This window comes from Mauremys reevesii, linkage group 17 (assembly GCF_016161935.1).
Source record: "Mauremys reevesii isolate NIE-2019 linkage group 17, ASM1616193v1, whole genome shotgun sequence".
Lineage (NCBI taxonomy): Eukaryota > Metazoa > Chordata > Testudines > Geoemydidae > Mauremys > Mauremys reevesii.
In genome coordinates, this window is record NC_052639.1 from 8,278,226 (window position 1) to 8,419,767 (window position 141,542).

Consider the following 141,542-nt stretch of genomic DNA (forward strand, 5'->3'; position numbering starts at 1 on the left):
CCCCGCCCCCCTCCCCCGGGTGAGCCCGGCTGTAAACACCCGCAGACAGACTTGGCCTTCCCGCAAAGCCCTGCCCTGCCCCCCTCATTCCCTGCCCCTGCTCCCCCATACCCCCAAAGCTCTGTCCCTGCCCCCCCCCTGCCTGGGCACTGCCCACCACCGTGTGGGGGCACCAGCACTGTGCCGGGTCGTGATGGGAAATTGTCCACGCTGGCCCAGGAGAGACGTGTGTGTCCCTGCTGCCCCCTGCTGGGGGGGCTGAGCCCCGCTCTGTGTGTGTGGTGGCTTTGCAGGATTTTGTATCCTGCATCAAGTGACACACACACACATTGACGCACAAAGGGACTCACACAATCCCAAGAACACTCACACACAACACACCCAGAGGGGCATGCTAGCCCAACCCCCACAGAGAGAAACAATCACACCCCACAGCCGCACTCTCAATCACACACACACACACCAGAATATTCGCAATCTTGCACAGAGACACAACTGCACACAGTTCACGCCCACTGCTCCCAACACAAGGACCTCCTGCCCCACACAGCCTGTGCCGAGGCCTGTGGAACTCACTGCCACTGGACAGCTACCAATGAGAATGATCCCCTCCTGCTGGATCATCTGCTTGGCCCCCCAATCCCTCTCGGGACGTGTGTGGCGTGGCTGGGGATTGTGCAATGGCCCAGCACCAGGCAATGCAGAACAGACACCACACGCCCTGCTCAGCCTCACCTGAGCTGCTCTCCAGGTGCATTGGAGCCCAGCACCCCACACCGTGGCACTCCTGCCCCACAGGGGGTGAGCTGCAGCCCCTGCCACACTCCGCAGAGGGGAGAAGGGTCAGGCCAGCCAGCCCTTGTAAGATGGGGAAATCACCATCGGGGTCAACGGTATGGGGGCTGTGACATATAGAGAAACGGTTGTTGCACTGGCAGAGGGCAGCAGAGCATGCGCACACACACACAATTGCAAACATACACAAACACATGCATGAATCCAGCCACACACACACAAACACCCGCACAAATCCAGCCAACACCAACACAAGCCTGGGAGCCAGGGGAGCAGAGCAGGCTGGGGCTGGGTCACTCCACTTCCTGCAGGAAGTAGCCAGCCCCCCTGGTCCCACGATGGCCTGGGACCAGCCCCCCTCTGCTTCCCCCAACAGAGACCTGCGGCCCCAGCCTGCTCTGCTCCCCTGGCTCCCAAGCTTGGGGGAGGGGGAACCGCCCCACAGCACTCGCCGGTGGCGTTGCTGGGAGCAAGGGCAGTGGACCAGGCTGGGGCTGGGTCACTCCACTTACCATGCAGTGAGTGCAGGGGCAGGGGCCATGGGGACGAGCCGGGCAGCCCCCCCTGCAGCAGCTCCCCTCCCCAGCTCACCTCCGCTCCACCTTCTCCCCTGAGCTCACCACTTCTCCCGCCTCCCAGGCTTGTGGTGCCAATCAGCTGTTTAGTGCGGCAAGCCTGGGAGGGGAGGAGAATCAGAGCGGGGGCGTTGTGCTCAGGGGAGAAGACGGAGCAGAGGTGAACTGGGACAGGGAGCGGTTCACCTGCATGCTCCCACCCCTGTTACTTGCTGTGGGCAGCCCTCCCCCCGCACCTCCCAGCCCCCTGCCCCAGCACACCTCCACTCCCCCACCTCCCCATAATGCGTTTTTTGGTGCCCCCAACCACTTGGCACCCTGGGGGCCGACTAGTTCGCCTAGTGGTTGCACTGGCCCTGGCCACTGCCTATCAGCAGGATTCCCCCTCCTCCTCCTCAGTGAGAATAAATCTCCACACCTAGACAGCTGGTCCGTCCGTAGCACCACAATCCCCCATGCCTGAGCCTCCCTGCCAAAGCCCTGCACCTGGCTCCAGAGAATTAAGTCTCACGTGTCACTGGGAACTCGACTTCTTGTGCCCAAAGAGTCTCGGCCCCCCTCAGTAGCTGACCCGAGAAACACAGTGTCTGCAAAAGCAGCAAAGAGTCGTGTGGCACCTCACAGACTAACAGACGTATTGGAGCATGAGCTTTCGTGGCTGAATCCCCACTTCGTTGGATGTGTCAGTGTCGGCCTTTTCCAAAGAAGTGCCTGGAGGGCCTTTTTTTTCTGTGTAACCACGTGGCCTAATGGATAAGGTGTCTGACTTCGGATCAGGCGATTGAGGGTTTAAATCTTTTCGTGGTTGTGCTCGTGCAGTTTTACCATTGTGCTGAAAGTCCTGCTCCCTTCAGGGCTGGAACTTCTTCTTGGCGGCTCAGGCCAATGCTCTGGCCTGGAGGATGGAGACCCCAGCGACTGGTGACCTGGTGACCTGGTGACCCGGAGACCCAGCTCAGGAGTCACAGGCGGTTCTGGCCAGTGGGAGGACAATGGGCTGCGGGGAGAGGACCCAGTGACCAACCTGTTCCAGCCAGAGGGGGACGGAGAGGAGAGGAGGCCCAGGCAACCCTGTTTACCTGGAGAAAAGACAATGGACAGAGGCGGGGCCTGGGGCCAGGGATATCAGAGGCCCAGCTGGGAAGCAGGGGGGCTCGGGGCTGGCGAGGGGAAGCAGGCAGAGCCCACCTGGCTGCAGGGGGACTGGGATGTGCTGGGCTGAGGGAGGCCAGGCCTGAGGCCCTGAGAGTTTCCTGTGCTGTGTTCAACTCTCAATAAACCCTCCTGTTTTATGCTGGCTGAGAGTCACTCCGGTCTAGAGAACAGGGGGCCTCAACCCCTTCAGGGGTGAGGGGGCCCAGGGGGTCCAGAGCGCGTGGACTCCCTGAGGGGGCCCACGGCGAGAGACAGACGTGCTAAGGCTCAGAGAGGTGCGGCTCCAGGAGGTGGGGGGCCTGACCCCGAGAGAGAGTGGACCCCCACGAAGGGCTGTCGCACTGAAAGGGGCACCCCCCATGGACCACACGGGGCCAAGAGTGGGCACGATCTGTGAGTCCATGACAGGCAGTGACATCACAAAGGCCTTTTGCAGGACCTCAGACTATTGGTCAAAGGTGGTGGGGAGGTGGTGACCTCACAGAGAGATGCTGACATCAGCCAGGCAGGACAGGGGCGAGGGGCCAGGGAAACCTCAGAGACCCCTGTGGCTTTGCTTCAGCAAGTCTCCTTCTCCAGGTCTCTCTTTGAGGACTGAGAGAGTATTCAGGTTCACGGACGTGAGTGCCAGGAGGAACCTCTTTCGAGTTTTCTCCTTCCCTTTCAGTGATTTTACTAGAAAACAGCCATCCCTGTTTAGAAGGTAAGAGCCTCCTCGAGGGAAGGGGTGTCCTGGGGGTGTCACAGTTCAGATGCCGGTGGCCCCCCATGTAAGGAAGTTCCCGCCACCCTGCTCTGTGTTCGCAGTGCGGGAGAGAGCAGCATCCACGGCAGTGATTTGCTCCTGGCTGCTGGAGCAGAGCAGCAGGCTCAGCTGTCAGAACTTCCCAGAGCGATGAAAGGGGAGGGGCCCATGGCTCTGTAGCAGGAATGCAGGGCAGGCGAGTTCACGGCGGGCATTGTGGGATACTGGAGGAGGCCAGTTATGGTGATATAATGAACAGCAGCATCTACACTGACACACAGGGTACGTCTACACTACGGGATTATTCTGAATTTACATAAACCGGTTTAGCAAAACAGATTGTATAAAATTGATTGCGTGCGGCCACACTAAACACATTAAATCGGTGGTGTGCGTCCACGGTCCGAGGCTAGCGTCGATTTCTGGAGCGTTGCACTGTGGGTAGCTATCCCGTAGCTATCCCATAGTTCCCGCAGCCTCCCCCCCTCGTTGGAATTTCCGGGTTGAGATCCCAGTGCCTGATGGGGCAAAAATCATTGTCGCGGGTGGTTCTGGGTACAGCCTCACCCCTCCCTCCCTGAAAGCAGCAGACAACCGTTTCGCGCCTTTTTTGCTTGGTGAACTGTGCAGACGCCATAGCACAGCAAGCATGGACCCTTCTCAGCTCAATACCGCAATCATGGATGTTTTAAACACCTCACGCACTCTCGTGCAGTAGATGGTGAACCAGGACCTTCAAACCGAGGCGAGGAGGAAGCGGATACGGCAGCGCGGCGATGACAGTGATGAGGATGTAGACACAGAATTCTCTCAAACCGCGGGCCCCTGCGCTTTGGAGATCCTGATGGTAATGGGGCAGATTCTATCCATTGAACGCCGATTTTGGGCCCGGGAAACAAGCACAGACTGGTGGGACCGCATTGTGTTGCAGGTGTGGGACGATTCCCAGTGGCTGCGAAACTTTTGCATGCGTAAGGGCACTTTCATGGAACTTTGTGACTTGCTTGCCCCTGCCCTGAAATGCCATAATACCAAGATGAGAGCAGCCCTCACAGTTGAGAAGCGAGTGGCGATAGCCCTGTGGAAGCTTGCAACGCCAGACAGCTACCGGTCAGTCGGGAATCAATTTGGAGTTGGAAAATCTACTGTGGGGGCTGCTGTGATGCAAGTAGCCAAAGCAATCACTAAGCTGCTGCTACGAAAGGTTGTGACTCTGGGAAACGTGCAGGCCATAGTGGATGGCTTTGCTGCACTGGGATTCCCTAACTGTGGGGGTGCGATAGATGGAACCCATATCCCTATCTTGGCACCGGAGCGCCAGGGCATCCAGTACGTAAACCGGAAGGGGTACTTTTCAATGGTGCTGCAAGCACTGGTGGATCACAAGGGACGTTTCACCAACATCCACGTGGGATGGCCAGGGAGAGTTCATGACGCTCGCGTATTCAGAAGCACTACTCTGTTTAAACGGCTGCAGCAAGGGAATTACTTCCCAGACCAGAAAATAACAGTTGGGGATGTTGAAATGCCTGTCGTTATCCTGGGGGACCCAGCCTACCCCTTGATGCCATGGCTCATGAAGCCATACACAGGCAGCCTGGACAGTGGTCAGGATCTGTTCAATTACAGGCTGAGCAAGTGCAGAATGGTGGTGGAATGTGCATTTGGCCATTTAAAGGCGCGCTGGCGCACATTACTGACTCGCTCAGACCTCAGCCAAACCAATGTCCCCTATGTTATTGCTGCTTGCTGTATTCTCCACAATCTCTGTGAGAGTAAGGGGGAGACCTTTATGGCGGGATGGGAGGCTGGGGCAAATCACCTGGTCGCTGATTACGCGCAGCCAGACACCAGGGAGATTAGAAGAGCACACCAGGAAGTGGTGCGCATCAGAGAAGCTTTGAAAACGAGCTTCATCAATGGCCAGGGTACACTGTGACTGCTGTGTTTGTTGATGAACACCCACCCCCCCTTGATTGACTCATTCCCTGTAAGCAACTCACCCTCCCCCGTCGAGTACAGCTTACTTATGCAAATAAAGTCACTATAGTATAAAAATCAGGAATTCTTTATTAATTCATTATAAAAGGAGGGAGAGAAGTAAGGGTGTGGTTTGGGAGGAGGATAGGAGGGATGGAGAAGGCCATTTAAAAATTTCACAGTAATGACAGCCTTCTGGTTGGGCTGTCCACGGGGGTGGAGTGGGCGGGTGCACGGAGCCTCCCCCCACGCGTTCTTACACGTCTGGGTGAGAAGGATGTGGAACATGGTGAGGGTTGAGGGTGGTTATACAGGGGCTGCAGCGGCACTCTGTGATCCTGCTGCTGTTCCTGAAGCTCCACCAGACGCCGGAGCATGTCAGTTTGATCATGCAGCAGCCCCAGAGTTGCATCCTGCCACCGCTGATCTTCCTGCCGCCATCGCTGATTTTCCTGCTGGTCTTCCTGCCGCCACCTCTCATCTCCGGTGTCTTTCCTGTCCTCACGTTCACTGGCATCTTTCCTGTAATTTGATACCACGTCCTTCCACTCATTCAGATGAGCTCTTTCCTTGCGTGTAACTTTCATAATATCTGAGAAGATTTCATCTCGCATCTTCTTTTTCCTCCGCCTTATCTGTGCTAGCCTTTGGGATGGAGGAGGGACACTTGAAAAATTTGCAGCTGCATGAGGGAGAGAAATATTTTAAAAGATACATTTTACAGAACAATGGTTATACTCTTTCACAGTGAACAGCACTATTCACCTTACATAGCACATGTGATTTCCCTACAAGGTCGCATTTTTCATCTTAATACTGAGTGCCTGCAGCTCTGGAGTTACAGATCTCACAGACACAGGTCCAGGCATCAGAATTCAGCTTGCATGCGGCCATGGTAAGCCACTGTCTTTCGGCTTCTGTAGTGATTTACCCCTCCCCCCAATGCATGGCTAATACCATGCTAGCTCCCTGCTAATCAACACCCTTCCCACCCCCCCACCCACTGCGTGGCTGGTAGCTTGGGGAAGATCCCCGCTGACCAAACACGAAAAAGATCATCGGCATTTCACTCCTCCCCTCCCCCCGCTTGGCTAAGTGCAGGAACGTTTTTTTTTTAAGCTGCTGCAGTCCACGAACCCAGTAGGAAAATGGCCATCCCCCTTACTTAAATTCCTGATTTTTAACCAGGTTATCCTGAACGATATCACTTTGCTGAGGATCACACAGCGAGATAAAGAACGGATGCTTCTTGAATGCCAGCAGTCACCGGGACCATACGCTGCTATGCTTTGCCATGCAATGATACCTGATTACTTGCTACATGCATGGCGTGGTAAAGTTTCCTACCATGGTGGGCGGAACAAGGCTGCCTTGCCCAGAAACCTTCTGCAAAGGCTTCTGGAGTACCTACAGGAGCGCTTCATCGAGATGTCCCTGGAGGATTTCCTCTCAATCCCCGGACATGTTAACAAACTTTTCTAAGTAACTATACTGTCTGCGAATGCATCCCAAGTCCTCAGGGCAAATCAATCATTAAAAAACGCTTGCTTAAAAAACAATGTTTGCTATTTGCAAAGGTTCACTCACCAGAGGTCCCTTCCATGGCGTCATTGTCTGGGATAGTTGCTTGGGAGGGCTGGGAGGAGGGTAATTCCGTCAGGGTGAGAAAAAGCTCCTGGCTGCTGGGGCTCATGGAGTGCTGTGTGCTGTCTGCTAGGTCGTCCTCCTCTTCTTCATCTTCATCTTCCCCATCCGCAAAGTCCTCAGACATGGCAGAGATTACGACCCCCACCTCAGAATCCACGGTCAGGGGTGGGGTACTTGTGGCGCAGCCCCCTAAAATTGCATGCAGCTCAGCATAGAAGCGGCATGTTTTTCGACCTGCCCCGGACCTACTGTTTGCTTCTTTGGTTTTCTGGTAGGCTTGTCTGAGCTCCTTAACTTTCACTCTGCACTGCAGTGAGTCCCTGCTGTGGCCTTTATCCGTCATAGCCTTAGAAATTCTTTCAAATACTTTTTCATTTCATCTTTTGGAACGCAGTTCTGTTAGCACTGAATCCTCTCCCCATATAGCGATCAGATCCAGTACCTCCCGTGCAGTCCATGCTGGGGCTCTTTTTCGATTCTCAGGAGACTGCATTGTTACCTGTGCAGATGAGCTGTGCGTGGTCACCTGTGCTGATGAGCTCTCGACGCTGGGGAAGCAGGAAATGAATTTCAAAAGTTCGTGGGGCTTTTCCTGTCTACCTGGCCAGTGCATCAGAGTTCAGAGTGCTGTCCAGAGCAGTCACAGTGGTGCACTGTGGGATACCGCCCGGAGGCCAATACCGTCGATTTGTGGCCACACTAACCCTATTCCGATATGTTAATCCCGATATTAGCGCTACTCCTCTCGTTGGGGAGGAGTACAGAAACCGATTTAAAGAGCCATTAAAATTGATATAAGGTGCCTCCTAGTGTGGACGGGTGTGGCGTTAAATCGGTTTTATGCTCCTAAAACCGGTTTAAACGCCTAGTGTAGACCAGGCTTTAGAGACGCCGAGGACTGGAACTGATTTCAGATGCTGGACAGCTCTGCTAGGTCTTTATTCATTTGCACAGGAAAATGCTGAGAGTTTAAATTCATTTCAACCCCGCCACTCCCTGCCTTCAGCAAACTCCTGAACATACTGGAGATGGGTCTGGAAATCGATTTTCATTTGAAAAAGCTTTTTAAGGGAATCACTTGGATTGGAACTAGGAACCCATTATGCTGTAGGGAAACATTCACCCACTGAGCTATACTCTCAACAAAGAGTGTCATGTATAGCCCAGAGCAGGAACAGTTTTTAATGTGGGGGTTAGTAAACTTTATCTCTGTACAAACACCACAGCTTACAAACTCCCCACCCCCGCTCTGTGTCACCAGAGCACAACAACAACTCTCCTTGGGGCACACACAGCTCCCCAGCTCCCTGCCCGTCAGTCTCTCCAGCATTGCTCCAACCCCTTAAAGCAGGGTCTCAACCTCAATTTACCTTAGGGCCAGGGCCAGTCCTCCAGTCCTCCCAGTGGGCCAATGTCACTCATACCGCCCAGAACCTGCCCCCCAAAACTCCGCCCCTCACCTGCCTAAGGCTCTGGGAGGGAGTTTGGGTGGGGAGAGGAGGTCTAGGGTGCAGGCCCTGGGCTGGGGATTGGGGTGCAGGAGGGGTGCAGGCTCTGGGGGAGTTTGGGTGCAGAAGGGGTGAGAGGCTGGTCTCTGGGTGGGAGTTTGGGTGGGGGGAGGAGGTCTAGGGTGCAGGCCCTGGGCTGGGGCTGGGGATTGGGGTGCAGGAGGGGTGCAGTATCGGGGGGAGTTTGGGGGCAGAAGGGGTGCGAGGCTGGTCTCTGGGAGGGAGTTTGGGTGGGGAGGGGTTCTGGGGGCAGGCTGTGGGGGGAGTTTGGGTGCAGAAGGGGTGAGAGGCTGGTCTCTGGGAGGGAGTTTGGGTGGGGGAGGGGTTCTGGGGGGCAGGCTCTGGGGGGAGTTTGGGTGCAGAAGGGGTGAGAGGCTGGTCTCTGGGAGGGAGTTTGGGTGGGGGAGGGGTTCTGGGGTGCAGGCTCTGGGATGGAGTTTGCTGCGCTGTAACATGGGCGAGGCGAGTGAGGCACTTGCCTCGGGCGTGCAAAGTGGAGGGGCGCAGCTCTACCCCGATCAGCGGCACTTCGGCGGCAGCTCTACCGCTGCCACTTCTTCGGCAGCAATTCGGCAGTGGGTCCTTCTCTCCAAGAGGGACTCAGGGACCCGCTGCCAAATTGCCACCGAAGGATGAATGAAGCGGCGGTGGCAATTCAGTGGCAGGTCCTTCCCTCTGACAGGGAGTCAGGGACCTGCCGCCAAAGAGCCTGGAGCCGGCCCTTGCCTTGGGCACAAAAATTCCTTGTTATGGCTCTGGGAGTTTGGGTGCTGGGTGCTGGCTGTGGGGGGGGGCTGGGGTTTGGGGTAACTGGGGGTGGGGGGGGGGTGCAGGCTCTGGGAGGGAGATTGTGGCAGGCGGGAGGGTGTGTGGAGGAGAGGGCACAGGCTGTGGGAGGGAGTTGGGGGCAGGCGTGTGTGGACCGGGGTGCAGGCTCTGGGAGGGGGTCAGGAGTGTGGCGCTTCCCTGGGGCTCCAAGGTGGGGCAGGCTGGGGGGCCTCCATGTTCTGCTGCCCCCAGGCATCACCCCTGCAGTGTCCCATTGGCTGCAGGGGCTCGGGACAGGGGCAGCGTGCGGAGGCACAGCCCCACCCTGCCCTGCCATGGGGAGGGGCCGGCAGCCACTGGAGCGAGCAGGCAGACGCTGCTCAGCTCCGCTGCACTGACGGGGCCCCTGGGCGGGGGGGAAAGCGCCTGGGGGCAGCAGGTGGGGCCAAGGGAGTGACCCAGTCCCAAAACTGCTGGAGCCGCACGGGCGAGACCTGGGAACCAGGACTGCCAGCCAGACAAACACCTTGAAGAGGAGGCGTCCCTCTCCCTGTCAAAAACTGATCTTCCTCCTTCAGTTCAGTGACAGCCTGAATTGTTCCTTATCCCGCCAGAGCCAGAGGACTGAAAGCAGCAACCTCAAACCCCTGTGTAGCTCGCAGGAATGGACATAAACACTCCCTGGTAGCTGAGGAGATGTTCAGCTTTGCCCTTGGTCAACTACAAGGCCAAAGGGAAAGGAGGTGGCACCAAAGGGAAAGGAGAGTGAAACACGACACATCATAGTTATGCCCATGGTGGCTGCAAAATCTTTTTATGTACTTCCTCTTATCAGCAGTGTATTGTTTTCTCTGGAGTCTAGACCTTGACTATACCTTGGCCAAGAAATTTGTACCTTGATAAAATAATCGACTGCCCCTGGTGAAGGCAATGGACTTGACACCCACTGGGGTGTCCCTACACAGGTACAAGTACTAACAACAGTGGCTGCCTTTTAGCCATAGATTTTAATCGGGGCAATAAATACAAACCCCTGTTAAATCATTTCTCAGCCCGAGTCCTTCTCCCACATTCCCTAGAGCATTGGGCCACCATGTGGATGTTTCATTTCCTGCCTCAATTTCACACAGAGACACAATTTCCTTTGCACAGATCCATGAACAGCAAAATCTTCCTGTGTCTCTGGTCTGAGCCAGGGCATTTGATTTCAGTGAACCCTTCACTCCTGCACTGGCGATAGTCAGACAGCGGGATCATGGCACCTGCATCCCTGCCAGGGAGATATTGGCTCGGCTCTTTCTTTCTGCTGCTGTTGTTAGTCCATGAAACATCAAGGGTGGAATGCAAGGCTGAGTTCATGCACCAGCCCCCTGAAAAAATTTCAGTGCCCCAGAGAAATCCTGACCCCTGCTATTGGAACGATGTGCTGGAGATTTGACTAGGAAAGGGACTGTCTGAATTGTCAGAGTGGGGAATGAACAACAATCTTCAGCAATGTCATTCACACAAACACACTCTCATCCTGCTCCAGCTGGAAGGGAAATGGGCAGGAATTCTCGCTGTTCACCCAAGGACACAAGTACACTAATGCACAGCCGTGAGTGTGCTGGGGAAGCTGGTCTGAGCAATTTGAAGTGACAATTCAGTGAGAACAGAATTATCATGTAATAGAACAGCTCTATATCAAGTAGTTGTGGCCAAGTCGTTAAGGGAATGGGTTAGGCATCTATTGGGGTCACCCTGCACAGGTTCAAATCCTGCCAACTATGCAGGCACTGTACTGTTGTTATTATTACTCTAGTCTTAGTGCCTGAGCATCCAGAGTGCAAAGTGGAACCAGATCTACTTTCACTCTGTCTACACTTAAATCGCTGCTGTGGCCCTGCTATAGCACTTTGGAGTAGACAGTGACTGGAGGTGTTTTCCCATCCCTGTAAGAGCTCCATGGGCAGAACAATTCTTCCTTTTCTTTAGCACTATCTAACCAGGGCTTAGGTCACCTTAACTCTATGGGTTGGAGGGGTCACACCCTGAGAGACGTCACTCTGCCAGTTCAGTGCCCAGCGTACACCAGCCCTTAGATCCCTCTTGGTATTTCAGTGCAGGCACTGACCTGTGAGAGGAAAACATCAGCTCACAAACACAGAGACTAAATTCCCCACATTTAATTTCGCTGCACTTTCCAGAAAGTCACAAAATTCAATTCATTCTTGCTAGGCCAGAGAAAAAATAAGGGGTCATTCAGTCCTTTGTAGAGAGCTTCAGTTTGTAGCAAAGTCCATCCAGAGGTATGAAGCAGGACTGAAGACAAGATGGAGGCAAGGCATCAGCCTTTTATAGTCTCTTGCCATGTGGTCTTTGTCCCAAGGACACTCTATACAGCACCTGGCATAGAAAAACCTTAAAGTTCTGTCCATAGGCAGGTCCCTGCAGACCTTGCTGAGGCACAAGGCATATCTGCCTTCTCTCAATGGGTCGATTGTACAGCTGATGGTCCTTAATGAGCCATCAAACAGGCTAGACAGAACTGACACCAACTTGTCTGGGGTGTTCCCCGGAAGCATAGCACAAGTTTGAAATATGGGCAGCATAGAGCCAATATTCATAACATCAACTACAAAAATGATACACATCTAGAGATAGCATCATTATAATCAGCCAATCAGAACCTCTCCATAGACCCCTTACACAACAACCTTTCTACCATATTGGCTGAAAATATAGAACAGTGGTCGCAACAATGATCTATACAGTTATAGATTATGTCAATAATGTCACAGGAAGTGACACGGCATCAGTGAGACTGATACTGTAATGCTGCCTCCAGTTTTGGTGTCCTCATTTGAAAAAGATGTTGTGAAATTGGAGCTGGGACAGCAAAGAGCCACCAAATGTTCTGAGGGCTGGAGAAAAATGCCTTCTAGTGAGCTATTGAATGAGCTCAACCTGTTTAGCTTATCAAAAGAAGATTGAAAGGTGACTTCATTGAAGTGTTGAAGGGCCTTAATGGAAAGAAAATATTGGGTATTAAAGGGCTCTTGAATCGAGCAGAGAAAGGCATAACAAGACCCAATGGCTGGAAGGTGAAAAGAGACAAATTCATATTACAACTAAGGCACAAATATTCAACGGAGAGGATGATTCACCACAGGAACAAGCTACCAAGGAAAGTGGTGAATTCTCCATCTCTTGATGTCAATCAATGAAGACTAGATGCCTTTCTGGAATGTGTTGCCCCCAAAAGTAGCTCTTGTGTCATACAGGAGGCCTGTGATATGCAGGGGGTCAGATTAGATGCTCTAATGGTCTCTTCTGGCCATAAAGTCGACTAATTTCTAAAAAACTTGAGTGTAGCATTGGGAGCAGCATCTGATGTTTTCCTGTCTAGCCGGCTTGCTGCCTAGAACGAACGCTCCTTGAGTGGGGTGATCCACAGGGAGTAGCTCAAACCTCCAAAGTGCCTGGCCAGGGGCAGGACATTAGCACAGCAAGGGAGGGGTGTGGCAGTGACATCACAAAGTCCTTTTGCAGGACCTCAGACTATTGGTCAAAGGTGGTGGGGAGGTGGTGACCTCACAGAGAGATGCTGACATCAGCCAGGCAGGACAGGGGCGAGGGGCCAGGGAAACCTCAGAGACCCCTGTGGCTTTGCTTCAGCAAGTCTCCTTCTCCAGGTCTCTCTTTGAGGATTGAGAGAGTATTCGGCTTCATGGACGTGAGCGCCAGGAGGAACCTCTTTCGAGTTTTCTCCTTCCCTTTCAGTGATTTTACAAGAAAACAGCCGACCTTGTTTAGAAGGTAAGAGCCTCCTCGAGGGAAGGGGTGTCATGGTGGCGTCACAGTTCGGATGCCGGTGCCCCCCCCCCCAATGTATGGAAGTTCCCGCCACCCTGCTCTGTGTTCGCAGGGCGGGAGAGAGCAGCATCCATGGCAGTGATTTGCTCCTGGCTGCCGGAGCAGAGCAGCAGGCTCAGCTGTGAGAACTTCCCAGAGCGATGAAAGGGGAGGGGCCATGGCTCTGTAGCAGGAATGCAGGGCAGGCGAGTTCACGGCAGGCATTGTGGGATACTGGAGGAGGCCAGTTATGGTGATATAATGAACAGCAGCGTCTACTCTGTCACTTTAAGTTTGCTGCAAAAAGCTCTAGACCTCTCATCAAAGTCATTTTATTTTGTCAGCAAAACAGGGCAGTTTTGTCGCCAGACGTGGCATTGCAGTGTGTACACCAGCCACAAGCTGCTGACTGAGGGAGCTTAGTGTGTTTTTCACACACCTGAGCAATATAATTCTGCTGAAACAACTTTGTAGTGCAGACCTGGCCAAAGATTGACTCACACACACACACACACACACCTTGCAAGGAAAACATCACCTGCTCCTCTGCTTTGCAGAATCCAAACACAAGCAAAGCTTGTCAGGTCCCGGTAGAGATGGCAGGGAGTCAGGTGTGGGCAGGGCCGGCTCTGGCTTTTTTGCCGCCCCAAGCAACAAAACAGTGGGGGAAAAAACGGCACGGCTGGAGCGGCAAAGCGGGGGTGTGGGGGGGCGGATACGGCGCAGCTGGAGCGGCAAAGTTTGGGGGGACAACACACAAATGGGGGGGCTGGAGCAAGAAAGCAGGGGGGTGGGGGGAAAAACAACGGCGCGGCCGGCAAAGCAGGGGAAAAACAAAACAAAAAACCCTCCATGGCGGCCAGAGCCAGTGGAGTCCCTGTGCTGCACAGTGCGCACCCGGTCTAGCGGGGGGGAAGGGGAGGGAGTGGGCGGAGAGAGAAGGGGGGCGGCCAGCGCTTCAGCGGGGCACTCACCACGTGGCCCCGACAGCCACGCTGCCTGGTACCCTCACTCCTTCTCTAGACTAACCAGTCCTGATATACTGTAACATGGTTATATTCCACCTCCTTCACTGGTCACACCCAACAAAATTAATTATACAGCAGACAGAAACAATCACAGAACCAGACAGAGACCATGCAAATAAACATACAAAACAATACAGAAGGGCAGATTTCACAACTATACATCTATACATATATCTATCTCTTCTGGCCATAAAGTCGACTAATTTCTGAAAAACTTGAGTGTAGCATTGGGAGCAGCATCTGATGTTTTCCTGTCACAGCAGGAAAGAAACAATCACAGAACCAGACAGAGACCATGCAAATAAACATACAAAACAATACAGAAGGGAGGATTTCACAACTACATCTATACAGACATAAGGGTTTTCCAGCTGTGTCTATTGATAAGTGAGTTCTTGCCAGACAGGATGCTACCAAACTAAGTTTCCCTTTCTCTGGAGGTGATGGAATATCAGGACAGGATTGTATTCCTCACAGCCCAATAGCACCTTATTTCAATGTGACTAGTTGGGAATGTGAGGATGTGACCAGACACTTCCCAGCTTATGGCTGCCTTTGCTGCTTAGCCGAAGAACCAGGCCTCAGACTGTCACAGTAAGAGAAGGCCATTACACAGACAGACAGTGATTTTTTATTCTCTCTTTTATATCTTTATAACTAGCTAAGTGATAAAAATACACCTAAATTCTTAAAGTACAGGCCTCTGCAGACAGGCCTGAATATCTGTATCCTAACAGTCCTCGAGGTCAGGCAGCCTCTGGGTAAGGGGGTGGGGACTCAGATCCTTCCACAGGCCAATTCCACCAGGGTCGTGTATAAACCAGGGAATTTCCCCACAATAGCCAGAGCAGATGCCCCCTTTACACTTGTGCTCTGTCCTCATTGCTTCTCTGTCTCTCTTCCCCTCATCTCTGCTGCTCCCCCTCTGGGCTTTCTCAGCACCTGGCCCCACAGCGCTTCCTGGCAGCCAGAGACTGCGCTATCTGCACCTGCAGCCTCTCTCCTGATTGCTAAGGAAAGGAACCTTTCCAGGAAATGGCCACAGCTTCTGGGAATCCCTGTGTAGCTGTGAACAGAGTTTGGCTCCTGGCACACAAGGCAACTTAAAAGCTGAGCGCCCAGACAGGGGCTTGAACTCTGGACCCTCAGATTAAGAGCCTGATGCTCTACCACCTGAGCTACGTGGGCTTGTTAGGAAAGAGCTTCACCATTCACCACAACAGTGATTATCCCAGTGTTCAGGCAAGAGTGAGCAGGCAGGCAAAAGAGAGGCAAAAAAAGTCCCAAGAACCCCTCCTCTTTTTCTGCACAGCCACTGCCTGTCAGAAGGATTCCTCCTCCTCCTCAGGGAGACTAAATCTCTGTGCCTAGACAGCCGGTCCATCCGCTGCACCTCAATCCCCAATGCCCGAGCCTCCCTGCCAAAGCCCTGCACCTGGCTCCATACAATTAAGTCTCACTTGTCGCTGGGAACTTAATTTCTTGTGCCCAGAGAGTCTCGGCCCCCTCAGCAGATGACCTGAGAAACACAGTGTCCGGCTTTTCCAAAGAAGTGTTTAGACCCCCTCATCATGTGGCCTAAAGGATAAGGCATCTCCCTGTGGATCGGATGATTCAGGATTTAAGTCCCCTCGTGGTTGTGCTCACTTTGTGCTGCAAGTCCTGCTCCCTTCAGGGCTGGAACCTCTTCTTGGCCGCTCCGGCCAATGCTCCGGCTTCAGCTAGAGCCCCGGGAAGGAGTTGGGGGGTGGGCGTCACAAAGGCTGGGGCATGAGCCCCATGTGCTTCCAGTCTTGCCTTTGCCCTTCCTGACTTGCCAAAGAAAATGGGCGGCTCCACTGCCAAAGTCAGCACCATGAGTGGGAACGGTCAGAGGCCCCACCAGGGGGGCTGGCCCTGCTTTCCTACCCTCTTCTGATGTTGGCCACAGAGCATCAGCAGCCGCCCTGCATGCTGGTCTGTGGGTGGCCTTCAGTGGGGTTCAGCACAGCAGGGAGCAGGCTGGCCCTGTGGCTGTCTGCTGGCCACACACAGGCATGGTCCTCTCCTCCTCTTGCCCTGACCTCTGTGGCTTTTAAGCCTTCCCTTGGAGCTGTCAGCACCAGCCGCCTCTGCTCCAGGTGCCCAGAGGAGGAGAGGTGCTGGGCTTCTGCCTGCCCAGCCCTGCTTCCTTCAAGCACAGTGGCAAGTGCCAGACTTGTGGGCACCAGGTGAAGCCATGAGAATCCCAACCCTCAGATGTCAGTAGCCAGTTCTAGAGCCCTGACCCATCCAGCAGGAGGGGAAAAAATGGCTCTTGCAGAGCTGGAGACAGGGAAGTGGAGCAGTGTGAGCTCCAGGGCTTTACCACAAGGTCCCACTGAGATTTGAACTCAGATTGCAGGATTCAGAGTCTTGAGTGCTTCCCATTACACCATGGGACCAGCTCCTGCTGCCTTCTCTGGCCATCAGTGACCCTTATGGGGACTGCTCAAGTAAGGGACTGTTGGCCCCTTATTAAAGCTTAGTGGGGATTTTGGTTGGCTAGTTCCCTGTCCCAGTAGAAGGGGGAAGGGCCAATGGGAAATCAGGACCCTGAGACTGACAGTCCCCTGGGCAATGGGGAGAGGCCAAAGCTCCAAGTTAGCTGCACTGACAGGCCAGGCAGTGTAATGAGGGAGTCACCAGGCCAGGGGGTCCCATCCTCCGTGGGAGCTGGAACTGCCTGAGCCAGAGTGGGGCGGAGCTAAGGAGAGAGCAGGAGCCCGAGAAGAGCCGGGGAGCAGAGCTGCGCAGGTGTAGTGCCAGAAACTGCTCCCTGTAGGACTTTGCTACCTGCAGCAGTTACTGAGACCTGAGGTTGTTCTTATTTGCTGACTTGTCCTAATTGGCTAAAACTTGACAGTGGTGGGGGATGGAAGCATAAAGTCTTCGTCCTCCAAGCGGCCCTGCCTGGTGTCCATCTGTATCTATTACCTCTTCACACAGGATTGTAAAAAATAGAGTGAGGTCATTTAAACATCATTTATTTTGCAGCTTCATTTACTGTGCTAACAATGTAGCATCCTGACACCGATACTTCTGCCCATGTGACCTGTGGGTTGGATTCATTTTAGTGGGATGCGGGACATGTGGAGGATAATTTAAACTCTTAATTTCCTTATGGTTTCCCTGCAATATACTTCTCTGCTGGTGCGATTTCTGACCATTGCACGTCTATTGTATTTATTACAATAGCACAAGTAAGTCACACAAGTGACATAGTCTAGGGGCTTGGCTACACTTGCAAGTTAGAGCCCATTAAAGCAGCCCCAGGGGTCCTAACTCCTGAGGTGTCCACACTGGCAAGGCACATGGAGCACCTGGGCTCTGCAGCTGGAGCGCTCCTGGTAATCCACCTCCATGAGAAGCATGAAGCTCGCTGAGTCCTGCTGAAACGCCCTGGCATCACTGTGAGTGCGGATCTCCCTCAGCCTCCCCCGCAATGCTGGTCAGTTGTATTGTCACTGTGATAGTCAGTGCTTCCCTTCAGGGCCGGCCCTAGAGGGGTGCAGGGGCCAGGACAAATCCTCCCTTTTCTGCCCTGTCCCCACTCCACCCCTTCCCCCAAGCTCCCACCCCTGTCCCCTCTATTCCCATCCTGCACCTTCCTGCCCCATTCCTCTCCCTCCCCAACCTCTTCCTCTCCCTGCTCCTCCCCATCCCCGCCCAGCGTCTCCTGCACCCCACTGAACAGCTGATCACTGGCAAGTGGGAGGCGCTGAAGGGGAAGAGGAGGAGCTTGTCGGCAAGGCCTGTAGTGGGGCGGGGGAGGGAGGAGCTGGCTGCCAGTGGGCGCTGAGCACCTATTTTTGCTCTGTTGGTTCTGCAGCCCCGTAGCTCCCATGGAGTCGCTGACTCAGCTCCTTTCACAAGCTAGAGAGAGGAGCCAGAACCACGGCTAATCTATGGGGCACCAGGTGAGTGGCAGAGGCTTCAGGTGCTGAGAGTTTGCCCAACCCCTCAACAACACAGTGTGAGGGGGGTGTCCCAGGGATCTCTGTGAAAGGAGCAGAACAGAATTTACTTGGGGTGGGGAGAGAATTGAGAGTGTCTCAGGGGGTTGTACAGAGGTATTGCCCGGGTGAGAGACTGGCTAAAACACAGGCCTCGCTGTGAGCAGGATTTGAACCTGCGCAGGGGAACCCTATTGGATTTCGACTCCAACACCTTAACCACTCGGCCATCACAGCTGTGAGCACAAAACTACCCCAATGCCAGAGAAACTGGTAAAGAATCCCAATGCCCAGGTGTGAAGTCATCTGAGCTACAGAATTCCCACCGCAAACCTGGCCCCCAAAGCACAGGGGGGATTGGGGGTTTGTTCTCTTTGCTTAGCCATGTGCAGTCGCACAGAGAGCGCGTTTAAAAGTCTCCCGTCCCACAGAGCAGGAATGGGAAATGATTCTCAACTTGAAGCCTGACGTAGGGTGACCAGACGTCTTGATTTTTTCGGGACTGTCCCAATATTTGCTCTCCCCCCGACACACATTCTAACCACTGGCCCCCACACCCCTCCCAGGGCTGGAGATAGAACCCAGGAATTCTGACCACCAAACCCCCTCCCCTGCTCTGACTACTAGACCCCACACTCCCCTTTTAGATTTTAGTCTCGCTGCCTCTTCTATCCACCCACCCCACCTGTCCATCCCTTTGCTGCAGGTTTCTGGGGTGTCACCCCTGCTCTGCACTCCCCCAGTGCAGCCCAAGGCTTTTCCTCCCCCCAACCACACATCCTCTCCCCACACTGAGTGGATTAAGCACATCTTCAGTGGGGGTTTGGCAAGGCAGGGACAGGGGCGGCTCTAGGCATTTTGCCGCCCCAAGCATAGCAGGCAGGCTGCCTTCGGCGGCTTGCTGAGTCGCAGGACCAGCAGACCCTCTGCAGGCAAGCCGCAGAAGGCAACTCTGCCTGCTGCCCTTGCAGCGACCAGCAGAGTGCCCCCAGTGGCTTTCCGCCCCAAGCACGCGCTTGGCGTGCTGGGGCCTGGAGCCGCCCCTGGGCAGGGAGCAGGCTGGCTGGGTGTCTTTGTGGCTGTCTGCTGGCCACACATAGGCATGGTTCTCCCCTCCTCTGGCCCTGCCCTCATTTGCTCTGTAGCTTTTAAGCCTTCCCTTGGAGCTGTCAGCACCAGCCACCTCTGCTCCAGGTGCCCAGAGGAGGAGAAGTGTGTTGGGCTCCAGCCTGGGACTCTGCCTCCCTCCTGCCTTTCCCTGACTATGAAACCTGGTCCTGGCCCTCCTTCCTTTAAATGCCATGTGGGCAAGAGGTAACGTGTCGCTGCAAGTGAAATGGCCAAACTTGTGGGCCTCATGTGAGGCAGCAAGAACCCCAACCACCTGGTCAAACCACAGGCATCAGGGTAACACGTTCTAGATCCCCAACCCATTGTGGCCATCACAACCCAAGACCTGGCTCCAGTGGGTGAGTCACCCAGCTGGAGGGGGGAGATTGGCTCTTGCACAGCTGGAGACAGGAAAGTTGAATACTGGGAGCTCCAGGGCTTCACCACAAGGTCCCACTGAGATTTGAACTTAGATTGCAGGATTCAGAGTCCTGAGTGCTGCCCCTTACACCATGGGACCAGCTCACATTTCCTTCTCTGAACATCAGTGACCCTCACGGGTCTGGCTTGTGTAAGGGACTGTTGGCCCCTTACTAAAACTTAGTGTGTGTGTGTGTGGGGGGGGGGGTTGGTTGGCTAGTTCCCAGCACCAATAGAAGGGGGAAGGGCCAATGGGAAATCAGGACCCTGAGACTGACAGTCCCCAGGGGCAATGGGGAGAGGACAAAGCTCCAAGTTAGCCGCACTGACAGGCCAGGCAGTGTAATGAGGGAGTCACCAGGCCAGGGGGTCCCATCCTCCGTGGGAGCTGGAACTGCTCGGGCCAGAGTGGGGCAGAGCTAAGGAGAGAGCAGGAGCCCGAGAAGAGCCAGGGAGCAGAGCTGCACCAGCCGGGGAGAACCAGAGCTGATCTGTGCTGGGAGCCGAGCCGCAGCAGCACGAGCCATAGAAGCTGCCCAGGGAGCAGATCTGTGCTGGGAGAAGAGATGCAGCAAGCGGAGCCAGAGGAGCAGCCCAGGGAGCTGGAGGCAGAGCCGCAGCAGCACTGGGGCTGGAGGTGGGTGCAGTGAGCAGCATGGGAGAGCGAGGGGGACCCTGGGCAGAGGCCCAGTGCAAGGAGATGCCACCCGTCAAGAGACCTTGCAGGCCAGACTTTTCGGGGTGGGGGGATCATATCCCCTACATGGGGGCTGACACTGGGAGCAAGGGGCCTGTCACCTAGAGCACATGGCCACTGCCAGAGCAAGTGTCCAGCCTGTGGTGTCCCTGCAGCACAGCCAGGGCCTGGGGAGGAGGCCTGGGACATGTGAGGGAGAGACTGTGACCTGCCCTGACCCTCCAGAGACGCTGGTTGTGATCTCCCTGCGCCACAGAACAGGGTGACGTGTTTTCCTTTCCCATCTTTCCTTGTGTTTTACATTGATTGCTGGGTAGTAAATGGTGTTTGCTTGAAGCACATGCAGTGAGGAGTGGGTCAGGGAAGTGCCCAGAGTGGAGACACTGTAGCCCCCGTTCAAGTGATCATGACAAGATTGGGGGTCATCAAACCCCCCAGGATTCCTGGGCCCAGCGTTGTTGGGGTTACGAGGTCTCTGCCACACACCAGAGTAGAAAGAGCGTCCTTGGGGTCAGGCAGCCTCTGGGTAAGGAGGTGGGGACTCAGATCCTTTCTCTGGCCAATTGCACCAGGGTCGTGTATAAACCAGGGAAGCTCCCCACAATAGCCAGACGTGAACCCCCTGTACACTTGTGCTCTGTCCTCATTGCTTCTCTCTCTCCCTTCCCCCCATCTCTGCTGCTCCCCCTCTGGGCTTTCTCAGCACCTGGCCCCACAGCGCTTCCTGCCATCCAGAGACTGCGTGTTCTAGGCCTGCTCCTGTGGACGTGGCCTCTCTCCTGATTCCTGAGGAAAGGAACCTTTCCAGGAAATGGCCACAGCTTCTGGGAATCAAACATGTGGCTGGTGGACAGCACCAGGAATCATTTGGCTCCTGGCACACAAGACAACTTAAAAGCTGAGCACCCAGACAGGGGCTTGAACCCTGGACCCTCAGATTAAGAGCCTGATGCTCTACCAACTGAGCTACCTGGGCTTGTTGAGATCATTTTCACCGTTCAGCGCAAGAGTGAGCAGGCCGGCAAATGAGAGGCAAAAAAAGTCCCAGGAACCCCTCCTCTTTCTGTTCAGCCACTGCCTGTCAGCAGGATTCCCCCTCCTCCTCCTCAGGGAGACTAAATCTCTGTGCCTAGACAGCCGGTCCATCCGCTGCACCTCAATCCCCCATGCCTGAGCCTCCCTGCCAAAGCCCTGCACCTGGCTCCATACAGTTAAGTCTCACTTGTCACTGGGACAAATAATTTATTTTGCAGCTTCATTTACTATGCTAACAATGTAGCATCCTGACACCGATACTTCTGCCCACGTGCCCTGTGGGTTGGATTCATTTTAGTGGGACACGGGACATGTGGAGGATAATTTAAACTCTTAATTTCCTTATGGTTTCCCTGCAATATACTTCTCTGCTGGTGCAATTTCTGACCATTGCACGTCTATTGTATTTATTACAATAGCACAAGTAAGTCACACAAGTGACATAGTCTAGGGGCTTGGCTACACTTGCAAGTTAGAGCCCATTAAAGCAGCCCCGGGTGCCCTAACTCCTGAGGTGTCCACACTGGCAAGGCACATGGAGCACCTGGGCTCTGCAGGTGGAGCGCTCTGGGTAATCCACCTCCATGAGAAGTATAAAGCTCGCTGAGCCCTGCTGAAACGCCCGGGCATCAGTGTGGACGACGTGTTGCATCACTGCACTGTGTTTGGCCTCAGGAAATGTCCCATAATCCCCTGAAGTCAAGTGCCCACTCTGGTCATTGTTTTGAAATCGGCTGCAGGCATGCGGATATCCCCTTTCAAAGCTCCGTTTCTGACAGCCGGCTGCTTATCTGCTCTGGGACAAAGCAACCATTAGTGTGGAATGCTGCTGCTGTTGTGAGTGTGTATGAGGGGAGGTGGGGGTCTGCTGCTGTCTGAACACACAAGACAGCATGCTGACAGACTCTCAGCCCCCCCAAACACACCGTTGCTCCCCCCACGTACACACAACACACTTCCTGTCACACTCCACCCCGGCCCCCCATTTGAAAAGCACATTGCAGCCACTTGCACACTGGGATAGCTACCACAGTGCACTGCTCTCTGTGGCATTGCCAGAACTGCTAATGTGGCCACTCCAGTGCGCTTGCAGCTGTCAGTGTGAACACACGGCAGCGGTTTCCCTGCTGTGGTTTAACTCCCAGTGCTCTACCTCTGCAAGTGTAGCCAAGCACTAAATTTGCCAGACCAACCGAACTCAGTAACTGCCCTCCACCACCATGTGCAGTGAGTAGGGGCACAGTGAAGCACACACCGCACTTGCTGGCTCAGCCTTGTGCATGCTGGGGTGGCCACCTCCCCGTTGATGAGACCTGGTCCCACCATCTACGCGGAGCTCCAGTCTGCCCTGCTGCCATCCCTGTCTGTGTTGTCTTCTCTAGCAGTTGACTGGAAGGTGAGCACTGGCCGCATGCCATGTAGCCGTGTTGTCTCAAAGGGCGAAAGCAGGAGGAATGGTGCCTTTATAGCCCACCCAATATTCCATAACATAGTTAAGGAAAATATTTCTCAATGAGTTCTCAGTAAAAGATCAGAAGCAGCCAGTGTCCGCATCAGTCTACGAGCATTGGTATTTTCTTGAAATTTGTCAGACCAACCTAACTAACACCTAACACACATTTAAAGTTCTTCTTTTCACACTGTTGCTCATTCTCAGGTTCTGCTTTGTCTCCAGACAGATCCATTCTCTTTCAGGACAGCCTTGTTCTTTCTGTCTGTTTCACTCACTGAGGTGTCGGAGTAAACACTCCCCTTCCTTCTATTCTCAGACAAACACTAGTATTAAGTGTTTGGTACTGATGGGTCTAGAAAGGATTTGTCAAGTGGAAGATGCTGTTTCTGGGGGATTGCTCCCAAGCTCCAGTACTTTGTGTTCAAATGTCTCCCAGCTTCCTTGGTGAAAATAACACCATGTTTCTTTGCAATATACAAGAAGAAAGGAATTTTTTACCCCAGATGGGACTTGAACCCACAATCTCTGGCTTAGGAAGCCAATGCCTTATCCATTAGGCCACTGGGGCCCTGAAAAGTACTGGAAAGAGGGATGGAAATTCCCTCTCAGGATTGCACATTCCTCACATTCATTCAGAAGCCAATTACCCCATTTAATGGCCTTACAGAAACGTCTGCATCCCCTGGCAGCGAGGCAGCTGGGCAGGTGGCTGACAGAGCTGAGCACCACCTTTCTGCCAGCCATCTTTAGAGAAGAACCCCACCCTAGAGTCACCCCTCCCTCCTTCAGCACCTCCACGGCTGTTGCTCTGAGTGGCAGTAGGATGATTAGGGGGCGAATCCGGGGCTGGAAGGGGGGTAAGGTCGGCCTGTAAGGAGGAACCAGGTGGGGCAGACCCAGGGGGAGGCTGTGGGCTGCTGGTCGGTTGTTGGGATCCGAGCTCTAGATCAAAGCTGCACAGCGACCTGACACCCAGGGTTCTAGGGCCGACATAGTGACCCCCTTACTGGCCTCGGTGACCCCCAAACCCTTGTTACTAAGGGCATTGAGGAGTCTCTGTCCCTTAATAACTTCTGGGAGCTCCCCAGCAGGCTGCGGGCATCAGCCACCTCCTGCCTCACAGGTTAGACTCTTGGCGCTGTGCCAGCCGCCCCCTCGCTTGCAGGCCCAGTGTAAGAAGCAGGAGGCCTGGTGCTGGCAGAAGAGGGTTTTGATTAATCCACCTCTGTGTGATGGGCACAGGACGCTTCCACTCAGTAGCATAACTGGGGGGGAGCAGGGGGAGCAGCTAAGGGCGTCGGGTTCCTCCGGTGGGGGTGTGGAGCAGCCGTTCGTTTTCCTGTTCACACTCCTCTGCGGTGTGAAAATCAGGGAGGGGAGGCAGAAGCCCCACTTCCCTCCCGAAATGACGCCCAGTGGGGGAAGCCAGGACAACAGGGCCAGGGGTGGGGGCAAGTGGTGGCCAGACTCTCATCGCCAGGGTCAAGTCTAGCTCAGGGTCCAGCTTAACCTCCTCCCTGTGCCACTGGCCCCCCAGTCCCCTTCCACCACCAGGTCAACCCGGGCACTAGGGCAGGAACGGGGTGAGGCAGCAAGTCAAGCTGAGCAAGGCAGGCAAAAGCGAGTCTTGTCTTCATGGGCTGCTCCCAATGACGTCCTTTTTGTGTGCAACTGCGGCAAAAACCTCCTGGATAGAGAAGCATCATACACAGAAATCTTGTTCAGTTGCATGACAATCTAAAGGTCCCTGGTTCAATCCCAGGGTTTGACAGGTACTTTTATCCCTCTTCGTGCAGGGGCAGCTTGTCCTCTGGAAGCTCCTTTACCTGAGGCAAGTACCTGGCTTTGAGCTCCCCAGCAGGACAACAGCGTGGGGGCTTCTGGCCCACCTGCAGGGCTGGCTCCAGGCTTTCTGCTGCCCCAAGCAAAAAAAAAAATTTTGGCTGCCCTCCACCCCAGCCCTGGGCTCTCACCCCCCTCCCACCTGTGCCCCCCCACACCCACTGCTGCCCCAGCGCTGGGCTCTCCCCGACTCCACCCACACCCTACTGCCCCGGCCCTGGGCACCCCCCCACCAGTGCTGACTGCCCGCTCCCCCCTCACCTCCAGCTGGTCGGGCGCTGGCAGGGTCGGGGTAAGCAGTGGGGCTCCCGGGCCGGGCCTCAGCCCAGGGTCCCTCCAGCCAGGGCTCCCGCCTCCAGGACCGGCTGGGACCTGGGAGGGCAGAGCCGGGGGACTGTCCCGGCAGGAGGCTGAGGAGCTGGGGCAGGGTAGCCCCAGAGGGAGCACAGCCCCAGAGAGTGGGACACGGGCCCCGCATGGCAGCGCCCCGCCCCCTATGACCCCGCTGCTGCTGCTGCTTCTGGCCACCCGGCTGTGGTGTTGGGGGGCAACCGCCCTGCAGCACCTGGTGTCCCCTGCTTGGAGCCTGCCCGGACAAGCCACAAGTGTTGGACAGACAAAACGACACAGGATCTTTTCAGGGGGCAAGACAAAGACGCCACAATTATTATGAGAACAATTTGATTTATGACCAATAACTAATATTTTAATCCTTACACACACACATTATACCTAATACCTATACACACACACACACACACACAAACACCCATCAGATGTTCTGCAGCTGCTGCATAGTTACCAGTCCTGAAGATAGCTTGAGTTTGTGACTTGAGTTTGCAGCTTGGGTTCGTAGCTTGTGGCGGTAACTGGCCAGGAAAGCTGGGCACAAGGACGAGCTGGGTCTCTGTTGGGCCTGCACCGATGTCCTTCCATGTTGGCAACAGAATGTTACCCTCCAAAGTCTCCCATCTCACCTGTCCTTTTTGTAGGCTTTAGTTTGAATCCAGAGTCTATAGGTCTTGCTGTGTCACTGCCTCTGGGTTTGGTGATTGATCACCCGTCAATTGCAGGCGACTTTCAGCCTGGGACCTGGCTTTGATCTTCCTTCTATTGGACCTTTTCTTTTTAGGGTGGCCTCTTCTTACTTTGTTAGGTCTCTTGTCTGCATCTTCAGCCAGCGGGGTTTGAATTTTATTTCATCAGGACAGGCTGGGGCTGGAGGTTGATTCCATCATCCATACATACCTCAGTCACACATCTAAACTAAACTAATAAGATTACAGCAGGGTTTGCAAAAATGAAGGTTGGCGGAAGCTATTACAAAATGGAGTGAGCGTTTTAAAACGGGGTTTGAATTACAATATGGCAAACAGTGAACAGAAGTTACAATATAGACAAGTGTAGTGAATGGTGAACAGAAGTTACATTGATAAAGTGAACAATTAAAAACAATTTCATTCATCAGTTTTACAGGGGTTGCAGGTCAGGAGTGAGGGTCATCAGTAGAGCTCTCAATCTGGAGGTCAGGACCGGGATAGCAGGGGCTGCGGGTCGGGATTGAGGGTCACCACCAGCGCAGTGACTGGGAAGCTCAGCGAGGAGCCCAGGGGGCTGCGGGTCAGGAGTGAGGGGCACCAGCAAAGCTGCGAGTCTGGAGGTCAGGACTGGGATAGCAGGGGCTGCGGGTCGGGAGTGAGGAGCACCAGCAAAGCTGTGAGTCTGGAGGTCAGGACTGGGATAGCAGGGGCTGCGGGTCGGGAGTGAGGGGCACCATCAGAGCTGGGGGAACCCAGGGGGCTGCGGGTTGGGAGTGAGGGGCACCAGCAAAGCTGTGAGTCTGGAGGTCAGGACTGGGATAGCAGGGGCTGCGGGTCGGGAGTAAGGGGCACCAGCAGAGCTGTGAATCTGGAGGTCAGGACTGGGATAGCAGGGGCTGCGGGTTGGTAGTGAGGGGCACCACTAGAGCTGGGGGGAACCCAGGGGGCTGCGGGTTGGGAGTGAGGGGCACCAGCAGAGCTGTGAGTCTGGAGGTCAGAACTGGGATAGGACGATGGGCAGAGGGTGATTGGAGGAAGGGCCCATCTCTCTGGTCCTCTGGGCCAGGAAAGAATGATGGGGTTGGAGTCTTGTTCTTCACATTCGCGGTGCGAGTACAGAAGGTGCTGGAGCTCTGACCAGGGAGGGCATTAGGAACCCATTACCCTGCAGGGAAACATTCAACCGCTGATCTATACTCTCAACAAGGAGTGTCATGTGTAGCCTAGAGCAGTGTCCTTATGCATTTCCTTGGCCAACTCAGCAGTTCCCAGTACTGCAATAAACTAACCTTATTGGGGCCTCTCCCCAATACCACTTTGCATCTGATCCTGCTGCACAGTCAATAAGTTCAGATGGCGTGAGCCCAACAGAGAGACAGACGTCCTCACGGAAAGTCCTCCTCCGATACCCCAATAGAGATTTCAAAAGGTCTCATACCTCTCATGTGGCGCCATGGGGTTCGAAGGGGAATGATCCGTAGTAGCTGTCTGTGGGTCCGTGGGCGTTGCCATCCCGGACGAGCCCCCAAATTGTCGAAGAAAAACTCAGTTCTCACTTTTTGTTTGGATGCAGCAAAATCAAATACTTTATTATTTCTCCAGTAATTACCATGGAGGGAGAGAGTGCCATAGGACACAGGGTCCTGGACAGGTCTCTCAACTCTCAAACAATCACAGCAAGCCTTTATACCTTTTACAGACAATTTCTAGCAATAATACAGACAGTAAAAAACAACAAATACATATTGTTTATACATAAGCTTTCCTCCTATCTCACTAGAAAAACAAGACTGCAAGACTGCACATTGCAAGGTCGTAATAACTTTCACACAATTCACTCTGTCTTACATTATCTTGCTTCCTCACGTCACCAGGGTCACAGTTAACCTAACTCATGCTAACTAACATTCATTAAGATCTCTTCAAAACCTTGTTAATTATTTACTGGCTTCCACAGCACTGTCCTTATGTATTTCAATAACCTGGTAGTTCCCAGTACTGCAATAAACTAACCTTATTGGGGCCTCTCCCAATACTCACTTTGCATCTGGATCCTGCTGCACAGCCACAAGTTCAGATAATGTGAGTCTAACAGAGAGACAGACGTCCTCACGGAAAGTCCTCCTCCGATACCCCAATAGAGATTTCCAAAAGGCCCCATACCTCCCATGTGGCGCGTGGGTTCGAAGGGAAATGATCCGTAGTAGCTGTCTGTGGGTCCGTACGCTTGCCATCCCGACGAGCCCCCAAACTGTCGAAGAAAACTCAGTTCTCACTTTTGTTTGGATGCAGCAAAATCAAATACTTTATTATTTCTCCAGTAATTACCATGGAGGGAGAGAGTGCCATAGACACAGGGTCCTGGAGGTCTCTCAACTCTCAAATAATCACAGCAAGCCTTTAATACCTTTTACAGACAATTTTCTAAAGCAATAATACAGACAGTAAAACAAATCAAATACATATTGTTTATACAAAGTTTTCCTCCTATCTCACTAGAAAAACAAGACTGCAAGACTGCACATTGCAAGGTCGTAATAACTTTCACACAATTCACTCTGTCTTACATTATCTTGCTTCCCTCACGTCTGGGGTCACAGTTAAACCCAATTCATGCTATAAAGCACTAACATTCATTAAGATCTCTTCAAAACCTTGTTAATTATTTACTAAGCTTCACAGCAGGAAATAGTTTTTAATCTGGGGTTAGTAGAAACTTTTATCTCTGTATTAAACAACACAGCTTACAAACTCTCCCACCCCCGCTTCTGTGTCACCCAGAGCACAACAACTACTCTCCTTGGAGCAATACACAGCTTCTGGCTCCCCTGCCCTGTCAGTCTTCTCTCTTCCAGCATTGTTCTCCAATCCCTTAAAACAGGGTCTCTGGCAATCCACTCAATTTACCTTAGGGCCAGGCCCAGTCTCTCCAGTCCTCCCAGTGGAGCCAATAATGTCACTCATTACCGCCCAGACCCCCTTCAAACCACCTCACCTGCCAGGCTCTGGGAGAGGTTTGGGTGGGGGAAGGAGGTTCTAGAGTGCAGGCCACTGGGCTGGGATTAAGTACAGGAGGGTGCAGGCTCTGGGGGAGAGTGTTGGGTGCAGAAGGGTGAGAGGTCATTGGGCCTCTGGGAGGAGTCATGTGTGATTTCAGTGGAGAGGGGGTTCTGGGGTGCAGGCTCTGGGATGGAGTTTGGGTGCTGGTGCAGGCTCACAGGCTGGGGCAGGGGGTAGGTAGGAACAGGAAGAGGTGGGGTGCAGGCTCTGGGGTAGAGACTAGGGGCAGGCAGAGGAGCAGGAGCATGTGGGGAAGGGGAGACGGGTGCAGGCTCTGGGAGGGAGTTTGGGGCTGGGAGTATGGAGGAGGAGAGAAATTACAGGCTCTGGGAGGAGTTGGGGGCAGGGTGTGTGTAGGGGATCCGGCTCTGGAAAAGGAGTTTAGGGAGGGGGCGGGGGTATGTGGGGAGGGAAGGTGCAGGCCTCCTGGGAGGAGCCAGGAGTGTATGGCGCTTTACCTGGGGCACTTCTAAGGCGGGGCGGGCTGGGAGGGGCCTCCATGCAGCTGCCAGCCTCCAGACACTGTCCCCTGCATCATCTCATTGGCTGCAGGGGCTCGCGGGATGGGGCAGCACGTGGAGGCACAGACCAGGCACAGACCCACCCTGTCCTGCCATGGGAGGGGCCGCAGCCACTAGACGAGCAGAGCGAGCAGATGCTCAGCCCCACTGCACCTCCTACTGAGACCCGTGGGGGAGCACCTGGGGCAGCCAATTGGTGGCCAAGGGAGTGACCTGGTCCCAAAACTGCTGGAGCCCTTATGGGCGAGACTCTGGGAACCAGGACTGCCAGCCAGACAAACACCTTGAGAGGAGGTGTCCTGCTGCCTGTCAAAAACTGATCTTCCTCCCTTCAGTTCAGTGACAGCCTGAATTGTTCACTCATCCCGCAGAGCCAGAGGAGTAGAAAGCAGCAACATCAAACCCCTGTGTAGCTCGCAGGAATGGACATAAACACTCCCTGGTATCTGAGGAGATGTCTCAGCTTTGCCTCTTGGTCAACCATAAGGCTAAAGGGAAAGGAGGTGAAAAACATAGGTAGGCAAGAGTGAAACACGACACATCATAAGTTATGCCCATGGTGGCTGCAAAAATCTTTTGTTGTACTTCCTCTTATCAGCAGTGTATTGTTTGCTCTGGAGCCTAGGCCTTGACCAAGAAATTTGTACCTTGATAAAATAATCGCACTGCCCCAGTGAAGGCAGAATAATGGACTGACACCCACTGGGGTGTCCCTACACACCAGGTACAAGTGCTAACAACAGTTGCTGCCTTTTTAGCCATAGATTTTAATCGGGGCAATAAATTGATACTAAACTCCCTGTTAAATCATTTCCTCAGCCCGGAGTCCTTACCCACATTCCTGGGAGCATTGGGCCACACCATGTTGGACATTTCATTTCTGACCTCAGTTTCACACAGAGACAAAAATTTCCTTTGCACAGATCAGCCTGAACAGTGAAACCTCCTGTGTCTCTGGTCTGAGCCAGGACATTCTGATTCCAGTGAATCCTTCTTTGCAAGCAATGGTGAGGCAGGGTCAGACAGAGGGGACTTGGCACCTGCATCCCTGCCAGGGAGAATATTGGCTCTCTGGCTCTTTCTTTCTGCTGGTTGTTAGTCTTATGAAATATCAAGATTGGAATGCAAGGCTGAGTTCATGCACCCAACCCCTGAAAAATTTCAGTGCCCCAGAGAAATCCTGCCACTGCCATTGGAACGATGTGCTGGAGATTTGACTAGGAAAGGGACTGTCTGAATTGTCAGAGTGGGGAATGAACAACAATCTACAGCAATGCCATTCACACAAACACACTCTCATCCTGCTGCAGCTGGAAGGGAAATGGGCAGGAATTCTCGCTGTTCAGCCAAGGACACACTTACACTGATGTGCAGCCGTGAGTGTGCTGGGGAAGCTGGTCTGAGCCATTTGAAGTGGCAATTCAGTGAGAACAGAATCATCATATAATGATTAAGTGTACATCAAGTAGTTGTGGCCGAGTGGTTAAGGTGATGGACTAGAAATCCATTGGGTTCACCCTGCGCAGGTTCAAATCCTGCCAACTACGCAAGCGCTGCACTGTTGTCATTATTACTGTAGTCTTAGTACCTGAGCATCCACAGTGCAAACTGGAGCCAGATCTACTTTCACTCTGTCAACACTTAAAACGCTGCTGTGGCACTGTTATAGCACTTTGGAGTAGACAGTGATTGGAGGGGTTTTCCCATCCCTGTAATAGCTACATGGACAGACAAATTCTTCCTTTTCTTTAGCACTATCTAACCCGGGCTTAGGTCACCTTAACTATATGGGTGTGGGGAGGGTCACACCCTGAGAGACGTCCGCTACTGTGATGGGGTGCCCAGCATTACACCAGCCCATAGATCCCTCTTGGTATTCTCCAATGCTGAGGCACTGACCTGTAAGAGAGAGAAGCATGTCAGCTCACAAACACAGAGACTGAATTCCCACATTTAAATCTCGCTGCACTTTCAGAAAGTCACAAATTCAATTCATTCCTTAAGTAGGACAGAGAAAAATAAGTGACACTAAGTTTTTGACTTGGGTAAATAAAATTAAGTGTTTAATTGTATAGTAAAATCTGTCCTTATTCCTCTAACACCACAGCGTGAAATAGAACAGAGACAAAAGCTTGTCAGTGATGACTAATTTCATGAAATGATCTTCCCATTATTAATTTCCATGCTGCCCCCATTGGAGGTCTGGGCATCTCCAGTGTCATTGCTCAGCATTCACCTTCCCCTTAGCAAATTGTTCTCCCGGACATTCACCTTCCTCTGCAGCGTGGGGCTCAGGTGCGCAATTGCTGGAGGATTCCCTGCACCTTGGAGGATCTTAAGCCACGATTTGAGGACTTCAGCCAACTCAGACATAGGTTAGGGGTTTATTTGTGTTACAGGGAGTGGGTGGGTGAGATTCTAGTGGCCTGCCTTGTGCAGAGAGGTCAGACTAGATGATACATAATGGTCCCTTCATTGACCCTTAAGTCTGGTGAATCTAGGTCCCAAACTTTAAGGGTCCTGCTTTCTAGACAGTGTCTCTCATGCAAGAAGAAACTGCCTGTCTGCGCTTAGCATATGACAGGGCTCACTAACAAACTGAAATCAGGGAGAGCTGTGTGGGAAGTGCAGAATCTGTAGGGTGCCTGAACAGGGGGAACAACACCCCAGTGGGCTTTAAAATGGGAGCTCTAAGAGAAGAGGAGGGCTCCAGCCTCTTGAGGCAGGACTGCAGGGCAGGTAGGAGTGTTCACAGCAGGCATTATGGGATACTGGTAGAAGCCAGTTATAGTGATATAACAGACCAGTGCAGCATTTATACACTCCTGAAAATTTGTCACTTGTTAGAAGTTTTGCTTGCACATTAAGAAGCTCTGAGGCCTCTTTGTCGAGGTGGTTTTATTTTGTCACCAAAACAGAGCAGTTTAGTCACCAGATCGTGGTATTGCAGTGTCGTGTGCACCATTGCTTAAATGCCGCCACTTGAGTGGAGCGTTGTGTGATTTCACACACTCAGCAATATAATGATGCTGGAAGTAACATTAGTATTCTGAACTGGCAAAAGATATATATACACACACACACACACACAACACACACACACCACCACACACACACACACACACACACAGAATATCCCTAAGGAATTAGAATCACCTGCCTTCCCCTGTCCTGCTGGATCCCCAAATGAAGATGCTCTTCAGCCTAAACCCATGTCCCCTCTTTTCCTGATGCCTCAGGCCCAACCCTCAGTCCTCTGCTCACTGCTCCTCCTCCCTTGCAGAGCCTGCTCCTCCTTGCCCTTCTCCTCAATCCCAATTTAAACAGCCACAGTGGGGCTGGACCAAAAGAAAGCCCCACCCTAGCTCTGTGTTTTGTCTCATCATTAGCCAGCCACCAGGTGCCTAAAAGTTAGTAACAAAGCTGCAGAGTTAGATCAGCATCTTCTGTTTACAAGACCAGTGCACCCAACCAGCTAATATGGTGCCTGCCTGTGGCAACAACCCACTGTCCTGCCACACCTGACTCCCTGCCACATCCCCACTGGGGCCTGACAAGCTTTGCTTGTGTTTGGATTCTGCAAAGCAGAGGGCAGAGTGAGGGCTCTATGCCCAGAGACCTTTATTCCTCCAGGCTGCAAGGACAGAGGGGCTGTCAGGAAGTTGCCCCTTCAAACCCCCACACAAAAAGGGCCCTTCTGAGGAAAGGGAAAATCCTGAAGAGAAAAAGTAACATCAAAGATGACTCCAGCAAGACAGGTTAAGATCTTGGGGAGTAGTTTATCACCTGACCAGGGACTTGAACCCTGGACCCTCAGATTAAAAGTCTGATGCTTTGCCAACTGAGCTAGCTAGGCTCACAATACAAAAGAGCAAGTTGGTGCAGAGGAGAAACTAGTCAAGAAAACAAGAGCAGGAAACAATAGGGGAAACCTGCTGCTCTCTCTGGCCTGGTCAACACTACGAGTTTATATTGAATTTAGCAGCGTTAAATCACATTAACCCTGCACCAATCCACACAACGAAGCCCTTTATATCGATATAAAGGGCTCTTAATACCGGTATCTGTACTCCTCCCCGACGAGGGGAGTAGCACTGAAATCGGTATTGCCATGTCGGATTAGGGTTAGTGTGGCCACAATTCAATGGTATTGGCCTCCAGGCGCCATCCCACAGTGCACCATTGTGACCGCTCTGGACAGCAATCTGAACTCAGATGCATTGGCCAGGTTTACTGGAAAAGCCCCGCGAACTTTTGAATTTAATTTCCTGTTTGCCCAGCATGGAGCGCTGGATCAGCACAGGTGAGCATGCAGTCCCAGAATCAAAAAAGAGCTCCAGCATGGACCGTACGGGAGATACTGAAGCTGATCTCTGTATGGGGAGATGAATCTGTTCTATCAGAACTCCGTTACAAAAGACAAAATGCCAAAGCATTTGAAAAAATCTCCAAGGCCATGATAGACAGAAGCCACAGCAGGGACTCAACACAGTGCTGAAACTTAAGGAGCTGAGACAAGCATACCAGAAGGCCAAAGAATGAAATGGATGCTCATGGAGGGAGGGGCAACTGATGTCTGTAGCTATCCCACAGTTCCCGCACTCTCTGAAAACCATTTGAATTCTTGGCTGAGTTCCCAAAGCCTGAAGGGTCAAAAATATTGTCGCGGGTGGTTCAGGGTATATGTTGCCCCCCCCCCCGCCCCCCGAAAGCAAATGGAAATAAATTGTTTCTCGCCTTTTTTCAATGTCAACGTATGTCTACTGGATTCTGCTGGCAGACGCGGTGCAGCAGCATCCCCTTCCCTTCCGGACGGCAGACGGTACAGTAGTACAGGTATCTGTCATTGTCGTCCCGCGAGTGCTCCTGGCTGGCCTCAGTGAGGTCGGACAGGGATGCCAGGGCAAAAACGGGAATGACTCCCAGGTCATTCTCTTCTTTAAGCTTTGTCTCCTGGAGATTCAGTCCTGCCTGGAATATCATAGTAGCTGGAGGCTGCCCTCCCTTCCCCCCTTTGAGCTCTACTTGCAGAGGCAAAAAAGTCAGTGTTGTTTCAAATCCATGCATTCTTTATTACTTCATCACACAAATGGGGGATAACGGTAGACCAGGAGAGGTGGGAGAGAAGGGAAGCAATGGGTGGGGTTGTTGCAGGGGCACACCCTAGAATGGCATGCAGCTCATCATTTCTGCTGGATGTCTGGGGCTCTGACCTGGAGCCACCATTTGCCTGTCTGGGTCTTTAATTGGCTTACCTGATAGTCTAGACAGGACTGACTCTCTATTAGACAAAACTTAAAGAAGGGAATGACCTGGGGAGTCATTCCCATTTTTGTCCATGCGCCCCCAGCTGATCTCACTGAGGCTGGCCAAGAGCACCCATGACAGCAGCTGATAGTACAGTATAACTTGTAACTGTCATTGTCAATTTGCAAAGCAGCAGACAGTACAGTGTGGCTGGCAACTATCTTTGCTAATTTGCAAAAGGCAAGGGGATGCTACTGTGTAGCACTGCAGTACCATGTCTGTCAGCACCATTCAGTAGACATACAGTGACGGTGAAAACAGGCTGAACGGGCTCCATGATTGCCGTGCTATGGCGTCTGCCCGGGCAATCCAGGGAAAAGGGCGCAAAATGATTGTCTGCCGTTGATTTCATGGAGGGAGGATTGAGTGATGACATTTACTCAGAATTACCCATGACACTGTTTTTGCCCCATCATGCACTGGTATCTCAACCCAGAATTCCAATGGGCGGGTGAGACTGCAGGAATTATGGGATAGCTACCCACAGTGCAATGCTCCGGAAATTGATACTAGCCTTGGTACATGGACGCACACTGCCAAATTAATGTGTTTAGTGTGGCCACGTTCACTTGACTTTATATAATCTGTTTCCAAAAACTGGTTTCTGTAAAATCGGAATAATCCCGTAGTGTAGACATACCCTGAGACAGCTTTAGAACCCTCTACCCACTATACGGCCAAGAGACAGCTACTCTCAGATCCTGTGTGGATTGTCTGATGGGCTTGGGGCCTAGAGCAAACTGCGTACCCCCTGCCAGAGCAGGAGAAGTAAAAATAGGGGCTTCCTGAAAAATGGGAAGGGAAGAAGAGAGAAGCGGAGGAGCAAGTGGTAAAGGAAGAGAACGTGCAGACACAGGACCCTACCTAAATTCTTAAATAGATTACAAGAAATAAAGAGAGAGCAGCATAAAGAAATTTTAAAAAATCTTTCAGTAAGTATTGAATTAGAAACCTTTAAAATACCATTTTCACACTACCTTTACTTTTCTTCTAAATTCTACCAAAACAAACTAAGACTTGCCCCTAAACAGAACTGCACAAAAGCTTTAAATAAATTCAGATAACAGAAAAAAAACCCAAAACATTTATTTTTAAACTTGTTTTATAAGGACTAACCACTCAGTCCAGTCTGTGTTCTCTTCCCCTCAGCTTCCCAAAAGGAAAGCAAGAACACTCATCAATAGCAGATACATTAAAGCACCACTATCCACTCACTTCATGCTCAGAAGAGAACACTTTAACTCCTCATCGTGGTTAGCAAGGTCAGACACTTTCAACCACACTTCTCTAGTATCAGAGGGGTAGCCGTGTTAGTCTGGTTCTGTAAAAGCAGCAAAGAATCCTGTGGCACCTTATAGACTAACAGACGTTTTGCAGCATGAGCTTTCGTGGGTGAATACCCACTTCTTCGGATGCAAGTGGTGGAAAGTTCCTGGGGCAGGTATATATAAGCAAGCAAGAAGCAAGCTAGAGATAACGAGGTCAGATCAATCAGGGAGGATGAGGCCCTGTTCTAGCAGTTGAAGTGTGAAAACCAAGGGAGGAGAAACTGGTTCTGTAATTGGCAAGCCATTCACAGTCTTTGTTTAGTCCTGAGCTGATGGTGTCAAATTTGCAGATGAACTGGAGCTCAGCAGTTTCTCTTTGGAGTCTGGTCCTAAAGTTTTTTTGCTGTAGGATGGCCACCTTAAGATCTGCTATTGTGTGGCCAGGGAGGTTGAAGTGTTCTCCTACAGGTTTTTGTATATTGCCATTCCTAATGTCTGATTTGTGTCCATTTATCCTTTTCCTTAGAGACTGTCCAGCGGGAAGAAGCAGCGGGCATCAGCGCCAGACAGCAGCTGCATTCAAGCAATCCCGCCTATTCGGTGCCGGATTGGAAGAAAACATGGTAAAAATCGTCCTCCAACAATCCCTTTGGCAAGCACGTCTCTAGCTAAGTGCCGGCCATTTCTCCTGCAAAGACACCCTCCCTGCTGCCAATCCCCGGCTACCCTGATTAACGTCGTAATGACTCGTTTTTTAAAACAAGGGGTCACGAAAGAAAATGGATCGGACCTTTTGCAAACAGCCTTTTTGTCAACAGATGGCCACGTTCTTCACAGCAGTGGGGGGAGCACACTTTGTAGTTTGTACAGGTCGAGTTTATTGCCCGCCCCCGAGGGAATACAGAAGCAATACATATACTAAAAATTAGTTACAATCACTACATCCCTTCTCTAAATATACACATCAGAAACAGAAGTTAAACACCAACTTCCAAAAAATGTTTTTTAATGTAGTTTATACAGACTAACCACTCAGTCTGTGTTCTTTCCCTTCTACTTCCCCAGAGAGAAGAAAGAAAAATCATCAATAACAGACAACAACTGCATCAAAGCAATACTGCTTACTTGCTTTACACTCAGGAAAAAGCACTTTAACTCATCCTCCTACTTGTCCCTGCCAGCAGGTAGGGGATCTTGGGGGGCAATTACTGCACTGGTGGGGTGCAAAATAAACTTTATTAAGAAAATGCAAAAACAGGGAAAATTCAATAGTGAGGGGTGTGGGGTTTGTTACGGTAGACAATTGGTGAGGGGTTTCTTTTGGTGAACAGTAGGGGGGTTTCAATAGTGGGGTACAATACAGTAGGATACAACATGGTGGGTAACCAATTAACACAGAAATATAAATGTAACAGGTAGCTAACAATTTCTATGTAAAGGGTGTGTCACAGCAGCATATAACCAACTAACAGGTTTCAGAGTAGCAGCCGTGTTAGTCTGTATCCGTAAAAAGAACAGGAGTACTTGTGGCACCTTAGAGACTAACACATTTATTTTAGCATGAGCTTTCGTGAGCTACAGCTCACTTCTTCGGATGCATAGAATGGAACACACACATAAATATCTCCTGTCTGTATGTTCCATTCTATGCATCCGAAGAAGTGAGCTGTAGCTCACGAAAGCTCATGCTAAAATAAATGTGTTAGTCTTTAAGGTGCCACAAGTACTCCTAACCAACTAACAGTTATGGATAAAATATGTTAAATAGGAAACAATTCTAGGTAAAAATGTGTCACAGTGGTGTAAATGTAGAATGTGAGGTGTATCAGAGGGAAAAAAAGTAACCAATGGGGTTTTATGCTACATTGGGATGGGGGAAGAGGAGCACAAGGCAAAGGCACTGCGGAGGGAGATTTAAACTTAGAGAGACACAGAGAACAAACAGACTGTAAGTGACTGGGGAAGCCCGGGGGAGAGGGGGGGCTGACAGTGGGAAGACAGACTTAATCACAGTTATACAGAACACAGCAAAATCTTATCTATGATCTAACTTAACCAAGACTACACAAATTAGCAAGTAACAAACACAATGCAACAATTCTCTAAGCCTAACTTAACCACAGCTATGCAAAATGAAATTACAATTTATCTAGACTAAAGGCTAAACCTAAACTAATGGGTGCACCTTATACTAGGGGTAGTTCCAGAGGGCACAGTGGTGTGTGCCCAGTGGTGGCTGCAGCTGTGGGGCGGCTGCAAGCAGGCTTATTTCTAGCAGCAAAGGCGCTGTGGAGCTAGAAGCAGATTACAGATACAGACCAAGGAGTTAGCTTGGGTCTGTCTGCTGGGGAAACAAGGCCAGCAGCTAAAATAATAAAATAAAAGTATAGAAAGTTTCTCAGAAGGATTCTTACCAGTCCCCAAGGCAGCAGCAAAGGCAGAGACAGGAACAGCAGCAGCATCAGAGGACACAGAGAGGACTCAATTCGCTTACAATAATCAGGAGATTTCCAGGCAAATTTCATTGTTCGTGGGAGGGAAGTTAAAAATGGGGGTATGCTCAAAAATAAAACAAGAGCGGAGAAAGGACCCCCAGAACCCTTGGCTGATCAGACCAGGCAGCAATGCAGAAACCTTTCTGAGGTCTGACCAGAAAATGTCTGGTTATAAAGGCAAACTTAGGCAGTTTCCCACCAGTAATCCTGATAGGCTCCCTCTGTCACAGGGGAGGAGACACAGGGAAAAACTGCAGGTAGGCACATGACATGCCTGGGCAAGTTCTGAGCTCACAGATATGACTCATATGCTCAGCTATGTGGCCACTTTAGGTCTTGCAGCTCTGGACATTGCCTACCCTACACCAAGCCCAGGTTTAACAAGGTGATAACAGGACTAACCCTTTGAACAGGGCAGTGGTCCCACTTAGCACGCAGCACAAGTGGCCATTCCTTTGAGAAGGGCAATGGCTCTTGGCAAACGACTTAAGAGGCCTTCCCTTTGAGAAGGGCAGTGGCCCTGGTAAACAACTTAACAGCCAGGGAGGGGCGGCCACAGGAGGAGAACAAAAACAAAATGGAGTAAGGGGACAGCTGTAAGAAACAAAATGGAATAGGGGGATAGCTGTAACAGACAAAATGGAATAGGGGGATAGCTGTAACAGACAAAATGGAATAGGGGGATAGCTGTAACAGACACTACTTAGGGAGACCAATCACTTTGTGTTAAAACAACCTCCCACGGCTATAGTCTAACGTCTAGAGTGCCTATATTTAGTGGTTACAGTGTGTAATTTAATACATCAAATCTCACTATGATCACAGAGACAGCGAGACTGACAAACAACACACTGTATGCATGTCTCATTGTGGCACCTGACATATGAAGAAACTTTTTAAAATGCCTCTTTAGCTTCTGTTACAAATAAACGTCTTCTCGAATTTCACCAATCACTTCTTCTAACTAAGAGAGGAACACCTCTTCAGCCAATCAGATATTTCTTCCATAGCTTGTACTCACAGAGGCGGGACTAACAAACTGGAACTGGCTACGTTGGAATGACGCATCGGAACAGTTACGCACAAGAAGCACACATTGCAAGAGCCAAAGGTGCTAACGTGCTTCAGAAGAGATGTACACACTAAGCAATCTGCTCTTAAAGCAATGACGTCTGTTCCCCAGAGATCCCTGTTAGGCCTGCTCTACACTACGCGTTTATACCAAATTTAGCAGTCTTAAACCGAATTAACCCTGCACCCTTCCACACACCAAAGCCCTTTACCCCCAATCGGGGCTATTGCAGATTGTGTATTCCTTATGCCACCCGATCTTAAACCGGCTGCCCAGCTCCCAATGGGGTCCAAACTCCAAATAGATCCCTTTTACCCTCTATAAGCTGTAAAATCCTGTGACCAGGGCAGCTGCCTAGCAGCCTGCACATCTGCCTAGCAGCCTGCGCATCTGCCTGCCAGCGCGAGAGCTCGTAAGGCACTAATCCGGATAGTGGTGGCTGGGGGGTAAGAGGATGAAAAGCTAGCAGAGTGGTGCAGTGGAAGTGTGCTGGGCCCAGAGGTCAGTGGAGCAAAACCATCCTCTACTACCTGTGTGCTCATTTGTTTTCCCTCTGGGCCTTCAAGCGAGAGGGTGACCAGCAGAGCACCAAGAGCCTAGGCCATGAGGCAAGAGGTGGCTGAGGCGAAGCGGCGGCCTGCCAGGGAGCTCCCTGGCACCTCTGGCTGCCTGGGCTGAAGGCAAGAGGCAGGCCTAGGCGTGGCGAGGGCCTCCTGTCCTGGAATGAGGCTGCAGTGCTTCCTGGTCCCCTTTTCCCACCCACAGCGGCAGGCGGCTGCTGCGGGAGAACACGAGGGAGGCTCTGGGGGCGCTAGGCAGCGCTGTGTGTGTGGCTGTCAGGGGAAAGAGCCGAGGCTCCCGACTCGACCTGCCATTGACTCGCGTGGCTCTGCGCGGCCGTCAGCCGGGGCGGGCCAGGCCGCGGACGTGACTCAGGCTTGGGCCGCATGGCCGTGCTTTCCTGACGAGGCATGAGGCAGGCCAAGAGCTTTGCACAGCGTACAGGGAAGTGGGAGGGAGGCGTCTTTGAGCCGGCGTGTCTCCTCCGCTTCTCCCTTGCCGCTTGGGCGGAGGCGGGAAGGGAGCGAAATGTTCCCGGCTGAAGGTTTTGCACTCGGCCTTGAGGATTAAGCCTGAGGCTCTGGCGTGGCTGCTGGGAGATGCGCTTTTGCAGCGCAGCCCCCACACTCTTGTAGGCAGTAGGTGACCCCACTGTGTCCAGGAGGGAGCCTTCGAGGTGGCAAAAGGGGAACATCACGGCTCCCAGCAGACCTTGAGGAGCCCACAAGGAGCCTTCAGTGGTATCCCTGGGGGAGCATAACCCCCCTCCTTTCCATTAACAGCTGCACTCACTGACCCATGATACCACAGAGACACCTACCAGCAGCTGGTTTGCCAGGGCCGCTGCCCAGCACCCTGCAGCGCTTCCTGCCAGTGCCAGAGCTCACCAGGCACTAGGCTGGAGCCAGGGCCGCTAGGCGCTGCTGAAGAAAAGCCAGCAGAGGGACACAGTGGAAGCGTCCTGTGCCCATAACACAGAGGTGGATCAATCAAAACCCTTTTCTGCCAGCACCAGGCCTCCTGCTTCTTACACGGGGCCTGCAAGCGAGGGGGTGGCTGGCACAGCGCCAAGAGTCTAACCTGTGAGGCAGGAGGCGGCTGACGCCCACAGCCTGCTGGGAGCTCCCAGAAGTTATTAAGGGACAGAGACTCCTCAGTGCCCTTAGTAACAAGGGTTTGGGGGTCACCGAGGCCAGTAAGGGGGTCACTATGTCTGTCTTATAACCCTGGGTGTCAGGTCGCAAGTCTAGGGGCTTGGCTACACTTGCAAGTTTGAGCGCATTAAAGCAGCCCCGGGTGCCCTAACTCCTGAGGTGTCCACACTGGCAAGGCACATGGAGCACCTGGGCTCTGCAGCTGGAGCGCTCCTGGTAATCCACCTCCATGAGAAGCATAAAGTTCACTTTGCCTCGGCTGAAATGCCCAGGTGTGAGTGTGACGACGTGTTGTATTACTGCACTGTGATTGGCCTCTGAAAACGTTCCATAATCCCTTGAAGTCAAGTGCCCACTGTGGTCATTGTTTTGAAATCGGCATGCGGATATTCCCTTTCAAACAGGGGCGGCTCTAGACCCCAGCGCGCCAAGCAGGCGCTTGGGGCGGCCGTTTCCCGGGGGGGCGGCATTTGGCTCTGGTTGAGCTCCCGCCGGCATGCCTGCGGCAGGTCCACCGGAGCCCGGAACGAGCGGACCTGCCGCAGGCATGACTGCGGCGGGGCCCGTCTTCCCGCGGTTCCGGTTGAGCTCCCGCAGGCATGACTGCGGCAGGTCCGCTGGTCCCGGGCTCCGGTGGACCTGCCGCAAGCATGCCGGCAGGTGCTCAAACGGAGCCGCTGGAAGAGGACCCGCCGCGACCGGGAAGGCGGCGCAGCGCTCCGCGCTGCTTGGGGCAGCCTACTTTCTAGAGCCGCCCCTCCTTTCAAATCTCTGTTTCCGACAGCCGGCTGCTTATCTGCTCCGGGACAAAGCAACCATTACTGGGGAATGCTGCTGCCGATGATGCAGGGTGTGTGTGTGAGAGAGAGAGGTGGGGGAGGGGTGGTCTGCTGCTCTCTGAACTTACAAGACAGCATGCTGACACACTCTCAGACCCCCAAAACACACTGTCTCTCCCCCCACATACACACTCCACCCCCGCCCCCCATTTGAAAAGCACATTGCAGCCACTTGCACACTGGGATAGCTACCACAGTGCACTGCTCTCTGTGGCATTGCCAGAGCTGCTAGTGTGGCCATTCCAGTGCGCTTGCAGCTGTCAGAGTAAACACACAGCAGCATTTTCTCTGCTGTGGTCTCCGAGGGCTGGTTTAACTCCCAGCGCTCTACATCTGCAAGTGTAGCCAAGCGCTAAATTTGCCAGGCCAACCTACATAACACCTAACATATTTGAACCTCTTCTTTTCACACGGTTGCTCAGTCTCATGGGCTGCTTTGTCTCCAGACAGATCCATTCTCTTTCAGAACAGCCTTGTTCTTTCTGTCTGTGTCAGAGTAAACACTCCCCTTCACTCTATTCTCAGACAAACACTAGTATTAACTGTTTGCTACTGATGGGTTTAGAAAGCATTTGTCAAATGGAAGATGCTGTTCCTGGAGGACTGTTCTGAAGATCCAGTACTTTATACAAGAAGAGAGGAGTTTTTCACCCCGGATGGGACTTGAACCCACAATATCTGGTTTAGGAAGCTAATGTTTTCGCTATTAGGCCACTGAAGAGCAGTAGAAAGGTAGATGGAAATTCCCTCTCATAATTGCACATTTCTCACATTCATTCAGAAGCCAAATACCCCATTTAATGGCCTTACAGAAACGTCTGCATCCCCTGGCAGCGAGGCAGCTGGGCAGGTCGCTGACAGAGCTGAGCACCACCTTTCTGCCAGCCATCTTTAGAGAAGAACCCCACCCTGGAGTCACCCCTCCCTCCTTCAGCACCTCCACAGCTGTGGCTCTGAGTGGCAGTAGGATGATTAGGGGGTGAATCCGGGACTGGAAGGGGGGTAAGGTCGGCCTGTAAGGAGTAACCAGGTGGGGCAGACCCAGGGGGAGGCTGTGGGCTGCTGGTCAGTTTAGATCAAAGCTGCACAGCGACCTGACACCCAGGGTTATACCTCATCAGGAAAGCGCGGCCATGCTGCCCAAGCCTGAGTCACGTCCACAGACCGGCCCGCCCCGGCTGACGGCGCGCAGAGCCACGCGAGTCAATGGCAGGTCGAGTCGGAAGCCTCGGCTCTTTCCCCTGACAGCCACACACACAGCGCTGCCTAGCGCCCCCAGAGCCTCCCTCGTGTTCTCCCGCAGCAGCCGCCTGCCGCTGTGGGTGGGAAAAGGGGACCAGGAAGCACTGCAGCCTCATTCCAGGACAGGAGGCCCTCGCCACGCCCAGGCCTGCCTCTTGCCTTCAGCCCAGGCAGCCAGAGGTGCCGGGGAGCTCCTTGGCAGGCCGCCGCCTCACCCAGGAAATAAGGAAAAGGGGATGAATGAAGAAGTCAGGAAATAACAAGGAAATGAAGCAACAAAGAATCCTGTGGCACCTTATAGACTAACAGACGTTTTGCAGCATGAGCTTTCGTGGGTGAATACCCACTTCTTCGGATGCAAGAAGAACTCTGAGCGGTATCCGAAGAAGTGGGTATTCACCCACGAAAGCTCATGCTGCAAAACGTCTGTTAGTCTATAAGGTGCCACAGGAGTCTTTGTTGCTTTTACAGATCCAGACTAACACGGCTCCCCTCTGATACAAGGAAATGAAGAGGTTTGTCGAACGGGTTTCTGCCCCATTTACCATCTTCTCAGCTACCGCTCAGAGTTAAAGACCTAGAGTCGACCTATCGGCATAAGTACAGATGGTTGGATGGGAATTAAAAGGAGCTGCTGTCACAAGTGTTAGGTGCCTGCAAGCAGCATGCAGAGCGTTTAAAACCACCGCAATTAGAGGCTCAGATGAAACGTTTGCCCTAAATCAGAAGCGACAATAGGACGACCAGCAGAACGCCACTCTAGGTACATGGCAGAGTAATGGAGGCCGTTAGAGGCAAAAAGTCATTCCTCAAAATTTGGAAATCAGATCCTAGTGAGGATAATAGGAAGGTGCACAAACTCTGGCCTGTTAAGTGCCAAAGTGTAACAAGTCGGGCCAAGAAAGAATCTGAGGAGCAACATGCAAAAGACACAAAAGCTGAGCATAAATCCGGTCAATGCGAGTCCTGGTCTGTCCCCGCAGAAAGGTGAACCCCCTCTGTGGCTGGAGTGAGCTCCTCTAAGCCGACCTCACTACAGACCTGCGCCAGGTAGTGCTCATTGTAAAAATGTTTCCTCTGACGGTTGGGAAAACAGGACCAGCGGTGCTCAGGCCGGCTGACACAATTAAAATCCGCCCCAACAACAAACATCATGCAGCCCAGAGGAAGGGAGCCTTTGATCTTCCCTCTCATGCCTTAACTGGGGACCATACACACTAATATAGCGGTAACCAGTGCCACAGAGCACAAAGCCCACCAGTAATGCCCTCCCTGGTTGGAGCTCCACCACCTTCTGTACTAGCACCGCGAATGTGAAAAACAAGACTCCAGCCACATCGTTCTTCCCTGGCCAGGAGGCCTTTCCTCCAATCACCCTCTGCCTATTGAGCTACCCTAGAGTTGTTAATGTGCATTTCCTGAACACTCACCATGGCCAAGTCCAGCTGCTCCAAGGCACTGAACAGCAAGCACCTCCTCCTGGGCCCCCAAATCCCTGCCACCTTCCACAGGGCCACTTTCACAGATGCCCCTTCCCTGGTACTACCCTTGCTCAGCTGCACAGAGGAGCTTCCATCCTCAATCCCTGCCTGTCACTGCCCAGCAGCCCTCTGGCACCATTCCTGAGGGTCACCCTGCCTTGCTGTCTTCCTGCCATGTTGGGAAAGACAGCTCTCATCTCTCCTTGTTAAAAGTCAGGTGGGCCAAGTAGGGGCAGAAGCCCATTCTATGTTTTCCTACTGCAGAGCCCAAGATCAGAGACTCACCATCAGTGCCACCCAGAGGGGAGGCAAGTGGGGAAGTTTGTTCCAGGCCCCACAGGGGCCCCATGAGAATACAATATTGCAACTTTTTTTAATGGAAGGGGCCCCCAAAATTGCTTTGCCCCACAGCAGCTCTGCTCACCTTGGGTGCAAGTACCACTGGGCTGCCAGAGAACAAGCTGCCCCCCTGTACAAAGAGAATAAAAGAACCTGTCAAAGCCTGGGATTGAACCAGGAACCTTCAGATCTTCAGTCTAACGCTCTCTCAACTGAGCTACTTTGGCAGCTGTATAGCAGTATTTTGGCCTGTTGCTTCTCTGCCTGGGATGTTTTTGCAGCAGTTGCACACAAACAGGACGTCATTGTGAGCGGCCCATGAAGACAAGACTCGCTTTTGCCTGCCTTGCTCAGCTTGACTTGCTGCCTCACCCCGTTCCTGCCCTAGTGCCCGGGTTGACCTGGTGGTGGAAGGGGACTGGGGGCCAGTGGCGCGGGGAGGAGGTTGAGCTGGACTAGACCCTGGCAGTGAGAGTCTGGCCACCACCTGCCGCCCCACCCTGTTGTCCTGGCTTCCCCCACTGGGTGTCATTTCGGGAGGGAAGTGGGGCTTCTGCCTCCCCTCCCCGATTTTCACACCGCAGAGGAGTGTGAACAGGAAAACGAATGGCTGCTCCACACCCCCACCGGAGGAACCCGGCGCCCTTAGCTGTGGTCAGTAAGAAGTGGCTGTTGGCTGACAGGGCCTGTCCCCGAGGAGCTGGAACAGCAGCTGCCGCCTCCCCCTCGGCTCCAGGTTGTGGGAAATGCTCATTGCCTGGCTGCATGGGCGGCTGCTGCTCCCTGCTCTGGAGAGCGTCTGTATTGCTCTGTCAACCCCCCGTCTTCACTGAGCCAGTCTGGTAAGGTCCCAAGTGCCCCCTCCGGCCTGGCAGCTGAGAGTCTGTGCAGACATCAGCCCCCCTGCCAGCCCCACAGGCAGCAGCAGCACCAGCCCCCCAGCACCACAGGGGCACTCAATGCACTTCCTGTGGGGAAATGGCTCCTTGGCGTCCAGCTGCTAGAGTGAGAGCCAGGAGAGAGCAGTGTCTGGCTCACCGTGGGGGAGAGAAGAGACCTGGTGCGTGCGGATCTCCCTCAGCCTCCCCCGCAAGGCTGGTCACTTCTATTGTCACTGTGATAGTCGGTGCTTCCCTTCAGGGCCGGCCCTAGAGGGATCCGGGGTATGGGACAAATCCCCCCTTTCCTCCCCAGGCCCGGCCCCCCACGCCCCCCCCGCCCCCAAGCCCCCACCCCTCTCCCATCTCTTCCCGCCCTGCACCTTCCTGCCCCATTCCTCTCCCTCTCCCACTCTCCCTGCTCCTCCCCCCCCAGCGCCTCCTGCACCCCACTGAACAGCTGATCACTGGCAAGTGTGAGGAGCTTGTCAGCAAGGCCTGTAGTGGGTGGGGGGGAGCTGGCTGCCAGTGGGTGCTGAGCACCTTTTTTTCTCTCTGTTGGTTCTGCAGCCCCGTAGCTCCCATGGAGTCGCTGACTTGGCTCCTTTCACACTCTAGAGAGAGGAGCAGAACCAGGGCTATGGCTGATCTATGGGGCACCAGGTGAGTGGCAGAGGCATCAGGCACTGAGAGTTTGCCTGACCCCTCAGGGACACAGTGTGAGGGGGTGTCCCAGGCATCTCTATGAAAGGAGCAGAACAGGATTTACTTGGGGTGGGGAGAGAATTGAGAGTGTCTCAGGGGGTTATACAGAGGTATTGCCCGGGTGAGAGACTGGCTAAAACACAGGCCTCGCTGTGAGCAGGATTTGAACCTGCGCAGGAGAACCCTATTGGATTTCAAGTCCAACGCCTTAACCACTCAGCCATCACAGCTGTGAGCACAAAAATGCCCCAATGCCAGAGAAACTGGTAAAGAATCACAATGCCCAGGCGTGAAGTCATCTGAACTACAGGATTCCCACAGCAAACCTGGCTCCCAAAGCACAGGGGGGATTTGGGGTTTGTTCTGTTTGCTTAGCCAGGTGCCACAGGAGTCTTTGCTGCTTTTACAAATCCAGACTAACACGGCCCCTCTGATACTCCTAGTGACACTCTCCAATGGATCCCCATCCTCCACCCACCTTGAGCTAGGTAGGAGCGGATCATCATTATCCTTACTTGAGAGAGGGAGAAGCTAAGGCTGAGAAAGGAGAATTGACTTGTCTTAGGTCACACAACCAGCCAGTGGCAGAGTTGGGAATAGGACCCAAGAGCCCTGATTTTCAAACTAACCATCAGATCTTGAATTTCAAACACTGAATGACCTGAATAAAGTGCTCTCAGATGAGCTCCAGACCAACAGTGCACAGTAATTATTCAGCAAGTATTTGAGGAGAACTGCAATGTTAGAGAGAATCATGAACTGCTCAGAGACCATTAATGCAGCAAAGCAGCAAAATTTGTCAACATATAACAGGTTCTGACTTATTTCCTTGGTCTTAAAAGAGAACAACAAGGACCTGAATCTCCTCCCTGTCAATAACCCCCTGCTCAGCCAATCAGGGTAGAGACTGAGGAGGGGAGGCTGAGGGTTCTCACCAGAGAGCCCAAAGGATGGCCCAGGTCACTGGTGGGGATCACTGCCAGAGCACTATTTCAGCCCCACATTTTTGGGTGGACCTCCCACAGTGGGAGCTGCAGAGCACTCCCCCGCAACACACACACACACACACACACACACCGCTCCTGGTGTTGGGAGGGGAACAGGTGAAAGGACAAAAGAAGCAAGAGACAAAGAGAAAGGAGGAAGGGATGGATGGAGGAAAAGGTCTAATAGAAAGGACAAACCCTAATGTCCCCACTGATTCTATGGGACAAAATCCCAGGTGCGGAATAAAATTCTGCCTCCTTAAGTTTGTGTTTTCCATGCCTAGAATTCAACTGTCACCAGATGGATCAGACCGAACAGGTTTCAAACCTCAAGGAGGCTCTTACCTTCTAAACAGGGACGGCTGTTTTCTAGTAAAATCACGAAAAGGGAAGGAGAAAAGTCGAAAGAGGTTCCTCCTGGTGCTCACGTCCGTGAACCCGAATACTCTCTCAGTCCTCAAAGAGAGACCTGGAGAAGGAGACTTGCTGAAGCAAAGCCACAGGGTCTCTGAGGTTTCCCTGGCCCCTCGCCCCTGTCCTGCCTGGCTGATGTCAGCATCTCTCTGTGAGGTCACCACCTCCCCACCACCTTTGACCAATAGTCTGAGGTCCTGCAAAAGGCCTTTGTGATGTCACTGCCACACCCCTCCCTTGCTGTGCTAATGTCCTGCTGCTGGCCAGGCACTGTGGAGGTTTGAGCTACTCCCTGTGGATCACCCCACTCAAGGAGCGTTCGTTCTAGGAAGCAAGCCGGCTAGACAGGAAAACATCAGATGCTGCTCCCAATGCTACACTCAGCTTTTCAGAAATTAGTCGCCTTTATGGCCAGAAGAGACAACTAGAGCATCTAATCTGACCACTTGAGGATCACTTGAGCTGCAGTCAAGCACTCTACCGCTGAGCTATACCCCCACAATGACCTGAGTAGGGAATCGTGATTTTCAGGACTTTGAAGGACAAACCCTGATTCATCGAGCTCCTTTGCCATTCCCAGACCACAGGTGGTTTTAAAAATGGGGTTTGATTAAACTTCTTAAATGTGGCAAACACCACAGCTTGCGCACCCACCGATATAGCTTCTCCCACTGACATAGCTGCCACCTCTTGGGGAAGTGGATTAACTACACCCCCAGGAAAACTCTCTCCCATCAGCCTAGAGCAGTGGTTCTCAAGCTGTGGGTCAGGCCCCCAAAGTGGGTCATAACCCTGTTTTAATGGGGTCACCAGGGCTGGCATTAGACTTCTTGGTGCCTGGGGCTGAAACCAAAAGTCTGAGCCCCACCAGCCAGAGCTGAATCCTTCAAGCTCTGGTTTTGCCCTCCCCTAACTGGGACAGGGCTCAGGCTTTGTCTTCCCTGCCTCTGCCCAGTGTGGAGGGGCCTGGTCCCTCTTTCCAGGGCCATGGAGTAAGTTTTTTTGGGGCAGAAGGGGGTTGCAGTGAAAGGAAGTTTGAGGAACCCTGGCATAGAACCTCTGAATATGTCTAGACTTGGGCTCCCTGTGGCAGATCAGACACTGAAAGTGCAGCCATGGAGACACCACACACCAGCCTTGCCTAACAGGCAAGAATCAAACCTCCACAGAAAGACGCCTGTTGCTTTCTAACCCATCTCCCTAAGCCCTCAGCCACCAACACTTAACAAAGGGGCTTTTCTACACGATGGTTCTGGTCTCACTGAAGGGTCATTTCCAATTGTTTGCTCAGACCAGCATTAGGGAAAATGGTGCTCTGGGCAAAGCTTGTACTTTGGCACTTCCCCATTGCCCCTGGACGATCCCCACTCCCCCTTTACTGCTAGCTCCTGCACTCCCAACCCTTGCACCTCCTTCACCCCTAACTCCTGCCCCCTCCTGTGCCCCCTTTGCCCTTAACTCCCTGGGCCACCAGCCATTGCCCCTCTCCTGCAGCCCCTTCACATGGCTCCAGCGCAGGGGCCCCGCACGTGTTCTCCCTTTCCCTGGGCTTTGGCATCACTAGCCCCTGCTTAGCGAGTAGGGTTCAGTGGTTCCCAAAATGTGGGGCATGACTCCTAGGGGGACACAGAGGAACATTCATGGGGGCACCTCAGGGCCTGAGCCAGCCCCCATGGAGGGAGCAGCACTCAGCCCCACTCTGCCCCAGCTCTTCCCCAACCCCAACGTCAGCCTGGGGCTCTGGCTCCCAGCTCAGCCTCGACCCCCTTACCCCTGTCTGCACCCCTCTCCCCAGCAAGCAACAGCCCCACTCCCAGCCTCAGTTCTTGACTGCGGCTTCCAAGGGGCCACAGCCATGGCTAAGAGGGCACAGAGTGAAATGTTTGGGGACCACTGGTTTAGGGTGATGTTCTCAATCACTTCTATGAAGTCCAATAAAAGCTATTCCTCACCCACCCACCCCTCCATCAGGACAGTCTAGGTATGTTCTGCTGCCCTTCACTCATGCAGGAAGGATAATAACATTTCATTCCATTGAATCCTAAAGTGATTTGTAACCCACCACCAGCCGAAACTGGTCATTTTGGGAAAGCAGCCCCATCATGCTGCATACCTAGGCAGAGTAGGTGTGTCTGTGCAAACACGCTCTGTTCCTGAAGTCTTTCCCCCAGCTCCTCACTAGATGTGAGGGGGGAGCTCATTCAGCCCCTGCTTCTGCGTAGTATTTAAAAACTCCTTATTGTCCCTAGCTCTGCTGGCCTTAGATTTCTCCTCCTGTCCCTTTTTAACAGCTCAGATGAGGTGGCCGAGTGGTTAAGGTGATGGATTGCTAATCCATTGTGCTCTGTATGCATGGGTTCAAATCCCATCCTCATCAGATGCATTTAGTTTTCACCCCTCCTTTGTAGACAACCATCTCCCCCTTTGGTACAATGACAGCTCAAACGATCTTGCTTCTTGCAAACAAAAACCTTCTCAGAAACTCAGAACTCCCTTGCTTTAAATAAAATGTCTAAATCCCAGATTTCTTTAAAAAAGAAATTCTCTAGTGCTGTATTTCTTAGTTTTTATCTCAAGAGGTAACATCCTCATCTTCTAGCACTAGAAAAGGTTCAGAAAAGAGCAACTAAAATGATTAGGGGTTTAGAGAAGGTCCCATATGAGGAAAGATTAAAGAGGCTAGGACTCTTCAGTTTGGAAAAGAGAAGACTAAGGGGGGACATGATAGAGGTATATAAAATCATGAGTGATGTTGAGAAAGTGGATAAGGAAAAGTTATTTACTTATTCACATAATACAAGAACTAGGGGTCACCAAATGAAATTAATAGGCAGCAGGTTTAAAACAAATAAAAGGAAGTTCTTCTTCACGCAGCGCACAGTCAACTTGTGGAACTCCTTACCTGAGGAGGTTGTGAAGGCTAGGACTATAACAATGTTTAAAAGGGGACTGGATAAATTCATGGTGGCTAAGTCCATAAATGGCTATTAGCCAGGATGGGTAAGAATGGTGTCCCTAGCCTCTGTTCGTCAGAGGATGGAGATGGATGGCAGGAGAGAGATCATTTGATCATTGCCTGTTAAGTTCACTCCCTCAGGGGCACCTGGCATTGGCCACTGTCGGTAGACAGATACTGGGCTAGATGGACCTTTGGTCTGACCCGGTACGGCCTTTCTTATGTTCTTATGTTCTTATCTTCTCCCCCAAACACCCTGGGACCTGCCCAAATTATTAAAATACCCTCAACCCGAGCAAGGCCAGAGCAGTGAACCAGAGCTAGTGTCTAGGCCAAGCTGTTCTGAAGGAGGCAACTCCAACATTTTCTCCCTGCTTCCCTTGGCAAGGTCTGACTGAGAAAACAAAATTCCCCAAAGTGAAAATTTTCTGCTGAAAAACTAATACTAGTCTGTTTGGGGACTTTGGTTTGCAAGTATTATTGTTATTATTCTCTTCTGATTTCTGAATCAGTTCAGTTCAGTCTTTGTCCTCCAGGTGTGTTTCCAGATGCTGAGTTGTGGGGGAGAGAGGCCAATTCATGATGTCTCTTCCCCTCTTTCATAGTTTCTTCCAACTTGCTAGGAAGCTCCTTTGCTACAATGTGAGTCAAGCAGTGTCCATTGTCGCTGTGCTATCTCGGAGAAGTCTGCATTGTACACGGTTCCTGGGATAGTCCTTGGGAGTGTGGATCCCTTCAATGGGCCAGCAGCGAGTCTGGCTCCTCCCTTGTCGCACCTGAAAGGCTGGTGGGGGGCATTTCCCAACCTCATAACATATCTCAGTAACGCACACAGAGCAAAACTTCATAACTTCCCAACCAATGCGAGCACACACAATCCAACACGATATTAATGTTCAACAGATCAAGACTTTTGAAATGACACCTCACCAGGCAGACTTTGTACAAACCATCTCATCATTATATGAGAGTGGTGAATATGGGGCTTCCAGGTGCTGCTCTGAGCACAGCGTGCCACACCTGGGCTTACATTGCAATGGAGACGTACCCTTAGAGTCCATCTCTCCTGGGATAAAGATGGCCCACACCTAACTCTCTGCCAATCCCCACTGGGCCCTGAGAAGTGTTGTTCGTGTTTGTATTCTATAAAGCAGAGGAGCAGATGAAGTTTTGCTCCCAAGGTGTGTGTGTGATTCTTTGGACAGGTCTACGCTACAAAATTAGGTCGGTGTAATTACATGGCTTAGGCTGGCAATGCAGTTCTATCAAGCTAATCCCGGTTAGATAGTGGCTCAGCTGTCAGAACTTTCTGGAGCTATGAAAGGGGAGGGGCCCATGGCTCTGTAGCAGGAATGCAGGGCAGGTGAGTTCACGGCAGGCATGGAGGGATACTGGTGGAGGCCAGTTATGGTGATATAATGACCAGCAGCATTTACACTGACATTTGTCACTTTAAGTTTGCTGTAAAAAGCACTAGGCCTCTCGTCGAGGTGGTTTTATTTTGTCACCAAAACAGGGCAATTTTGTCCCCAGATGTGGTATTGCAGTGTGTGCACCAGCCAAAAACTGCTGACCGAGGGAGCGTTGTGTGTTTTTCACACACCTGAGCAATATAATGATGCTGAAGTAACCTTGTAGTGCAGACCTGGCCAAAGAGTCTCCCTCTCTCTCTCTCTCTCTCACACACACACACACACACACACACACACACACACACACACACACACACACACACACACCTTGCAAGGAAAACCTCACCTGCTCCTCTGCTTTGCAGAATCCAAACACAAGCAAAGCTTGTCAGGCCCCGGTGGGGATGGCGGGGAGTCAGGTGTGGGCAGACACTGTGCTGTTGCCACAGGCAGGCACCATGGCTTAGCTGGCTAAAGCACCTGTCTTGTAAACAGGAGATCCTGGGTTCAACTCCCAGTGGTGCCTTGTTGCTTAACTTTTAGGGCACCTGCTATTGGCTACTGTGGGAGGACAAAACACAGAGCTCTTTGGTCGGGTCCAGTATAGTTGTTTAAATTATACTCACAGGCACTGATAACAGACTTACTGAAAGTTTGGGAGTTAAGAGCTGATAGGTCAGTGTTCCAGCCTGTCACAGATGATCCTGCTTCCTCTGGGACAGGGGCAGGTCTGGGCTCTCACACGGAATGGCTCATTGTGGCTGCCAGAACCTGTGGGCAGCTCATTTAGTTTCCACTGAGGGTTGAGTCCTGCTTTGTGCAACGTGTGTGAGAATGAAAATCCTAAACCGCCCTTTGAAATAACAAATGCAGCAGGACGTGTTATTGTCCCTGCCCCAAAGCAGACAGACCAATGGAGAAATGCCATTGAGTCCAGGGTAATACTCCACTGCCATTCTACCTTTTTTGCTTGCTAAACTCCCTCCCAACCTTGAGGTCTCCCAGAGCCCAGTATTGACCCTGAGCCGAGATGTCTACGCTGCAAATTTACCACCTCATGGCCCTTGCCTGGGATCCTGAACTGGCACGGGACACCCGTGGGTGTTTCATCGCAGTGTGGACATAGCCTAGCATTATGTCTACACTGCCATTAACACACCCAAGTCACTATTCTCAAACCCTTGGTCAGTTGATTCAGGCTTGTGGGGCTTGTGCTGCAGGGTTATAAAATGACAGTGTAGACACTTGGGCTTCAGCCCAGCCTCCGAGACCCCACGAGGGGTGAGGGGCTCGAAGCCTGGGCTCCAGTCTGAACCCAAATGTCTACGCTGTAGTTTTTAGCTCCACAATCTGAGCCCCAGGAGCCCAAATCAGACCATCCAGGCCAGTGGGATTTTCTCACAGTCTAGATGCCCTCTCAGGGTATGTCTACACTGCAATGTAAGCCCAGGGTTAGCAGAAGTCATGTCAGCAGCCCCAACACATAATCATAAACCACGAGGGAAAGACCCACCCCCCAGATAAGCTGGGCAGTGTCCTTCTCCCTACGGTTTGTAAGTCCAGCAAATGAAAGTCCTTTAACATGAGCCATCCCCTCTCTGCACCCCACTCACAGCTGTTGTCCTTAGTCAGTGCAAGCCCAGAGATGCCTCTGTAGAGTTCACCTGCCATCCTGGGTGAAAAAGGGGGAAAATAAGAAGGCACCGTACTCACTATGTTGTCTAGGGACTCACTCATCTCTTCACAACCACCCTGTCCTAACGTTGGTCTGACACCTCAATTTTAGTATTGAGACCCAGAGCTTGGCCCACTTGGCTTTGGAACCCCTGTCCCCTGCCTAGCAAGTGCTATTGAATTGAGGGTGAGTCCCTCAATCGGGGTCTGCCAAGCACAGTTGTGCTGCCCTCGATTCACACAACAAGGATAAAAACCCTTTATTTCTCCTGCCCCTGTAACATGGAGACTGGGAATCCAACACCAGCCACAAGTGATCATTTCGGCAAGCAACCCAACAGATTTCCAACATATTGTAAAATCCACATGCAGACTCCTACACAAAACCTTGCAAGAAAATCTCCCTGAGGGGTCTGAAGCACCTGCTGCTGGAGGGAAGGAGGGAACCGTGGGTTGGGATTGAGGAGCAGCATGAGGAGGAGGGGGCCTGTGGATGGGGATTGAGGGGCACTGGGAATAGGAGGGGGCTGTGGGTTGGGACAGAGGAGAAGGGTGAAGAGGAGCAGGCTCCGGTTGGGAGTGAGGAGCAGTGAGCATAGGAGGGACTGAGGGCTGGGATTGAGGGGCACTGGGAAAAGAGGGGACATGGGTTTAGGCTGAAGAGCATCTTCATTTGGGGATCCAGCAGGACAGGGGAAGGCAGCAGGTGATTCTAATTCCTTAGGGATTTTCAGGTGTGTTTGTATGTGTGTGTGTGTGTGTGTGTGTGTGTGTGCAGGGGAGGAACATGCTCTATGCCCAGAGACCTTTATTCCTCCAGGCTGCAAGGACAGAGGGGCTGTCAGGAAGTTGCCCCTTCAAACCCACACACAAAAAGGCCCTTCTGAGGAAAGGGAAAATCCTGAAGAGAAAAAGTAACAAAGAGGACATGAGAAAGACAGTTTAAGATCTTGGGGAGTAGTTTATCACCTGACCAGAGACTTGAACTCTGGACCCTCAGATTAAAAAATCTGATGTACTACCAACTGAGCTAGCCAGGCTGAGAAAGAAACCACCCAAGTTGGTGTAGAGGAGAAACTAATCAAGAAAACAAGAGCAGGAAACAATAGGGGAAACCTGCTGCTCTCTCTGTCCCGGTCAATACTACGATTTTATATCAAATTTAGCAGCGTTAAATTGCATTAACCCTGCACCCGTCCACACAATGAAGCCCTTTAGATCAATATAAAGGGCTCTTAATACCAGTATCTGTACTCCTCCCCGACGAGGGGAGTAGCGCTGAAATCGGTATTGCTATTTCGGATTAGGGTTAGTGTGGCCGCAATTCAATGGTATTGGCCTCCGGGCGCTATCCCACAGTGCACCATTGTGACCACTCTGGACAGCAATCTGAACTCGGATGCACTGGCCAGGTTGACAGGAAAAGCCTCGTGAACTTTTGAATTTCATTTCCTGTTTGCCCAGCATGGAGCGCCGATCAGCACAGGTGACCATGCAGTCCCAGCATCCAAAAAGAGCTCCAGCATGGACCGTACGGGAGATACTGAAGCTGATCTCTGTATGGGGAGATGAATCTGTTCTATCAGAACTCCGTTCCAAAAGACAAAATGCCAAAGCATTTGAAAAAATCTCCAAGGCCATGATAGACAGAGGCCACAACAGGGACTCAACACAGTGCTGAAACTTAAGAGCTGAGAGCTGAGACAAGCGTACCAGAAAGCCAAAGAATGAAATGGACGCTCATGGAGGGAGGGGCGACTGACGTCTGTAGCTATCCCACAGTTCCTGCACTCTCCGAAAACAATTTGAATTCTTGGCTGAGTTCCCAAAGCCTGAAGGGTCAAAAATATTGTCGCAGGTGGTTCAGGGTATATGTTGTCCCCCTCCCTCCCCATGAAAGCAAAGGGAAAAAAATCATTTCTTGCCTTTTTTTCCAATGTCGCTGTATGTCTACTGGATGGTGCTGGCAGATGTGGTGCTGCAGCACTACACAGCAGTGTTCCCTTCCCTTCTCTAGATGGTATGGTAGGACTGATATCCCTCATCGTTGTCCCATGAGTGCTCCTGGCAGGTCTTGGTGAGGTCAGTTGGGGGTGCCTGGGCAAAAATGGGAATGATTCTCAGGTAATTCTCTTCTTTAAGCTTTGTCTAATGGAGATTCAGTCCTGCCTGGAATATCATAGCAGCTGGAGGCTTCCCTCCCCTCCCCACTTTGAACTCTACTTGCAGAGGCAATAAAGTCAGTGTTGTTTCAAATTCCTGCATTCTTTATTACTTCATCACACAAATGGGGGGATAACTGCCACGGTAGCCCAGGAGGGGTGGGGGAGGAGGGAAGCAATGGATGGGGTTGTTGCAGGGGCACCCCCTAGAATGGCATGCAGCCCATCATTTCTGCAGGATGTCTGGGGCTCTGAGCTGGAACGACCGTTTGTCTCTCTGGTTCTTTAGGAGGCTTGCCTGATAGTCTAGGCAGGACTGACTCTCCCTTCAGACAAAACTTAAAGAAGAGAATGACCTGGGGAGTCATTCCCATTTTTGTCCATATACCCTGGCCAACCTCACCTAGGCTGGCCAGGAGCATCCAGGACAGCAGCAGACAGTACAGTATAACTGGTAACTATCATTGTAAACTTGCAAAGCAGCAGATGGTATAGTATGGCTGGTAACCATCTTTGTTAACTTGCAAAAAGCAAGGGAATGCTGCTGTGTAGTGTTACAGTACCGCGTCTGTCAGCACCATCCAGTAGACATAAAGTGACGGTGACAAAAGGCTGAACGGGTTCCATGATTGCCGTGCTATGGTGTCTGCTCAGGCAATCCAGGGAAAAGGGCGCAAAATGATTGTCTGCCGTTGATTTCACAGAGGGAGGATTGACTGATGACATTTACTCAGAATCACCCGCGATGCTGTTTTTGCCCCATCATGCACTGGTATCTCAACCCAGAATTCCAATGGGTGGGGGAGACTGTGGGAACTATGGGATAGCTACCCACAGTGCAATGCTCCAGAAATCGATGCTAACCTCGGTACATGGATGCACACCGCCGAATTAATGTGCTTAGTGTGGCCGCGTGCACTTGACTTTATATAATATGTTTCCAAAAACCGGTTTCTGTAAAATCAGAATAATCCCATAGTATAGACATACCCTGAGACAGCTTTAGAACCCTCTACCCACTATACGGCCAAGAGACAGCTACTCTCAGATCCTGTGTGGATTGTCTGATGTGCTTGGGGCCAAGAGCAAACTGCGTACCCCCTGCCAGAGCAGGAGAAGTAAAAATAGGGGCTTCCCAAAAAATGGGACAGGAAGAAGAGAGAAGTGGAGAGGCAAATGGAAAAGGAAAAGAACATGCAGACACAGGACCCTACCTAAATACTGAAATAGATTACAAGAAAAAAGAGAGCAGCATAAAGAAATCTTTAAACTCTTTCAGTAAGTACTGAACTAGAAACTTCTAAAACACCATTTTCACACTACCTGTACTTTTTTTAAAGAGAACTGAAGAAAAGCTTTAAACAAGTTCAGATAATACAAAAAAAAGCCAAAACATTTATTTTTAAACTTGTTTTATAAGGACTAACCACTCAGTCTGTGCTCTTTTCCTCTCAGCTTCCCAAAAGGAAAACAAGAACACTCATCACTAGCAGACAGCAGATACATTAAAGCAATACTATCCACTCACTTCATGCTCAGAAAAGAACACTTTAACTCATCCTCGTGGTTAGCGAGATCATACACTTTCAACCACAGTTCTCTAGTTACAAACTATAGAAATGATCCCTGAAAGTACAGTCTTAACAAAACTGTCCTCGGCTACACATCCAGGCTAATATGCACAAGCTTTATTCCCACGGTGAATGTTTTCATACAATGGGTTTCACCCCCAGCGAATTAAAGAACAAAAATCTAAAACCAGGACCTCATTTCATTAAAGCACAATTGAGACAGCTTTAGCACACTGGCCATTAGAAGATGTTTATGTCGCTATTTACAGACACACACCTCCTGATTAGCATGTGGAGCTCCTAGCAACTAATCAAACCCCTTGCTTTGCCATACCTCTCACAGGCTCCTCTGTAGCACATGACAGCTTGTCAGGCATAGACAATCCGGACGGGTCAGCCCTTTCTAGCATGCTCCGCAGCTGTTTCTCTCTGGCTTGCTCTCAAATTCATCTGCACTAGAAGTTTTTGCAGGGTTCTATGTTACCGGTGGTAGCTGCACTAAATCAGTGGCTCTCAACCTTTAGAGACACCTGTACCCCTTTCAGGAGTCTGATTTCTCTTGCATACCCCCATTTTTTACCTCACTTAAAAACTACTTGCTTACAAAATCAGATGCAATATTTATAAAAATAAATCCCTTGAATATAAGTATTGTACTTACATTTCAGTGTATATAGAGAACAGTATAAACAGATCAACATATGAATTTTAATTTGTTACAAATTTGCTAGTGCTTTCTATGTAGTCTGTTGTAAAACTAGGCAAATATCTAGATGAGTTGCTGTACCCCCTGGAAGACCATTGGATACCCCTGTTTGAGAACCACAGCACTAAATCACCCTTACTTTTAGAACTGGTGCCACTTGACCCAAGGCATTCTGAACCATTTCAGTGCTAGTAGACAGTGGCAACACAGCTGCACTAGGTCTGTTGTTCCTCCCTACACAATTCCCACTTGGAAAGAAGATCTCTTCTGGTCTGACCCTATTTACTATTGTGAGCTGCATAGGCAACTTTCTCTGTGTTATGTGAGCACCATTCACACAATATATTTACTACCTCTGCAGCCATGGGTGGCGGGGGAGCCCCCACAGCCCCACACCACTGTATATGGACCCTGCAGCTCCCAGCTCCTACAAGTAGACCCCAGAGCTCCCAGCCGCTGTGAGTGGACCCAGGATTTCCCAGCAGGCATTGATGGCGTGAGGACCCTGCAGCCCCACGTCATTGCTAATAGACCCTGCAGCACCGAAGACCTTGGAGCTCCCGGCTGCCACAGGCAAGCGAGGGAGCCCCCAGCTCTCAGACACCGCAGGCAGAGCCTGGAGTGCGCAGTCACCATGGGGGGTGAGGAGAAGCCTCAGCCAAATGCCATTGCAGATGGCCCCATAACTCCCAGCCACTGCAGGTGGATGCCAGAGCCCCCAGCTGCCATCGGGACCCCACGGACCATGGCCACCATGGGCAGCGAGGGGACCCCATGGCCCCCAGCCACCACGGGAAGCGAGGGGACCCCATGGACCCCGGGCACCATAGGCAGTGAGGGGACCCCACAGCCCCCGGCCGCCACAGGCAGCGAGGGGACCCCATGGCCCCTGGCCGCCACGGGCAGTGAGGGGACCCCATGGACCCTGGCTGCCACGGGCAGTGAGGGGACCCCATGGCCCCCGGCCGCCACGGGCAGCGAGGGGACCCCCCAGCTCCCGGCCACCACGGGCAGCGAGGGGACCCCATGGACCCCGGGTGCCATGGGCAGCAAGGGGACCCCATGGACCACGGGTGCCACGGGCAGCGAGGGGACCCCCCAGCTCCCGGCCGCCATGGGAAGCGAGGGGACCCCATGGACCCTGGGTGCCATGGGCAGCGAGGGGACTCCCCCGGATCCTGGCCGCCACAGGCAGCGAGGGGACCCCGCAGCCCCCAGCTGCCACAGGCAGGAACTGTCACCCAGCGACCAGCAGAAAACAGCAGCGGGCGAAGGCATCAAGCAAACTCTCAGCTTCTGCTGCTGCCACTCCTTCAACTGGCTCTCGGTTTGCCCTGTTCACTCTGCGTCGCTGCCGCTCCACGGCATTGTCCTTCACCCTGCTGCTGAGAGCTCCTGTGTCGCCACTTCCCCTGCTGCCTCCTGCCTGTCTCCTGCAGCCACGTAGTGGGGGAACCTCACTACAAGTGCAGACTGGGCAGCCTCTGTCATTGCAACACCATGGGCAGGGCGTGAACCGCCAGCTGGGGGAGACTAATGCCCTGCCCCGCCCCTTCCACCTGAGGCCCCACCCCTTCTGCAAACACCCCTGTGCCCCGCGTACACCAGCCCTTAGATCCCTCTTGGTATTTCAATGCAGGCACTGACCTGTGAGAGGAAAACATCAGCTCACAAACACAGAGACTGAATTCCCCACATTTAATCTCGCTGCACTTTCCAGAAAGTCACAACGTTCATTTAATTCTTGTTAGGACAGAGAAAAAAATAAGTGACACTAAGTTTTTGGCTCAGTTAAATAAAAGTATGTGTTTAATTAACATAGTAAAAATATGTCCTGATTCCGCTAAATAACACCGCAACCGGAAATAAGAAGAGACAAATCTTGTCAGTGACGACTAATTTTGCAAATGATCTTCCCATTATTAATTTCCACACCACCCCCGTTGGAGGTCTGGGCACCTCCAGTGTCACTGCTCTGCATTCACCTTCCCCTTAGAATTGTTCTCGGACATTCCCAAATTTGGAAAATTGTGCAGTTCACAATGTGAACAGTGACCCCGGCTCCTTCCTGCACCTGCTCTACATTGCTCCACAGCAGCTTCTCCACCTGCAGAGTCACCCCAGCACTGCAGTGCAGCCGCCCAGGGTTTTGCAAAAATTAATAATACAGAGTTTGGAGGAAAGTAAACATTTGTGAGTTGTGGAAATAGGAAAAGGCAACAGTTGTGGTGTTACAAGAAGGGCAGTTTTTGGTTTAATAATAAAACCCAGTTATATAAATGTAACTGTATGTGCAGCTCTGTGCACTCACGTTGGATGGAAGCTTAGTAATTAAATTATACAAGAGGGTCAGGTAAAGTGGCTGCTACCACCACTATGTTTTGTCCCGAGAAGCCTTTACAGCCATTCTGAGGGGAAATGGGCCCTTTGCCCACAGAAATGGTCTATAGGGGACGGCTGCAGGCATCAGGCGGAGAGATAATCTCATCAAAATGATTTGATTCCTGGGTAACTTAAGCAAAATCACTAAAGTAATGTCCAGAGTTTCTATTGGAACTTAACTTGCCTGCCCCTGGCTGGCTCTGGTTGTACAAGATGGATGTGTAATCGGGGTACAGTTGTGTAAAAAAAATTATTGCAGTGCAAGGGATGTTAGACAAAACAAAATGTTGTGTGTAATTGGGTAAGGTTTTAAAAATCTAAACTGAGACTTATGGTTGGTAATATAATGTTATGAAGGTTAAACTATGGAAAAAATGTGCATTTTCCCAGGACGTGTGCAGCGTATATTGGAGAAAGGGTAAAAGAAATGCAAACAAAACATGGTACTTAGCTCAAACCCTATTAGGGCTCCAAAAGGAACCACAATAGGTTGTGCTCTCTTTTTCAGATCTGTGTGTGTTTTGGAGCAGGAGATGAAAGTGGAAAGTAATCAGCACTCTGGTGGAAGTGGAATGTGTCCCCTTTAAGACAGTCTCTAAGCAGCTGATAGCTTTGGATCCAAAAGCAAGCCAGAAAGCCTCTGTGTGGATGCAAATTACCTAGCTGATGGGGGAAGGAGAGATCTGCCCATAAGTGGCAGCACAAAGAAGCTGCAAATAATGAATAAATCTGGTCAGCAAACAAGCTGCTAGAAGACTCAGATTGTGGCCTTCCAGGAAAGGGAGATAAAAAAACAAGTCAAGCCTGAAAATAAGGGGGACAGGTTAACCCTAAGATGTGTGTGTGTGTGTGTGTGTGCGTGCATACGTACAGTGCTAAAGCTGTCTCTCAGCTATTACCTGAGAATAAACTTAAAGCTTGGTGCAGCAGAGAAACTATTGCAAACTGGGTCTGTTGTACAAGAGGGGAAACTGAGGCACAACACCTCATGAATTTCATAAATGACCCGTGAGTGGGGTACTTCACTATCTGACTATAGAACAAAATAAGGACAGCCTGGAGGGAATTCTTCTGTTTTTCCTGCAATTAGCAAGGAAATTTGTAAAAGGAAGTGGTATTATTATTATTAAGCACTAATCTGTCCCCACCGGGGGTGTGTGTGGAAATTGTTTCTTTTGTTTTTCAGACACTCTACAAGCAAGCTGGTGCCAGCAAAAGACTAACCCATAATACCATGAATCTATGTTTTGTGTTGTTTGTCAGTGGTGTTTGTGTTGTTGTTAGCATTGTTGTGTTTCAATGAACAGAAAACCTCATGACGTGGGTGGGGATGGCTTCAAAAGGCTGACCTGGGGGAAGATGTGTGTGGACATTCAAAATGCTTGATAAGGAGGCCAGCACCTGTGTAATAGCTACAGTGGTATCTGGAAGTGAATCGGCAGGAAGTGAATCCCACAAGCCCTATGGGAATAATGAGAAGGGGATTTGCTCGCTGGGAATCAATGGAGGGGTGTGTAAAATGGTGTAAATCCAGAGAAGATGTCTGACTGTGTCCCTCCCTGATGGCCATGGAGGAGCACACCCAATGGCCCGTGGCAAGGGGTGGACAATTGGGTGTACCGTGTCTGAGGCGTTAAGCTGGAAATGTACATATTACTGGGGGCACAATTACACCAGCCCCTAACCAAATTCCACACTACACACTGCTCTCTGGGCTTTGGCGCACAGATAGACCTGTGAATCTTACTGCTGTGAATAATCAAACCAGCGCATACAGCCTGATTCCACACCATGTGGTTAAGTTGGTTTGGACAATAACCCATTTCTCTGTGGACATTCAATGGACTTATGATATGGACAAAAGCACGAAAACCTGCAGCGGCAGCGTATTGCAGCTGGACACGTTAAGAGCTTGACCCCGTTGAAGGAGGAGAGGAGGTGTTTCGGTGGTGGCCGGGATGCTGGACCATGCTGCAGTGCTCAGGTCTCTCGGTGTTGCTGTGGATTGTTACAGCGACTGGTGTATTGCTAAGTATACTTGTGTTATGTTGCCTATGGAAATAACCGAGAAGTAATGGAGTAAGCCCCTCCCCCCTGTACTAGACAACCTGGACCCAACCTTCTCGGGCCCACTATAGTGGGAAGTCTGGAACACTAATTGGAACAGGTGTGGCCCGCCCGTACGAGAGAAGGTGCAGGGCGCTGTACTACGCACGGGGCAGTGGGACAAATGGAATATCAACACCTTCCACCTTGATGCCTGGCCCTATCAGGAAATGTGTCACCATATGTCCTATGCTTTGCTAAGGGGGAGAATGGGAACAGGGACACAGGCAAGGCTCTGTGGCATCAGGGCTGGGAGGGGGACACTGAGGAAGGAAACTGGAATCATTGCTTGCTGGAAGTTCAATCCAATAAACATCTAATTGTTTGCACCTTTGGACTTTGGGTATTGCTGGTCTGTGTGTACACAAGAAGGACCCGGTAATGGGAGGGTGAAGGGATAAACCCTCTAACACTAACTAACATCTAACACACATTTCAACCTCTTCTTTTCACACCCTTGCTCATTCTCAGGGGCTGCTTTGTCTCCAGACAGATCCATTCTCTTTCAGGACGGCCTTGCTCTTTCCATCTGTTTCACTCACTGAGGTGTGGGAGTAAACACTCCCCTTCCGTCTAGTCTCAGACAAACACGAGCATTAATTGTTTGCTACTGATGGGTTTAGAAAGCATTTGTCAAGATGCCATTTCTGGGGCATTTTTCCCAAGATCCAGTATTTTGTGTTCAAACATCTCCCAGCTTCCTTGGTGAAAATAAGGGCAAGGTTTCCTTGCAATATAGAGACAGTTTTTCACCCCAGATGGGACTCAAACCCACAATCTCTGATTTAGAAAGTCATTGCCTTGTCCATTAGGCCACTGGGGCCCTGTGAAAAAAAGGAAATTCCATCTCCTAAATGCATATTTCTCATATTAACTTGGATGCCAAATACCCTCTTTCTGCACCTTACAGAAATGTCTGCATCCCCTGGCAGCGAGGCTACTGGGGAGGTCGCTTACAGAGCTGAGCACCACTTTTCTGCCAGCCATCTTTAGAGAAGAAGGCTCTTTCCCCTGACAGCCACACAGCGCTGCCTAGCATCCCGAGAGCCTCCCTCGTGTTCTCCCACAGCAGCCGCCTGCCGGTGTGGGTGGGAAAAGGGGACCAGGAAGCAGTGCGGCCTCAGGCCGGGACAGGAGGCCCTCGCCACGCCCAGGCCTGCCTCTTGCCTTCAGCCCAGGCAGCCAGAGGTGCCGGGAAGCTCCCTGGCAGGCCGCCGCCTCAGCCAGGAAATAAGGAAAAGGGGATGAATGAAGAAGTCAGGAAATAACAAGGAAATGAAGAGGTTTGTCGAATGGGTTTCTGCCCAATTTACCATCTTCTCAGCTACCGCTCAAAGTTAAAGACCTAAAGTTGACCTATCAGCATAAGTACAGATGGTTGGATGGGAATTAAAAGGAGCTGCTGTCACAAGTGTTAGGTGCCTGCAAGCAGCATGCAGACCGTTTAAAAACACCGCAATTAGAGGCTCAGATGAAACGTTTGCCCTAAATCAGAAACGACAATAGGACGACCAGCAGAACGCCACTCTAGGTAAACGGCTGAATAATGGAAGTTGTTAGAGGCAAAAAGTCATTCCTCAAAATTTGGAAATCAGATCCTAGTGAGGATAATAGGAAGGTGCACAAACTCTGGCCTGTTAAGTGTCAAAGTGTAACAAGTCGGGCCAAGAAAGAATCTGAGAAGCAACATGCAAAAGACAAAAAAGCTAAGCATAAATCCGGTCAATGCGAGTCCTGGTCTGTCCCCGCAGAAAGGTGAACCTCCTCTGTGGCTGGAGTGAGCTCCTCTAAGCCGACCTCACTACAGACCTGCGCCAGGTAGTGCTCATTGTAAAAATGTTTCCTCTGACGGTTGGGAACACGGGACCAGCGGTGCTCAGGCCGGCTGACACAATTAAAATCCGCCCCAACAACAAACATCATGCAGCCCAGAGGAAGGGAGCCTTTGATCTTCCCTCTCATGCCTTAACTGGGGACCATACACACTAATATAGCGGTAACCAGTGCCACAGAGCACAAAGCCCACCAGAAATGCCCTCCCTGGTCGGAGCTCCAGCCCCTTCTGTACTCGCACCGTGAATGTGAAGAACAAGACTCCAGCCCCATCATTCTTCCCTGGCCAGGAGGCCTTTCCTCCAATCACCCTCTGCCTATTGAGCTACCCTAGAGTTGTTAATGTGCATTTCCTGAACACTCACCATGGCCAAGTCCAGCTGCTCCAAGGCACTGAACATCAAGCACCTCCTCCTGGGCCCCCAAATCCCTGCCACCTTCCACACGGCCACTTTTACAGATGCCCCTTCCCTGGTACTGCCCTTGCTCAGCTGCGCAGAGGAGTTTTCACCCCCTATTCCTGCCTGTCACTGCCCAGAAGCCCTCTGGCACCATTCCTGAGGGTCACCCTGTCTTGCTCTCTCCCTGCCATATTGGGAAAGACAGCTCCCATCTCTCCTTGGTAAAGGTCAGGTGGGCCAAGTAGGGGCAGAAGCCCATTCTATGTTTTCCTACTGCAGAGCCCAAGATCAGAGACTCACCATCAGTGCCACCCAGAGGGGAGGCAAGCAGGGCAATTTACCCCAGGCCCCATGAGAATACAGTATTGCAACTTTTTTTTAATTGAACGGGCTCCCAAAAATGCTTTGGTCCAGACCCCTAAATGCTCTAGGGCAGCCCTGCTCATCTTGGGTGCTGACACACCACTGTGCTCCCAGAGAACAAGCCAGCAGGGCACAAAGAGGGATGAACGGGCCTGCCAAAGCCTGGGATTGAACCAGGGAACTTTAGATCTTCAGTCTAACGCTCTCTCAACTGAGCTACTTTGGCAGCTGTGTAAAAGTATTTTGGCCTGTTGCTTCTCTGCCCGGGAGGTTTTTGCAGCAGTTGCACACAAAAAGGACGTCATTGTGAGTGGCCCATGAAGACAAGACTCGCTTTTTCCTGCCTTGCTCAGCTTGACTTGCTGCCTCACCCTGTTCCTGCCCTAGTGCCCAGGCTGACCTGGTGGTGGAAGGGGACTGGGGGCCAGTGGCGCGGGGAGGAGGTTGAGCTGGACCCTGAGCTAGACTAGACCCTGGCGGTGAGAGTCTGGCCACCACCTGCCGCCCCCCCCCCCCGTTGTCCTGGCTTCCCCCACTGGGCGTCAGTTCGGGAGGGAAGTGGGGCTTCTGCCTCCCCTCCCCGATTTTCACACCGCAGAGGAGTGTGGACAGGAAAACGAACGGCTGCTCCACACCCCCACCAGAGGAACCCGACGCCCTTAGCTGTGGGGAGTAAGAAGTGGCTGTTGGCTGACAGGGCCTGTCCCCGAGGAGCTGGAACAGCAGCTGCCGCCTCCCCCTCGGCTCCAGGCTGTGGGAAATGCTCATTGCCTGGCTGCATGGGCGGCTGCTGCTCCGTGCTCTGGAGAGCGTCTGTATTGCTCTGTCAACCCCCCGTCTTCCCTGAGCCAGTCTGGTAAGGTCCCACGTGCCCCCTCCGGCCTGGCAGCTGAGAGTCTGTGCAGACATCAGCCCCCCTGCCAGCCCCACAGGCAGCAGCGGCGCCAGCCCCCCCAGCACCACAGGGGCACTCGATGCACTTCCTGTGGGGAAATGGCTCCTTGGCGTCCAGCTGCTAGAGTGAGAGCCAGGAGAGAGCAGTGTCTGGCTCAGAGTGGGGGAGAGAAGAGACCTGGTGAGTGCGGATCTCCCTCAGCCTCCCCCGCAAGGCTGGTCACTTCTATTGTCACTGTGATAGTCAGTGCTTCCCATCAGGGCTGGCCCTAGAGGGGTGCAAGGCCCAGCACAAATCCCCCCTTTTCTGCCCTGCCCCTGCTCCACCCCTTCCCACAAGCTCCCACCCCTGTCCATAGGTGGCAAGTTTGTATAATTTTTGGTGGGGCCCAAAATGGTGCCTTCCCCGCTCCCACCCTGTAAGCCGATATAAAATGAAGCTACAACGCGTCAGTGCCACAAGATTACAAGGGTCAATTAAAAGTGGAAAGTCAGAAGCAGCACTTGCCTACTTCAATATACAGTATTATATTTTGTTGCACCTGTTGTGATGAAGTGGGAATGTTCTTAATATTTTCTCTGAATACTGTGTGGGTGCCACAGCTTCCTCTGCAAGGTGCCAACTGAAGGTGTTGGGGACAAAGATCAGGTGGCCTCCTTGTCTGGAATCGAGACACAAAGGGCAGAGGAGGGAGTGTCAGTTTGGAGCTGGCTGGAGAAATGGGGAGAGGCCCAGAACCTGGGTCTGGGCTCCCCACCCCCCAAGATGGAACTGACTGAGGGGTCCTGTTTTCTGTACCCACAAGCTCTGTTCTAGACTGTGATCCTGTCATCTAATAAACCTTCTGTTTTACAGTCTGGCTGTGAGTCACATCTGACTGCGGAGTTGGGGTGCAGGGATCTCTGGCTGCCCCAGGACCCCGCCTGGGCGGACTCACTGCGGAAAGCACACAGTGTGGAAGAGCATGCTGAATGCTCTGAGGTCAGACCCAGGAAGGTGTAAGCTTCTTGCCCTGGAGACAGTCTGCTCAGAGAGGAGGCTCCTCCAGAGTCCTGACTGGCTTTGAAGGAGTGGTTCCAGAACATCCCAGCATCCCCTTCCACACCATGGGCTTCCCGGAAGTCCGCACAGGCACTGACACTCCCTCCTCTGGCCTTTGTCAAGAAGGCTAACAGCATTTTGGGCTGTATAAGTAGGGGCATTGCCAGCAGATTGAGAGACATGTTCATTCTCCTCTATTCAACATTGGTGAGGCCTCATCTAGAGTACTACGTGCAGTTTTGGGCCCCACATTGCAAAGAAGGATGTGGAAAAATTGGAGTCCAGCGGAGGGCAACAAAAATGATTAGGGGGCTGGAGCACATGACTTCTGAGGAGAGGCTGAGGGAACTGGGGTTGTTTAGTCTGCAGAAGAGAATAATGAGGGGGGATTTGATAGCTGCTTTCAACTACCTGATAGGGGAGTTCCAAAGAGGATGGATGTAGACTGTTCTCAATGGTAGCAGAGGACAGAACAAAGAGTAATGGTCTCAAATTGCAGTGGGGGAGGTTTAGGTTGGATATTAAGAAAAACTTTTTCACTAAGAGGGTGGTGAAGCACTGGAATGTGTTACCTAGGGAGGTGGTGGAATCTCCTTCCTTAGAGGTTTTTAAGGCCCGGCTTGACAAAGCCCTGGCTGGGATGATTTAGTTGGGAATTGGTCTTGCTTTGAGCAGGAGGTTGGACTAGATGACCTCCTGAGGTCCCTTCCAACCCTGATATTCTATGATACTCTAAATTGACCACCAAATTTAAGTAGCGTGTTTTTCCCGTCAGGTGAGGACTCTGGGGCAGGGCTGGGGATAAGGAACTTGGGATGCAGACAGGCTTCCCCAGGGCTAGGGCCAGAGAGGACTCCCCTCCACTCTCCCTGGCAGCAGCAAGCTCCAGGGGAGGGACCCCTCCTCTCCCCCCCAGTCACTGCACATGCTCCTAGGGTCCCTCTCAGGTCCAGAAAGCCTGCTCGCCTCCCCTATAGTGGGTACCGGGCTGGGGGAGTTGCCATCACGTGTGGCCTCCCCTGCTGCCACCCCTCACCATAGCCTCACTGGGGATGGGGCTGCCCCTTGCCCAGCATGGTGCAGGAGTGGGGGGTGCAGGGTGGTGGCTGGGGAGGGGCAGAGTATCAGAAAATTCACCCAAGCCCCAGCTGCTCAGGTCTAGGAAGCTCCCCTCCCCAGTGGTGTAGCCAGGTTCTAACATCAGGGGGAGCGAACACGTAAAAAAAGGTGCCAGCCAACATATCCAATTACTAATCAGGTAGTAGGGTTTACAGTGCTATAACAAGAGATTATGCTATTATCATTATCCAGTCAGCTTGCACGCTACTATTTTGAATTAGTGATAATTCAGAGAGAGAGAAAGAAGAAAGCTGAATTTAGAGAACAATTATTAACCAGATTCCTGGTTATCCACCAGCCACTTTGCTCCAGCCCATGGCACAAAGCACCATAAACGCAGTAGAATCTGGCCAAGAGACTATTCACCTCAAATTGGCATCAGCTACACTCCCCCCAACCCCCCCCCCAGTCCCCACAATTAAAGGTGTAGCGGAGTGTAAAGGTGGCAATTCGGAAGCATTTAGCAGGTAATTGAAAACTCCTATAGAGCCCTGTGCAGCCCCTGAGATCACTGCTGAGTTCTGAGCACTGGGTCTGCAGCTAGTCAGCAGTGAGATGGGGAGACACAACTGGCACCTTAAAGCACCTTTACCCCCCCCCTCACAAGCTGCACTAAGCACCGTTTCACAGCCCCAGGTGCAACACTGAGGGAGGGTAAGTGGGGGGGGGCAATAACCCAAAGTCGCTCCTTTGCCTCCTGGCCCTGCTGATCCCTCAGCCCCCTCCGCTGAAGAGAGACCAGGAGAAAAAAAATCCCCCCTCCCCCTTTTCCTTCCCTCTCCACGGGCACCAGCTGAGCTTCAGAGCCCCCTTGCCTGCCGCATGGCTGCCTTGCTCTGCACGGGGCTGCTGCTCCTCAGTCCCCCCCCCGCACTTGGGGGGGCTGCCCTGCGGCCCCTCCCGGCAGAGCCCACCCCGGCCGGCTCGGGGAACTGGGCAGCTGCGAGCGGATGGGCGCCTCCTCCTCCTCACCCCCGGGGAGCCCGGCAACCAGCCGACCTGCCTGCAGCCCCCTGCAGGAGGGCGGTGCAGAGCCCAGAGCCAGCTGGCAGCCACATGCAAAACCCGGTCCGGACCCCAAGTCCGGAGCCCAGTGCTGGCTGCCTGGAAAGGTGCTGATTTTGTAAAATATGCTCAAAAGGGAGCGGCTGCTTCCCCCCTTCCACCCCACTACACTACTGGGTGGGCAGGGATGCTCCGGGGCTGGGGGTGGTGGTAGTGGCAGCCAGGGGCCGGTGCCTGCTCCAGGCAGGGCCAGGGGAGAAATCCAGCTCCAGTTATTGGTGGAGCACAGCCCCCAGCCCTGAATATTCCTGAGGTCCACCGGAGCCCCGGGACTGGCGACCTGCAGAGCGCCTCCCGCTTCGTGCCGCCTTGCTTGGGGTGGTGAAATGTCTAGAGCCGCCCCTGCTTCACATCCAGTAATAGCAAAGTTCTTGGTTCAGGCTTGGAGCAGTGATGGAATAAACTGCAGGTTGAAATGAAGTCTCTGGAGTCCATCCACAGCTGGGATGGGTCATTCAGTCCTTTGTACAGAGCTTCAGTTTGTAGCAAAGTCCCTCCAGAGGTAGGAAGCAGGACTGAAGACAAGATGGAGACGAGGCATCAGCCTTTTATAGTCTCTTGCCATGTGGTCTTTGTCCCAAGGACACTCTATACAGCACTTGGCAAAACTTTAAAGTTCTGTCCATAGGCAGGTCTCTGCGTACCTTGCTGAGGCACAAGGCATATCTGCCTTCTCTCAATGGGTCAATTGTATAGCTGATGGTCCTTAATGAGCCATCAAGCAGGCTAGGCAGAACTGACACCAACTTGTCTGGGGTGTTCCCTGGAAGCAGAGCACAAGTTTGAAATACGGACAGCATAGGGCCAATATTCATAACGTCAGCTACAAAAACGATACACATCTAGAGATAGCATCATTATAATCAGCCAATCAGAACCTCTCCATAGACCCCTTACACGACAACCTTTCGACAATATTGGCTGCAAATATAGAACAGTGGTCCCAACGGTGATCTATACAGTTATAGATTATGTCAATAACGTCACAGGAGGTGACAAGGCATCAGTGAGACTGATACTGGAATACTGCCTCCAGTTTTGGTGTCCTCGTTTGAAAAAGATGTTGTGCAATTGGAGCTGGGGCAGCAAAGAGTCATCAAATGTTGTGAGGGCTGGAGAAAAATGCCTTCTAGTGAGCTATTGAAAGAGCTTAACCTATTTAGCTTATCAAAAGAAGATTGAAAGGTGACTTCATTGAAGTGTTGAAGGGCCTTAATGGAGAGAAAATATTGGGTATTAAAGGGCTCTTTAATCGAGCAGAGAAAGGCATAACAAGACCCAATGGCTGGAAGGTGAAAAGAGACAAATTCATATTACAACTAAGGCACAAATATTCAACAGCGAGGATGATTCACCACAGGAGCAAGCTACCAAGGAAAGTGGTGGATTCTCCAACTCTTGATGTCATTCAATGAAGACCAGATGCCTTTCTGGAATGTGTTTGCCCCAAAAGTAGCTCTTGTGTCATACAGGAGGCCTGTGATATGCAGGGGGTCAGATTAGATGCTCTAATGGTCTCTTCTGGCCATAAAGTCGACTAATTTCTGAAAAACTGAGTGTAGCATTGGGCGCAGCATCTGATGTTTTCCTGTCTAGCTGGCTTGCTTCCTAGAACGAACCCTTCTTGAGTGGGGTGATCCACAGGGAGTAGCTCAAACCTCCAAAGTGCCTGGCCAGGGGCAGGACATTAGCCCAGCAAGGGAGGGGTGTGGCAGTGACATCAGAAAGGCCTTTGGCAGGACCTCAGACTATTGGTCAGAGGTGGTGGTGAGGTGGTGACCTCACAGTGAGATGCTGACATCAGCCAGGCAGGAGAGGGGCGAGGGGCCAGGGACACCTCAGAGACCCCTGTGGCTTTGCTTCAGCAAGTCTCCTTCTCCAGGTCTCTCTTTGAGGACTGAGAGAGTATTCGGGTTCACGGACGTGAGCGCCAGGAGGAACCTCTTTCGAGTTTTCTCCTTCCCTTTGCCTGATTTTACTAGAGACCAGCCGTCCCTGTTTAGAAGGTAAGAGCCTCCTCGAGGGAAGGGGTGTCATGGGGGTGTCACATTCAGATGCCAGTGCCCCCCCCCATGTAAGGAAGTTCCCACCACCCTGCTCTGTGTTCGCAGGGCGGGAGAGAGAGGCATCCACGGCAGTGATTTGCTCCTGGCTGCTGCAGCAGAGCAGCAAACTCAGCTGTCAGAACTTCCCAGAGCAATGAAAGGGAGGGGCCCGTGGCTCTGTAGCAGGAGTGCAGGGCAGGTGAGTTCACGGCGGGCATTGTGGGATACTGGGGAAGGCCAGTTATGGTGATATAATGAACAGCAGCATTTACTCTGTTACTTTACATTTGCTGCAAAAAGCTCTAGACCTCTCATCGAAGTCGTTTTATTTTGTCAGCAAAACAGGGCAGTTTTGTCACCAGACGTGGCATTGCAGTGTGTGCACCAGCCACAAGCTACTGACTGAGAGAGAGTTGTGTGTTTTTCACACACCTGAGCAATATAATTCTGCTGAAACAACTTTGTAGTGCAGACGTGGCCAAAGATTTACTCACACACAGCTTGCAAGGAAAATGTCACCTGCTCCTCTGCTTTGGAGAATCCAAAGACAAGCAGAGCTTGTCAGGCCCTGGTAGCGATGGCAGGGAGTCAGGTGTGGGCAGACACTGTGTTTTAGTCACCCACAGGCACCATGGCTTAGCTGGCTAAAGCATCTGTTTCGTAAACAGGAGATCCTGGGTTCAACTCCCAGTGGTGCCTTGTTTGACTGGTTGTTGGGACACCTGCTATTGGCTACTGTCAGAAGACAAGATTCAGAGGTAGATGGGCCTTTGGTCTAGCCCAGTGTGGTTTTTCTTATGGTTTAAATAACACTCACAGGCACTGATAATAGAGTTACTGAACGTTTGGGAGTTAGGAGCGGGTAGGTCAGTGGTCCAGTCCCCACACAGATGACCCCCCTCCCCTCTCTGGGACAGGGGCAGGTCTGAGCTCTCACCCAATGCTCATTGTGGCTGCCAGAATCTGTGAGCAGCTTGTTTAGTTTACAGCAAAGGTTGAGTCCTGCTTCGTGCACCGTGTGTGAGAATGAAAATCCTAAACCGCCCTTTGAAATAACGAATGCAGCAGGACGGGTTATTGTCCCTGCCCCCAAGCAGACAGACCAATGGAGAAATGCCGTCGAGTCCAAGGTAATACTCCACTGCCATTTTACCTTTTTTGCTGGCTAAACTCCTTCTTATCTGCCCGGCCCAGGCTGTCCTCTGCCGCAGCTGCTGCTCCCGGCCTGCTCTAGAGTCAAACACGCAGGGCCCCCAGGGGAACAGAGGCTGGGACAGGGCCGCAGCCTGGGCTGGGCTGGGAAGATGCTGGGAGTTCTCGTTCCCTGAGAACTGGCCCAGCTCCCTTCTCAACAGCAAACAAACCAATTCCACGTCCCCTCCCCAGAAAAACCAGCCTGGAGCCAAGGGCAGCAGGGGACGATTCCCTGCAGTTTCCACCGAGGCAGGAGAGAACCCAGGGCGTTTCTAGCAGAGCTTATGGAACTGACGTGGGGAAACCAGCCTTTACTAACAGGCAGTTCCAGTTTAAGCTCAGTGTTTTTAACAATTTCTACAACATTAAATAACCCTTCAATCGTAGTGTCACCATCCATAACATTGCTTCAGCCTTATATGTTCCTAAGTGCACAACTAAACATGTCTTCAAATCCAAGGGAGTGGAGATCAGTCAGTGTTCAGAGTCATCCCACATAAAAGAATCAGGTTGTCATACATACTGGCCCCGTGATGTGGCCATGGCCTTTCCCTCCTCTCTGTTAAAAGTTTTAGTATTTTGCACAGAAACTTTCTTCCCTCAGGAGAGACCTGGGAACCAGGGCTGCCAGCCAGACAAACATCTTTAAGAGGCGGCGTCATCTGTCAAAAAATGATCTCCCTCCTTCAGTTCAGTGACACCCTGAAATGTTACTTATCAGGGCAGAGCCAGAGGATTGAAAGCAGCTACATCAAACCCCTGTGTAGCTAACTGGAATGAACACAAACACTCCCTCGTATCTGAAGAGATGTTTAGTTTTATTCTTGGTAAACTACAAAACTAAAGGGAAAGGCGGTCGTGCCAGATATAAAGAGTGAAACACGAGACAATCATCATAGTTATGCCCATAGTGCAAATTATTTCTAAATTCTTCTTATTATCATCGGTGTATTATTTTCTCTGCTGTCTAGACATTGACTATATCTTGACCAAGAAATTTAGATCTTAATAAAATAATCGACTATCCCTGGTTAAGGCAATGGACTTGATACCCACTGGGGTGTCCCTACACAGGTACTTTAGCCATAGATTTTAATCAGGGCAATAAATTGATACGAACTCCTGTAAAATCATTTTCCAGCCCAACTCCTTCACCCATATTTGTTAGGGCATTGGGCCACCATGTGAACATTTCATTTCCCTCCTCAATTTCACACAGAGACACAATTTCCTTTGCACAGATCCATGAACAGCAAAACCTCCCTGTGTCTCTTGTCTGAGCCAGGGCATTCGATTCTAGTGAACCCTTCTCTCCTGCAATGGCGATGGTCAGACAGAGGGGACGTGGCCACCTTCACCTCTGACAGTGAGATATTGGCTCAGCTCTTTCTGCTGCTGCTGTTAGTCCATGAAACATCAGGGATGGAATGCAAGGCTGAGTTCAACCCCCTGAAACATTTCAGTGCCCCAGAGAAATCCTGACCCCGGCTGTTGGAATGATATGGTGGAGATTCGAATAGGAAAGGGACTGTCTGAATTGTCAGTGTGGGGAATGAACAACAACCTATAGCAATGTCATTAACCACAAACACACTCTCATCCTGCTCCAGCTGGAAGGGAAATGGGCAGGAACTCTTGCTGTTCAGCCATGGACACACTTACACTAATGCACAGCCAGGAGTGTGCTGGGGGAGCTGGTCTGAGCAATTTGAAGTGACAATTCTGTGAGAACAGAATCATGGTGTAGTGAAGTAACTGTACATTAAATACTTGTGGCTGAGTGGTTAAGGTGATAGACTGGAAATCCATTGGGGTCTCCCTACACAGGTTTGAATCCTGCCAACTATGGAGGCATTAGTATGTTGCTAGTGCCTGAATGTCCACAGAGCCCGATCTGGTCTCACTGTGAGGCTGGCTATACTTAAAATGCTGCTGTGACTCTGCTCTAGCACTGTGGAGTAGACAGCTGCTACAGTAACTGGAGGGGTTTTAAATCCCTCTAATAGCTACATTGACAGACCACTCTTTCCTTTCATTTAGCACTATCTAACCATGGCTTAGGTCAGCTTAATTATACTGGTTTTGGGATTTTTCACACCCTGAAAGACCATCATGCTCTACCAACTGAGCTAGCTAGATTTAAAGTCAGTCAACTGCCCAGTCGCAGTGTAGAAGGAGCCTGAGGGTGTTTATTTGTGAGCTGAGGTTCCCTGTCTGACATTTGCCTTCTTTCCTGGTCCGTTATGTCTCCAGCGAGCAAACCGGAGCTGTCACAAGGCTGGTTAGATGCTGCTCTCTAGCCCAGAGAGCTGGGGTTGATTTACATGCTGTCGCCATCAACTGGGCAGAGTAACCAGGGTGGGAGGGTGGAATTTAGGATTCTCCCACCAAGGGGAGGTGCTGTTGGACTCATCTAGTGGGGGAGAGTCTGAGTCTGAGTTCCCCACATGCCACACACACATTTTCACAGGGAATCAGGTCCCCTGGGGAAAAACTCAAAAGAAGCCCAGGCCCAGGAGTTTCAGAGAAGGGAATCACTGTTTGCCTTAAGAGGTGGGTGAGGGAAACCTGCAGGTCCTTAGATCCCTCCAGCGCCTGATAGAACCATTTGTGGGGAAGGTCTGGGGAAGCCGAGGAGGACAAGAAGACGGGAAAAGGGCTTGCAGCTGTTGTGCAATCCCCATGCTCCCAGCAGAAGGGTCCGGGGGGCTCAGCACTCAGAACTCACAAGATGGCAAAGCTCAGAGCCCTGTTACACAGAGTCAGAATGTGATCAGCTCACACCAAGGGGGAGCAACACCCCTCCCTTGGTCTCTATGCCAGAGCTCCTATCAGCTCAGTCCTTCCCGCAAGAGTTGGCTGCTGAGAGGGTTGCGATGGGGTAAATGAAGGCAGAGGAGGATTGTTCCTCATGTGGTTTTTTTGTGTCTCTCTGATCCTGCTGGAGGAAGCATGATTTGAGTTTGTTTCAGTGACTTGGGTTGGGCTCAGGTTGTGACCCTGAGCACAGGGGTTCTCTGCTCTTAGCCCCTCAGGGAGTGGACAGTGGAACAGTTTCAGAAAGTGGCTAGAAAGTAGCCTAAGAAAGTGTAGTATAAGTGAGAAGAAAAGCCACACCATCACCATCTCCCTGGTGGTCTAGTGGTTAGGATTTGGCACTCTCACTGCCAAGGCCTGGGTTCAATTCCCAGTCAGAGAAAAATGGCTTTAAACCAGAAAAGCTTCAATTATTCTTCACTTGCAATGTAAACAAATCCATGTTATTTTCCAGATTTCCCCATCTTCCCAGCGTCTTCATGGCAGGGCTGACTCCAGGCACCAGCGCAGCAAGCAGGTCCCTGGGCTGGTCAATGGAAAGGGGAGGCTTCAGCGGCAATTCGGCCCTCTCAGAGGGAAGGAATTGCCACCAAAAGCGGCAGAGGTAGAGCTGCCATTGATTGCAGCTTTTTTATTTATTTTTTCCGCTTGGGGTGCCAAAAACACTGGATCTGGCCCTGCTCCATGAAAGACAATTTGTTAAATCCCAGATGAGTGGAGTTCTATCAGTTCTCAGCCTGAGTCCTTAGGTCTTAATCCTGAGGCTATTGTCCCAGCATGGGGCCATTTGCCGCCTCTCTTTCATACAGAAGCACAATTTTCCTTGCACAGACACAGGAACAGCAAGATCTTTCTCTGTCCCTTGTGCAAAGCAGGGGGCCAAATTCCATGGAAACAATGGACAAGCAGGGGGCCCTGGGCACATCCAGCCCTGGCCGTGAGATGTTCCCTCCCCTTTTCTTTATGCCCCTGTTGTTATTTCATGGATAGTCTGGGATGGGGGAAAAGCTGAGTTCACTCCAGGTGGAGGGGGAAAGAACCGTGAAAGTCTCAGGACCCAACTCCTGCTACCAGGATCACCAAGGTGCTGGGAATCTGCATGGGAAAGGGACTGTGTGAATAGTCAAGGTGGGGAATGAATAACAATCTATAACTAGATCCACCTCATTAATCACTGACACAGGCTAATGCTGCTGCCGATAGAAGGGAAACTGGGAGAAATTCTTTGCTGCTCAGCCATGGAAACAGTGACCCAATTGCACCGCAGTGTATGTGCTGGGGAAAGCTGGACTTTACAGGCAGGTGGAAAAAGCAGATCCTAGAAACACCTGGAGCTCCCCACAGCACTGCTGCCACCAGGGTCAGGTGTTGAGCGAGTCACAGCGCCCCTCCCCTCCCATTACCTTCCAGCAGGGGGTAGCAGCACCCCCCACCCAATGCTGGGGAGATACCTGATTATATCTCTGCACCCTGAGTCCAGGGCACCCACTCTCTCTGCCCCACACATCAAATCTGGCCCTGCTGCAAAGTGACCCCTAAGAACCAGCAATCTCCAGGACAGCAGGTTTGGCCCTCAGAGCAGGGAATGTGTTCCCCAGGCTGCTCTTAGGCCACTGGGTGCTCTGGAAACAAGAGGGCTCTGAGTGTAACCCAGGGGTCAGCAACCTTTCAGAAGTGCTGTGCCGAGTCTTCATTTATTCACTGTAATTCAAGGTTCCGCATGCCAGTGATACATTTTAATGTTTTTAGAAGGTCTCTTTCTATAAGTCTATAATATATAACCAACTATTGTTGTATGTAAAGTAAATAAGGTTTTTTAAAATGTTTAAGAAGCTTCATTTAAAATTAAATTAAAATACAGAGCCCCCAAGACTGGTGGCCAGGACCTGGGCAGTGTGAGTGCCACTGAAAATCAGCTCATGGGTCACCTTCAGCACACGTGCCATAGGTTGCCTACCCCTGGTGTAACTTATAGCAAGCAAAGACTATCTGGGGATGTAGCTCAGTGGTAGAGCACATGCTTTGCATGCATGAGGCCCTGGGTTCAATCCCCAGCATCTCCAGGTTTTTCTTTTCACCCTGCTGCTTTGCTCATGCCCAGAGGGGATGTGGCCCAGCAGTCTCCCTGCAGGAATTTCAATCCTGCTCAGTGAGGGGCAAGTGCCAATTGCATGGAAGGTCGGGGGGGGGGTTTCTGCTCCTAAGTCACCTCGGTACATGTAAGATTCCCACCCGCTGTGCTGCTTGGGACAAGGGTAGATGAGAAGGGTGAATCCTCCAGCGCTGGAGGGAAAGGTCCCATCTGCACAGACTGAGAGGCAAGGAAACAGAGGGGCAGTCAGTGCTCAGGGAGGAGAGAGGTCAGTGATTTACACCCAACAGGGGACACTGTCTTTTTGAGGTGAGTGCAGCTGGCTTGGGATGGTGCTGATGATGGATAGAAAAAAGACTGGAATCAATGACAGACGAGACCACAGAAGGGGAAGGGGAATGGCAGCCCCACAGAAGGTCCTGGGTGCTCAGATGCCCCAGTTATTGCACCCTGGCCTGTCACAGAGAGAGAAAAGACCCAGTGGGACCCAGCCCCCCTACAGTGATCCCATGGACAAGAACCTGGCTGGGAGTGGGGTGAAGGTTCCCTCTGGGCAAAGGGGATCTGAAATCCCTCAATGTCCTGGAATTTAAGCAATGGAAGCTTCAAACCCTGCACGGGTGTGGGCTGAGGTGCATCAGCAGAAGGTTGGACTGGACGGGGCGGCAGGTTTGGATAATTTTTGGTGGTGCCCAGAATGGGACCAAGTCCTGCCCCATCCCCCCCCACCCCCACACAGGGCCAGCTTTAGGCCAATTCTCCCGATTCCCCTGAATCGGGCCCCACCCCTAAGAGGGCCCCGTGCCCAAGCCCCGGTACCGTGTACCAGCAAGAGCCGGTTCGCCGCACTGGGGTGGCCCGGCTTCCCCAGGGGGCAATTTAAAGGGCCTGGGGCTCCCAGCAGGGGCTGGGATAGGGCTGGGGTAGGGCTGCGGGGCGCTGGGGGCTATTTAAAAACTCCAGGGTTCCCATTGCTTCTACTGCCCCGGCCCTTTAAATAGCCCCAGAGCCCCCCAGCTTCCCCAGGGCTCCCTCAGCGATTTACCAGGCCGGGGTAGTGGACGCAGGGGAGCCCCGGGCCATGTTAATAGCCCCCGAGCCCCAGGCTGCTGCTGCTACCCCGGTGCTGAGGGAGGGATGAGGGGGCACTTACCGTACAGGGTGGGCTGTACCCCCTGCCCTGCCTCCAGCCCCTCACCCCCTGCCCTGCCTGCACCTGCCCCTGCCTCCAGCCAGCCTCACACCCCCTGCCCACAGCCAGCCCATCTCCAGCCAGCCCTGCACCCCCTGCCCTGCCTGCAGCCAGCCCCTGTCTCCAGCCAGCCCCACACCCCCTGCCCACAGCCAGCCCCGCACCCCCTGCAGCCAGCCCTGCACCCCGTGCCCTGTCTCCAGCCAACCCCTGTCATACCCCCTGCAGCCCTGCCTGAAGCCAGCCAGCTCCCCACACCCCCCTGCCCGCACCAGCCCTACACCACCGGCACTGCAACTCCTGCCCTGCCTGCAGCCAGTCCCGCACCCCCTGCCCTGTCTCCAGCCAACCCCTGCTGCACCCCCCTGCCTGAAGCCAGCCAGTCCCGCATACCCTGTCTCCAGCCAGCCCCGCACCCCTTGCCCTGCCTGCAGCCAGACCCTACCTCCAGTCAGCCCCTGCCCTGCCTCCAGCCAGCCCCATGTCCACTGGTGCCCTGCAGTTCCCAGGGCAGTAACCCTGCACACCTGCTTCAATGAGGGGGGCAGGGAGCAGCTGGAACCCACACATGTGCACACCCTAGGGTGACCAGACAGCAAGTGTGAAAAATCGGGACGGGGGTGGGGGGTAATAGGATCCTATATAAGAAAAAGACCCAAAAATTGGGACTGTCCCTATAAAATCAGGACATCTGGTCACCCTAGCACACCCCCAGGGAGTGGCGGGGACCCACACATGTGAAACGGAGCTCATTTCTGGTTCAGGCCCATCTTTTTAAAAAAGAACTTTAGGTAGGGTTAACATACACCCGTATTTTCCTGGACATGTCAGGCTTTTTGGTTCTTAAATCACTGTCTGGGAGGAATTTTTAAAATTAAAAAATTTAAAAATTCCTCCTGGGAAAATACGGACGCATGGTAACGCTATTGGTACAAAAAATACATACTGTGGCACATCCCTTAAATCAGAACTTTTTATAGGGAACCGGTTCCTAAGGAATGAAAGTCTTTTTTATATATACATGTATATATCTATATAAATTTTTAGTTATCCCTGCTGGGGCCTGGCTGAAAATGACTGCCCAGAGCAGGGCCGCCCAGAGGATTCCGGGGGCCCGGGGTCTTCGGCGGCGGGGGGCCCTTCCGTTCCGGGACCCGCCGCCGAAGTGCCCTGAAGACCCGCGGCGGGAGCCCCCTGCCGCTGAATTACCGCCAAAGCGGGACCCGCCGCTGAAGTGCAGCCCGGTCTTCGGCGGAAAATTGGCAGCAGGGAGAGGCGGGTCCCCGCCGCGGGTCTTCGGGGCACTTCGGCGGCGGGTCCCAGAACAGAACGGGTCCCCGGCCGCCGAAGACCGGGCTGCGCTTCGGCAGCGGGTCCCGCTTCCCCGCCCCGGCCCCAGCCTCTTACCCCCGGCTCCCTCCTCACCCGGAGTCTCAGCGCCCCGCCCGACAGCTGCAGCGTGTAGCCGGCGGGGCCTGAGCTCCGTCCCGCTCAGAGCCGCGTGGGGAGGGGGCGGAGCTGGGAGCTCCACGCCGAGCGGAGGGAGCAGAGCTCAGCCCAGAGCTCCCAGCCCCGCCCCCTCCCCACGCGGCTCTGCGCGGGGCGGGGCTCGGGGGCCCCGGCGGAGACTCGGCACTTGATGCGCTGAGGCGCCAGGAGAGGGGCGGAGGCGGGAGCCTCCGCTGTTCTCTTGGGGGCCCCTGCGGAGCCCGGGGCCCGGGGCAAATTGCCCCCTTTGCCCCCCCCTCTGGGTGGCCCTGGCCCAGAGTTCGAGAACTGTCCCTGTTCTCATTGGACAGATGGGGAGACGCCTGAAGTACAAAGAAGGGAAGTGACCTTCCCAAGGGCCTACACAGCAAGGTGGTGGCAGAGCCAGAAAGAGAAGCCACCAGTCCTGACTCCTGTTCTAATGGACAAAAAAAACCCAGAGAAAGGGATAGAGCCCAGGAATCGAGATGGTGGGGAAATTTCATTGAAACCATTTCTGTCAGAAAATCCCCTTCAGACTAAGGCAGTTTGTTTCTCGAAATCAAAACAAGTGAGATGAAAGTTTTTTGCAAAAATATTTTGTTGAGCCCTGATTTTCAAACTAACCATCGGATCTTGAATTTCAGACACTGAATGACCTGAATAAAGTGCTCTCAGATGAGCTCCGGACCAACAACAGTGCACAATAAATATTCAGCAAGTATTTGAGGAGAACTGCAATGTTAGAGAGAATCATGAACTGCTCAGAGACAATTAATGCAGAGAAGCAGCAAAATCCATCAAACATATGACTGGTTATGACTTATTTCCTTGGGCTTAAAAGAGAACAACAAGGACCTGAGTCTCCTCCCTGTCAATAACCCCCTGCTCAGCCAATCAGGGTAGAGACTGAGGACGGGAGGCTGAGGGTTCTCGCCCAAAGGATGGCCCAGGTCACCGGTGGGGATCACTGCCTGAGCACTATTTCAGCCCCACACTTTCGGGTGGACCTCCCACAGTGGGAGCTGCAGAGCACTCCCCTGAGACACATACGCACACCCCTCCTGGTGTTGGGAGGGGAACAGGAGAAAGGACAAAAGAAGCAAGCGACAAAGAGAAAGGAGGGAGGGATGGATGGAGGAAAAGGTGAAACCAAAAGGACAAACCCTAATGACCCCAGTGATTCTAAGGGACAAAATCCCAGGTGTGCAATAAAATTCTGCCTCCTTAAGCTCCTGTTTTCCATGCCTAGAATTCAATGGTCACCAGATGGATCAGACTGAACAGGTTTCAAACCTTGAGGAGGCCCTTACCTTCTAAACTGGGATGGCTGTTTTCTAGTAAAATCAGGAAAAGGGAAGGAGAAAACTCGAAAGAGGTTCCTCCTGGCGCTCACGTCCATGAACCCGAATACTCTCTCAGTCCTCAAAGAGAGACCGGGAGAAGGAGACTTGCTGAAGCAAAGCCACAGGGTCTCTGAGGTGTCCCTGGCCCCTCACCCCTCTCATGCCTGCCTGATGTCAGCATCTCTCTGTGAGGTCACCACCTCCCCCCCACCTTTGACCAATAGTCTGAGGTCCTGCAAAAAGCCTTTGTGATGTCACTGCCACACCCCTCCCTTGCTGTGCTAATGTCCTGCCCCTGCCCAGGGACTTTGGAGATTTGAGCTACTCCCTGTGGATCACACCACTCAAGGAGCGTTCGTTCTAGGCAGCAAGCCGGCTAGACAGGAAAACATGAGACAGAAAAACACGTTCCAGAAAGGCATCTAGTCTCCATTAGATGACATCAGGAAATGGTGAATCCACCACTTTCCTTGGTAGATTGTTCCTGTGGTGAATCATCCTGGCTGTTGAATATTTGTGTCTTATTTCTAATATGAATTTGTCTCTTTTCACCTTCCAGCCATTGGGTCTTGTTATGCCTTTCTCTGCTAGATTAAAAGCCCTTTAATGCCCAATCTTTTGTCTCCATTAAGGCCCTTCAACACTTCAATGAAGTCACCTTTCAATCTTCTTTTGATAAGCTAAACAGGTTGAGCTCGTTCAATAGCTCCCTAGAAGGCATTTTTCTCCAGCCCTCAGAACATTTGGTGGCTCTTTGGTTATCAGACTCCTGAACTGCAGCTGGATGTGGTTCTTGTTCTTCTGCACAGCACAGCTCCTGGAGAAGAGGGATCTGCAAATGTACATTCATATGACAACTTTGTTTAACTGATGAAAACATAAACTAGACACTTAGAGGATTGGAACTGATTTCAGATGATGGACAGCTTTGCTAGGTTTTTATGCATTTGGACAGCGAAATGTTGAGTGTTTACATTCATATCAAGCACCCCCGTATAGAGGAGCCCCTGAACATAATGGAGAATGGAAATGAAAATGTTTAACTTTTTTGTTAAAAAAAGAAAGAGGGTTATAAGAGAACACAGGAGTTTGAACTGAGAACTACTTAACTGCAGTCAATCACTCTAACACTGAGCAAGATCCCCATGACACTAAGAATGTGGAATCGTGATGTCCAGGACTTTGAAGGACAAACCCTGATTCCTCGAGCTCCTTTGCCATTCCCAGACCACAGGTGGTTTTAAAAATGGGGTTTGATTAAACTTCTTAAATGTGGCAAACACCACAGCTTGCACACCCACCGATATAGCTTCTCCCACTGACATAGCTGCCACCTCTTGGGAAGTGGATTAACTACACCCCCAGGAAAACTCTCTCCCATCAGCATAGAGCAGTGGTTCTCAAACTGTGGGGCAGGACCCCAAAGTGGGTCATAGCCCTGTTTTAATGGGGTCGCCAGGGCTGGCATTAGACTTGTTGGTGCCTGGGGCTGAAACCAAAAGTCTGAGCCCCACCACCCAGGGCTGAATCCCTCAAGCTCTGGTTTTACCCTCACCTAACTGGGACAGGGCTCAGGCTTTGTCTCCTCTGCTTGTGCTCAGTGTGGAGGGGCTTGGTGTGTCTTTCTAGGGTCATGTAGTAAGTTTTTTTTTTTAAAAGCAGAAAGGGGTTGTAGTGAAAGGAAGTTTGAGAAACCCTGGCATAGAGCCTCTGAATATGTCTAGACTTGGCTCCCTGGGGCAGATCAGATACTGACAGTGCAGCCATGGAGACACCACACACCAACCTTGCCTAGCAGGCAAGAATCAAACCTCCATAAACAAATGCCTGTTGTTTAGTAACCCATCTCCCTAAGCCCTCAGCCACCCCCACTTAACAAAGGGGCTTTTCTACACGATGGTTCTGGTCTCACTGAAGGGTCATTTCCAGTTGTTTGCTCAGACCAGCATTAGGGGAAATGGTGCCCTGGGCAAAGCTTGTACTTTGGCACTTCCCCATTGCCCCTGGACGATCCCCACTCCCCCTTTACCGCTAGTTCCTGCACTCCCACCCCTTGCACCTCCTTCACCCCTAACTCCTGCCCCCTCCTGTGCCCCCTTTCCCCTTAACTCCCTGTACCACCAGCCATTGCCCCTCTCCTGCAGCCCCTTCACATGGCTCCAGTGCTGGGGGCCCCGCACTTGTTCTCCCTTTCCCTGGGCTTTGGCATCACTAGCCCCTGCTTAGTGAGTAGGGTTCAGTGGTCCCCAAAATGTGGGGCAAGACTCCTAGGGGGACACAGAGGAACATTCATGGAGTCAATGAAATCAATTGAGCTTCTTCAGTCTCTCGCTGCAGATATTTCCCTTGTTTTTAAAGGCAAAAATCCTGATCTTTCCAACGGGAGCTGCTGCTTCAATGTTCAGTTTGGGGAGGGATTTGGCTGCGCTCAGAGATCTGCCCGCGGGTTACAATCTGCGATCCGAAGGGCAGAACGCAAACAGCGTTTAGATGGGACCGTTAGTGCCGCCCCCGTGTGGCCAAAGACTAGAACTGACCAGCAGAGTTTACAGCTGGAGCCTGGGACGCTCCTGAACAAACTGGGCACGAAGCCTCTCGCGTGGGATCCTCGCTGTGCAGCAGGAGGCGGAGGGAAGCTGATTGTCAGGGCTCAGGGCAGCTCCCTGCCAGGCTGAGCCGGTGTCTGTGCTAAGCTCGGCATCAATCAGGTGATTCTGGGCAGTTCGGGGTCCCCGGGCTCCCAAAGGAGGGTGAAGCAGGTCACCCCTGGAGCAGGGTAAAGCTGCAGGGTGACAGTGGGGTTGCTGCCCCTGTGAACAGCTGCTGTAGCACCGCCGGGGCAGGACAGGGAGAGCCAGTTATACCCCCCCCCAGCCTGTATCGGGGGATGGGAGCACTCACACCCTGGGGACCCACCCACCAGAGATCTGCTGGGGGGGAGAGTGGCACCCACACACCAAGGATCTTGTAGGGGGGGACAAGGGCAACCACACTCCGGGATCCTCTGCAGAGGGATGGACACCCACACATCCAGGATTCTGTATGGGGGGCAGAGGTACCCGGACACCTGGGCGGGGGAAGGAGGCACCGAAACATCTGGGATCTTACCTAGCAGGACAGCGGCGCCTGCAGCTCGACATGAGACGGGGGCGGGGGGAGAAGGAGCATTTCCCAGTTCCAGGCTGTCCCCGTCTTGCCAAGGCACAGAGCTCACAAGCAGAGTTTAAAGCTCCAGCTGCCAGGCCACAAAACAAACTGGGCTCTGTGGCTGGTGCCTGTGATCCCAGCACCTGGGGAGGCTGAGGCTGGCGGATCACTTGAGCTCAGGAGTTATGGGCTGCAGGGGGCTGTGCTGATCGGGTGTCCGCACTAAGTTCAGCATCAATATGGTGATCCCGGGGAAGCTGGGGGTCCCCAGGTTGCCTAAGGAGGGGTGAACCGGCCCAGGTCGGGAAACGGAGCAGGTCAAAACTCCCGTGCAGATCAGTAGTGGGATTGTGCCTGTGAATAGCCCCTGCAGTGTAGCCTGGGCAAGACAGTGAGACACGGTCTCTTTTTATACACACACCCTCCACAGAGCCTGGAGGGGGGATGGGAGCACCCACACGCTGGGGATTCTGACTTGGGGGGAGGGACGCAGCCAAGCAACACGGATCTTGAAAACGGGAACAGCGACACCCACAGATCCGGGATGGGGGCAGGCGGAGGAAACCACACACGGGAGGTAGTTCATGGGGTGGGGGACAGAGACACCCACCCGAGATCCTGGATGGGATCACCCACATGATGGGGATCTTGAACTGGGAGGAGGGAAGCACCATGTACCAGAGGTTCTGAAGGGGGAACAGGGACACCCACACACCAGGTGTCTCGCAGCAAGAGCTGCGGTCTTCATTTACACAGAGCAGTGATGGGGAATTAACCACATCCCTTGCGGAGCTTGTTCCACTAGATGATTAGCCTCATTGTCAGGGTCGGCTTTAGGAAGTGCGGGGCCCAGTTCGAACAGTTTTGATGGGGCCGGGGCAGGGACGACTAAAACAAAAAAAAAATTTTAAAAAAACCCTTTCATTTCTTCCATGTATTATTTACTTTCCATTACTATATAAATAATAACAAAATTATCTATTACATACATTGCATCATATATTAATTAGCTGATTTGCACTTTCATATTAGGAAAATAGCTTGTTTTGATAGTTGTACAACTGATTTTCTTCACTAATGTTTATTTTATTAAAATTTATAAAATATTTCCTTATTAATATAAAATTGCCCCCATTCTTCCCCCCCCCAGCGCCACCCGACCCTGTGGAAACAAACCCTCCTTCCCCAGCTCCGCCCCATCGAAACAAGGTTCAGGGGCGGGGGCAGGAAGAAACGGCACACATGGGGTGACCAGATCACAGCAGTAAAATAGGACCTGCCCCCTCCCTGCTCAGCCCCACCATCACACCCTTCTTCACCCCCTAAACCCCCGCTGGCTTGCTGCATCCCTCCTAGTCAGTCCCCCCCTCCACCACTCGCCTCCTTTCACCTTCTCCCTCCCCTGCCAGAAGCCCCCATGCCCACCCCTAGAGCCCCTGCTGGCTCACTGCTCGCCTCTTTGCCCACCCACCACTTGCCCCCTCACCCTTCCCCCCAAGTATAAAGCCTCATTGAAAGACCCAGGGGTCACTATATTACTGCACACAGCAGTCAATCAATGCAGTCAGTCAATGCAGTTGTAGATAAATCTCTGCATTATGCATTTTTGTATAACTTGTATATGACTTTGTATTGAACCTTGGTAATATGTTATAGCAGGCCCTAAAGGAAGTGTAATTAAGGTAGAAGAAAAATGTCTTTTTGCTAGAAGTAGAATAAGATCTTCCCCCCACTTTGTAATCAGTTGCCCTGTTGAATGGATGAGGTGGGACTGAGGAAGGTTTGGAAGGCAGCACCTCCAGACACCTGCAAGCCTTGGAGAGGGACTGGGAGCCAGACGGAGGAGAGCTTTGCCCAGGCTGAGTGGGTCGGAGTTTGGGTGCTGGGTGCAGGCTCTAGGCTGGGGCATGGGGTGGGGTGCAGGAAGGGTGGAGGGGTGCAGGCTCTGGGAGGGAGTGCGGAGGGCTGGGTGCAGGCTCTGGGACAGAGTTTGGGGGCCGGAGAGGGGGTGGTGGGTGCTGGGGGAGGGGAGGGGAGGAGGACTGCCATCACATGTGGCTTCCTTCCTCGGCTGCTGCCCCTCACCATAGCCTCGGTGGGGAATGGGGCTGCCCCTTGCCCAGTGTTTGCAGGAGTGGTGGCTGGGGGGAAACCCAGTCAAACTCTGGTTTTACTCTTTCATTGATGGGTCACTTTAAACCCTTACAAACTCCTTCCCGCCTCTCTCACCCCGCTTTTCTACTGGGCTTGCTTGATCTTTTCAGTGGAGCCAGATGAAAACCACAAACCTCAGTGAGAGCAACAGGCTGGAAGACTAGACTGAACCCACCACCCAGCCTAGTCCATCCCAGAGCCCAGGACTGAGGGCAAATGTCCCCCCACCCCCAGGCCACCTGTTTCCAATCCTGGCCTCTCCCAGCACTGCCAGCGATTCTGTGTGGCTGCATGAGGCGGGATTTCAACCGGACTCCCCCCGCTAAATTCACCCCTGTTTTGCAACCACTCTACACCAAGAGCACCTTCCTTCCCTGCCCTAGCTGCTGGATGGCTAGAAAGCTGAGCTGGGCATTTGATTGATCTGGAATATTATCATGCCCCCCCTCATAAAAACCTTAATATCCACACAGCTTTTGGGGGGGGCTATTCCCCCCCCCAAGCCGGTCTATTTCATTGTTGCAGGGCAAATGAAGGCGCCATAGTTTAATGGAAATATTCAGCCCCTACAGCGGTCTTGCAGCAGGGAAAGCAGAGTTGATGGGAAGGGAACTGGTCTGGATAGGAGCCCCAGACACCTTCCTTTGCAAAATAATTTGGAGAGGGGAATCAGATCACCCCGTGCCTCAGTTTCTCCTCTTGCCAGGAAGTGGGGGGGGGATAAGTCTCAGCCTGCCCTGTTGCAGACCTTTTGCATTCTCCCCTCTTGATGTATTTGGTTTCCTCCTCAAACCTCCCTCTCTCTCTCACCTGGAGTTCACAGCACTAAGTACCGGCTCGGGGCTTTTTTCCTGGGTTACATGATCCCGGCTTTAGTTTTGAACCAGACACAGGCAGGCACCAACTCACCCTCAAACAGCAACACCACGAAAACCACAACACCAGCCCAATATTACAGACCTAGGGGGAATCACAGGGTCAAACACTCACGGCTGGAAGCCCCAGCAGCTGCTCAGGTGAGTGAGGTGCACGGCAGAGATTCCTGTCTCCCACCGGGCCGGAAGCTCCCTCGGCGTCTCCTCCAGGTGAGTGCTGGGGGTGGGGGAGGGGAAGGAAGGCTGCAAAGCACATGTGCCTCCTCCCCACCCCTCCCCCCTCCTGACCTGCAACACCCCCACGGCTGCCTCTGCCTCAGCCCTCTGCCCGCCAGGGTCTCTCGTTGCCTAGCAACAACAGCTGCTGCTTCCGGGAGAGACGCTGCCGGCGCGGGGCCCTCTCAGGCGCGGGGCCCAATTCGGGGGAATCGGGCAAATCGGCCTAAAGCTGGCCCTGCTTGCAGCCCTTCTCTTCCGCCCTGACTGATAGGGGGAGTATTGAGCCTCCCTCCCTTAGGCCCTTCAGCATCCCTGGGGAACACCAACACCGCCCAAGTGACTTTGGGCCAGTAGGTCAACCAACAGGGCTGCCTGCTAGGCCAGGCTGCAGCCCAGCTTCAGGACTGAGAGGAAATGGAGCTTGTATCCCTACCTACAGGACTCCAGGCACGGACAGGCTTCTGGATCAAACGTCCCCTCTTGTGCTCAAGTCACAACAGCTAGCGGGTGAAAGACAGGCATTCATGGCATTGGAGAGAGCAAGACAGAGCCTTGGAAGACCAAGCAGGGTTTGTGGCACAGGAATTGCCCTCAGATCCTACTGAGACTTCAGCTCAGATTGCAGGATTCAAAGTCCCGAGTGCTGCCCTTACACCATGGGACCAACAGGGAACCCCCAGACCTCTGCTGAGCTCTGGTGAGGATGACCCTGTGCAGGCAGCCCTGCCTTTGCTCACCAAGTTGTCATGCAGCAGTTTGCTGCAGCTCCCAGAGGCCTTTCTTAATTGAGCCTGAGAGGCCAGTGGGCATGTGAGGAAGTTGCCCCTTCAGTCCCAGGCAGTACATGGCCCTTCCTAGTGAAAAGCCAAGTCCTGGGGAAAAAAGGTCAAATAGCACCCTAGAGAGATGCCTTCTTCTGTTTTGAGGGGAATGGTTCCTGCTTTACCTGACCAGGGACTAGAACCCTGGACCCTCAGATTAAAAGTCTGATGCTTTGCCAACTGAGCTAGCCAGGCTCACATATAAAAGAAGCAAATTTCGTGCAGATGAGAAACTCGTCATGAAAATGAGAGCAGGAAACAATACAGAAAACCTGCTACTCTCGCTCTCTTAGCAGTCCTAGCCCCGCCTGCTCCTCCATCCAGCGCCCTGAGGCCTTATTCTTTTTTTAGCTAAATATCAAATCCAGGAGAAAACACAGTTATACAAAGCAAAACGAAATCACAAACAGAAATGTCATTGGAAATACAGAAATAAAAAAGGAAAATGCAATTCCCATCGCTTTGTCATATCTGGGCCATTCCTGTATTGAGAGCACCCGCGAAGGTCCCTGTCTGCTTATGAGAAACCTGGAGGAACTCATACCACAGCCTGAACATGAAACTGCTCCCAGGTGTCGCAGTAAAACCCTTTCCCTCCTGTGACGTTGCACTCCATAGGATTTTATGAAAAGGTGCTAATAAGTGTGAATATAATGTAACTGGAACATTCTTCATGCAAAAGGTCTCTTGTAAGGTATCATTACAAAGCTTATAATCTACTGTGTGTGTTCATCCTATTTGTATGAACCGATCATTCCTGTATCTGAAACTAGAAATATGAACTATAACTCTGAGGTCCTGTTGTAATGATGCAAAGTGTGGGGCATTAATAGTGGTTTGGACTCTTGATGGCTCCCATTAACCAGGACAATTGACTGGAGATGGCTCTGTCCTGCACCATTTGTGAGTCAGGCCAGGAAGAATGAAAGCTTGGGGGTCTCACAGGACATGTGACCATGTCACCTGGTACAGGAATCCATCTTAAACCTGGGGCTTTTCCCCAGGAGAGAGACAAAAGATTCCTGCCTTGTACCAAAGCTGTATAAGGGGGTGGAACAGAAGAAAGGTGGCTGCAGTCATGAGAAATCCGCTAGCTACCACCTGAGCTGGAACAAGGACTGTACCAGGCGAAAAGATTGGGTCCAGGCAAGAAATAAGTCTAGTCTGCGAAAGAAGCTTATTGGAAGATCTCTGAGGGTGACATTTGATCTGTATTGAGTTTCATACTGTATTAGGCTTGGACTTGCTTGTTTTTGTTTTATTTTGCTCTATGAAGAATACAAGCTCCACAGAGAAGGAAAAAGTTAATAATGCCATAGAGAAGTCTTTCTGTATGTGTTAGATGGGTGGGAGGGTGTCTAGAAACCGCTCTCCTCTAGTTTCTTTTCTCTGATTTCCTGTAGAAAATCTGAAGCAGGAGCCATTGCTTCTCTGAGGCTTGAACTCAGGACCTTCAGATTATGAGACTGACACGCTGCCAACTGTGCTAAGAAGGCTTGGAAAAGCTTTAGGCTCAGTGTATATAGGACCCTCCTACAGCAGTGACTGGGGCAGGGAAGGAGCCAGGGGTTTGCTGGAAGAAGCAGGGAGCTCTGCTGCCCACAGACCTGTCCAGGCAGCTTTCTCAGCAGCAAAGAAATCAATTCACGCTGCCAGTGAACAATCTACTGGAACTAATGGCAGCACAGGGGGGATGTTTCCAAGCTGTGCACCTACCTCTTCATTTTAGAACTTACTCTCTTTTTTCTAGCATGGCACTTTCCATGGAAATTAGGCAAAGCAAACTACACAGGTAAGAGAAACAAGTTGGAGAAGGTACATGGGGAACAGAATCTAGTGCGCCACATAAGGCTTCAGTTTATAATCCCAACACCTTGCCCTGCTGTACTAACCAGTTGCACCACTGCAGATGCTTTTTAGATGCATTCGGGAAGCAGGTAGTTCCCAGTCTCTGTGATTCACACCTTTGCCTGGTAATTGAAAGGCTGATGCATCAAACCTAACTCAAGATGTGGCTTTTCAGCCATGAGACTCCAGGACATTTTGACAGAAAGAAAATCTCCTCTGTTTTGGTTTAGCCCCATTTGACTCCTTCTGCCCGTCTTCTCCCACTCCCTCCAGTCTCTTTCCTTCCCCACTGGGGCCGTGCAGAGAGGAGCCCCAGTCAGTCTCTGTCACAGAGTCTGTATCCCATAAAGGGAGGGAGGGGTTGCTCCAAAACATTGATAATTGGGGGGAGGGGTGGGCATGGTTAGGGGGAGAAAGGATGGAGAATTAACAGTGGGGCCCAGAGAGATTCCCCCAGATTGGGGAGATCCCCTGCTGCCCCCCATCAGCCAGCTGTGGGAAGAACAACTTGGGATTGCTTGGGGAAGCCACCTTTAAAAACACAAGTGTAACATGCTAGTTACATTTTAATAAGACCAAAGCCTCCTCAATCCCAGGGTCACAATCACTGGAATGATTTTGCCTTGATATTTTACCAGCCGCAGACACAAAGCGAGTCAAATTACAGTTTCCGTTTGGACTCAGTGCACACACAAGAATCCGGAGGCTTTTAATTCCTTAGGTTCTGCTGCCATTTCATTTCTGTCCTGTTCCAAGATTTATCATTGTGCAAAGCAACCTTAGGCCCTTGGGAGTGTCCCCCTCAGTGCTGCCTGCCACCCTTGGGCAATTTAAAAGGGCCCAGGGACCCCCGCCACCACCGCCAGCAGCACAAGGGGACTAAGGCAGTTTCCTGCCCGCCCTCACTCCATGTGGCACACCACTCCCGGAAACGGCTGGCACGTCCCTGGTGTGGGGGAGGTCTCCGTGTGCTGCCCCGCCCTGAGTGCCAACTCTGCCAGCTGTGGCAATGGGAGCTGCGGGGGTGAAGTCTGCGGGCAGCCATGCACAGAGACACCCCTGGCCCTCCCGCTTAGGGGCTGCTGCCAGAGGAGGGTGCAGGTTGCTTTTGGGAGATGCCCAAGGTAAATGCTGCACCCCTCACCCTCTCCTGCACCCCCAACCCCAACCCAGACCCCACACCTGCACCCAAACTCCCTCCAAGAGCTTGCCCCCTGCACACCCTCCTGCAGCACAACCCCCTGACTGAGCCCAGGCCCTGCACCCAAACTCTCCCAGAGCCCAGCCCCTCTCCCTCCCACACCCAAACTCCCTCCCAGAGCCTTAGGCAGGTGTGGGGGGTGGGGTGGGGCAGGACTTGGTCCCATTCTGGGCACCACCAAAAATTGTACAAACCTGCCGCCCCGTCCAGCCCAACCTTCTGCTGATGCACCTCAGCCCACACCCGTGCAGGGTTTGAAGCTTCTATTGCTTAAACTCCAGGACACTGAGGGATTTCAGCTCCCCTTTGCCCAGAGGGAACTTCACCCCACTCCCAGCCAGGTTCTTGTCCATGGGATCACTGTAGGGGGCTGGGTCCCGCTGGATCTTTTCTCTCTCTGTGACAGGCCAGGGTGCAATAACTGGGGCATCTGAGCACCCAGGACCTTCTGTGGGGCTGCCATTCCCCTTCCCCTTCTGTGGTCTCGTCTGTCATTGACTCCAGACTCTTTTCTATGCATCGTCAGCACCGTCCCAAGCCAGCTGCACTCACCTCAAAAAGACAGTGTCCCCTGTTGGGTGTGAATCACTGACCTCTCTCCTCCCTGAGCACTGACTGCCCCTCTGTTTCCTTGCCTCTCAGTCTGTGCAGCAAAATATAATACCGTCTATTGAAGCAGGCAAGTGCTGCTTCTGACTTTCCACTTTTAATTGACCCTTGTAATCTTGTGGTGCCAACGTGTTGTAGCTTCATTTTATATCGGCTTACAGGGCGGGAGCGAGGGGGGAGGCACCACCAAAAGGTTATACAAGCCTGCCACCTCTGGCTGTGCTCCCAGAGAACAAACCACCTCCTGCATGAAGGGGATGAAAGGACCTGCCTTAGCCTGGGGTTGAACCAGGGACCTTTAGATCTTCAGTCTAACGCTCTCCCAACTGAGCTACTTCGGCAGCTACATAATAGTTTTTTGGCCTGTTGCTTCTCTGTCTGGGATGTGTTTGTCAGCAGTTGCACACAAAAAGGACAGGAAAACGAACGGCTGCTCCACACCCCCACCAGAGGAACCCGGCGCCCTTAGCTGTGGGGAGTAAGAAGTGGCTGTTGGCTGACAGGGCCTGTCCCCGAGGAGCTGGAACAGCAGCTGCCGCCTCCCCCTTGGCTCCAGGCTGTGGGAAATCCTCATTGCCTGGCTGCCTGGGCGGCTGCTGCTCCGTGCTCTGGAGAGCATCTGTATTGCTCTGTCAACTCCCCATCTTCACTGAGCCAGTCTGGTAAGGTCCCAAGTGCCCCCTCCAGCCTGGCAGCTGAGAGTCTGTGCAGACATCAGCCCCCCTGCCAGCCCCACAGGCAGCAGCAGCGCCAGCCCCCCAGCACCACAGGGGCACTCAATGCACTTCCTGAGGGGAAATGGCTCCTTGGCGTCCAGCTGCTAGAGGGAGAGCAGTGTCTGGCTCACCGTCGGGGAGAGAAGAGACCTGGTGAGTGCAGATCTCCCTCAGCCTCCCCCGCAATGCTGGTCAGTTGTATTGTCACTGTGAGAGTTGGTGCTTCCCTGCAGGGCCGGCCCTAGAGGGGTGCAGGGCCCAGGACAAATCCCCCCCCCCTTTCTGTACCAGGCCCTGCACTCACTCCACCCCTTCCCCCAAGCTCCCACCCCTGTCCCATCTCTTCCTGGCCTGCACCTTCCTGCCCCATTCCTCTCCCTCCCCCACCTCTTACTGTCCCTTCTCCTCCCCCTCCCCACCCAGCGCCTCCTGCACCCCACTGAACAGCTGATCACTGGCAGGTGGGAGGAGCTGAAGGGGAAGAGGAGGAGCTTGTCAGCAAGGCCTGTAGTGGGGGGCGGGAGCTGGCTGCCAGTGGGCACTGAGCACCTATTTTTTCTCTGCTGGTTCTGCAGCCCCGTAGCTCCCATGGAGTCGCTGACTCAGCTCCTTTCACACCCTAGAGAGAGGAGCAGAACCAGGGCTATGGCTAATCTATGGGGCACCAGGTGAGTGGCAGAGGCTTCAGGTGCTGAGAGTTTGCCTGACCCCTCAGGGACACAGGGTGAGGGGGTGTCCCAGGGATCTCTATGAAAGGAGCAGAACAGGATTTCCTTGGGGTGGGGAGAGAATTGAGAGTGTCTCAGGGGGTTGGACAGAAGTATTGCCCGGGTGAGGGACTGGCTAAAACACAGACCTCGCTGTGAGCAAGATTTGAACCTGCGCAGGGGAACCCTATTGGATTTCAACTCCAACGCCTTAACCACTCGGCCATCACAGCTCTGAGCCTAAAACTCCCCCAATGCCAGAGAAACTGGTAAAGAATCCCAATGCCCAGGTGTGAAGTTATCTAACTACAGAATTCCCACCACAAACCTGGCCCCCAAAGCACAGGTGGGATTGGGGGTTTGTTCTCTTTGCTTAGCCACGTGCAGTCGCACAGAGAGCGCATTTAAAAGTCTCCCCTCCCACAGAGCGGGAATGGGAAATGATTCTCAACTTGGAGCCTGATGTAGGGTGACCAGACGTCCTGATTGTATCGGGACTGTCCCGATATTTGCTTGTTTGTCCCACGTCCCGACTGATGTTTGGTCGGGACACTGGACAAACAAATAATTTTGCCCTCTGCTCCGGCACACAGGCAGATCCTGGAGGGACACTCACCCCCCGACCCCACCCCCTCACTGCCCCATTGGATCCCACCCCAAATCCTCGCCCTGGCCCTGCCTCTTCCCCAAGCAGGCAGCATCCTCCTCCCTCCCAGGTTTGCACACGGGCCATGGCCATGGCCGGGAGCGCAGCATGGAGGCTGCTCCAGCCCTGGAGCCTGGAGGGCAGCGCAGTGGGGCTATGGGCTGTGCTGAGCAGGCAGGACCCATGTGGGTGGGGGGCGGGGAGACACGTGAGGCAGACACACTCCTCAGACCTGTCTGTGCTCAGCTCTGCAGGCAGAGGGGAAGGGGCATGATGGGAACACACACGCCCCATTCCAGACACCACGCAGCATCCACAGGGCTACCAAACCACGTCACCTTCGGCCAAAACCACCCCCCACCCCGAGGGAGCAAAAGGCCTTTGTGAGCTCAGCACACACAAGACAGGAAAAGATTAACACCCACCCCCAGCCCAGCCAAAGTGGGAGCTTCCCCCACTTCCCAGCCACAGGCCCACGGGGCTCATGGATGGAGGAGTTTGGGGGGCTGTGGGGGCCCCTGAAGGACTAGCTCAGCATGTGAATGAGGGACTGGGATGTATGTGGGGGCCGGACTGTGGGTTGGTGTGTCCAGGAGGACCCCAGGGAAGGGACGAGGGGGATTAGGGATAGAGGAGGGTGGGGTTACCAAGGTGCATTGTGGGAATGTGGGATTTAGAGCCCAGAGTGGATGGGTGGGGGCGGGTTGGAGGACCCCCCAGTGGCTGAAAAGGGGAACCCGGCAGGTTGGGGGGCAGCAGAGATTGGAGATGAGGAACCTCACACCCTGGGGATGGACTGGGGCAGTGGGGGGATGGGAAAGTGGGGCCCAGCCATGGGGAAATGGGCTGGATGCAATTAGGGGGCAGGGCGCTGAGGACAGGGATGGGGAGGAGGAGGAGGAAGGGGGCAGGGTGCTGAGGAGGATGTCGGGGTGGGGCTAGAGGAGGAGTTTGGGGTCGGGGCACTGAGGACGAGGGGGAGGAGGAGGAGGAGGAGGGCAGGGGGGTGAAGGGAAAGGCCGGGCAGATCGGACAGGGTGGGGGAGGGGACGCTGGGGGCCGAGGGAGCCCCACAGAGGGGGGGGGGGCTGGCGTGAGGGTCACAACAGAGGACGGAGGGACATGGGGGGGCAGGTTGGGGGGGCTTGAAGGGGCTGTTGGGGCCCTACAGAGGGGGAGGAGGAGGGCGGGGCTGAGCCCTCTCCCCCGCTGCTGCCCCCCAGGCCCAGCTGGGGGGGGGGGTGAAGCCCTTTCACTCCGCGCTGCCTCTGCCCTGTGCCCCCCCCAGCCCGGATCCCACGCGGGATTCGAATCCCAACGGCCGCAGCGCGCGCCCGGAGGGGGGGGGGCAGCAAAGCATGGGGGGGAACCGGGGCCTCCCCCCACGCGCCGAGTCTCTGTCCCGCGCTCTCTCCGCCAATCAGGGAGGGGCGCGGCGAAGTGACGAGTTACGGCCCCTCCTCCAATAGAGGCCGCGTGTGTGAAAGGGAGAACTACGCTTCCCAGAGTGCACCGGGAGGGGGCGTTGTCTGAGCAACTGTCCGTCACTTCCGCTCTGAGACGAGCCAGGAACTACAACTCCCAGCCTGCCCCGGGGCGCCTCCGTCCTCCCCAGCCCAGGTGAGGGCGGGTCCCTGGGTCCACCTGACACCTCCCCCCAGCGCAACTCCTCATCCCCGCCCCGCCCCCAGAGAGCCCCGCCCCCCGGTGCAGGGTGTGATGCTGCCCCGCGCAGGAACGTGCTGCGCCGCTTCGCCCCTTTCACCCCCCCGGCACAAAGCAGCGGGGGCGGGAGCGCGCAGGGGGGGCGAAGCTCCCGCCGTCGAAACGCCTCCCCCCCCCCCGGCGGGGCGGGGCCGGGTCTGGCTCTGTGCGGGGGCTGGATCCACGTGTCCGCCCCGCGGGATGTTCCCGGCGCCCCTTGTAACCCCCCCCCCCCGGCTGGGTGTGAGCGGGTCTGGGTGGGTCCGCCGGGCCCAGGCACCGGCCGCGTGTCACCCCCCGACTCCCGCTGCCCCCAGCCCCGTCCCCTGCCCCGGGGAGCCCGGCTCCAACCACCCGCTGCAGGGACAGCGTCACCCCCGGACAGACCCGCCCCTGGCCGGAATGAGTACTTCCCAGCGCCCCCTGCTGTGCCCGCCCCCAAAGCCCCGCCCCTCGCTGTGCCCGCCCCCAAAGCCCCGCCCCTTGCTGTGCCTGCCCCCAAAGCCCCGCCCCTGCACTCCCGCTGTGTCCGCCCCCAAAGCCTTGCCCCGGACCCCTTTCCCCAAAGCCCTGCCCCCGCTGGTCCTGCCCTCACATCGCCTGTTCCCCTAATCCCGCCCCTTTCCTGAAGTCCTGCCCCGCCCCGTCCCGCAAGGCACCACCTCGCATTGCCCCTTTCCCCAATACCCCACCTCGGTCTGCCCCTTCCCCGAGTCCCCACTCCCACATTGCCCCCAATACACCCCTCCTGCACCTTTTCCCAAGGTCCCACCCCACATGGCCCCTTCCCCGAGTTCCCACCCTTGAGCTTCCCTTTCTCCCTAAGACCCTGCCCCTGCCCCGCCCCTTCCCCTGAGACCCTGCCCCTGCCCTGCCCTTCCCTGGGACCCCGCCCCTGCACCGCCCCTTCCCCTGGGACCCCGCCCTGCCCCGCCCCTTCCCCTGGGACCCCGCCCCTGCCCCGCCCCTTCCCCTGGGACCCCGCCCCTGCACCGCCCCTTCCCCTGGGACCCCGCCCCTGCCCCTTCCCCTGGGACCCCGCCCCTGCACCGCCCCTTCCCTGGGACCCTGCCCCCTTCCCCTGGGACCCTGCCCTGCCCTGCCCCTTCCCCTGGGACCCCGCCCCTGCCCTTCCCCTGGGACCCCGCCCCTGCACCGCCCCTTCCCCTGGGACCCCGCCCCTGCCCTGCCCCTTCCCCTGGGACCCCGCCCTTCCCCTGGGACCCCGCCCCTGCACCGCCCCTTCCCCTGGGACCCCGCCCCTGCACCGCCCCTTCCCTGGGACCCTGCCCCCTTCCCTGGGACCCCGCCCTGCACCGCCCCTTCCCCTGGGACCCCGCCCTGCCCCGCCCTTCCCCTGGGACCCCGCCCCTGCACCGCCCCTTCCCTGGGACCCCGCCCCTTCCCCTGGGACCCCGCCCCTGCCCCGCCCCTTCCCTGGGACCCTGCCCTGCCCTGCCCCTTCCCTGGGGCCCTGTCCTCACATTGCCCCAAGACCCCACCCCTGCACCACCTGTTCCTCTAATCCCTGCCCCTGCATCGCCTTCCCCAAGACCCTACCCCCGCAGCGCCACACCGCGCCCCAGCGCCCCCTCCCCGCCTGCTTCTCCCTTGGCCTCCTTTCTCCCGACTAGGGGGTAGGGGGGGCTGTTGGATTGAGCCATATGGAAATACGGGGGAGGGGCAGGGCTGGGAGCCAGGACTCCTGGGTTCTCCCCCAGCTCTGGGAGGGGAGTGGGGTGAGGGGGTTAGAGTGGGGGAGGGGCTGGGATGCCTGCTGCCCTAGTGGTGACCAGCAGAGCCCCTGCAGCTTGCCCCCAACCAGGCACTGGGTGTCCTGGTGCCTGGAGCCGCCCTGGTTCCAGCCCTCTGCCCAGGCAGCTCCCCAGCCTGACACACACACCCAGCCCCTGCACCCGTCCCACTCCAGGTCTCCTCAGCCCAGAGGGGAGCCCCCCGGCTGAGTGGGGAATCAGAACCCCCCGAAATTACCCTGGGACCAGCATGATCTGCCTCCGCCCTGCCCTGCTCCGCATGTATTTGGAGTGAGTCAGTTTCCTGTCCCAACATGTGTCCTGCCCTGTGTCTCTTCTCCTCCCCAGTTCCTCCAAACCACCCCATTTCCCTGCACCCCGGGCTGGGTCTCTGCCAACCCCTTCTCCTCCTGCCCCAATAGCTCCCGGCCCCTACAGGTCTATAGGGCTGGATCCCTCCCTCTCCCTTCTCCCCTCATTTCCTGCCTCTGGGGTCTATGGAGATGGGTATCTCCTCTGCCATCCCCTCTCCTACCCCCATATCCCGCTGCCTCTAGGGGTCTATGGGGCTGGGTCTCTCCCCTCCATCCTCCCCTGCCCCCAATATCCTCTCTGGGGCTCTGTGGGGCTGGGGCTCTCCCTGCCCCTGTGCTCCCCTGCACACGATGTCCTGGGAGTGACTCAGTTTCCTGGACCAACATTTCACAGCCCCCACCCCACCCGACATGTCTCCCTCCACCCCACCCCATTTCCCCTGCACCCCAGGCTGGGTCTCTGCCAATCCCCCTTCTCCCCACCGGACCCCAAGATCCCCTGTCCCTGCAGGTCTATGGGGCTGGGTCTCTCCCTTCCCCCGTCTCCCCCCATCCCCTCATCCCGTCCCCCCAAAGCACCCTGCCCCCGACTGTCTATGGGGCTGGGTCTCTCCCGGAAGTCCTGCCCCCAGCGTCGGGCTCACAGACAATCCCCGCCCGGCGGCTGTGACGTGCGCTGGGGCTGTGACGTGTGCTGACGGGCTCACTCTCTGCAGGCGACTCGTTCACTGGAGACCAGAACGACAGAAGGTGTCACGTGTGCATGGGCGGGGCTATGCAGATGAGCAGTGTCTGGCGGCAGGACGGAGAGCAGCGAGAGGAACCGAAGGAGCCCGGCGGAGAGAATTCTCTGCGTGTGGACAGAATCCGGTGTGGGGAGTTCGTGCTGTGGGTGCCTGCGCCGGAGTCACTTTGGGGCAGTGATTGCCACTGAGCTGCATATTTACCCAAGGTGTGTGAATGGGGTGTGGTGCCTGGCGGGGAGCAGCTCCTGGTGAAAAGAAAGCAGCAGAGCCTGTCCTAGCAGTGGTTTGTGGGGATGTGGGGTTTCTTTGCAACCATGAGTGGGATTGTTGTGGGTGCAACTAGACCCCCCCCTTCTCTGGGGGGCGGGGCTTCTACTGTCTGCCTTGGGGAGGGAGGGGTCCATGATGTCACAGCCCATGGTGGAGGGGAGGGTTGAATCATGTGGGAGAGCAACTTCCCCTGCTCCCACTCACTCTCCACTAGGGGGCGGGGCTGGGATCTCTAGGGAGGGAAGTACAGAAAAAAACAGTCTCCCCTATGGAACCCAGGAGTCCTGGCTCCCAGTCCCCCTGCTCTAGACCCCCTCCACTCCCTGGGCCAGGGATAGAACCCAGGGGTCCTGGTGCCCAGCCCCCTCCCTGCTCTGACCACTCGACCCCACTCCCCTCCCAGGGTGGTGCAGGGGTCACTGGGTCTGTGTCCCAGCTCTGCTAAGGGCCTTGACTGATTTTCCCAAAGTGCTTCCTTCTGAATCCAGCACATCTGCCCCCCCGCCCGGTCACTGCCCACCCCCGTGTGGGGGCACCAGCACTGTGCCGGGTCGTGATGGGAAATTGTCCAAGCTGGCCCAGGAGAGACGTGTGTGTCCCTGCTGCCCCCTGCTGGGGGGGCTGAGCCCTGCTCTGTGTGTCTGTGTGTGGTGGCTTTGCAGGATTTTGTATCCAGCAGCAAGTGACACACACACACACATTGACGCACAAAGGGACTCAGACAATCCCAAAAACACTCACACACAACACACCCAGAGAGGCATGCTAGCCCAACCCGCAAAGAGAGAAACGATCACACCCCCAGCCACACTCACAATCACACACACACCAGAATATTCACAACTGTGCTCAGAGACACAACCACACACAGTTCACGCCCACTGCTCCCAACACAAGGACTTCCTGCCCCACACAGCGTGTGCTGGGGCCTGTGGAACTCACTGCCACTGGACAGCTACCCATGAGAATGGACCTTTCCAGGAGACCAATAGACATGGCCGTGGCGACAGAGGGGGCTGGCTCCCAGGGTCTGACCCGGACTGAGACTGGTTCTGACCTAGAGGGGTCTATCCAGCAGGGGGCAGCGTGACCCACACACAAACCCACCAGAAGCGCCTTTCTTAGCGGGTCTCCCAGGCCATCCCCCACCCTACCCCGGGTTGGGTAACAAAGGGGCAGTATGGGACTCTGGGCTGTGTCACAACCGGCCCCAGCCCCTCGCTCCCACACGCTGGTGAGTTGGGTAACTGCCGAGGGATTGCACAAGAGAGTCAGAGCCAGGGAGAGAACCCAGGAGTCCTGGCTCTCCCCCTGACACACTCTAACCACTGGACCCCACTCCCCTCCCAGGGCTGGAGATAGAACCCAGGAATTCTGACCACCAAACCCGCCCCGCTCTGACCCCGAGCCCCCCCACTCCCCTTGTAGACTTTAGTCTCGCCGCCTCTTCTATCCACCCACCCCACCTGTCCATCCCTTTGCTGCAGGTTTCTGGAGTGTCACCCCTGCTCTGCACTCCCCCAGTGCAGCCCCAGGCTTTTCCTCCCCAGCCACATATCCTCTCCCCCCTCGTGCTGGATTGTCTGGCACAGGCTCCTTCAAGGGTTTGCATTTCTTGGTAGTTTTTAACCCCATCACCACTTCCTGCCCAGCTCCCTCCTGCTGTGCAAGATGGTTTGGGGGGGATGGGAAGAACCCAGGAGTCCTGGCTCCCAGTCTCACCTGTGCTAACATATGAGACTCCACTCTAACCCCAGCGCTGGGACTGGAACCCAGGAGTCCTGACACCCATCTTCCATTCCTCTAACCACTAGACCCCACTCCGCCCTTTGGGGAGCCAGGGCTCCTGGTTCTGTCCCCAACTCTGGGAGCAGAGTGGGGTCTAGTGGTTAGAGCAGGAGGAGCCAGGACTCCTGGGTTTTATTCTCAGTGCTGCTGTGTGATACTGGGCCTCTGTTTCTCCTCCCACTTTTGGGTGTGGAGCCTGTAAACTCTCTGGGGCATGGCCTGTCTCTCGCTGTGTCTGGGCAGCGCCTGGCCCAACGGGGGCCTTGATTCTGCGCCGGTCTCTGAAGGTGCTGCTGTTGTACAGATAAATAGTCGTGATAGTAAAAGATGTGGCAGTGCGTGAGTGCACCACCATTACCGTGCAAGGGCTAAATGTGATTCTTATCCCTGTGACCTCCTGCACCCTTCCTCCCGATTCTGCACCCTGAGCCCCTTGTGCCGCTGCCCTTGTCAACGGCAGTGCAGGAAGCCACCCAGCCCTAGCCCTAAAACAAGAAGATGAGAGAAAAAAAATAAAGCTCACACCAACAGGAAACCAGCCCCAGCAGTTTGTGCCTTCACTTCCCAAAATATTTTACACACACACACACACACACACACACACACACACACACACACACACACACACACACACACACACACACACACACACAGAGCCCTGCTCAAACAGCCCCCTTTGCCAATGCACCACCTCACCTCGTCCAGGCAGGTCTAGGCGGGAAGCTCCATGTGGGAGCGGTGATGGACGGCACCATCAAGGTAGGTTCTGCAGATGGTCCTCCAGGTACGGGCGTCTCGGCTCCAACTGGCACTGGGCTCACGCTGGGCTGCGTTCAGTTCTTCTCTCTGGTGTGCGCCCCGGCTCCACAAACGCCCCCGCCCCCTGCTCTTTCCTTCTGGTACAAAAATATCCTCTTCCTTCGCCCCAGAGAGAGACACCCACGGTGCTGCTCAGCACACACCTTCCCCCCCTTCCCCCCATTCCCAGGAGCGTGCGGGAAGGGGGTCAGGATTGGGGAGAGCCCATGTCCCGAGGGGAGGGTATGGGGGGGCTTGTCCCCTGCTCAGAGCATGGGGGTACCAATAGGCACCTATGGATGGTCCCCCCAAGCAGGGCCAGGACTGAAATGGGAGGCCTGTTCCCCCAACATGGAGAATCTGGGGTGCAACCTTACTTAACGGGTCAGTCTGTCCTTTCTCTGACTCTCTCATTCCAGCTTCAACTAGCACTTGTGGTTCATTCGTTCTTTTTCATTCCTTTCCTTCTCTAACTTGTATGTTCTTGCTTTCTTTTTTCCCCTCTGCCTTTCACGCTCTTCCTTTCTTTCCTTCTTTTTCTAATATTTTTTCTCTCCCTTTATTTCTTTCTCTGCCTTTCACGTTCTTTTTGCTTGCTCTGTCACAAGTTATTTTGTTCACTCTCTTTTTGCTCTTTTTCCTCGCTCCTTCCGAGCCAAGTGGGTTCTCCTCGCACACAGATTTTGACAGGTTTTCCTCCTGATCAGCAAGTGGATTAAGCACGTCTTCAGTAGGGGTTTGCCATGCCAGGGAGCAGGCTGACCGAGTGTCTTTGTGGCCGTCTGCTGGCCACACATAGGCATGGTCCTCTCCTCCTCTGGCCCTGCCCTCGGTTGCTCTGTAGCTTTTAAGCCTTCCCTTGTAGCTGTCAGCACCAGCTGTCTCTGCTCTAGGTGCCCAGAGGAGGAGAGGTGCTGGGCTCCAGCCTGGGACTCTGCCTCCCTCCTGCCTAGCCCTGACTATGAAGCCTGGCCCTGGCCCTCCTTCCTTCAAGTGCCAGGTGGACAAGAGGTAACGTGGCTGCAAGCAAAATGGCCAAACTTGTAGGCCTCATGTGAAGCAGCAAGAATCCCAACCACCTGGTCAAACCACAGGAATCAGGGTCACAAGTTCTAGAGCCCCAACCAATTTTGGCCATTCACCACCCAAGACCTAGCTCCAGTGGGCGAGTCACACAGCAGGAGGGGAAAGATTGGCTCTTAGACAGCTGGAGACAAGGAAGTTGAGCACTGGGAGCTTTACCACAAGGTCCCACTGAGATTTGAACTCAGATGGCAAGATTCAGAGTCCTGAGTGCTGCCTGTTACACCATGGGACCAGCTTGTGCTGCTTTCTCTGCACAGTGGTGACCCTCACGGGACTGGCTCATGTAAGGGACTGTTGGCCCCTTACTAAAACTTAGTGGGGTTTTTGGTTGGCTAGTTCCCAGTCCCAATAGAAGGGGGAAGGGCCAATGGGAAATCAGGACCCTGAGACTGACAGTCCCCAGGGGCAATGGGGAGAGGCCAAAGCTCCAAGTTAGCCGCACTGACAGGCCAGGCAGTGTAATGAGGGAGTCACCAGGCCAGGGGGTCCCATCCTCCGTGGGAGCTGGAACTGCCTGGGCCAGAGTGGGGCGGAGCTAAGGAGAGAGCAGGAGCCTGAGAAGAGCCGGGGAGCAGAGCTGGGCAGGTGTAGTGCCAGAAACTGCTCCCTGTAGGACTTTGCTACCTGTAGCAGTTACTGAGACCTGAGGTTGTTCTTATTTGCTGACTTGTCCAAATTGGCTAACACTTGACAGTGGTTTCTCTAGCAAAGGCCAGTCCCTGGCCCCTTGGTCCAGACATCCTCATTCACATCAGGCTGGGGTGACCAGATGTCAAAGATGAAATATCGGGACGCGGGGGCAGAGCAAAAAAAAAAAAAAAAGCCGGAGGCTCCCCCCTCCCCCGCCAGGCGGCAGTGGCACAGCCCCGTCTCCACCCAAGTCTCGGCTCCGACCCCTGATACACCCCCAGCTCCCCTGTCCCCTCGCTCCTGGGCCCAGCCTGGGCTCCGAGCTCTGCAGCCGAGCCGCACTCCAGGTCCCTCCTGCAGCTCCCGGGCAAGGGGCGAACCAGGCAGCCGGGCCCGGGCCCTCCTGGCAGAAGCGTGTCTGCCCCATGTGTGTCTCTGCCCCCCACCCACATGGGTCCTGCCCGCTCCCCACTGCCCCCAGCCCCACTGCGCTGCCCCGCAGGCTCCAGGGCTGGAGCAGCCTCCATGCTGTGCTCCTGGCCATGGCCCGTGTGCAAACCTGGGAGGGAGGAGGATGCCGCCTGCTTGGGGAAGAGGCAGGGCCAGGGCGGGGATTTGGGGAGGGATCCAATGGGGGAAGGAGGGGGCGGAGTCGGAGGGGCGAGTGTCCCTCCGGGCTCTGCCTGTGTGCCGGAGCAGAGAGCAAAATTGTTTGTTTGTCCAGTGTCCTGACCAAATATCGGTCGGGACGCGGGACAAACAGGCAAATATCGGGACAGTCCCGTTAAAATTGGGAAGTCTGGTCACCCTACATCAGGCTTCAAGTTGAGAATCATTTCCCCTTCCCGCTCTGTGGGAGGGGAGACTTTTAAACGCGCTCTCTGTGCGACTGCACATGGCTAAGCAAAGAGAACGAACCCAAATCCCCCCTGTGCTTTGGGAGCCAGGTTTGCGGTGGGAATTCTGTAGTTCAGATGACTTCATGCCTGGACATTGGGATTCTTTACCAGTTTCTCTGGCATTGGGGCATTTTTGTGCTGATGGCTGAGTGGTTAAGGCGTTGGAGTCGAACTCCAATAGGGTTCCCCTGTGCAGGTTCAAATCCTGCTCACAGCGAGGCCTGTGTTTTAGCCAGTCCCTCACCCGGGCAATACTTCTGTCCAACCCCCGAGACACTCTCAATTCTCTCCCCACCCCAAGGAAATCCTGTTCTGCTCCTTTCACAGAGATCCCTGGGACACCCCCTCACACTGTGTCCCTGAGGTGTCAGGCAAACTCTCAGCACCTGAAGCCTCTGCCACTCACCTGGTGCCCCATAGATCAGCCATAGCCCTGGTTCTGCTCCCCCCGCACCCTGATCCTCATCCCCAGCCAGAGCCCTCATCCCCCCGCACCCTGATCCTCAGCCCGAGCCAGAGCCCTCATCCCCCTGCACCCTGATCCTCAGCCCCAGCCAGAGCCCTCATCCCCCTGCACCCTAATCCTCAGCCCCAGCCAGAGCCCTCATCCCCCTGCACCCTAATCCTCAGCCCCAGCCCTGAGCCCTCATCCCCCCGCACCCTGATCCTCAGCCCCAGCCAGAGCCCTCATCCCCCTGCACCCTAATCCTCAGCCCCAGCCAGAGCCCTCATCCCCCCACCCCCTAATCCTCAGCCCCAGCCCGAGCCCTCATCCCCCCGCACCCTGATCCTCAGCCCCAGACAGAGCCCTCATCCCCACACCCTAATCCTCAGCCACAGCCCTGAGCGCCCCCATCATGAACCCCTCAGCCCCACAGCCTCACCCCACACCCCAACCCTCTTCCTGAGCCCTCCTGCATCATGAACCCCTCATCCTCAGCCCCACAGCCCTCACCCCTGCACTCCCTCCTATCCCCAAACTCCCTCCCAGAGCATGCACCCCTTCCCAGAGCATGCACCCCTCCCCCGTCCTACACCCCCACCCCCACCCCACAACCAGCACCCAAACACCCGCCCAAAACCAGCACCCAACACCCCCGCCAGCACACACACCCCCCCCCCCCCCCCCCACCCACCACCCAAACTCCATCCCAAAGCCTGCACCCTGCACCCCTCCTGCACCCTAATCCCCAGCCCAGGATCTGCACCCTAGACCTCCCTTCCCCCCAGAGCCTTAGGCAGGTGGGGGCGGAGTTTTGGGGGGGTGGAGTTGGGGGCGGGTTCTGGGCACCACCAAAATTTCTACAAACTTGCCACCCATGAATGTGTTAGTGAATGTGTAAATGGATTGTTGTTTGTGCAAGTCCCATATGGTCTAGTGGCCAGGATTATTGGTGTTTTCATGCAGGCAGCCTGGATTCAATTCCCAATGTGGGAACAGTCCAGAGCTTTTGCTCAGAGGGGAGGCAGGAAATGAAAGGAATGGGAAGGGAACTGGCCAGCAGGGGAGTTGGACAGTGTTGGGAGGGGATCCCAGAAGTGGGGGTGGAGGGCAGAGGTCTGAGGGGAGATCAGGGAAGAATCCCAGCTGTGTGGGAAGTTGACACTCTGGAGAGCACAGGCCTGGCATGGGGAGTGGGAGGAGTGACTCTGTCCTTCTAAACTCACCACCGGCAGACTCAGCAGGACTGGAAGAATTACGTATTTGTTGGTAAATGTCAATTTCTGTGTAAACACAAAACCCAATGGCAAAATATTTCCATCGATAATAATCAAAACTGACAGATGGGCAAAGTAAGAAACATGCTGCTTGAGAACGTGTCCTGTTCTAATCCTATAGGGGTCCCTTCTGCCTTAGGCACCACCATGTGGGTGTTTCATTTCCCTCCCCATTTTCACACAGAAACACAATTTCCTTTGTACAGATCCGTGAACAGCAAAACCTCCCTGTGTCTCTTGTCTGAGCCAGGGCATTCGATTCCATTGAAACCTTCTCTCCTGCAATGGCAATGCTCAAACAGAGGGGATGTGGCCACCTTCCCCCCCATCCCCTCCGGCAGTGAGATATTCCCTCTCCTCTTCATGCTGCTGTTGTTATTCCATGAGACTTCAAGGATGGAATAAAAAACTGAGTTTACTCCAGGAAAGAAAGGAGCCACCAACTCCCTGAAAAATCTCAGTGCCCAGAGAAAACCTGACCTGCTATTGGAATCACAGAGGTGCTGGCGATATGACGGGAAAAGGGACTGTCTGAATTGCAAAGGCAGGGAATGAACAATCTACAGCAGCATCATTAACCATAAACACACTCTAACCATGCTTCAGCCAGTAGGGAAATGGGCAGGAATTCTTGCTGTTCAGCCATGGCCACACGTACAGAGCTGCACAGCAGTGAGTGTGCTGGGGAAGCTGGTCTGAGCAAACCATTGGAAATGACCCTTCAGTGAGAACAGAACCAGAGTGTAGAAAGGCCCCTGTGTTAAGTGGTTGTGGCTGAGAGCTTAGAGAGCTGGGCTAGAAAACCATGGGTGTCTTCCTGTGGAGGCTTGATTATTGCCAGCAAGCCAAGGCTGGTGTGTGGTATCTTCATGGCTGCACTTTCAGTGTCAGATCACCCACAGTGCGTCAAGTCTAGACGTATTCAGAGGCTAAGGACAAGTCAACACTTCAAACACTGTCTCTATGTCACTGCAGCTCATTAATGGAGATGCTCCATGCCAGGGTTTCTCAAACTTCCTTTCACTACAACCCCCTTCTGCCAAAAAAATTACTACATGGTCCCTGGGAAGGGAGGTGGAAGGATGCCATATCTTATACTGACATGGGCCAACTTCTCATAAACTCAAGGTTGGATCTGTTGGAAGACCGTCTCCCTACAGAAGAGACTAACACAATAGGAACAGGGATTCTTTGTTCAATCTGCAACTCTGAATAAGACACAATTCTTTAGTTCTTAGCTCCAACACCTGGCAATTTGCTGACCAGGCCTATCTTAGCAAGCAAGGCTTTCTGTTTACCCCAGCTTTCTCTTAGCTGATCACGATTTGCTAGGCCTCTGGTCCCTTGACCATACTCTGGACTTTGGGTCTGGAAAAGAGCTGGCACAATCCATAGACCAGGTTGTTATACAAAATGCAGATGGATTTTAACCCTTCACATTCAGTAATGGCAAAGTTCTTGGTTCAGGCTTGTAGCAGTGATGGAATAAACTGCAGGTTCAAATCAAGTCTCTGGAGTCTATCCACAGCTGGGATGGGTCATTCAGTCCTTTGTCTAGAGCTTCAGTTTGTAGCAAAGTCCCTCCAGAGGTATGAAGCAGGATTGAAGACAAGATGGAGATGAGGCATCAGCCTTGTATAGTCTCTTGCCAAGTGGTCTTTGCTTTCTTTGTCTCAAGGACACTCTATCCAGCATGTGGCATAGAAAAACCTTAGAGTTCTGTCCATAGGCAGGTCCCTGCATACCTTGCTGAGGCACAAGGCGTATCTGCCTTCTCTCAATGGGTCGATTGTATAGCTGATGGTCCTTAATGAGCCATCAAGCAGGCTAGGCAGAACTGACACCAACTTGTCTGGCTGGGGTGTTCCCCGGAAGCGTAGCACAAGTTTGAAATACAGGCAGCATAGACCCAATATTCATAACGTCAACTACAAAAATGATACACCTGTAGAGATAGCATCATTATAATCAGCCAATCAGAACCTCTCCATAGACCCCTTACACGACAACCTTTCTACCATGTTGGCTGCAAATATAGAACAGTGGTCGCAACAGTGATCTATACAGTTACAGATTATGTCAATAACATCACAGAAGGTTAAAAAAGATGTTGTGAAATTGGAGCTGGGGCAGCAAAGAGCCACCAAATGTTCTGAGGGCTGGAGAAAAATGTCTTCTAGGGAGCTATTGAAAGACCTCAACCTGTTTAGCTTATCAAAAGAAGATTGAAAGGTGACTTCATTGAAGTGTTGAAGGGCCTTAATGGAAAGAAAATATTGGGTATTAAAGGGCTCTTGAATCTAGCAAAGAAAGGCATAACAAGACCCAATGGCTGGAAGGTGAAAAGAGACAAATTCATATTACAACTAAGGCACAAAAATTCAACAGCGAGGATGTTTCACCACAGGAACAAGCTACCAAGGAAAGTGGTGGATTCTCCATCTCTTGATGTCATTTAATGAAGACTAGATGCCTTTCTGGGATGTGTTTGCCCCAAAAGTAGCTATTGTGTCATACAGGAGGCCTGTGATATGCAGGGGGTCAGATTAGATACACTCAGATTACATTTTCAACTAATTTCTGAAAAACTGAGTGTAGCATTGGGAGCAGCGTCTTGTGTTTTCCTGTCTAGCCGGCTTCCTTCCTAGAACGAACGCTCCTTGAGTGGGGAGATCCACAGGGAGTAGCTCAAACCTGCAAAGTGCCTGGCCAGGGGCAGGACATTAGCACAGCAAGGGAGGGGTGTGGCAGTGACATCACAAAGGCCTTTTACAGGACCTCAGACTATTGGTCAAAGGTGGTGGGGAGGTGGTGACCTCACAGAGAGATGCTGACATCAGCCAGGCAGGACAGGGGCGAGGGGCCAGGGAAACCTCAGAGACCCTGTGGCTTTGCTTCAGCAAGTCTCCTTCTCCAGGTCTCTCTTTGAGGACTGAGAGAGTATTCAGGTTCACGTACGTGAGCACCAGGAGAAACCTCTTTCTAGTTTTCTCCTTCCCTTTTCCTGATTTTACTAGAAAACAGAAGTCCCTGTTTAGAAGGTAAGAGCCTCCTCGAGGGAAGGGGTGTCCTGGGGGTGTCACAGTTCAGATGCCAGTGGCCCCCCATGTAAGGAAGTTCCCGCCGCCAGCTCTGTGTTCGCAGGGCGGGAGAGAGCAGCATCCACAGCAGTGATTTGCTCCTGGCTGCCGGAGCAGAGCAGCAGGCTCAGCTGTGAGAACTTCCCGGAGCGATGAAAGGGGAGGGGCCCATGGCTCTGTAGCAGGAATACAGGGCAGGCGAGTTCACGGCGGGCATTGTGGGATACTGGAGGAGGCCAGTTATGGTGATATAATGAACAGCAGTGTTTACTCTGTTAATTTAAGTTTGCTGCAAAAAGCTCCAGACCTCTCATCAAAGTCATTTTATTTTGTCAGCAAAACAGGGCAGTTTTGTCACCAGACGTGGCATTGCAGTGTGTACACCAGCCACAAGCTACCGACCGAGAGAGTGTTGTGTGTTTTTCACACACCTGAGCAATATAATTCTGCTGAAACAACTTTGTAGTGCAGACCTGGCCAAAGATTCTCACACACACACACACACACACACACACACACACACACACACACACACACACACACACACACACACACACACACACACACACACACACACACACACACACACACACACACACACACACACACACACACACCTCGCAAGGAAAACGTCACCTGCTCCTCTGCTTTGCAGAATCCAAAGACAAGCAAAGCTTATCAGGCCCTGGTGGAGATGGCAGGAAGTCAGCTGTGGGCAGACACTCTGATTTAGCCACCCACGGGCACCATGACTTAGCTGGCTTAAAGCATCTGTTTCATAAACAGACTATCCTGGGTTCCACTCCCAGTGGTGCCTTGTTGACGGGTTGTTAGGGCATCTGGTATTGGCTACTGTCAGAAGACAAGATTCAGAGCTAGATGGGCCTTTGGTCTGGCCCAGTGTGGTTTTTCTTATGGTTTAAATTACACTCACAGGCACTGATAATAGAGTTACTGAAGGTTTGGGAGTTAAGAGCTGGTAGGTCAGTGGTCCAATCCCCACACTGATGACCCCTGTCTCCCTCTGGGACAGGGGCAGGTCTGAGCTCTCACCCAAATGCTCATTGTGGCTGCCAGAATCTGTGGGCAGCTTGTTTAGTTGATGCCAAAGGTTGGATCCTGCTTCGTGCACCGTGTGTGAGAATGAAAATCCTAAACTGCCCTTTGAAATAACGAATGCAGCGGGACGTGTTATTGTCCCTGCCCTAGAGCAGACAGACCAATGGGGAAATGCCGTCGAGTCCAAGGTAATACTCCACTGCCATTTTACCTTTTTTGCTTGCTAAACTCCTTCTTATCTGCCCGGCCCAGGCTGTCCTCTGCCTCAGCTGCTGCTCCCGGCCTGCTCTAGAGTCAAACACGCAGGGCCCACAGGGGAACAGAGGCTGGGACAGGGCAGCAGCCTGGGCTGGGCTGGGAAGATGCTGGGAGTTCTCGTTCCCTGAGAACTGGCCTGGCTCCCTTCTCAACAGCAAACAAATCAATTCCACGCCCCCTCCCCAGAAAAACCAGCCTAGAGGCAAGGGCAGCAGGGGACGATTCCCTCCAGTTCCCACTGAGGCAGGAGAGAAGCCAGGGTGTTTCTAGCAGAGCTTATGGAACTGACATGGGGAAACCAGCCTTTAATAACAGGCAGTTCCTGTTTAAGGTCAGTGTTTTTAACAATTTCTACAACATTAAAAAACCCTTCAATCGTAGTGTCACCATCCATAAAATTGCTTCAGCCTTACAGGTTCCCAAGTGCACAACTAAACATCTCTTCAAATCCAAGGGAGTGGAGATCAGTCAATGTTCAGAGTCATCCCACATAAAAGAACCATGTTGTGGTACATACTGGCCCCATCATGTGGCCATCACCTTTCCCTCCTCCTCCAGAGTCAGAATGTGATCAGCTCACACTGAGGGGGTGCAACACCCCTCCCTTGGTCTCTGTGCCAGAGCTCCTATCAGCTCAGTGTCCTTCCCACAAGAGTTGGCTGCTGAGAAGGTTGCAATGGGGTAAATGAAGGCAGAGGAGGATTGTTCCTCATGGGTTTTCTTTGTGTTGCTCTGTGATCCTGCTGGAGGAAGCATCATTTGTGTTTGTTTCAGTGTCTTGGGTTGGGCTCAGGTTGTGACCCTGAGTACAGGGATTCCTGCACTTTCTGCTCTTAGCCCCATAGGGAATGGACAATGGAGCAGCTTCAGAAATTGGATAGAAAGTAGCCTAAGAAGAGCCTGGTCTACACTAGGCGTTTAAATCGGTTTTAGGAGCGTAAAACCGATTAACGCCACAACCGTCCACACTAGGAGGCACCTTATATCGATTTTAATGGCTCTTTAAATCAGTTTCTGTACTCCTCCCCGACGAGAGGAGTAGCGCTAATATCGGTATTAACATATCGGAATAGGGTTAGTGTGGCCGCAAATCGACGGTATTGGCCTCCGGGCGGTATCCCACAGTGCACCAGTGACCGCTCTGGACAGCAATCTGAACTCGGATGCACTGGCCAGGTAGACAGGAAAAGCCCCGCGAACTTTTGAAATTCATTTCCTGCTTCCCCAGCGTGGAGAGCTCATCAGCACAGGTGACCACGCACAGCTCATCTGCACAGGTAACAATGCAGTCTCCTGAGAATCGAAAAAGAGCCCCAGCATGGACTGCACGGGAGGTACTGGATCTGATCGCTATATGGGGAGAGGATTCAGTGCTAACAGAACTGCGTTCCAAAAGACGAAATGAAAAAGTATTTGAAAGAATTTCTAAGGCTATGACGGATAAAGGCCACAGCAGGGACTCAGTGCAGTGCAGAGTGAAAGTTAAGGAGCTCAGACAAGCCTACCAGAAAACCAAAGAAGCAAACGGAAGGTCCGGGGCAGGTCGAAAAACTTGCCGCTTCTATGCTGAGCTGCATGCAATTTTAGGGGGCTGCGCCACAAGTACCCCACCCCTGACCGTGGATTCTGAGGTGGGGGTTGTAATCTCTGCCATGGCTGAGAATTATGCAGACGGGGAAGATGAAGATGAAGAAGAGGAGGAAGACCTAGCAGAGAGCACACAGCACTCCGTGAGCCCCAGCAGCCAGGAGCTTTTTATCACCCTGACGGAATTACCCTGCTCCCAGCCCTCACAAGCAACTACCCAGACAATGACGCCATGGAAGGGAGCTCTGGTGAGTGTACCTTTGCAAATAGCAAACAGTGTTTTTTAAGCAAGCCTTTTTTAATGATTGATTTGCCCTGAGGACTTGGGATGCATTCGCAGACAGTATAGTTACTTAGAAAAGTTTGTTAACATGTCTGGGGATTGAGAGGAAATCCTCCAGGGACATCTCGATGAAGCGCTCCTGTAGGTACTCCAGAAGCCTTTGCAGAAGGTTTCTGGGCAAGGCAGCCTTGTTCCGCCCACCATGGTAGGACACTTTACCATGCCATGCATGTAGCAAGTAATCAGGTATCATTGCGTGGCAAAGCATAGCAGCGTATGGTCCCGGTGACTGCTGGCATTCAAGAAGCATCCGCTCTTTATCTTGTTGTGTTATCCTCAGCAAAGTGATATCGTTCAGGATAACCTGGTTAAAAATCAGGAATTTAAGTAAGGGGGGTGGCCATTTTACTACTGGGTTCGTGGACTGCAGCAGCTTAAAAAAAAACCTTTCCTGCACGTAGCGAAGCGGGGGGAGGGGAGGAGTGAAATGCCAATGATATTTTTTGTGTTTGGTCACCGGCGATCTTCCCCAAGCTACCAGCCACGCAGTGGGTGGGGGGGTGGGAAGGTTGTTGATTAGCAGGGAGCTAGCATGGTATTAGCCATGCGTTGGGGGGGAGGGGTAAATCACTACAGAAGCCGAAAGACAGTGGCTTACCATGGCCGCATGCAAGCTGAATTCTGATGCCTGGACCTGTGTCTGTGAGATCTGTAACTCCAGGGCTGCAAGCACTCACTATTAAGATGAAAAATGCGACCTTGTAGGGAAATCATATGTGCTAGGTGAATAGTGCTGTTCACTGTGAAAGAGTATAACCATTGTTCTGTAAAATGTATCTTTCTAAATATTTATCTCCCTCATGCAGCTGCAAATTTTTCAACCATCCCTCCTCCATCCCAAAGGCTAGCACAGATAAGGCGGAGGAAAAAGAAGACGTGAGATGAGATGTTCTCGGATATTATGGAAGTTACACGCAATGAAAGAGCTCATCTGAATGAGTGGAAGGACGAGGTATCAAATTACAGGAAAGAGGCCAGTGAACGTGAGGACAGGAGGGATGAACGTGAGGACAGGAGGGACAACCGAGATGAGAGGTGGCGGCAGGAAAATCAGCGGTGGCGGCAGGAAGATCAGCGGTGGCGGGATGCAACTCTGGGGCTGCTGTGTGATCAAACTGACATGCTCCGGCGTCTGGTGGAGCTTCAGGAACGGCAGCAGGATCACAGGGTGCCGCTGCAGCCCCTGTATAACCACCCTCAACCCTCACCATGTTCCACATCCTCCTCACCCAGACGTGTAAGAACGCGTGGGGGGAGGCTCCGTGCACCCGCCCACTCCACCCCCGTGGACAGCCCAACCAGAAGGCTGTCATTACTGTGAATTTTTTTTAATGGCCTTCTCCATCCCTCCTATCCTCCTCCCAAACCACACCCTTACTTCTCTCCCTCTTTTTATAATGAATTAATAAAGAATTCATGCTTTTTAAATGAGAGTGACTTTATTTGCATAAGTAAGCTGTACTCGAAGGGGAGGGGGAGTTGCTTACAGGGACTGAGTCAATCAAGGGGGTTGGGTGTTCATCAACAAACACAGCAGTCACAGTGTACCCTGGCCATTGATGAAGCTCGTTTTCAAAGCTTCTCTGATGCGCACCGCTTCCTGGTGTGCTCTTCTAATCTCCCTGGTGTCTGGCTGCGCGTAATCAGCGGCCAGGTGATTTGCCTCAGCCTCCCACCCCGCCATAAAGGTCTCCCCCTTACTCTCACAGAGATTGTGGAGAATACAGCAAGCAGCAATAACATAGGGGACATTGGTTTGGCTGAGGTCTGAGCGAGTCAGTAATGTGCGCCAGCGCGCCTTTAAATGGCCAAATGCACATTCCACCACCATTCTGCACTTGCTCAGCCTGTAATTGAACAGATCCTGACCACTGTCCAGGCTGCCTGTGTATGGCTTCATGAGCCATGGCATCAAGGGGTAGGCTGGGTCCCCCAGGATAACGACAGGCATTTCAACATCCCCAACTGTTATTTTCTGGTCTGGGAAGTAATTCCCTTGCTGCAGCCGTTTAAACAGAGTAGTGCTTCTGAAGACGCGAGCGTCATGAACCCTCCCTGGCCATCCCACGTGGATGTTTGTGAAATGTCCCTTGTGATCTACCAGTGCTTGCAGCACCATTGAAAAGTACCCCTTGCGGTTTACGTACTGGGTGCCCTGGCGCTGCGGTGCCAAGATAGGGATATGGGTTCCATCTATCGCCCCCCCACAGTTAGGGAATCCCAGTGCAGCAAAGCCATCCACTATGGCCTGCACGTTTCCCAGAGTCACAACCTTTCGTAGCAGCAGCTTAGTGATTGCTTTGGCTACTTGCATCACAGCAGCCCCCACAGTAGATTTTCCAACTCCAAATTGATTCCCGACTGACCGGTAGCTGTCTGGCGTTGCAAGCTTCCACAGGGCTATCGCCACTCGCTTCTCTACTGTGAGGGCTGCTCTCATCTTGGTATTATGGCGTTTCAGGGCAGGGGCAAGCAAGTCACAAAGTTCCATGAAAGTGCCCTTACGCATGCGAAAGTTTCGCAGCCACTGGGAATCGTCCCACACCTGCAACACAATGCGGTCCCACCAGTCAGTGCTTGTTTCCCGGGCCCAAAATCGGCGTTCAATGGATAGAATCTGCTCCATTACCATCAGGATCTCCAAAGCGCAGGGGCCCGGGGTTTGAGAGAATTCTGTGTCTACATCCTCATCATTGTCATCGCCGCGCTGCCGTATCCACCTCCTCCTCACCTTGGTTTGAAGGTCCTGGTTCACCATAGACTGCACGAGAGTGCGCGAGGTGTTTAAAACATTCACGATTGCGGTATGGAGCTGAGCAGGGTCCATGCTTGCTGTGCTATGGCGTCTGCACAGTTCACCAAGCAAAAAAGGCGCGAAACGGTTGTCTGCTGCTTTCAGGGAGGGAGGGGTGAGGCTGTACCCAGAACCACCCGCGACAATGATTTTTGCCCCATCAGGCACTGGGATCTCAACCCGGAAATGCCAAGGGGCGGGGGAGGCTGCGGGAACTATGGGATAGCTACGGGATAGCTACCCACAGTGCAACGCTCCAGAAATCGACGCTAGCCTCGGACCATGGACGCACACACCGATTTAATGTGTTTAGTGTGGCCGCACACACTCGATTTTATACAATCTGTTTTACAAAACCGGTTTATGTAAATTCGGAATAATCCCGTAGTGTAGACATACCCAAAGTGTAACATAAGTGAGAAGAAAAACAACAGCATCACCTCCCTAGTGGTTAGTTAGGATTTGGCACTTTCACTGCCAAGGCCTGGGTTCAATTCCCGCGTTCAATTCCCAGTGAGGGAAAAGTGACTTTAAACCAAAAATGCTTCAGTTATTCTTCACTTACAACATAAAAAAATCCATGTTATTTTCCTGATTCCCCCCATCTTCCCAGTGTCTCCATGGCAGGGCTGGCACCAGCGCAGAAAGCAGGTCCCTGGGGCGGTCAATGGAAAGGGGAGGCTTCAGCAGCAATTAGTCCCTCTCAGAGGGAAGGACTTGTGGCCAAAAGCAGCAGAGGTAGAGCTGCAGTTGATTGCAGCTTTTTTTTCCCCCACTTGGGGTGGCAAAAACACTGGAAGTGGCCCTGCTCCAGGGAAGACAATTTGTTAAATCCCAGATGAGTGGGGTTATATCAGTTCTCAGCCTGAGTCCTTAGGTCTTAATCCTGAGGAAATTGTCCCATCATGGGGCCATTTCCCGCCTCTCTTTCCTAGGGAAGCACAATTTTCCTTGCACAGACACAGGAACAGCAAGATCTTTCTCTGTCCCTTGTGCAAAGCAGGGGGCCAAATTCCATGGAAACAATGGACAAGCAGGGGGCCCTGGGCACATCCAGCCCTGGCCATGAGATGTTCCCTCCCCTCTTTCTTTATGCCCCTGTTGTTATTTCATGGATTGTCTGGGATGGGGGAAAAGCTGAGTTCACTCCAGGTGGAGGGGAAAAGAACCCTGAAAATCTCAGGCCCCAACCCCTGCTACCAGGATCACCGAGGTGCTGGGAATCTGCATGGGAAAGGGACAGTGCGAATTGTCAAGGTGGGGAATGAATAACAATCTACAACTAGACCCACCTCATTAACCACCGACACAGGCTAATCCTGCTGATGATAGAAAGGAAACTGGGAGTGATTCTTTGCTGTTCAGCCATGGAAACAGTGACCAATTGCACCACAGTGAATGTGCTGGGGAAAGCTGGACTTCACAGGCAGGTGGAAAGAGCAGATCCTAGAAACACCTGGAGCTTCCCACAGCACGGCTGCCACCAGGGTCAGGTGCTGAGAGACTCACAGCGCCCCTCCCCTCCCATTACCTTCCAGCAGGAGGTGGCAGCACCCTCCACCCAATGCAGGGGAGAGGGCTCAGTGCATCTCTGCACCCTGAGCCCAGGGCACCCACTCTCTCTGCCCCACACATCGAATCTGGCCCTACTGCAAAGTGACCCCTAAGAACCAGCAGCTTCAAGGACCGCAGGTTTGGCCCTCAGAGCAGGGAATGTGTCCCCCAGGCTGCTCTTAGGCCACTGGGTGCTCTGGGAATAGGACAGCTCTGAGTGTAACCTGCAGCCCAGCTGGGGATGTAGCTCAGTGGTAGAGCACATGCTTTGCATGTATGAGGCCCTGGGTTCAATCCCCAGCATCTCCAAGCTCTTTTTTTCACCCTGGTGCTTTGCTCATGCCCAGAGGGGATGTGGCCCAGCAGTCTCCCTGCAGGAGTTCTAATCCTACGGAGTGAGGGGCAAGTGCCAATTGCATGGAAGGTCTGGGGCGGTTTCTGCTCCTAAGTCACCTCAGTACATGTAAGATTCCCACCGGCTGTGCTGCTTGGGACAAGGGTAGATGAGAAGGGTGAATCCTCCAGCGCTGGAGGGAAAGGTCCCATCTGCACAGACTGAGAGGCCAGGAAACAGAGGGTCAGTCAGTGCTCAGAGAGGAGAGAGGTCAGTGATTTACACCCACCAGGGGACACTGTCTTTTTGAGGTGAGTGCAGCTGGCTTGGGATGGTGCTGACGATGGGTAGAAAAAAGGCTGGAGTCAATGACAGATGAGACCACAGAAGGGGAAGGGGAATGGCAGCCCACAGAAGGTCCTGGGTGCTCAGATGCCCCAGTTATTGCACCCTGGCCTGTCACAGAGAGAGAAAAGATCCAGCGGGACCCAGCCCCCCTACAGTGATCCCATGGACAAGAACCTGGCTGGGAGTGGGGTGAAAGCTCCCTGTGGGCAAAGGGGAGCTGAAATCCCTCAGTGTCCTGGAGTTTAAGCAATGAAAGCTTCAAACCCTGCACGGGTGTGGGCTGAGGTGCGTCAGCAGAAGGTTGGGCTGGACGGGGCGGCAGGTTTGGATAATTTTTGGTGGTGCCCAGAATGGGACCAAGTCCTGCCCCACCCCACCCCACCCCCACACAGGGCCAGCTTTAGGCCGATTCTCCTGATTCCCCTGAATTGGGCCCCACTCCTAAGAGGGCCCCGTGCCCAAGCCCTGGTACTGCGTACTGGCAAGAGCTGGTGCGCTGTACCAGGGTGGCCCGGCTTCCTCAGGGGGCAATTTAAAGGGCCTGGGGCTCCCAGCAGGGGCTGGGGTAGGGCTGCGGGGTGCTGGGGGCTATTTAAAAAGTCCAGGGTTCCCATTGCTTCTACCGCCCCGGCCCTTTAAATAGCCCCCAGAGCCCCGCCGCTTCCCCAGGGCTCCCTCAGCTATTTACAGGGCCGGGGCGGTGGAAGCAGGGGAGCCCCGGGCCATTTAAATAGCCCCCAAGCCCCGGGCTGCTGCTGCTACCCCGGTGCTGACAGAGGGAGGTGGGGGCACTTACCGTACAGGGTGGGCTGGACCCTCTGTACCTGCACCCCCTGCCCTGCCTCCAGCCCCTGCCTCCAGCCAGCCCCACACCCCCTGCCCTGCCTGCACCAGCCCCTGCCTCCAGCCAGCCCCACACCCCCTGCCCTGCCTGCACCAGCCCCTGCCTCATGCCAGCCCCACACCCCCCTGCCCACAGCCAGCCCGTCTCCAGCCAGCCCTGCACCCCCTGCCCTGCCTGCACCAGTCCCTGCCTCCAGCCAGCCCCACACCCCCTGCCCACAGCCAGCCTATCTCCAGCCAGCCCCACACCTCCTGCCCTGCCTCCAGCCAGCCCCTGCTGCACCCCCTGCCCTGCCTCCAGCCCCTCACCCCCTGCCCTGCCTGCACCAGCCCCTGCTTCCAGCCAGCCCCACACCCCCTGCCTGCAGCCAGCCCATCTCCAGCCAGCCCTGCACCCCCTGCCCTGCCTCCAGCCCCTCACCCCCTGCCCTGCCTGCACAAGCCCCTGCCCACAGCCAGCCCCACACCTCCTGCCTGCAACCAGCCCGTCTCCAGCCAGCCCTGCACCCCCAGCCCAGCCCGCAGCCAGCCCCTGCTGCACACCCTGCCTGCACCAGCCCCGCACCCCCTGCAGCCAGCCCTGCACCCCGTGCCCTGTCTCCAGCCAACCCCTGTCGTACCCCCTGCGACCCTGCCTGAAGCCAGCCAGCTCCCCACACCCCCCTGCCCGCACCAGCCCTACACCACCGGCCCTGCAACTCCTGCCCTGTCTGCAGCCAGCACAGCACCTCCTGCCCTGTCTCCAGCCAACCCCTGCTGCACCCCCCCCCGACTAAAGCCAGCCAGTCCTGCACACCCCGTCTCCAGCCAGCCCCGCACCCCTTGCCCTGCCTGCAGCCAGCCCAGCACCTCCTGCCCTGTCTCCAGCCAACCCCTGCTGCACCCCACCCCCCGGCCTGAAGCCTGCCAGCCCCATACACCCCGTCTCCAGGCAGCCCCGTACCCCTTGCCCTGCCTGCAGCCAGACCCTACCTCCAGTCAGCCCCTGCCCTGCCTCCAGCCAGCCCCATGTCCACTGGTGCCTGCAGTTCCCAGGGCAGTAACCCTGCACACCTGCTTCAATGAGGGGGGCAGGGAGCAGCTGGGACCCACACATGTGCACACCGTAGGGTGACCAGACAGCAAGTGTGAAAAATCAGGACAGGGAGTGGGGGTTATTAGGATCCTATATAAGAAAAAGTCCCAAAAATTGGGACTGTCCCTATAAAATCAGGACATCTGGTCACCCTAGCACACCCCCAGGGAGTGGCAGGGACCCACACATGTAAAATGGAATTCGTTTCTAGTTCAGGCCCATCTTTTTTAAAAAGAACTTTAGGTAGGGTTAACATACACCCGTATTTTCCTGGACATGTCAGGCTTTTTGATTCTTAAATCACTGTCTGGGAGGAATTTTAAAAAATTAAAAATTTAAAAATTCCTCCTGGGAAAATACGGACGCATGGTAACACTATTGGTACAAAAAATACATACTGTGGCACATCCCTTAAATCAGAACTTTTTATAGGGAACCGGTTCCTAAGGAATGAAAGTCTTTTTTATATATACATATATATATATCTATATAAATTTTTAGTTATCCCTGCCGGGGCCCCGCCGAAAATGACTGCCCAGAGTTCGAGAACTGTCCCTGTTCTCATTGGACAGATGGGGAGACGCCTGAAGTACAAAGAAGGGAAGCGACCTTCCCAAGGGCCTACACAGCAAGGTGGTGGCAGAGCCAGAAAGAGAAGCCAACAGCCCTGACTCCTGTTCTAATGGACAAAAAAAAAAACAGAGAAAGGGATAGAGGCCAGGAATCGAGATGGTGGGGAAATTTCATTGAAACCATTTCTGTCAGAAAATCCCCTTCAGACTAAACCAGTTTGTTTCTCTAAATCAAAACAAGTGGGATGAAAGTTCTTTGCAAAAATATTTTGTTGCAAAACAAAAGCATCTCCTGTTTGTCACAGTGTGTTAAACTGTCTCGTCGCACACAAAGAGGAGACACTTAGATCTCAAACATTAGATAAGATGCTTCAGTCTGAGCTAAGTAGTTGCTGCTCAACAATTTCAGAATAAAAAATACAAAGAAAATAGACTATTTCAGCTATTCTATTATGTCATAATCTGCTCTGAGTAAATGTGATAGGACACCGCATATTATGCACTACTCCTAGTGACACTCTCCAATGGATCCCCACCCACCGTGAGGTAGGTAGGAGAGGATCATTATTATCCCTACTTGAAAGAGGAAGAAGCTAAGGCTGAGAAAGGAGAATTGACTTTTCTTAGGTCACACAGTCAGTCAGTGGCAGAGTTGGGAATAGGACCCAAGAGCCCTGATTTTCAAACTAACCATCAGATCTTGAATTTCAGACACTGAATAACCTGAATAAAGTGCTCTCAGATGAGCTCCAGACCAACAATAAATATTCAGCAAGTATTTGAAGAGAACTGCAATGTTAGAGAGAATCATGAACTGCTCAGACACAATTAATGCAGAGGAGCAGCAAAATTCATCAAACATATGACTGGTTCTGACTTATTTCCTTGGGCTTCAAAGAGAACAACAAGGACCTGAGTCTCCTCCCTGTCAATAACCCCCTGCTCAGCCAATCAGGGTAGAGACTGAGGACGGGAGGCTAAGGGTTCTCACCCAAAGGATGGCCCAGGTCACTGGTGGGGATCACGGCCCAAGCACTATTTCAGCCCCACATTTTCGGGTGGACCTCCCACAGTGGGAGCTGCCGAGCACTCCCCTGAGACACATACGCACACCCCTCCTGGTGTTGGGAGGGGAACAGGAGAAAGGCCAAAAGAAGCAAGAGACAAAGAGAAAGGAGGGAAGGATGGATGGAGGAAAAGGCTAAACCAAAAGGACAAACCCTAATGACCCCAGTGATTCAAAGGGACAAAATCCCAGGTGCGCAATAAAATTCTGCCTCCTTAAGCTCGTGTTTTCTATGCCTAGAATTCAACGGTCACCAGATGGATCAGACTGAACAGGTTTCAAACCTCGAGGAGGCTCTTACCTTCTAAACAGGGATGGCTGTTTTCTAGTAATATCAGGAAAAGGGAAGGAGAAAACTCGAAAGAGGTTCCTCCTGGAGCTCACGTCCGTGAACCCGAATACTCTCTCAGTCCTCAAAGAGAGACCTGGAGAAGGAGACTTGCTGAAGCAAAGCCACAGGGGTCACTGAGGTTTCCCTGGCCCCTCACCCCGTCCTGCCGGGCTGATGTCAGCATCTCTCTGTGAGGTCACCACCTCCCCACCACCTTTGACCAATAGCCCGAGGTCCTGCAAAAGGCCTTTGTGATGTCACTGCCACACCCCTCCCTTGCTGTGCTAATGTCCTGCCCCTGGCCAGGCACTTTGGAGGTTTGAGCTACTCCCTGTGGATCTCCCCACTCAAGGAGCGTTCGTTCTAGGAAGCAAGCCGGCTAGACAGGAAAACATCAGATGCTGCTCCCAATGCTACACTCAGTTTTTCAGAAATTAGTCAACTTTATGGCCAGAAGAGACCATTAGAGCATCTAATCTGACCTCCTCCATATCACAGGCCTCCTGTCTGACACAATAGCAACTTTTGGGGCAAACACATTCCAGAAAGGCATCTAGTCTCCATTAGATGACATCAGGAGATGGCAAATCCACCACTTTCCTTGGTAGCTTGTTCCTGTGGCGAATCATCCTCACTGTTGAATATTTGTGTCTTATTTCTAATATGAATTTGTCTCTTTTCACCTTCCAGCCACTGGGTCTTGTTATGCCTTTCTCTCCTCGATTAAAAAGCCCTTTAATATCCAATCTTTTGTCTCCATTAAGGCCCTTCAACGCTTCAATGAAGTCACCTTTCAATCTTCTTTTGATAAGCTAAACAGATTGAGCTCATTCAATAGCTCACTAGAAGCATTTTTCTCCAGCCCTCAGAACATTTGTCATCAGACTCCTGAACTGCAACTGGATGTGGCTCTTGTTCTTCTGCACAGCACAGCCCTGGAGAAGAGGGATCTGGAAATGTACATTCGTATGATACCTTTGTATAATTGATGAAAACATAAACTAGACACTTAGAGGATTGGAACTGATTTCAGCTGATGGACAGCTTTGCTAGGTTTTTATGCATTTGGACAGCGAAATGTTGAGTGTTTACATTGATATCAAGCACTCCTGTATAGAGGAGCCCCTGAACATAATGGAGAATGGAAATGAAAATGTTTTCCTTTTTAAAAAAAAAAGAAAGAAGGTTATAAGAAAACACAGGGCTTTGAACTGAGAACTACTTGAGATGCAGTCAAGCACTCTAACACTGAGCAATATCCCCATGACACTAAGAGAACAGAATCGTGATGTCCAGGACTTTGAAGGACAAACCCTGATTCATCGAGCTCCTTTGCCATTCCCAGACCACAGGTGGTTTTAAAAATGGGGTTTGATTAAACTTCTTAAATGTGGCAAACACCACAGCTTGCACACCCACCGATATAGCTTCTCCCACTGACATAGCTGCCACCTCTTGGGAAGTGGATTAACTGCACCCCCAGGAAAACTCTCTCCCATCAGCCTAGAGCAGTGGTTCCCAAACTGTGTCAGGACCCCAAAGTGGGTCATAACCCTGTTTTAATGGGGTTGCCAGGGCTGGCATTAGACTTGGTGGTGCCTGGGGCTGAAACCAAAAGTCTGAGCCCCACCACCCAGGGCTGAATCCCTCAAGCTCTGGTTTTACCCTCCCCTAACTGGGGCAGGGCTCAGGCTTTGTCTCCTCTGCCTGTGCTCAGTGTAGAGGGGCTTGGTGCATCTTTCTAGGGTCATGTAGGAAGTTGTTTTTTTTTTTTTTTAGCAGAAAGGGGTTGTAGTGAAAGGAAGTTTGAGAAACGCTGGCATAGAGCCTCTGAGTATGTCTGGATTTGGCTCCCTGTGGAAAATCAGACACTGAATGTACAGCCATGGAAACACCACACCCCAGCCTTGCCTAGCAGGTAAGAATCAAACCTCCACAGACAAGTACCTGTTGTTTTCTAACCCATCTCCCTAAGCCCTCAGCCACCACCACTTAACAAAGGGGCTTTTCTACACTATGGTTCTGGTCTCACTGAAGGGTCATTTCCAATTGTTTGCTCAGACCAGCATTAGGGAAAATGGTGCCCTGGGCAAAGCTTGTACTTTGGCACTTCCCCATTGCCCCTGGATGATCCCCACTCCCCCTTTATCGCTAGCTCCTGCACTCCCACCCCTTGCACCTCCTTCACCCCTAACTCCTGCCCCTGCTGTGCCCCCTTTGCCCTTAACTCCCTGGGCCACCAGCCATTGCCCCTCTCCTGCAGCCCCTTCACATGGCTCCAGTGCTGCGGGCCCCGCACTTGTTCTCCCTTTCCCTGGGCTTTGGCATCACTAGCCCCTGATTAACGAGTAGGGTTCAGTGGTTCCCAAAAAGTGGGGCATGACTCTTAGGGGGACACAGAGGAACATTCATGGAGTCTATGAAATCAATTGAGTTTCTTCAGTCTCTCGCTGGAGACATTTTCCTTGTTTTTAAAGGCAAAAATCCTGATCTTTCCAACGGGAGCTGCTGCTTCAATGTTCAGTTTGGGGAGGGATTTGGCTGCACTCAGAGATCTGCCCGCGGGTTACAATCTGCGATCCGAAGGGTCGAACGCAAACAGCGTTTAGATGGGACCGTTAGTGCTGCCCCCGTGTGGCCAAAGACTAGAACTGACCAGCAGAGTTTACAGCTGGAGCCTGGGACGCTCCTGAACAAACTGGGCACGAAGCCTCTCGCGTGGGACCCTCGCTGTGCAGCAGGAGGCGGAGGGAAGCTGATTGTCAGGGCTCAGGGCTGCACCCTGCCAGGCTGAGCCGGTGTCTGTGCTAAGCTCGGCATCAATCAGGTGATTCTGGGCGGTTCGGGGTCCCCGGGCTCCCAAAGGAGGGTGAAGCAGGTCACCCCTGGAGCAGGGTAAAGCTGCAGGTTGACACTGGGGTTGCTGCCCCTGTGAACAGCTGCTGTAGCACCGCCTGGGCAGGACAGGGAGAGCCAGTTATACCCCCCCCCCCCAGCCTGTATCGGGGGATGGGAGCACTCACACCCTGGGGACCCACCCACCAGAGATCTGCTGGGGGGAGAGTGGCACCCACACACCCAGGATCTTGTTGGGGGGGACAAGGGCATCCACACTCTGGGATCCTCTGCAGAGGGACGGACACCCCCACACCCAGGATTCTGTATGGGGGGCAGAGGTACCCGGACACCTGGGCGGGGGAAGGGGGCACCGAAACATCCGGGATCTTACCTGGCAGGACAGCGGCGCCTGCAGCTCGACATGAGACGGGGGCGGGGGGAGCAGGAGCATTTCCCAGTTCCAGGCTGTCCCCGTCTGGCCAAGGCACAGAGCTCACAAGCAGAGCTTAAAGCTCCAGCTGCCAAGCCGCAAAACAAGCCGGGCCCCGTGGCTGGTGCCTGTGATCCCAGCTCCTGGGGAGGCTGAGGCCGGTGGATCGCTTGAGCTCAGGAGCTCTGGGCTGCAGGGGGCTGTGCCGATCGGGTGTCCGCACTAAGTTCAGCATCAATATGGTGATCCTGGGGGAGTTTGGGGTCCCCAGGTTGCCTAAGGAGGGGTGAACCGGCCCAGGTCGGAAACGGAGCAGGTCAAAACTCCCGTGCTGATCAGTAGTGGGATCGCGCCTGTGAATAGCCCCTGCAGTGTAGCCTGGGCAAGACAGTGAGACACGGTCTCTTTTTATACAGACACCCCCGCAGAGCCTGCAGGGGGGGATGGGAGCACCGACACGCTGGGGATGCTAACTGGGGGTGAGGGATGCACCCAAGCAACACGGATCTTGAAAAGGGGAACAGAGACACCCACAGATCCCGGATGGGGGCAGGCAGGGGAAACCACACACGGGAGCTAGTTCATGGGGTGGGGGACAGAGACACCCACCAGAGATCCTGGATGGGAGCACCCACATGATGGGGATCTTGAACTGGGAGGAGGGAAGCACCATGTACCAGAGGTTCTGAAGGGGAACAGAGACACCCACAAACCAGGTGTCTTGCAGCAAGAGCTACGGTCTTCATTTACACAGGGCAGTGATGGGGAATTAACCACATCCCTTGCAGAGCTTGTTCCACTAGATGATTAGCCTCATTGTCAGGGCGGCTTCAGGAAGTGCGGGGCCCAATTCGAACAGTTTCAATGGGGCCGGGGCAGGGACGACTAAAACAAAAAAACCCTTAAAAAAAAACCCTTTCATGTCTTCCATGTATTATTTACTTTCCATGACTATATAAATAATAACAAAATTATCTATTACATACATTGCATCATATATTAATTAGCTGATTTGCACTTTCATATCAGGAAAATAATTTGTTTTGATAGTTCTCCAACTGATCTTCTTCACTGTTTATTTTATTAAAATTTATAAATATATCCTTATTAATATAAAATTGACCCCTCCTTCCCCCCCCAGCACCGCCCGGCCCCATGGAAACAAACCCTCCTTCCCCAGCTCCGCCCCATCGAAACAAGGTTTGGTGGGGGCGGAGGGCAGGAAGAAACAGCACACATGGGGTGACCAGATCACAGCAGTAAAATAGGACCTGTCCCCTCCCTGCTCAGCCCCACCATCACACCCCTCTTCACCCCCTAGCCGCCCCGCTGGCTTGCTGCGTCCCTCCTAGTCAGTCCCCCCCACCACTCGCCTCCTTTCACCTTCTCCCTCCCCTGCCAGAAACCCCCATGCCCATCCCTAGAGCCCCTGCTGGCTCACTGCTCGCCTCTTTGACCACTCGCCACTTACCCCCTCACCCTTCCCCCCAAGTATAAAGCCTCATTCAAAGACCCAGGGGTCACTATATTACTGCACACAGCAGTCAATCAATGCAGTTGTAGATAAATCTCTGCATTATGCATTTTTGTATAACTTGTATATCACTTTGTATTGAACCTTGGTAATATGTTATAGCAGGCCCCTAAGGTAGTGTAATTAAGGTAAAAGAAAAATGTCTTTTTGCTAGAAGTAGAATAAGTTCTTCCCCCCACTTTGTAATCAGTTGCCCTGTTGAATGGATGAGGTGGGACTGAGGAAGGTTTGGAAGGCAGCACCTCCAGACACCTGCAAGCCTTGGAGAGGGGCTGGGAGCCAGACGGAGGAGAGCTTTGCCCAGGCTGAGTGGGACAGAGTTTGGGTGCTTCGTGCAGGCTCTGGGCTGGGGCACAGGTGGGGTGCAGGAAGGGTGGAGGGGTGCAGGCTCTGGGAGGGAGTGCGGAGGACTGGGTGCAGGCTCTGGGACAGAGTTTGGGGGCCGGAGAGGGGGTGGTGGGTGCTGGGTGCGGGAGGGAGAGGGGAGGGGAGGGGACTGCCATCACATGTGGCTTCCCTCCTCTTCTGCTGCCCCTCACCATAGCCTCAGCGGGGGATGGAGCTGCCCCTTGCCCAGTGTTTGCAGGAGTGGTGGCTGGGGGGAAACTCAGTCAAACTCTGGTTTTACTCTTTCGTTGATGGGTCACTTTAACCCCTTACACACCCTTTCCCGCCTCTCTCACCCCCCTTTTCTACTGGGCTTGTTTGATCTTTTTGGTGGAGCCAGATGAAAACCACAAACCCCAGTGAGAGCAACAGGCTGGAAGACTAGACTGAACCCACCACCCAGCCTAGTCCATCCCAGAGCCCAGGACTGAGGGCAAATGTCCCCCCACCCCCAGGCCACCTGCTTCCACTCCTGGCCTCTCCCAGCGCTGCCAGCGATTCTGTATGGCTGCATCAGGCGGGATTTCAACCGGACCCCCCCCTGCTAAATTCACCCCTGTTTTGCAACCACTCTGCACCAATAGCACTTCCCTTCCCTGCCCTAGAGCTGCTGGATGGCTAGAAAGCTGAGCTGGGCATTTGATTGACCTGGAATATTATCATGCCCCCCCTCAAAAAACCCTTAATATCCACACAGCTTTGAGGGGGGAATAGCCCCTCCACCAAGCCGGTCTAATTTATTGTTGTAGGGCAAATGAAGGCGCCATAGTTTAATGGAAATATTCAGCCCCTACAGCGGTCTTGCAGCAGGGAAAGCAGAGTTGATGGGAAGGGAACTGGTCTGGATAGGAGCCCCAGTCCCCTTCCTTGTTGCGTTGCATGCGGGCCGGATAAAGCACAACAACCAATATGATTGCAAGCTGAATCATCATTATTTACAATGCATCATATTATATAGGCTTCTCCATATTAGCAAACGTCAGACACACCAACATTACATTGCTGCTGATTGGTTCTTTGTCTGATACACACACTTTTCACATGCATGGCCCTTTGCTTACTGGTTTCCCATTTCCCATGCAACTTATCTGATTCCAATTAGGCCACCTGGCATTTGCCTCGCTCTGGCAGTTCCCTACTTTCTCATAACAACTTTATCTAACTCCTCTATTCTTGTTGTCCTGCTGCTGTAACTTTCCACCAAGGCAGCATAGGGATGATGTAACCCGACATCTCCCCCTCTTTTCTTAAAAAAAAAGAAACATCCAATAAACCTCTTCAAACTTCATTGCAAAAGGCATGCAAAACAAAACAAAACAAAATAATATATCTTATGCTACAGGACTCACCTATAACCATGCAATTCATAACATACAACACCAACAACATCAAACACAACAAACATAAAGTAACAAATAAAACAAATAAATGGTGTAAATTCTGCAGGGTTCCCCCATACTCTATTGCACACCATCTTGTGACAAATTTCTATTACCAATCCATCCCTCATGTGTCAGGTGATCAAACTGACACTGAGGGGGGGGATTCACAGCAGAAAACACAACATAAACCACAACAATTCTGGCCAAAAACACATATCACAAACAAACATAAAACATAAATGTAAACTCTATAAATAAATGCATGGTACATTAAATACTATACAACTAACAATCAATTTTCTATAATTATCTAAAAAACAAAAGCAAATCTACCCCTACTGGGCAAGCAATCATTACATACAATATACAAATACCCTTATTACTATCAAGCAAAAAAGGGAAAATTACATCATCAATTAAATCATTTACAATAATACAATTGCATCCTGGCTTACTTCTAAATTCAAAGCTATTCACAGCTTAAGGGTTCTTACTATTAACTTCTACTTTTAAACACAAAAAAAAATCACCACTTATATGCCCGTAGCCTAATACAATTACAATTACATAGCACAATATACAATCTTCAATTAATGCAACAAAATTATTTATGGCCAAACAATTACAAACTAATTTCTTTGCCTACATGTATTTACAAAAATTTCAAAACACCAAAAACTTTTCTCTCTCAGCATTTTTACAAAATTCAGCTATTATTCCCTTTAGCAACCACAGAGTTAACTTTTTACTCTGCCTAACATTACTCGCTTGTAGTTAATTACCTTTTCTATCAACTACACCCTCAAGGTTATCAACCAGTTTTCCAAGCTTGTTGTCTGTTGCCCGCCGCCTGGGCCCGATCCTTTTATCCTCTTGCTAAACCGTTCCTACATAAACACCAACTTATTTCACTATCAATTTAGCTAGGAGGGTGTACTTCTTAACTAGCCCCCACCCTTCTAATCTCTACTGCAAGCAATTATCTATACTTTCCCACCATGGGGGCTACATTTTATGCATAAAACTTTAATTACAAAATCTGCAATCAGCCTATCTATTTTAAATATAGGCTACATCTAGTATCAAGCAATCTACAACAACCAATAATCAGCACATAACACAAAATTAACAAAATCTAATAAGGCTAACAAAAGCACTTTACATAAAAGTACTTTGGGTCACATAAATTCAAAGCCATTCTCCCAAATTACCTAAATTTATGCCTAATAACACCATAAACTCCCCCCCCCTTTGAGAATACTCAACAAACCTTTTGGCTGAGTTTTCTCAAACTTTAAAAACAAAAAACAATTAAACTCTAAAAAACCGGGGTTAGTAATGGGGGGGGGGGTAATATCATTTACAATCCAGTTAGGGGGGGCAATACATGCTAAAAATTTTATCCAAAACACAGGGCGCAGCCTGTAGAATAAGTCCCAAAATCCAATTAACATCACATTTCTCAGCAGGAGTCCCAAATTTCTTCCTGCCAGTGTACAATTCTTTATTTCTTCACCAGGGTCAGTTCTCAATGTCTTTTTAGTCAGGAATTCCTGGTCTTTGGCAATATCAACAACGTGAGTGTTTTTTCTTCTTTTCCACCACCGTCGTGGTTCAGCTTCTACGGGGGAAATAATCAGGACGTGGGGGCTGCAGCGAACGAGGGAGAGATTAGCCAGCACGTTACCTTGTCCTTTTCTTTCCCTGCTTGGCTTCTTTTAAACTGTAAATCCTGTGTCAGAACACCCAGCTGTTGCTGCTCATACCGGAGAAGCATAACGGTATTCCCGGCACTGTCCCCGTACGAGCCTCTGCCTGTGCCATGCACTCCAAAACTTTCCCCAGCTTCTCGCTTGCAGCGGAGCACCTCCTCACGTGCCTCTGCCTGCTCACGAGCCTCTGCCTGTGCCATGCACTCCAAAACTTTCCCGTCCAGGGCTCGCTTCCAGCGGAGCACCTCCTCACGAGCCTCTGCCTGCTCCCCCTCTTTCCACAATGATCCAGCTGGAAGACCTTGCATTTGATTTAACTTATTATAAATGGCCTGCAGCTGTTGACCCTGGCGCTCCATTTTCTTATAAAAGACATTAAACTGGGTAAACTGAATAGGCGTAGTCAAATTGGGATAGACTTGTGATGGCACGTGTCTCACCCGAGCCTCCTTTATTTCCCCGCATTCGTGACACCCCCAGGTCCCGTGGACACGGCATGGCTTGGGAGGGGGTGCATGCGGCAAAGCTGTTTTCACAGGCTCGGGCGTATTGGAGAGTAGTGGAACCATAACAGGGGCAACATTATCCAGGTCGGAAGCCAAAGGTATCACCGTGTCCTTGCCACCGAAAAACTCCCTGGCTCCAACCGACAACACAGAAGGCATTTCGGGCGTTGGGCGGAAAAGCTTAAAAAAGGCCGCCTGCACTCCTGCCTCGGCCACGAGAGTTTGTACTATCTTCTTTGTCTTATTCCATACTGGACTCAGGGAAAAGGCTTCCTTATCGCCCTGAGCCACCGACTTCCAAAGCTTGGAGCCTAGCCGCTCCCACACAGTTTTATTAAAAATTGTACTCGGCTTAACAAAAGGTTCCTTCTCTGTCCCCACCGCAGCAGACGGGACAACATATCAGAGGGGAGCTTCTCTCCCTCTCTTCTTAATAAGTGAATCAGTGCAGCAGGGGAAATCTTTTCCCCCTGTCGGTTCATAATGTGCAAATAAAGCTTCTGTGTTATCTTTTCTTCAGCTGATACAGCGGTACTCACGTTAGCTGCTCTGCCCTTCTCCTCCGCGGCTTATAGCCGCCTCCTCAGGGCTCAGGTGCGTCTCTCTTTTCGGACGCCCGGGGGCTTCTCCAGCACTCCCCGCTGCAGCTCCTCCGCTCGCCTCTGGGCTCAGGCTCCCGACACTATCATCATTCGATATGAGTCACGTCAGGGTCCGGGGGCTTCTCAAGCACTCCCCGCCACGGCTCCCAGCTGCCCGCCTCTGGGCTCAGGCTCCTGGCCGTTCGCCTCTGGGCTCGGCTGCACCTCCCTTTTCAGACGCCCTGCGGCTGGCCGCTCGACACTGAGCTCAGGTGCGCCCTTCTTTTCGGACGCCCTGCGGCTCCTAGCCGCTCGACACTGAACTCAGGTGCGCCCTTCTTTTCGGACGCCCTGCGGCCGCCGCTCGACACTGAGCTCAGGTGCGCCTCCTTTTCTTCCTGCCTCTGGGCTCAGGCTCCTGGCCGTTCGCCTCTGGGCTCAGGGCTTCTCCGCCTGGGTCAGGCCACCGACACTTTCATTCGATACGAATCACGTCGGGGTCACCATTTGTTGCGTTGCATGCGGGCCGGATAAAGCACAACAACCAATATGATTGCAAGCTGAATCATCATTATTTACAATGCATCATATTATATAGGCTTCTCCATATTAGCAAACGTCAGACACACCAACATTACATTGCTGCTGATTGGTTCTTTGTCTGATACACACACTTTTCACATGCATGGCCCTTTGCTTACTGGTTTCCCATTTCCCATGCAACTTATCTGATTCCAATTAGGCCACCTGGCATTTGCCTCGCTCTGGCAGTTCCCTACTTTCTCATAACAACTTTATCTAACTCCTCTATTCTTGTTGTCCTGCTGCTGTAACTTTCCACCAAGGCAGCATAGGGATGATGTAACCCGACACTTCCTTTGCAAAATAATTTGGAGAGGGGAATCAGATCACCCCGTGCCTCAGTTTCTCCTCTTGCCAGGAAGTGGTGGGGGATAAGTCTCAGCCTGCCCTGTTGCAGACCTTTTGCATTCTCCCCTCTTGATGTATTTGGTTTCCTCCTCAAACCTCCCTCTCTCTCTCACCTGGAGTTCACAGCACTAAGTACCGGCTCGGGGCTTTTCTCCTGGGTTACATGATCCCGGCTTTAGTTTTGAACCAGACACAGGCAGGCACCAACTCACCCTCAAACAGCAACACCACGAAAACCACAACACCAGCCCAATATTACAACCCTGCGGGGAATCACAGGGTCAGACACTCACGGCTGGAAGCCCCAGCAGCTGCTCAGGTGAGTGAGGTGCACGGCAGAGATTCCTGTCTCCCACCGGACCGGAAGCTCCCTCGGCGTCTCCTCCAGGTGAGTGCTGGGGGTGGGGGAGGGGAAGGAAGGCTGCAAAGCACATGTGCCTCCTCCCCTCCCCCTCCCCCCTCCTGACCTGCAACACCCAGGCGGCTGCCTCTGCCTCAGCCCTCAGCCGGCCAGGGTCTCTCGTTGCCTAGCAACAACAGCTGCTGCTTCCGGGAGACGCTGCCGGCGCGGGGCCCTCTCAGGCGCGGGGCCCAATTCAGGGGAATCGGGCAAATCGGCCTAAAGCCGGCCCTGTGGTTAACACTACGAGTTTATATTGAATTGAGCAGCGTTAAATCGCATTAACTCTGCACCCGTCCACACAGCGAAGCCCTTTATATCGATATAAAGGTCTCTTAATACCGGTATCTGTACTCCTCCCCAACAAGGGGAGTAGCGTTGAAATCGGTATTGCTATTTCGGATTAGGGTTAGTGTGGCTGCAATTCGATGGTATTGGCCTCCGGGCGATATCCCACAGTGCACCATTGTGACCGCTCTGCACAGCAATCTGAACTCGGATGCACTGGCCAGGTTGACAGGAAAAGCCCCATGAACTTTTGAATTTAATTTCCTGTTTGCCCAGCGTGGAGCACTGATCAGCACAGGTGACCATGCAGTCCCAGAATCCAAAAAGAGCTCCAGCATGGACCGTACGGGAGATACTGAAGCTGATCTCTGTATGGGGAGATGAATCTGTTCTATCAGAACTCCGTTCCAAAAGACAAAATGCCAAAGCATTTGAAAAAATCTCCAAGGCCATGATAGACAGAGGCCACAGCAGGGACTCAACACAGTGCTGAAACTTAAGGAGCTGAGACAAGCGTAGCAGAAAGCCAAAGAATGAAATGGACACTCATGGAGGGAGGGGCGACTGATGACTGTAGCTATCCCACAGTTCCCGCACTCTCCAAAAATCATTTGAATTCTTGGCTGAGTTCCCAAAGCCTGAAGGGTCAAAAACATTGTTGCGGGTGGTTCAGGGTATATGTCGTTTGCCCCCCGCCCCCCGCCTGTGAAAGCAAAGGGGGAAATCATTTCTTGCCTTTTTCTATGTCACCGTCTGTCTACTTGATGCTCCTGGCTGACGCGGTTCTGCAGCGCTACTAATCAGCATCCCATTCACTTCCCTTCCCTTCCAGACAGCAGACGGTACAGTAGGACTGGTATCAGTCATCGTCATCCTGTGAGTGCTCCTGGCTGGCCTCGGTGAGGTCGCCCAGGGGCGCCTGGCCAAAAATGGGAATGACTCCCAGGTCATTCTCTTCTTTAAGCTTTGTCTAATGGAGATTCAGTCCTGCCTGCAATATCATAGCAGCTGGAGGCTGCCCTCCTCCTCCTTTGAGCTCTACTTGCAGAGGCAATAAAGTCAGTGTTGTTTCAAATTCCTGCATTCTTTATTACTCTGTCACACAAATGGGGGATAAATGCCACGGTAGCCCAGGAGGGGTGGGTGAGGAAGGAAGCAATGGGTGGGGTTGTTGCAGGGGCACTCCCTAGAATGGCATGCAGCTCATCATTTCTGTGGGGTGTCTGGGGCTCTGACTTGGAGCAGCCATTTGCCTCTCTGGTTCTTTAGTAGGCTTGCCCGATAGTCCAGACAGGACTGACTCTCCCTTTAGACAAAACTTAAGGAAGGGAATGACCTGGGGAGTCATTCCCATTTTTGTCCATGCGCACCCGGCCGACCTCACTGAGGCCAGCCAGGGGCACCCATGACAGCAGCAAATGGTACAGTATAACTGGCAATTGTCATTGTCAAGTTGCAAAGCAGCAGACAGGACAGTATGGCTGGTAACCATCTTTGCTAAAAGAACAGGAGTACTTGTGGCACCTTAAAGACTAACAAATTTATTTTAGCATGAGCTGTGAGCTACATCTCACTTCTTCGGATGCATAGAATGGAACATACAGACAGGAGATATTTATACATACAGAGAACATGAAAAGGTGGAAGTATGCATAACAACAGGAAAAGTCTAATCAATTGAGATGAGCTATCATTAGCAGGAGGAAAAAAAACTTTTTGAAGTGATAATTAAGATGGCCCATAGAAGGTGTGAGGAGAACTTAACATAGGGAAATAGATTCAGTTAGTGTAATGACCCAACCATTCCCAACTTGCAGAAGGCAAGGGGATGCTGCTGTGTAGCGCTGCAGTACCGCGTCTGTCAGCACCATCCAGTAGACATATGGTGATAGTGAAAAAAGGCTGAACGGGCTCCATGGTTGCCATGCTATGGCGTGTGCCTGGGCAATCCAGGGAAAAGGGCACTAAATGATTGTCTGCCATTGCTTTCACAGAGGGAGGATTGACTGACGACATTTACCCAGCATCACTCATGACACTGTTTTTGCCCCATCAGGCGTTGGGATCTCAATCCAGAATTCCAATGGGTGGGAGAGACTGCGGAAACTATGGGATAGCTATGGGATAGCTACCCACAGTGCAACGCTCCAGAAATTGACGCTAGCCTCAGTACATGGATGCACACCGCCGAATTAATGTGCTTAGTGGGGCCGCGTGCACTCGACTTTATACAATCTGTTTCCAAAAACTGGTTTCTGTAAAATTGGAATAATCCCGTAGTGTAGACATACCCTGTGATTAACAACTTTGGTGGCTAATTGAAAGGCTGATGGTTCAAACCCAAGTGAAGATGGAGGTGTTTTTTTTTTTTAGTGATGAGAATCCAGTACATTTTAACAGGCAGAAAATCTCCTCAATGCTACTCTAGCCTCATTGGGCAAGCATAAGTGGCATTTTTGCCAGATGCATTGGTGGTATAGTGGTGCGCATAGCTGCCTTCCAAGCAATTGACCTGGGTTCGATTCCCAGCCGATGCAGAGATATGATGTTTGCTCCCCTGGGAATTGGTTTAATTTCAGTCACATTGTATCAGTTTACCAAGGGAATGAGAAAATCAATGTCCTGCAGGTCATTCAACACAGAATGGAGGAAGAAAGGGGCGGGACTATACAATGAGCTGTTGGAGTTATCCTGGTATTACAATGTTTGGTATATTTTTTAAAAAAACTTCCTTTACTTCCCTCTCCCTTTTAGACTCAGAGCCTTTAAGGTCAGAAGGGACCAGTGTGATCATCTAGTCCGACCTGCTGCACCTTGCAGGCCAAAAGACCCCACCCACCCACTCCTGTAATAGACCGGGGAGGGGAGGCAGCTCTGTGCACTGTCCCTACCCCAGGCAGCACATGGAGGCCCTCTGCTCCCCTCCCCCAATGGGTGTGCAGAGATGTGCCAGCAGCACTGAGGTGGCTCCCTGCCCACTCTGCCTCCGTCCCTCCGTGCCACTCCCAGAAATGGACGGTATGTCCCAGCATCCCCGGGGCGGGGGGAGTGTCTCCATTCATTGCCCCTACCCCGAGTACCAACTCTGCAGTGGCCATTGGCCAGGAACTGCAGCCAATGGGAGCTCTGGGGGCAGTGCCTGCAGGCAGCAGTGCACAGAGACCCCCTGGCACGGCCCACCTAGGAGCTGCTGCCAGAGGGTTGTGTGTACCGGTCACTTTGGGAGCTGCAGTACCCGGGGTAAGTGCCACCCCTCCTGCATCCCAACCCCCTCCCCCAGCGCAGAGCCAGCACCCCACACCCAAATTTCCTCCCAGAGCTTTGCTTCTCTTCCTTTCACCCAGAACTGTCCTTCTCCTGGGCTGCAAGTAGCCATCCCTGGGAAGCCAAGAGGCAGGCACAGGATTCTACCTCCCAGCAGCCAACCGCACCTCCCCAGGCTTTGCAGAACAAATGGTGACGCTCTACTAACCCCACTTAGCCGCACTGAGGCGCTTAGCTTCTGCCCTGCCTTCCTCAGCTCGACTTTCCTCTTTTGCCCCATTCCCGCCTCACTTCCTCCTTTGGCAAGTCACACAGAGGAGGCAGCAGGAAGAGCCGGCCTCCACCGGCCAACCTCCCAGGGCAGAGGAAGCCAAGCCACAAGGCTTCAAAAGGTGCCTGGCCAAGGTCCTCTAGCTTTCCCCTGCTGATGCCAAGGTTTTTTTCTCAGCTCATTTCACCACCCTCTATTCTGCAGGGGTTGAGTTTATCGCAGGTGTTACCCCAAATTGGGCCAGCTAGTCAGCGTAGGGAGAACTAATGACACACCAGAGTTTGGCAGAAAGCAGCACGTTTATTATACTGACAGCTAAGCTCAAAAGAAGAAGCGGGGTGGAGGGGGTGTCACACTCACACTCGCATACTCACACTCCCAGGACTGGCAGGGAACTGGAGATGTCAGGATTCTGCAAAGTAAGTGTCCCACAGGGCAGCTATGGATGGTGCGATGAAGGTAAGTCTCCCTGAGGCACAATGAAATACAATGCAGAGAACCACTGGCCAGGCGGTCTGGGCAAAGGGCATTCACTGGAGGTACAAGCTTGTGAGTGCTCTCCTGAGCACAGGGCCCCTTCCCCTTTTAAGGGCCTGCACCTCATGGCCTGCGACTAGAGATGACTTGGCTGCATCTGGTTGGTCACACTCCACCTTGGGCAGTGTCCATGCTCTGGGTGTGTGATCACTGCCTAATTAGACTCACAGACACCTTGTCTACCTGGAAGTTCTTCTGCTCTTCAACCAGCCCCTTCATCCCAGGAGCATTCCAGGAGGGAGCGGGATGGGGAAAACCACTTCACAGGCATTTAGAGAGGGACAGGAGACAAAAGTGGGAGCAGGGGACGTATAAGAGACCTTTTGAGCATAGAAATCACTGCTGCTCCTACAACAGTAGGGATAGGACACTAGGAGCTGGGAAAATTAAGCCATCATGTTTCTGAACCAGGGACTTTTTACGTGTCAAGCAAACGTGAAAACCACTACACTACAGAAACTCTGTCACAGGGCTCTGCCCCTCCCTTCATAAGACCATAAGAATGGCCATATTGGGTCAGACCAAAGGTCCATCCAACCTCAAATCCTATCTGCCAACAGTGGCCAATGGCGGGTGCCCCAGAGGGACTGAACCTAAAAGGCAATGATCAGGTGATCTCTCTCCTGCCATCCATCTCCACCCTGTGACAAACAGAGGCTAGGGACAGCATTCCTTACCCATCCTGGCTAATAGCCATTCATGGACTTAACCTCCATTAATTTATCTGCAAAAAGAACAAGGAGTACTTGTGGCACCTTAGAAACTAACAAATTTATTTGAGCATAAGCTTTCCTGGGCTAAAACCAACTTCATTGGATGCATGCAGTGGAAAATACAGCAGGAAGATAGATATATACATACACACACACACACACACACACACACAGAGAACATGAAAAATTGGCTGTTGCCATACACACTATAACGAGAGTGATCAGTTAAGGTGAGCTATTATCAGCTGGAGAAAAAAAAACCTTTTTGTAGTGGCTTTCATGGCCTTTGAGAAAGCAAGACAGAGCCTTGGAAGACCCAGCAGAGTTTGTGGCACAGGAATTGTTCTCAGATTCCACTGAGACTTCAACTCATATTGCAGGATTCAAAGTCCTGAGTGCTGGCCCTTACACCATGGGACCAGCAGAGCACCTGTTGATTACTGTAGACTTCCAGCAGGGAGGACTCTGTGGGCAGGGGCGGCTCTAGGCATTTTGCCGCCCCAAGCACGGCAGGCAGGTTGCCTTCGGCGGCTTCCCTGCGGGAGGTCTGCCAAAGTCGCAGGACCAGCGGACCCTTCACAGGCACGCCGCCGAAGGCAGCCTGCCTGCCGCCCTTGCGGCGACCGGCAGAGCACCCCCCGCGGCTTGCTGTCCCAAGCACGCACTTGGTGTGCTGGGGCCTGGAGCCGCCCCTGTCTGTGGGGGACAATTTTTTCTGGCAGGGAGGACTCAGTGGGAACATGCCTCTCTGGCCAGCCCTGCATTTGCTCAAAAAGTCAGCACACAGCACTTTGCTGCAGGCCAGAGGCCTTTCTTCCTCCAGACTGTGAGGCCAGTGGACAGGTGAGGCAGTAGCACCTTCAGTCCCAGGCAGTAAAGGGCCCTTCCTAGGAAAGGCCATGTCCTGAAAAGGAAAAATGAAAGTCAAGGAGAGTCCTTCTAAAACTCTTTGGGGATGTCACAGGGGAAAGTGTTTTTTAGCCTGACCAGGGACTTGAACCCTGGACCCTCAGATTAAAAGTCTGATGGTCGACCAACTGAGCTCACCAAACTCACATTTAAAAAAAATGCAAATTTTGTGCAGAAGAGAAACTAGTCAAGAAAAATGAGGGCAGGAAACAATACAGAAAACCTGCTACTCTCGCTCTCTTAGCAGTTCTAGCCCCAGCCTGCTCCTCCACCTGGTGCCTTGAGGCCGTATTCTTCTTTTTTAATAAATATCAAATCCTGGAGAAAACACAGTTATACAAAGCAAAACAAAATCACAAACAGAAATGTCATTGGAAATACAAATATAAAAAAGGGAAATGCAATTCCCATCACTTTATCATGTCGGGACCATTCCTGTATCGAGAGCACCCGCGAAGGTCCCTGTGTGCTTACGAGAAACCTGGAGGAACTCATACCACAGCCTGAACATGAAACTCAACTGCTCCCAGGTGCCGCAGTAAAACCCTTTCCCTGCTGTGACCTTGCACTCCATTGTGGGAGCCATTGAAATAATCACAGCAAAGTAGTTCAGGGAAACTGTTATTAATGAAGTGTGAGTGAAAGGTGAGAATCTGATGGTGTCAGTGTCACACTAGAGGGCGCTGAGATGGTTTTAAATTTGTCATCCAAACCCAGCCACCACCTAGCACATGGTTTAACCTCTTCTTCTCTTACCGTTGCTCCTTATCAGGGAAGGGGAGAGAGACAACGAGCAATAGAAACACAGACCTAGTGACCGAAGCAAACATTTCTTTGCTCCTTGCTTGGCTCTGTCAGTTATTTGGGTACAAACTCACCCCCCACCCACTGTCTGGGCTGGGCTCAGTGGGCAGGAAGAGCTCAGCTGTCAGTGGGATTTGGGGAGCTCAGGACATTGAGCTGGCTGCTGCAACATTTATTATGAAAACCACAAAACACGGACACAGGTCTAGGGCTGCAGTAACTCATCTTGCATCTCGGCTGTTGAAGAAGCTAAGGCAGAGGACTAAGTACAACATTTAAACTGATGTTTGACCTCAGAGAATAAAACAAATGTGTCTGTGAAAAGAGGGGAGTCGAGTTCAATCCCTTGTCACCATCGATGTGCAAACCAGGAACCTGTTGCTTTGCATTCCTGATGTGTCGCCCTCATGTGGCTATTCTCAGAGACTTTAAGGTCAGAAGGGACCATTATGATCATCTAGTCTGACCTCCTGCACAACGCAGGCCACAGAATCTCACCCACCCACTCCTGTAACAAACCCCTGACCTATGTCTGAGTAACCTATTCTGTTCAGTCCCTTTAATTAAAAAAATGTGTTTTTTTCATAGAAACTATATTTTCCTTGTAGAGACACAGGGGCAGATTAATTTACAAAGGGAAGGTGATTCCAAGGCAGTTCTGGAGGAGAAGGGAATGTTTTCAGCATCACTAAATTATTTTGTTGTGCCTCACAGAGAGAGAGAGAGAGAAAATAAACCTATTAATTTGAGCTACCGACACAATTCACAGCATGAAAAACACAATTTTGTGTTCAATGAGTTGTGTTCATTTACATAATATGAAAAATATGTATTAGGCAATGCATGAAAACCTCACTGCATTGAACAACCCACTTGATCTAGTCAATGTACTACAGAATATTTAAAGAAGTTAAGAAAGATGTGCTTATAAATCAACGTGTTGTGCCATTTACACACGTACAAGACACAGAAGAAACTGAATTATTTGAGCTACTAAAATTTCCATTTTCTCACAGCATTTTAGGTCTCAAGGTTGTTTTAATTTGCTCATTTTTTTGGAACTAGAAATGGGGAAAGAGTACACTGAAGTCAGTGGAATTACCGCAGTGAGGGATTAGTCTCATTATTTGCCACTTACAAAACCTTTGTTAACACAGAGTTAACTTTGACTGTGACTATCTCTTACCTTCCAGAACATCGAGTTCAGTAAAACTCAGACTCTGGAAAAACAGGGAATACAGAGTGAGGGTACATGCCCAGATAACCTTAACTCTGCCCTCTCGAAGAGAATCCCTGATAGCATATGAGAACAAGGAAAGATTTGGGGACAAATTACAGCTACTTCCCAAGAGTTTGTTTCTTCTGTAATTAATTGATCCTGGCCCCATCCATTGATCCTGGCCTGGTGTCTGGCTGTGGAATTTACTGTTTACTATTTTTATCCCAGCATATTTAAAGATGAAACTGCTTTACAAAAGCTCCTTTATTCTAGGTGATACAAACAGGTCACTTCCCAGCTAGTTCAAGGAGATGGAATTTTCCTGACCCACAGGGAACTTAAACTAACATGCTCAAGATCGCACATTCCTTAGGAGAAAACGAAGGGGGAAAAACCAAACCCACCAAACCGTTGCTGTTTCTACCCAAATGATCAATGAGACCAGAAAGTGAGACTGTGCAATTAACTGTCTGTACTACACTGACTCTGCAGTTACTTGGATGCAGACACACCCAGCTCTATGGTTGGTAAACGTACAGAGACTCTGCTGCTGCTCATGAACTAGCAGCACATGACCTCTGAACAGCTGCCATTCGAATGTATCTGAAAGTCACAAGGAACAACGATCTGTGTTAAAGGAAGGCTGCCATTTATTAGAGCCCCAATTGATGCCGTGTGCACAAACAGAGGATTGAATGTGTAACAGGGAGTTGGGTAAATCTTGGTTATTTTAGTTTTGTAACAGGCTCCTGTCCACCCCCAGTAGATTTTTCAGTCCCAATGGCAACTTACTTACCAAATGTAATACAGACTAGTCCATGCCAACCAAGTGGATGTGGTTCTTCTTCTTCTGCACATTGTAGCCCATAGAGGCCAAGGACCTGCAAATGTGTCTTCATGTGCCTTTGTTTCATTGATGAAAACAAACCTAGACACTTAGAGGATTGGAACTGATTTCAGCTGGGGGCCATGTTTGCTAGGTTTTTATGCATTTGCACAGGAAAACATTGAGTGTGTTCCATTCAAGAATGCTTATTTAGTGGAGCTCCTGAACATACCAGAAATGGAACTATTTTTATTGAGGGAACAGGTTTGGGAGGAGGCACTTGGTCTTGAACCAAGGACCACTTGATCTGCAGTCAAACACTCTACCACTGAGCTATACCCCCATGACA

The 141,542-nt window shown here is 52.6% G+C and overlaps 1 long non-coding RNA gene, 16 other non-coding genes and 2 pseudogenes across 17 annotated transcripts; 10 read left to right on the forward strand and 9 right to left on the reverse strand.

The window, feature by feature from the left end:
• Window positions 1-18,164: 18,164 nt before the first annotated feature.
• TRNAS-CGA lies at window positions 18,165-18,246 on the reverse strand. The gene has a single exon. It is a non-coding gene; the product is annotated as a tRNA-Ser (tRNA).
• Window positions 18,247-21,139: 2,893 nt separating this feature from the next.
• Window positions 21,140-21,212, reverse strand: TRNAK-CUU. Its single transcript has one exon. It is a non-coding gene; the product is annotated as a tRNA-Lys (tRNA).
• A 2,007-nt stretch (window positions 21,213-23,219) lies between these two features.
• Window positions 23,220-23,292, reverse strand: TRNAR-CCU. The gene has a single exon. It is a non-coding gene; the product is annotated as a tRNA-Arg (tRNA).
• Window positions 23,293-30,652: 7,360 nt separating this feature from the next.
• Window positions 30,653-30,734, forward strand: TRNAS-AGA. The gene has a single exon. It is a non-coding gene; the product is annotated as a tRNA-Ser (tRNA).
• Window positions 30,735-35,608: 4,874 nt separating this feature from the next.
• Window positions 35,609-35,812, reverse strand: LOC120385254 (annotated as a pseudogene).
• Window positions 35,730-37,006, forward strand: LOC120385038. Its single transcript, XR_005589227.1, has 3 exons — window positions 35,730-35,756; window positions 36,289-36,385; window positions 36,828-37,006. It is a non-coding gene; the product is annotated as an uncharacterized LOC120385038 (long non-coding RNA).
• LOC120385258 lies at window positions 36,795-36,926 on the reverse strand (annotated as a pseudogene).
• Window positions 37,007-46,676: 9,670 nt separating the features above from the next.
• Window positions 46,677-46,758, reverse strand: TRNAS-UGA. The gene has a single exon. It is a non-coding gene; the product is annotated as a tRNA-Ser (tRNA).
• A 3,465-nt stretch (window positions 46,759-50,223) lies between these two features.
• TRNAS-GCU lies at window positions 50,224-50,305 on the forward strand. Its single transcript has one exon. It is a non-coding gene; the product is annotated as a tRNA-Ser (tRNA).
• A 2,443-nt stretch (window positions 50,306-52,748) lies between these two features.
• Window positions 52,749-52,822, forward strand: TRNAT-UGU. Its single transcript has one exon. It is a non-coding gene; the product is annotated as a tRNA-Thr (tRNA).
• Window positions 52,823-57,557: 4,735 nt separating this feature from the next.
• LOC120385242 lies at window positions 57,558-57,774 on the reverse strand. Its single transcript, XR_005589366.1, has one exon. It is a non-coding gene; the product is annotated as a small nucleolar RNA U3 (small nucleolar RNA).
• Window positions 57,775-72,284: 14,510 nt separating this feature from the next.
• TRNAT-CGU lies at window positions 72,285-72,358 on the forward strand. The gene has a single exon. It is a non-coding gene; the product is annotated as a tRNA-Thr (tRNA).
• Window positions 72,359-75,980: 3,622 nt separating this feature from the next.
• Window positions 75,981-76,052, forward strand: TRNAE-CUC. The gene has a single exon. It is a non-coding gene; the product is annotated as a tRNA-Glu (tRNA).
• A 1,609-nt stretch (window positions 76,053-77,661) lies between these two features.
• TRNAA-UGC lies at window positions 77,662-77,733 on the forward strand. Its single transcript has one exon. It is a non-coding gene; the product is annotated as a tRNA-Ala (tRNA).
• A 16,482-nt stretch (window positions 77,734-94,215) lies between these two features.
• Window positions 94,216-94,297, reverse strand: TRNAS-UGA. Its single transcript has one exon. It is a non-coding gene; the product is annotated as a tRNA-Ser (tRNA).
• A 10,539-nt stretch (window positions 94,298-104,836) lies between these two features.
• On the forward strand, window positions 104,837-104,916 carry TRNAS-CGA. Its single transcript has one exon. It is a non-coding gene; the product is annotated as a tRNA-Ser (tRNA).
• A 12,414-nt stretch (window positions 104,917-117,330) lies between these two features.
• On the forward strand, window positions 117,331-117,402 carry TRNAA-UGC. The gene has a single exon. It is a non-coding gene; the product is annotated as a tRNA-Ala (tRNA).
• Window positions 117,403-135,115: 17,713 nt separating this feature from the next.
• TRNAG-UCC lies at window positions 135,116-135,187 on the forward strand. The gene has a single exon. It is a non-coding gene; the product is annotated as a tRNA-Gly (tRNA).
• A 6,277-nt stretch (window positions 135,188-141,464) lies between these two features.
• On the reverse strand, window positions 141,465-141,536 carry TRNAC-GCA. The gene has a single exon. It is a non-coding gene; the product is annotated as a tRNA-Cys (tRNA).
• Between the last annotated feature and the right edge of the window lie 6 nt (window positions 141,537-141,542).